Source organism: Phascolarctos cinereus, unplaced genomic scaffold (genome assembly GCF_003287225.1).
Source record: "Phascolarctos cinereus isolate Bilbo 61053 unplaced genomic scaffold, phaCin_HiC Scaffold_5;HRSCAF=322, whole genome shotgun sequence".
Taxonomy (NCBI): Eukaryota; Metazoa; Chordata; class Mammalia; order Diprotodontia; family Phascolarctidae; genus Phascolarctos; species Phascolarctos cinereus.
In genome coordinates, this window is record NW_027555958.1 from 125,059,310 (window position 1) to 125,203,488 (window position 144,179).

Sequence of the window (144,179 nt, forward strand, 5' to 3'; positions counted from 1 at the left end):
GAATTTGCCAAGTTATCAAGTGACACAGGTTTAAAACTTGAGTTTCCTAAAAATTATTAAAAGAATTTTGGTTTGGGATTATGACAGAATTTCCAACAATTTCTGAAAGGGCCCTAACCATACCTCTGCCATTTTGCACTACATATTTATACAAAGTAGTAGTCTCAGCATTGACGATTATAAAATTAAAATATCAATCAACTCTGAAAAACATTGAAGATGCTCAGATATTCCCAAGATTTAATTTTTTATATAAAAATAATAAGCACATCCATCTCATTAGTATGCAAATTTGCTTTCAGCTTTAATAAATGGTAAAATTATATGTATATTACAGAATTGTTTTAAAATAAATTTATTTATGATTTATTATCAGTAAATTTTTTATTAGTATTCCTATTTTATATGCCTACATATGTGGGGTTGTATGAAAATTAATCAGGCAACAAGGGGTCATGAGTGGGAAAAGTTTAAGACTCTTCTATCAACCTAGAATGTCCTTTTCATATTTTTCCTTATAACTGAAACCTATACTTCTTTGAAACCTATCTCAATTGTCATGTCATCTAAGAAGCTATCTCAAAAAAGCTCTGGCTCCCCTTTATTTCTACCAAACAGAACCCCTATGATGCTTAATTTTTTTTTATTGAACATTCTGGCCCTTAACTATGTGCAATTCTCATTTCCCTGACAAAATTAGGAGTCAGAGGTCACAATTGTAATCGTTGTACCAGTCACAAAGACCAAAAAGCACACCCAGGGAAAGCAATGTGGAGTGCATCCTTAATTGTAGAATAGGGGTAAAGGGATACAACCCTGCCTCCAGTGGTTAGACAGAGCCCCTGACACTTCTAGTGGTTAGATAGAGACATCATCGGGCTCTGGATAGTTAGACCACCACCTGGGACTTGTCAGGATCAGGGTGAGGCAGGAAAGGATCTTACCTCATATCATCAGGTGGCTTCCAACTTTAACCAATTATTCATGCTAACTAGTTGCTAAAGTCTGGGGATTTCCCCCTCTATGCTGTGGAAGGGCTGTTCTCTAAATTGGTGATGTGAGGCATAGCCCCAGTTGCCCAGTCTGTTTGCAGCAAGGTTGTAAGTTCTTTCAGTAAAAGAACAATATCCTTATGCTTCTTTTTTATCTCAAGCAGCACCTAGAGCACCACTTGGCAAATAGTACATATTTAATTAGCATTTGTTTAATTGGATTGGATTGGACTAATGAAAGGAAACACCAATTTCACACGATGTTCCAGAAGCAGGGAGATGGGTACAGCTGAACAATATGTTATTCTGGTATGCTGAGAGAGTCTGATTAATTTACAATATAGCTCAAATGAGAGAATACAAACAGGGCTCTTGCTTACCATAATCACAAATGTGTTCAGTCTTCTTGATAACGTACTCTGCAGGTTGATTGTTTAAGATATAACCTACACCCTGCAGAGAGCTACAATGAACTGGAAGGAGCTAGTGTCCTCATTTGGGGCATAAATACTGTAGGCAAATTATCCAATTCTGTCTTTTGCTCTTTGGCGAAGCCAAAATCAAAGACTCAACTTGTTCTCTGCCCAATGCAGAAAAAGTTTTGATCACAAATTATGCTTCATTAAATATGTCTTTAATAGATTCAGTTGTTAATTCTAAACAAAAGGATTTCTATGATATTCTATCAGCAGTTTTTGTAAATCGATATGTATTTTCTACTCACTAGTTACCTTTAGCTAGGACTTTTATTATGATAAAGTAAGATAAATATACATCAAAATCTAAATGTTATTCATCAACACAAAATTCTAGTCTTTCAGTCTTCCTTCCCAGGGTTTATTTTATCTGTGTGGCAACAATGACACACAGTGGTAGTTTGTGCACATTACAGTAGTAAAGATTATACGTTTCATGATATTAAAAATAACCCCAAATCATTTGATGATTTCTTCAGCACTCAATTAATTTCAGATTTGGAAGGGATTTTAGAGGTTGTGTAGTTCAACCCATACTTGAATAGGAACCTACACTACAACATCCCCTATAAGTGGTAATCTGGTCTCTGCAAAAGACCTTTAGGGTGGGTGAATCCACTACTTTCCAAGGCAGCCCATTCTATTTTGGACAGCTCTAAGTAATTTACATTCATTGGTCCCAATTCTGACCTGTGGAACCAAGGAAAACAATCTAATCCCTCTTCCATATGATAGTCCTTCAAATATTTGAAGACAGAGGTTGTGTTCACCTTAAATCTTCTCTTCACTATGCTTGACCTTTCCATTTCTTTCAACTGATTCACATATAGGATACATGGAATTAGAACCGTAGGCCTCTCCTATTTTGTGGTGTTTCTTATGAGGTTGACATCATTACTCAAAAGGAAAAAAAAAGCCTTGTGTATAGGTACTGTAGAAAAGAATACTGTCCCTGTTCAGAACAATAGAAAGCACTTTGTTTAAATTGCAGTACTTGCTCTGAAAATGTTGCAATCACAGTTCAAGTCACTATGACCTACTAACCATTCATCATCATTCACTTAATGTTCTATTTCCCTCTACCACTATTGTAACTTTATGCTTACTCTATTTTATTCTTTGTCTTCTGAACCCAATTGTAAGATTATAAATTCACTCTACTTGGTTGCAAAAAAAACATTAACAGAATTGGTTGTGATACCAGATTGTGTTTTCATGATCTGATTCTCCTCCTGTCTATACATTTAATTTTTTTAATGCCTCAGATAAGCCAGAAAAATGCAGAGTACTGAATTTTCAGACATGGTCAAAGTGGTGATTTTTTTGTTTGTTTGTTTTCATTTGTTTCAAAAGATAGTAGAGTAGGAAAGGAATTATTGGGAAATGATAGTGATGTGAAAAGATTGTCATATTATAAAAACAGTATTTTGGTCAACCTTGTTTCTATTGACTCACTACTAATAAAGAAGGATTAATTTGATAATTCACAAAGAAATAACTTCTATGTCCCAAATGGCCTATTTGCCTTAGTTCCTCATCTGTAAAATGAACTGAAGAAGCAAATGGCAAACCACTCCAGTATCTTTGCCAAGAAAACCCCGAAGGGGTCATGAAGAGTCAGACACAACTGAAATAACCGAACAAGTGAAGGAACTGGGGTTGTGGCACTTAGAGAAGGTTTAGGGAGGATAGAATAGCTCTCTTCAGGTATTTGAAGGGTACAGAAGGATTAGATTTATTCTATTAGCCCCAACCCCCACTCCTTTCCAGGACAAAACCAGTTTTGTTAGCGTGTAACTATGTAATGAGTTCTGATTATTCTTTTTATTGCTTCACTTTGCACATTTGCTATTTTGTTGGTGTGATTTTAGGTCTGGAGATAATCTATGGATTCTTTCAATATACCTAATCCTCTGTCTTCTTGGCTAAGTGACATCCAAACTTCTAGCCATGGGCAGAGGTGGGGAGGAGGTGGGGAGGGGTGTCTTTCAAGATTCTATTTCAGAACCTCTTCTTTCCTTTCTAGATACCCTCTCTCAGTGATCAATCTCATTTGCACCCATGCACTTATCATTACCTTTACAGAGATGATTATATTTATATCTATAAGGGAAGGGAACAAACATTTATTGGGGGTCTGCTATGTGCCAGACATTCTGCTAAATACTTAAAAATTTTATCTTATTTGATCTTAACAACAACCCTGGGAGGTAGATGCTATTATGGTCTCATTTTATTGTTAAGAAAACTGAGGCAGGCGGAGGTTAAGTAACTTGCCTAGGGTCACACAGCTAGGAAGTATCTGAGGCCAGATTTCAACTAGGATCTTCCTGATTTAGGACCCAGTATTCTCTCAACTGTATTATCTAGCTGCCTCTCTAGCCCTTTTCGCCTTGCTTCTAGTTTCTTACCACAAACTGCCTATTGGTTCTGTCCCACTGGCATTTCAAAAACTCAGCACATCCCAAACAGAAATTATTATATTTTCTCCAAACCTTCCTATTTCTGTTGAGACACTTATCACCCTTCTGTTTACACAGGTTAAAAATTCATAGGTCCTACCATTTACTTTTTACATCTTCATGGCTACCATTCAAGTTCAGACATTCATCATCTCTAGTCTGAACTACTACAATAGCCTTCTATTTGGGATCTTGGCTTGCAGTATCACCCATCTTCAATTCATCACAATCTACACATCTACAAAAAGTATCTTCTTAAAACATGTCTAACCATAGCATTCCTCCATTGAAAAATGTTTAGAGACTCCCTATTGCCTCTAGGATCAGGTACTAACTTTAACTTCACTTTTAAAGCCTTTCAGGATCTCTAGTCTACCTTTACAGACTGAATTCACATAGGTGCCTTCACATAGTCTCCATTACAGCTAAACAAATCCACTCCCTATTTCTCAAACTCAGAGCATTGCCCTAAATCTTCCATCTTCCACCTTAGGCTATCCTCATGCCTGGTATGTACTTTCTCCTTTCTTCCCTGCACTATTTCAGGGTTCAATTTGATGTGCCAAACCCCAAGAGAAATCCTTCCCATCTATTTTTTACTGCTTTCTGCCTTAAATCATCATGTACATAAATAAATCATCCTGTATATGCTTATCTGTTTGCATGTATGGAGTCAAGTTGAACCTAAGCTCTTTGAATGCAGGGATAACTTTTCAGTTTTGTCATTTGTATTTCCAGTGCCTTCTACATAAATAGGTGCTTAACAAATAAATGTTTGTTGGCAATTTGGAATTATGCTAACAAAAAAAAGTGGTTGAAATGACCATTCCCTTTGACCCAGAGGTTCCACTGCTCCAGCTAAAAAGTCAGACAGAAAGGATGGTGACCTTTATACCAAAATAGTCTATAGCAAAACCTTTATATGGTAGCAAAGGATTGGGAACAAAGTAGGTGCCCATCAAATGGGAATAAATGGGTTAAACATATTGCAATAAATGAATGTAAAAGAATATTATTATTCTATAAGCAGTGATGAATATGAAGAATTCAGAGAGACAAAGAAAAAATCCCATGTACTGATGCAAAGTAAACAGAACCAGGTAAAAATATGCACAGTGACCACAACCATGTAAATGGAAAAAACAATAAAAGGAAAGTGAATAGTGTGTAAATATAATGACCAAGTTTGGCCATGAATAAGAATGGAGAAATCCTTCCCTTCATTGCAGAAATTTGGGACTATAAGTGTATAATACTGCATTTACTTTCTGATATGGTTGATGTGTTTTGCTGAGCTACTTTATTTTTTGCCTCTTTCCTTTAAAAGGGATAGCTCTTTGAGTGGGAGGGTGAGGGAAATATTTTTTAAAGAAGAAAACTAATTTTTATTACTATTTTTAGGGGAATATGCAATAATTCTAATTTATCTCTCTTAGATTCTTCATTTCTCTATTTAAATATTTTAGATATAGTAAAGGAAATACTCAAGATATGTTCTTTGAATAATTTACATAATTCCATTTTGGTTTCAGGGTCAGTGGGAGGGGGCAACAGCTCTGTACCGATACATATCTGCACTTGTTTTTCAATTTATGGTGTTAGAGAGTCGCCTGGGCCCACTGAGAAGTTAAGGGGTTTGCCTAGAGTCTCTCAAAGTTGTGATTTGAACCCAGGTCTGCTTTACATCACTGTGACTGTGGCAGAAAGCAATGGTAACATCATAACAGGCACAGGTAGCGTTTCCTATTAATAAAGAGAGATACATAGTATACACCACCAGAAAGGGCATGGGACACAATCAGACCCAGGAAAACAAAATGTCTTAGAAACATGTGGAAATCTTTCCTCCAGATCTCTTTCTATCCAAACAGGCAGGGATACATTCTGAAACTATTGTAAGGTAAAAATTGTAGAAACATATTAACCTTCTTTTTAATTGAACTGAAAATATTAAGAAAAAGTATCCCCATAGTTTAAAGTTCTTTCCAGATTTACCTTAAGGAAGGAAACTCGATGAGGACTTTTTCTTGGCAAAAACAATGCCCTTCACTAAAATCCTTTATCTTAATTCTCATCTCTTTCTTTTAGGAAAGCATGTCTTATCTGGTAAATGTATTAAGGATGGTAATCAAATTTATAAAGAGTAACAAGACAGATCTAGTTAAGACCATTGCCCTCCTCCCTCCCCTTCCCGCTTTTCAAAAGAAAGCTATGACTCCAACCCAGCATACCCTCTTCTTTCAGGAAGTGATACTTCTAAATGTGCTCCCTGCATGCAGTAGGCATATAATAAATGCTTCTTGTTTTCTGAAACACCCTACTCTCTCTCTACGCGATGGCCTTCTTATAGAATATCAAAATCCAAAGCTCCCTTCATTACAGAGGTGGGAGAATGGGAATGAGAATGTTACAAACAAAGCCAGGCATGTGGATGTTCAGGCTCATTTCTTTGGGACTGTTCTTTTTCCTCATTCTTTCCCACCTACCTGCTTATCTGGCACTCTTCTCCTGAGGTCCAGTCCTTTACCATAAACTGCCTATTGGATATCTCTCCAATTTGCATTTCGCACTCAACATATCCAAAACAGATATTAATTTTTGCACAGTATAGCTCTTTGGATGACAGGGGGAAAGGTTATATTTTCAAAAGGAACTGTGATTTTGTGTGTGTGTGTGTGTGTGTATACACACAAGCACTCACATATACATATATACACAATTGATATATAACATTTATATTTTAATGACAAATATGCATGAAATATAATTGTTAGATAATATATAACTGTATAATGCTTATTATGTTCAAGGTACTGTGCTAAGCGTTTTACAATTATTATCTCATTTCACACAACAACCTTGGGAGGTAGGTGCTGTTATTATCATCCTCATTTTACAGATGAGGAAACTGAGGCAGACAGTGGTTAAGTGGCTTGCCCAGGGTCACAGAACTAGTAAGCGTTTGGGGCCAATTTTGAATTTAAGTCTTCCTGCCTCTAGGCCCTACGCTGTATGCTGTATCCGCTGTGCCACCTTGCTGCCAAGTGTCAATTAAAAAAAAAAAAGATAAAATTCATTTTCAAAATTAACATTACACAAAGGTGCATGACAAGCCATGAAAGAACAGAAAGTGTTCACTACGCGCCTACTATATGCCAGACACTAAGCTAAGCGCTGGGGACATAAAGAAATGGGCAAACACTTTCCCACTGCCTAAAACAGAATGGAAACTATTCAGTGAGAGACTGAAGGTGGGAGTCGAGGTGGAGGATCCTAAATGAGCCCAGACAGGGGGGACTGCAGAGCAGGCGAACTGGTTAGGAAGGAGGAGACTGGCGGGGGCGGGGCCTCCTCGTTCGTGATTGGCCGGGAGCCTCCGGAAGTGCCCTGTCGTTGGCTCGCGCGTCCGCCCGGCGTTTCCGGGAGGGAGCGAGCCGGGCGTCCCCTGGGCGCCGCGCTGGGTACCTGGCTGTGCGGGGCGTCGCCCAGCGTTCGGCACCCAGCTCGCGGCGCCCACGTTCGAGCCGGGCGTCCCTGGGCGGCCGCGGAGCCCGAGCCGCGATCAGAGGAGGAGGAGGGCTGCGGGCCCTGCCCCGGCCCCGCCGCCCCGGCCGCCGCCATGGTGCAGATGGAGACGCAGCTGCAGAGCATTTTCGAGGAGGTCGTGGTGAGTCCGGAGCCGGTGCTGACCGGCCGCAGTGTCCGAGCTCGCCGTGGGAAGGGCGGGGAGGAGGGAGATTCCTTCCCTTGCTTTGGCGCAGAGCCGGAGAATCTGGGCTTCTGTCCTGACGTTCCAAAAGCATTGATTAAACGCCTGCTGTGTGCCGGGCCATGGGCTGAGCGCTGGGGACACAAAGAAAAGAAAAACCAGGCCCGGCCGTCACGGGACCCACAATCTCACGGGGCAGACAACCCGCAAACGACATAAGCAAGCTATCGTGGTCGAATAGAAGGGAAACTCTGAGGGGGGATGCGCTGGATTCTTGCAGAAGGTAGAATTTGAGCTGAGTCTTGAAGAAAATGAGGAGGCCAAAAGGAGAAGGGAGAGCACGCCAGGCACGGGGACAGCCAGGGCAAAGGCACGGAGTCTGGAGATAGACTGTCCTGTGCTAGAAGCAGCAAGAAATCCAGTGTCTCTGACCTGTAGAATGCACAGAGAGAAGCAGAGTATAAGAAGATTGGAAAGGGAAAGGGGCAGGATTGTGAAGGGCTTTAACATGCCAAGCAAAATATTTTATGTTTGATCCGACACCTCTAGGTGGGAGTAAGATTCATCATGCCAAACTAAATAACTGCAGCTCATTTTAATGTTTTCAAAATCCAACTAGTAACTTCCTCGTAGAACTGTGGAAGACCAAAGAGGCAAATTGCTTGGGAGCCCCAGGAGCTTGTTGAGTAGAGAGATGACAGGGTCAGACCTGTTTCTTTGTGTCTAGAACTGAGCACAGTACTCCAAATATGAAGTTTGAGGACAGTTCGTGGGGTGTTTCGCCTCTTATTGGAAAGCTTAGGTCTTTCTTAATGCAATCCAAAATCCCATGAGCTGTAGACTCATCATATTGAGCTCACTTAGAATTTTTTGCAGGACAAAAGTTGGGGCAGCTCCAACTGATGCTGTGATCAGCTGAGGGGTCAGCCTGATGACGAGAAGACCTGGGGGAAGATCTTTCATCTATCATCTACCTTCATGCCAGTTCATGTGCAGTTGCAGCCTTCTGCCAAGGGCACTCTGAGCCAAGATTTCTGAGCCTCAGTGGGAGCTTTTGCTCACTTCTTTTGCTCAGAACACTTAGAGATGAGGTCTTTCCTTTGTGGGAGAAACCATATGCTGGAGCATGGCTGAGGAAGCAGATCCTTTGCCTGCCCACCAATCTCAGACACTACAGGTTCCCTCATACCTTAGATGGTCTCCTTCCCCTCTGCCACTTCAGAGCTCCTCAAGTGCCACCTTCTACATAAGGCCTTGCCTGTTCTTTCAGCTATTAGTGTTAATCCCCCAAATTACCTTGTGTTTGTGCACATTTTTCATATATTCATAGGATCATAAGGTGAGAAGGGACTTTAGAGGCATCTAACCCTAAGTCTCTTATTTTGTAGATAAGAAACTGAGGCCCACCAAGCTTAAGGGACTTGCCTTAGGTCACCAGGCTATTTCCTCTGATAGAGTGTAAGCAAATTGAGAACAGGGACTGTTTCTTTTATTTCTTTGTATGCATGGTACTTGGCACCTAATGCAATAGGTGCTTAATAAATCTTGTTGATCAGTTGATTATTTATTCACTCTAAGCTAATTTTAGTCCTTTATTTTGAAAAAGGTTCAATTTGACTAAAACTGACAGAAGTTAAGTAGTTTATTGAAGGTCACACAACAAATAAAAGTATGAGAGCCCAGACAAATTGGGAATATGTTTAAATCCTTTAAAATTTGATGGAGGTTTTTGCTTATTCATTTTACAGAAAACAGAAATCATAGAAGAAGCATTTCCAGGGTAAGTAATATGCAAGATAAAAATCCTTTTGTGGAGTATCCTTTTTTTTTTCTTTCCTTCTCTAGTTTTATGTCACCCTGGATATACTTTAATCAACATCATATTTGGTAGATAATGAAGGCCCTGTGTAGGGGCTGCTGTTAATTATGATGGTGACCATTTGTTGCAGTTGGTGTCAGATGATAACAGTATTTTCTTTCTTTAGCATGTTTATGGATACACCAGAAGATGAAAAAACAAAACTTATCAGCTGCTTGGGAGCTTTCAGACAGTTTTGGGGTAGCCTTTCTCAGGTGAGCACTAAAGTTTAAATAATAGCATCTTATATGTAGTATTGTGATTTTAAAATATTTGTACACATGCTAATCATATTTGATCCTTATAAGCCCTATGAGGTCATTAGGACAAGGATTTTCTTTTCAAACTTCATCTGGCAGATGAGAAAACAGTATGTATATAATTACTTGGTTTAGATAAGGAAACCAGGACTAAAACTCCTATACATTTCATTATATTGATGTAATATAAGCAGCCTTCCGTATTGTTTTTAAAGATTCAAGAAATGGGGATTCTGTAGCCTATTCCTGTGTTTAACCATGTTTTGGTGGTGGTGGGTAGGAGTAAGATTCATTATGTCAAACTAAACAACATTTTAATGTCTTCAGAATCCATACAGTAGCTTTCCTATAAAACTTTGGAAGACCAAAAAGTCAGTTTATAATTTTCAACATATGAGCCAAGCATCCTTTTCATTCCCTTGCATTCAGAAACAGCAGGAGTTCAACAGTACCCTAAGTAAGAATTTTTGTGCCTGGAAATACAAAAGATAGTAAAGATGCTTTCAGTTGGGAAATAAGGGAAGACAGGAACACTGATGGAAGTAGAGTCAGGAGTTCGCTCTTTTTGGATTATCTGTAGAATCATATCCATGTTAAAGGTAGGAGGCTTGACTTCTACTCCTAGCTTTGCCGTGGATTAGCTTCGTGACCTTGGGTGAATCACTTGCCCCCTCTCTGAACCTCAGTTTTATCATCTGTAAAATAACAGGGTTGGACTAGATAAGGATTTCTTATCTTGGACTCTGTGAACTTGTTTTTGAAAAAAAAATTTTGATATGGTTTTCTTTGTAAACTTATGTATTTAAATTATTTTTAGGCGTTTAAAAACATTATTGGGAGAAGAGGGTTCTGTGGCCTTGACCAGACTGCCAAAGGGGTTCATGACACAAAGTTAAGACTTTAAGACCTGGAATAGATGATTTCTAATATCCCTTTGTCACTCTAACATTCTCTGATCATCTAAACCTTACTTTCTTAGCCACTGACTTCCCCTGCTATATATGTGTGGGTATAAATTTAACTAATTTTCTCTCAATAAAAGCTTAGAAGTGATCATGGATTGTATTTATGAAAAAGAGAAAATAAAACAAGAATTAGCAAAGTTTATTGTGAGACAGAATATTATATGGGAAATAGTGACAAACCTAAGCTTTATTTCTTATACTTCCAAATGGCTAATAACTTGGGCAAGCCACTTGTTCTCTTTGTGCCTCAAGTTCCTTATCTGTAAAACTGGGGCAAACAAACTTCTTCCTGTCTACTTTCTTGTTAAAAGTATAACCAGCACATAGTGAAGGCTCTTCGTCCCAGACAGGACCAACTACAGAGGGCAACAGATTGATGCCACGGTTGTGAGAGCAGTGCGTATAGTTGTTATCCATACTTCATTTTCCAAGAGGACTGATGAGCACTGGTTATGTCTTGACTTGGGGCGCGAATTGGATTTAATTGAGGTGGAGTTGCACAGAGTTGTCAGCCTCACTCTCTCTTCTTGAGTCATCAAAGTCCAGTAGCAGGACAAAAGTCAAGACAACTGGTGATGGCTCAGGATGCAGTGGATGACCTTGGCATCTTCTCTTGTCTCTAAACACTCCACGATTCCTGCTTCAGCCACCTTCGTGGCTATTGGAATAAATACATGTTCTCATCTACCTGTTCCACTAGGGAAAGTCACATGCTTGGGGTGAACATTCCCCTAACTCACTTAGAGGTTTGAGGCCTGTCAGTTACCCTCAAATTAGTTTAGCCTGTCTGCCGAGATGGTTCACTGTATGCTACAGCTTCTTGGAGCTACAGGTGAGAATTGGGTGAAATAGACCCCAAAAGTGGATGAGCAGCCCTGAAAATGGTTCAGCAAGCACGCGTTACCGAAAGTGCTAATCCTCCCTGAACACCCTGTACACACCAGTACATATGGTACGCCACAAAAGAAGGTAACGCTAGAGCGATAGGAAGAAATATTTTTATTTACTATTATCCCTCCGCTAGGGTCTAGGGAAGTCAGAACTAAACATCTCCCCTTCCTACAATTTAACATGACTCCAAAAAACTAGTTGCTTTCCTCCCAAGCTAAAGCCAGGAGGGGATATCTAATTTTTTTTTTGGCTAGGCAGTCAGGTTAAGTGACTTGCCCAGGGTCACACAGCTAGTAAATGTCAAGTGTCTGAGGCAGGATTTGAGCTCAGGTCCTCCTGATTCCTAGGTCGGTGCCCCCTGGGATATCTGATCTTTAAAGGGTAGTGTGTTACCTCACCAACAAGTGGCAGGCTTGAGATAGAAGATGTAAGGTTGGGGGATGGGACAAGATCTGGCCCAGAAGACCTATTGAGCAGGGACATCCTGGTGCCTGCCTTTGGGATGGAATGTCAAGAATCCTCTTGTTATCAAGACAGTCCACTGAAATGCACAATTCCCACAGTGACATGCTCCCTTCTGCCAATACAGAGTTGAGACAAAACTATTCGACCTGGTCCATTTGTTGGGCATAGCTGGAACTAGAAATTGTGTATGTATGGAAGAGACAAGAATATGTCCCTCTTTGGGTGGGGAAAAACATGAGACTCAGGGAAATTATTTCATTTGAAGGGGAGGTGCTTACTGCCGTGGACCATCTGGTAGCTTCTAATCCAGTAAGTCATCTGTTAAGCACTTGCTCTGTGCCAAGCACTGTATTTAGTGCTAGGAAACAAAGGTCTAACAAAAACCAGCCACAAAAACTGAAGATTGTTGAAGCTACAAAACCTCCTCTTGTCTCTGTCCATTTCTGTAATAAAAATATCTGTTTCTGTATTTGAATTATAACTAGGGAAAGTTTAGCCAGACTGCTATCATGTCTTTTGCCCTACTTTCAAGTAGCAATTATCCTTCAAAATTATTCACCTCTTTCTTTTTTAAAGTTCCTAACATAAACTCCCAAAGAATTCCTCAAAGTAGCACATCTTGCAAAAAAGATCCTGGTATTTTGAAAAGAAAAAGGATAGTAGTGGTATGTGCATAACACTTCTCTTTGCCTTACTGGTCTCCAAGTATTTCTTTTCCTTTGCTAATTTACGACAGAGAAACTAGATGAAGACAGTCCCACAGACCATGAGAATATTTTCTAGCAATGTATTCATTTAATAACATTTAATAAGATATATGCAATTTTATCTCATGCTTTATTTCGATTAATTTATCTTTTTAATCCTTATACCTGAGTATTTCAGTTGCTTATGAACTAGTAGCAAATTATAACTGTAAACATTTGCATTCTTTTCCAGGAGTCCCACGAACAGTGCATCCAGTGGATTGTTCGGTTCATTCATAGCCAGCATAGCCCTAAGAGAATATCTTTTCTCTATGACTGCTTAGCAATGGCAGTGGAAACTGGTCTTCTTCCACCCAGGTCTGTCCAGTATTAAGAAAGAACAATCCAGGATGCCTTTGCCTACATTGACATTTATTATTGATGAGATTGTTAGCATAAGGCATTTGGGTGGGAAATTTTGATAAAACAAATATAGTGCTCCCTGCATGTTGGTAAAAGTAAACATCAGTTATTAGAGGAAAAACAACATGAAGAAAGCTTTCAGCTAGGTTCACAGTTCCTCAGTAATGACAAATCCTGGTTTCTTCATATAAAGTTCAACTTCACTGCTAGAAAACACTGCTAAGTAAAAACTGTAACTGTCTTATCCACATAAAGGACATCACTCTTAAATTTCCCTGTTACTTCAGTGATGCTGATCACTTTATGAGAGACCAACATTTGATTTCCAGGTGCCATCATTTTTGTGTTTGTGGAGCTTTATTTTGGTAAATTCCTAGAATTAAAATCTGTCTGGCTTTGCCCTTCATTGTGGGTATATTTTCTATCTGTAGGAGATTAGTGACAAAAGTCTACCTTGTAGCTTCTTATAACTTTTATCTCCTATTTAAAAACTTAATTTGCTTAGTGCTTAGTAATTAGTAAGTTTTAAATATATGTATATACATTTTACATTTATATGAGTATAAAGCATATTATAGACACTTTTGAACACCCATTCTCATATGATTAAGTTAAAGCACTTTGAAAAAAAAATTGCTAAGTTTTAAAATTTTTGTTAGTCTACCATTAAATTAGGGCCACTCACTGTAGCAGTTGGAATGAGAGCTCTTTGAATTCAAATAGGCTAAAATTGAGAGGAAAACTTCATCAGTTTCCCCCAGCTATTTCAGTTTCTTCATTTAGCAAATATCTCTCCAAAAATGTGATTATGTAGTAATCTAGTATCCACACTCCTGAGGGGAAAGCAAAGGAAGCTCAAGATTTACTCGTCTAAAAACAGGTTCTTTGAGGGAAGACGGTACATGTAGTTAGGCAAAAATATCTTTACACAGTACACATACACAGAAGAGATTGTGAAAATTGCAGATCAGACGTGACGAAATGAACAACAGTGGTCATAATAGGCCTGCGACATCCTTAGCCTTGCTTTGTGTTATACATGTCTTGTTTCTTAAATATATATTTCTGTCTCAAAACTTTTGCTTCTTTTCTGTAGGATGGTTTGTGAATCCCTGATAAATTCTGACAGTCTTGAATGGGAAAGAACACAACTTTGGGCATTGACATTTAAACTGGTTCGGAAAATAATTGGTGGTGTGGATTACAAGGTAGTATATTTTTATTTACTTGGAGTGATTTTTGCTTTTTAAAGTGATAAGCATTTTTAATATAGATACTTCATTTTTCACGGTGGAAGTATTCTCAGTGCCTTTAAAATTATGTACTTATTATAAGGCAGTTTATTTTCTAAATTCCTGAAGGGGGCTGTAAAGGATTGTTATATTTTAAAACTGAGCTCAAAAGTATATTCTGATTGGTGTGCCTGGTAAATTTTTTTCAGCTCATTATAGAGTACACAAGGCTGTAATGCCTTGTGTCTTTAATCTTATGAGCTACAACTCTCACAGTTCTGCGAAGGGATCTGGTTTTATACAGAAGAATCTATTCAACTGAGTTAACATTCTTATTTTTGTTAGTCGTTATATAAAAGTATATCCTAATACATACAGAGGCAAGTGTTTGAATGCTTTTTTTTATGTGAAAACAATTTTTTTAACATGTGTTTTTAAAACTTTGGGCTCTAAATTTTCTTCCTTCCTCCCTCCCCACCCACCCTCATTGAAAAGGCAAGCAGCTCAATACAGGTTATACATGTGTAGTCATGCAAAATACTTCCATAGTAGTCATATTGTGAAAAACTAAGTATATTTCCCTTCATCCTATTCCCCCCCATTTATTCTATTCTCTCTTTTGACCTTGTCCCTCCTTAGAAGTGTTTGCTTCTTATTACCCCCTCCCTCAATCTGCTGAATATATTTTTTGACAACCATCTTTATACTGTCAATCAGCCATCAAGCATTTATTCAGTGCTTTCTCTGTGCCAGACACTGTGATGGGCACTGGATGATACAAAGACAAAAGTGAAACAGTTCCTGCCCTTAAGGAACTTACATTGAGTTGGAGCAGAAAATAAGTCCTTAAAAGTAGGTAAAGAAAATATGCCAGGTGGGTTTTGGAGAAAGGCATTAGAAGCTCAGTAGATAGGAAAGGTTTAATGTGGAAGGTAGTATTTGAACTTAGTCCTAAAGGAAGCAAGATGTTCCAGGAGGTAGAAATAACAGGGGAATGTGTTCCAGGCCAGGGAGATAGCCAGTACAAAGGTCTGGAGACAGTAGCTGTTCTGTGTGAGTATTTGCAAAAAGGCCAATTTGGATAAAATGTAGAACATGGAAAGAAGAATGATGTAAAAAAGAAGAATGATGTAAAATAAAGTTGGAAAGCCTTATGGGGCCAGGCCATGATTAGGAAGGGCTTTAAATTCGAAAGGGATAAGTTCATACTTCATCCTTGAGGCAGTAAGAAGCTTCTGAAGTTTATTGGGTGGCAGAGTGACATGGTCAGACCTGTAGTTTAGGTAAATCACTTTGTCAGCTTTGTGGAAGGTGATTAATGATTGGATGTGGGGGGAAGATACATGAAGAACAAATACCAATTAAGAGGCTGTTCCAGTAGTCTGAGAATGAGGTGATGAGGGCTTGACCTGTGTTGGTCATGTGAGTAGAAAGAAGGGACAGAGAGAAAGGAAGGAATTTTTTAAATGTTTATGATGTGCCATGTTAAGTGACTTGCCTGGAGTCACACAGCTATTAAGTACCAAGTCAGATTTGAACTCAATCCTGACTCCAAGCCTGATGCTTTGTCACCTAGCTGGATGTGAATAAGTGGAAATAACAAAGCTTGACAATTGAATAGATATGTAGGGTGAGGGAAAATGAAAAGTCAGAGTTGATTTCAAGATTTCAAACCTAGATGACTTGAAGGATGGTGTTACCCTTTACAGAAATAGGAAGTTTGAAACTAACGTGTGTTTGAAGGAAAAATGTAATAAATTCTGACTTGGACATAGTTTGAGCTGCCTACAGGGCATCCTTTTTGAAATACCCAATTTTGGTGATGGAAGGCTAGAGCTCAGGAATAAAACTAGGGAACTAGATAAATAGTTCTGGGAGTGATTAGAATAGTGATTACAATTAAAACCATGTAAGCTGATTAGGTCCCCAAGTGAACAGTGTAGTGAAAAAAAGGCGGGGAGGCTCTAGGATAGAACCTTAGGGACCCTGGAAAAGTTTTTAGAAGAAAGGCCTTGCTTTAATGAGTTTGTATAGTTGGAGAAAGAAAACATAGGCTTGAATCATCCTGAGAACAATTATGGAGCAAATGAAAAAGCACAAGATATGATTAAAAATAAGAATCTAATGTTCTTTTGACTTGTTTATTCCAATTTTTCTAAGAGTATTTTCTATCCTCAGGCAATTAGAGGAAAAGGGTAAATAGAGAAGGATAGGGTTTCAGTACAGGTAAATTTTGAGCTGTATTTTGTACCAGATCGTTGGTCATTTACTACGTGCCTGGCAAATCATGGGCAAGGAATGGATATGAATTGAAAGAAAAGGAAACATCTCACATGAGGAGAATAGAGTTAAGCAAAAGCAATAAAGAAGAAACTAGAATCAGTTTAGAATTGGAATAGAGGACAAGAAATAAATTGATTGTTGAATAGTGAAAAGGATTACTGATGGAGGAGTGCAGGATAGTTTGTTATCTATTCTTGAAACTTTTCAGCCATGTTCAAATACGTTGCATCTTTTTGATAAAATTTTTGTAGAAAATGATTTTTTTTCTTTTAGGCGCTTTAAAAATTTTTATTCTCTGCAACATTATCAAATCAGCAACCTAGGCCTTTTTAAGTAGATTGAACTTAAAATATAACCCTGAGTTGCAAAGTTTGGCCTGGATCTAGAAATTCAGAGTAGTTAATGTTAGGTATGTATATTGTAAGGCATGAAGATATCTGTCTTTTCTTTCTTTCCTCTAAGTTATCTAAGTAGTTTGTTCTACTTAACAAATATTGGATTATTTTTGTTAAACTATAGATAACTTCTTGAATTTGAATAGACCATAGTTTAAAGCATTAATGTTTAACTGGGTTTAAAAAAAGTGGACCAAAAGGTAAAGTTTCTGATTCTGAAATTTTCTGTACTTTAAAAAAAAAAAAAGGTTGAGTCAGATTTCTTGGTTTTACTTGGTTTTTCTTTTTTCCTTATGTTTTCTTCTTCCAACCATAAGGGTGTACGCGATCTCTTAAAAGTGATTTTGGAGAAAATCTTAACAATACCGAATACAGTGAGCTCAGCTGTGGTACAGCAACTTCTAGCAGCAAAAGAGGTAACTTACATATGCACCTGAATTTTATTTCTAATTATCATTCCAAAGAACTCTTCCAGTCTATTCAGTCTACTAGTTTTCAGATTTCTGGGCTCCATGGATCATGGGAGTGAAAAAACCTTTTAGATCACTTTTCTGTATTCTTTTCACTTACCACCAAAGACAAAAAGGAGGGAGGGGAAAAACCTCATTAATACTAACAGAATTGCATTACTTTAAATTAATAAATAATTGTTGTTATGAAATCCAATGATTTATTTGATTTTTATTAAATATTATAAGAATATTTGGTAAAGACAGGTATAGCTTGGTATATTATTAATGACATATCAGGCCTAAGGACTTAGACTACCTTCATGGACTCTGTGCTGTGCAGACTAACACTTTAGAGATCAGTAATCTAGTCCTATCTCCCTCTACCTTCATCACTGACCCTGTTTTATTCTTTATTCATTTATTTTTACATTCTGAGACTGAGTGTCCGTCCCTGCCTTGTTCAGGCTGGAAGTACAGCAGCCATTCTGGGCCCTATTCCACTACTGAATCTCGTGGAATTTTTGACCTGCTCCACTTTACTATGGGTGGAAATTTGTTCTGCTTTAGGCTGCTTGCTGGTCCCCCTCCTCCTCGGAGCTCATCATATTGGTATGGGACTTATTTCAGACACCCAGTTGGTTTTAGCCCTTCTGCAACTGAGAACTTCCAAGTTCAAGCAATCCATCAACCTCAGCCTCCCCAGGAACAGGGAATACAGGTCTATGCCTCTATTCCCAGTCACTGGCCTTATTTTAAAGGCTTTCCCTAGCAGGAAATCAACCTGTCAGCAACCTACTCCAGCATTTTAATAATCCTCATTATGTGGAAACTGCTTCTTTATACTTAAACTAAATTCCTCATGCACAAATTAATCTCTAATGTTCCTAGTTATACCTCTTAAAATCACTGACAGTGATTTGACAGTGAAAATTCTGTCAAAGAATATTTGTTTTGGCTTGAATTAAATTTGTATCTTGTCATCACAGGTTATAGCTTATATTTTGGAACGAAATGCCTGTTTACTACCAGCCTATTTTGCAGTTACAGAGATCAGAAAATTATATCCTGAGGGGAAACTTCCACACTGGGTGAGTTTTGTCAATTCATGGTTAGGTTTTAGCAGCTAATTGTGATATTGCCATACTAATTTGGATAGACTGAGTATTTGCCATAAATATACTATTTTGCAATACTTCCCCCCCACCCCAAACTTTTTCTTCTCATGACCATAGAGGATGGAAAATTAATTTGTTCATTGATTTTGAGAGTTTTATTTGCCACAAAGTAAACTGTACATATTTTTAAAAATCAAATAGAGATGTAGCATGTAGTTAGAGAACCAGCTTCCAAACCAGGAAAAATTGAGTTAAAAACTTTCTACTGACATGTACTATCTTTGTGACCCTGAGCCCTAACAATGACATTACAAGGTCTCATCCCTATCCTTATACATGTGGCTATGTACTTGACTAAATTCAGAAAAGCATAAAGTGACAAATTTTTTAAGTAAATACTCTTTGAGATTGAACCTTGTATGCCAAATCTGCCTTGCTTTTATCTTCTTTTTAAGTTATTAGGCAACCTTGTGTCAGACTTTGTGGATACCTTCAGGCCCACAGCAAGAATAAACTCCATTTGTGGTAAGATTAAATTAAAAGGTAAAAAATGTTAATATCTACATTAGTTTCCAAATTTATTGTGTAGCTTTTGAATTGCAGCAGAAGGAACATCTATTTCTCTGTAAGCATTTGGTTTTTGATGGTGACTTTTTAGCATCTTTGAGAGCATAAAAGCATTGATTTAATATAAGGTATATCTTGGATTGTAAGGAGTACTGTTTTGTTTTGGAGTGAGAGGAAGAGAAGGAAGAGGACACCTCTTTAGATTGGGTCTTTCTTATTAGCTTCAGTTTAAAGGCACTTTAGAAGATTTTGTTTTTGGTGACATGGAGAAACAAGTTTGTTAATAAGACTTCCAGAGAATCCCAAAGCATGGAGAAGTTCCTGGGAGGCTGCCAACCCACTCTAAGTCCAACTTGTACCAGTTCTTTGACTCTTCTGATTTGACATGGTCTGTTAGATGTCTTATGTAGTCTCAAAGAACTTAACATGTGGTTTTCCAGTTTGTCTGTACTTATATACACTTCGAGACATTCTTACGCATCACATTTCCTTCAGAAATGGCTTTAGCTCTTCAAGTATAGGCCAGTGGTTTTCCAAATGTCCAGTATGTACAGAAATGACATGCCTTCTTAGACCTTATGACCCAGGGACTTACAAGTATTTACCAGGATGCATGCAAAGGAGGGCTGAAATGTCAGTGATAATACTTCTTCTATTCCAACATGGGTCTCATTTTTTCCTCCATTCATAAAGGTAGAGAGCTAGAGTAGTAGAAAGGCAGTAAGTGTAAATTGACAGGTGAAAGGATGATTCTCCACATTTGAACACAGATTGCTTTTTTTTTCTATTTATTTCCTTCTACTATGTCCTTAGCTTGACTTCCTGCCTCCTTCCCTCCATCCCTGCTCTCTCTTTCCCTCAATCATCATTTGGTAGACAATATCTACTATGGGAAATGGATTGACAATGAAGAGAGGTTTAGTGAAATTATGATGATTAATGGTAATAATAATATCAGTAATAGTTACATTAATGTATTATGTATTGTGTCATTTGATCATTATAGCCTAGTGAGATAAGTAGCACTATTATTTTTCTCATTTTCAGATGAGGAAGATATCTGGTGACAGCTAGGCAGGTCTTCTGTCTCTCAGTCCTGTCCTTTTCTCACGATTCTTCACTGATACCAGTTTCATATCAATAAACTATCTGTTATTTCTGTACATACAGGATTTTCTTAGAAAAGTTAATAGTTGGGCAGACATCGTCAACATCATCATCATAACATTACGGATGTAGAGCTAGGGGGCCTGGGAGGTCATGTAGTCCAACTCCCTCACTTTATACATGAGGAAACTAAAGTCCAAACAAGTGAAGTAACATGCTGGAGGTCACACGATGAAGTGTCAGAATCAGGACTAAAGCCTGGTCCCCAAAACCCAACTACAGTTCCAGATACCCCAGTGAATTGTGATCACTTTTGGCGCAAAGATAGCCTCTGATGCTTGAGCTTGTATGACCTCTTAGGAGGACTTGTCTTAGAAGAGTATTCTGTTCTTTACATGCGAAATCATGAAGACCTAACTGTATGTATGTTAATAGTTTTTAAGAATGTGTAAGGCAGCTGTCATTGTTTTTGGTTTGGGAAATGTGTAATATTTAAAAATTGAAATTTAAAACTAATTTGGTATGACCTTAGAGTAATTGTTCATTTTGGAAGAGAAAAAAAATTTTTTAATTTCCATTTACTTTTTTCTTTTTTTTTTTCTTTTTGTATTTGGTCAGTCCACAAGCATTTATTAAACAGTTACTATGTGTCAGGATGTGCTGAGAGCTGGCAGTACAAACATTAGCAAAAAGATAGTCTGTACACTCATGCTGCTTACGTTCTTTTTAAAAAATTTTTTATTTATTTTTAATTTGTGAAATAAAACAAGCATTTCTGTAACATAGTATAATTTTTAAAATGATTGTACATGGGGCAGCTAGGTGGTGCAGTGGATAGAGCACCGGCCCTGGAGTCAGGAGTACCTGAGTGCAAATCTAGCCTCAAGACATGTAACACTCACTAGCTGTGTGACCCTAGGCAAGTCACTTAACCCCATTGCCTAGCCAAAAAAAATAAATGATTGTACATGAAACTGCAAGTCTGTTATGTCCAACTTGCTTATTCCTTTTAAATATATAATAGTTATCATGTAAATTTTTTTTCCTCTCTACCTCCGCGTGGATGGCTACCATTTAGACACAGATGTGTGTATATATGCAAAATTCTATACATGCTTTTTTTTTAAGGCAATTGGGGTTAAGTGACTTGCCCAGGGTCACACAGCTAGTGAGTGTCAAGTGTTTGGTCTGAGGCTGGATTTGAACTCAGGTCCTCCTGACTTCAAGGCCAGTGCTCTATCTACTGTGCCACCTAGCTGCCCTACATATTTCTTTTCATCAGTTCTTTCTCAATGCAGATAGCATCTTCCTTCATATATCCTTTGTAGTTAATTTGGGTATTTATAATAGAATCACTTATTTACTCAGTTTTTCTTAAAATAATATTGCTGTTACTTTAATGCAATGTTCCTTGGTTTTGCTCATTTCATTCTTCATTATTTCATGCAACTCTGTCCATGTTTTTTTTTTAAGATCATTGAGCTCATTTTTTGTTATTATTAAATTTTATTTTTCACTTATGGAATAAAATAAGAATTTCCATAACAGTACAATAAAAACGATGATTGCACATGAAATTGTAAATCTACTATGCATAACTTGCTATTTCTTTCAAATATACAACAAAATTATCGCATAAATTTCTTTCTTTTCCCTCCCCTTCCTCCCCCCTGCCCTAGAGATGGCTACCAAATAGGTATATGTATGTAAAATTATTTTATACGTACTTCTGTATATCAGTTCTTTCTCTGGATGCAGACAGTGTCTTTCTTCATATGGCCTTTATATAGTTAATTTGGGTATTATTTCATCAGCTCATCGTTTCTTATAGCATATATAATTTAGCATTCTATCACTTTGTTTCTTTGGGTGAATTGGCTTTTTTATTTCCTGTGTGGAAAATAATTTATAACAGAAGCATTGTCATCTAAACTGTCTTCCAGACCTTTTTACACACAGAAGAATAGAACACAATCAGAATTTTTTCTGTTTATTTTTTATTATGAGGCTCTTTGATTCTGAGTGTTCTGACTTTTTGTAGCTTCTATGTGCTTGAATAGTTCAGTTCTTGAAATTCCTTCCTCATCCTTTATTTGACATGCTGTTTTTCTTTCATCAAGTAAGGCAAAATCCCTATTGTATCTGCCTGAAAATCTGAAACAAAGGGTAATAGCAGTCAAGGAATATGACTGTAGAATATTCCCACAACTTCTCTTAAAAGGTTTTATATGATGATTTTCAAGAAAATAAGTTGTAATTTAAGGTTAAAATAACAAGATTCAATTTTGTGGCATTCAGAGGTGAGGCACCATGCGTTTGCCAAGCATTGCATTTACTCACATGCATTTTATGTAATACATGCAGGGCGCTGTAGTCTCCTGCCAGTGGTAAATAACTCTGGTGCCATATGTAATTCCTGGAAATTGGATCCTACAACTCTTCGCTTTCCTTTGAAAGGCCTTTTACCATATGATAAGGTAAGGTACGTTGTTACCATAAGAAATTGAATTTAATCCAACTTTTGGTCCATCCAGTAATCTTTAATCATAAGACATGTTCTGTATAATTGGCATCTTTGTAGTCCCAGGCATTACATATATAGCTAAAGATAGTGATGAATCATAATCAGATTACTACATTGCTCAAAAGATATTCAAATTGTCTATGGTATTGCTGCCTTTATGCTAGAGGCCCTTTTCTGGCAGAGCATTTTCAGGTAATAGGCTAGTTTTCCTTCTGGGGGCCATTTAGGCACTCGAATAATAGGAACTGAGACAACTTCAGATAGTATCTTTAAAACTTTTCACGAGATGATCAAGAGTTTCAGTCATTCTGAATGAGAAAGGAACAGGGTCTTTCTTTTTTGTTTGTTTTTGTTTTTTGATGTCAGAGGCAAAAATCCATAAAAACAAATAAACTAATCATGTGGCTAGCAGTTCTGTAACTATAATACTATTAGAATCAGCATTTTTTCTTATTTTTAAACTGTTCTAGTGCAAAAAGTACAGAGATTGAGATACTTGCCCAAAATACACAGTTAAATTAAAATAGGTATCATCCTTCACAATCTGGTTTACTTTCTACTAAACATTGCTTACTCAAGAGTAATAAAAAATATCCCAAATTGTTAACCTTTTTTCAAATCATTTGAAGTTAAAACTGATTTTGATCTTGAAGCAACAATTTTCTTTATTTCTTAAAGGATCTGTTTGAACCTCAGACTGCTTTATTGAGATACGTATTGGAGCAACCTTATTCCAGAGACATGGTCTGCAATATGCTAGGTTTAAATAAGCAGGTACTGTACTATGCTGTAAACCTAGTAAATTCTGCATAGAGTCTGCACTATTCTTTTCTCTTTTCTTTGCTATAGCTAACTGAGCAAAACAGTTTAGGACTATTCAATGATTTTCTTTTTGATTTAAAATAATACTAGGTTTATTGAACACTATATTGTTCCTATCATTTATTATTGCTTTGGAAATGTTTAAATTGAAAAGTAGATATTTTGAAAGTTGATTTTTTTTGCATTGCTTTTTTTTCTATAAGGCCAGCCTCAAGTATACCTTTTGCCAGATAAGCCTACACATGACTTAATCCTAATAGTTTGTTCTTAATGGTTTTCATTCTGTTGTGGTATTGTGTTTTGTTTTGTTTTTTTTCCTATCATTTGGGTCTCTAGTTTTTGCAGCCTTATTTCCTTTGTCATTTTTCAGTATTGCATCATTGGAAAGTTGAATTTTCTTTCTTCCTTTTTCTTTTTTCAGTTATTTTGTTTGTTTTAAAGTAGCTTGACATGTGGGAGGGCTTGTTCTGACTTTGGGTTTCTTGAGGCTGGCCTCATAGTCACTGTTTTGTCTTTTCTTTTTTTCTTCCTTTATTTTTGTTCTGTCCTGTCTTGTCCTGCCCATCCTCCAATGCTCTAGACCTTGAACATTGCTCAGGTATGTTCACAACCTTACTGTTGTATTGTGACTAACGATACGCTGGCCGCTTTGTAGCCACTGATTCCATTTAGAGAATACGTGTATGGTCGGGGCTTGAAATTGGCAGGACCATGCTGAGACCAGGGCCACTAAAAAAATTTCTTCTTGGGGTGTGAGAGTTGTTTTTTATAGCTTTGGTTTTTGGTGTTTTTTTTTTTCCTTTTTGGTGTTTATTTTTTTTTCTTTTTTTTAAAAGACTACAATCATTACTCATTCAAGTCTGTCATTTTTTTGATGGACTATTTTCCCTTCCCACTCCATCTTGTTTTTCAAACTCCACGGCTGAGCTAAGGTTTTAGCTAGCCTAGTGGATAGATTTGTGGTGGCCTTCATCTTTCCTGACAATTGAAAAAGCCATACCCCAAAACAAAACATATCTTTCTGTTGCTTGTAATAGAGAAATGCTGTCTTTAAAGGCTTTTTTGGAAATATGGGGCTTTACTAAGAAAGGTGATATTCTTAGGTAGCCCCCACCTACTTGACCAATATTCTTCTGTGTCAGTCTTTGCCAGAAGTGTCCTCCTCCAAGAGTGAGCTCCTCTGAAATCAAAGCTGACTTGTCATGGGGGAAACACACGATGGCCTAACTGTATCAGCCAAACTCTTATACTGTCCCAAGTCTATTTCCAGGACTTTTCACCTTTGAAATTTTAAGGAAAATCGTGGTTCAAATTGTTTTTGTTTAAAAATTTTGAGCCCAACATATTAAAGTAGACCAGTTGAAAAACCTGCATTTTTTATTTTAAAAAGACATTATTGTCTAGGATATATAAAATAGCGTTGCTGTTTGCAATACTATAGTGAAGGTTGTGCCAGTGCTTCCATTTATAAAACCCTATTTTTAAGGACATATAGCTTGGCCATAAAACTTGCTCAGTGTTGAAACTTTGCATGCCAAACCTCACCCTAGTAGCAGTATCTTTTTTATTATTTTAATTTTTTTATTATTAGTAAAATTTTACCAAGTTTCCTCTGTTGGACAATCTTTTGTACACGTGCAACTAAAATGCTTTCACACTACAGTATATGATAGTTATCTGATGTATATTCCCGTTGAACACTTTCAACACTAAACCACTTAATAACTCTTATCAACTTTCCCTTGAACAGAGGTAAGTATTTATTGGACTTTAAAAACATCGTCAAATAATGCCTAAATCCCAGTTTTGTTTTGTTTTTTTGTGGTAGGCCTTAGTCACACTTCACCTCCTTTTTCACAGTTTCCTGGATCTTGTACATATGATACATTTGATAGTTAATCTGCATGGAATTTTCCTATAGTAAGTCACTTATACTAGCCTTTTCCTTTGGGGGAACAGCTTTTTTCAAACCGAAGTTGCCTGAAACAGTTCCAAAAATGTTGGTAAAACAAAGTATAGTCATGGGCTGATCATTTCAGTACCAAGTTTCAACCTAAAAAAATTTTATGACTAAGAAATAGTTCCATAAAAAATAAAGTTTATAATGGAAATGCTGACAGAACATTTACCACATCAGTCCTACTGTAGCATATGTATCATCAAAATTTTATATTTCATCAGTAATTGCTTTGTAGAAACGATGAGATTGAAGCAAACATGCTAATTTGATTTTTAATAGTATGTTTTTACCTGTTGGAAAGTAGAGTAGAAAATAAGGATGTACGCATTCCATGAATCAGGTGACTTAAAATATTTATTAGGTCAATTAGTGTCCTCTTTTAGCAATATAGTACTATACACTATACTGTACTTTCTTGTCCTTTCTCTGCTCTTACAAAAATATACCTAATGCTTAAATATCTTTCAAAGAGCTATCCTTTTTACATTTTCCAGTAGGAATTAGACTGTTTTTTTAAATAAAACATTCACACAATATCCTGAAGATCAGCGATGTTGACTTCAGTTAATAGCATCAAGTTGGAGGTCAGGACTTATGTAGGTTAAAGGATAATCTATACTAAATAGACCTACATAAACCAGATGCATTTCTGTTATTAGAAGTTTTAATAAAAGTAGCTCAGAATTATATGATTTGTGGTTTGCAAAGAGCTTCCTTCACAATACCGATGTAGTTAGTGTAAATATCTCTTATTATTGATCAGGAAATTGAGCCTTAGAGAGGCTAAGTGATTTCCCCTTGATTATAGAGCTAGTAAATACAAGAGAACAGTCTCCTCAAACCCAAGTTTTCAGACTCCCAGTCGTTTTCTGTGACACCACAGTACTTGAATTTATTATAGCATTTTCTAACAGTAGACAGTCCTTAACTACTCCCTGCAACAGTCATGAATAGCCACCAGGGAAGTACCATTTTGTTACGCCTAATGACTCATTAGACTGATTCTTTTCCTGATCAGAAAATAAAATATGGGAAACATGGTGGAGAAAGGGCTTTTGCCTTAACTTGGTATGTGGCTAGAATGTTGAATTGATTCCTAGCTTCAAAATTAATCTTGGGATTTTTTAAGGTCACTAATTTCCCGGAGTAAAGGGTTTTTTTTGCTTTTTTTATGTCATAATGAGAACATTGACAGGGTTAATATAATATGAAAATTGTCAGGTACCACATCTTAACGTAGAAGGAAGGCTACTCCTATAAGCTTCATATAATTAGTAATTTCAGTGAGTGATGAAAAATGCAAATGTATAAATATTTATGTTAATTTTTTATGACTTGATTTTCTAAGCTAAAGGTTTAAAACCAGATATCCTGAAATTTAAGCTGTTAAAAGTAGAAGTTAAAATGTTGAACCCTTAAATGGAAATACTAGTGTTAAAATCCACTTCAGTGTAAAGTATGTTAAAGTATTCAAGTATGTACTTTACTAAAATCTAGCTTTCAATGAAGGTGATTTAAGTTCCTTGATGGCATGGCATCTCCATGTTTAAGTCAAAGTGCTTTGCACATAGTAGACACTTAAATGTTTCACTTAAGTAAATATTTTTAAGCTTAAATATTACTAATTCCTCAGAAATTTAGAAATGACAAGCTCCAGAAATGAAATAAAAAGTAAGATGTCTTTTCAGTGAATATTCTAGAACTTGTCTTTAGCCTAGTGATAAATAACGTTAATTCAGAGATTTCCAAATGCTTAAGTAAGTGGTAATTTCTTGTACTTCTCAAGATTCTCTGCAGTGTAGCAAGATGATAAATATTAATATTCCTGTTTCATAGTGAAATTTGATGCCTAAATAGTGTTGTATTAGTTATACAGTGACGAATACATACAAAATTCAGTTCTTGATTTATGGTCTCTTGCTTAACGCATGTACTATATAGTTTGCTCTCTGTATGTGAAGTTTTATAGAATAACAAAACCAATGTACTTAAATTTTTTAGAAACATTTGCAGTCTGGACCAGTCATAGCTGGGAAATTTAAAGTTAATATTAATGAATATTCTTCTGTAAAGTATTAAGTTCTTAGGAAATCACAGGCACTTTGACCTCATCACAGAAAGTCTTTGGGTATTGGCTTGTTTTATTCTAGATTTCACTAGTTGGAAAACCATGTTGGCTTTCCCTTTGAATTTCCTAGTTTTCTCACTTTTAGAATCCTATTATTCACAGTAATAATGAACCTTTTGACTTTCCTCTTTAAATCATTCTACTGACCCTAACTATTTTACCACCACAACCCTTCTGAGAAATAGGTAGGTAAGTATTATCCTGATTTTTTTTTAACAGATCATAGATACTTAAAGAGTTCTAAATTTGACTCAGGATTTCAAAATAGATTTCCTTTAGTTTGTTCTTTGTTGATTGAAACAAGTTGATGGGGTGAACCATCATTGGGGAGGAGGAATAGATCACCAATTGGGTCAGTTTCTGCTCCATAAGAAAATAATTACTAGTGACAAATTCCTACTGGAAATTCTGGCTTTACTTCTTTTCACAAAATTTTCTGACTCTTTTATACTTGGAATGACTTCACTCTAAATTTGTGTTGTCTTGACACCCTTCTTGGATTGTTGGTGGTTAGCAGAACTAGTGAATTTCAAGCCCTGTACACAGTAGTTTTGCATGCTGAATTACAAAATAGTCTGTAGTGTTGTCTGTTGCACTTTGCTCTGCTTCATAATAATTAGTTTTGGAGGAAAAAGTACTGTATTTTCAATTGGTGGTGTTAATATTGCTATTTGTAAACCTGTAACGTGGTTGAACTGTGATCATGGCATTGTGTTTTCGGAGAGAACATTGAACAGCAGTTGATGCTTACTGTTTTGGTTAATTGTTCTGTTTTTGCATGCCTTAAAGTGCAGCTAGATTTGTAGCTTTACAAGTTTGAGCTGGCAAAAAGCATGCAAAAGAGGATATGCTGTTCATTGTATAGTATTCAAATTTGTCCCCATTTTTGTACTTTTCTCCTTAATCAAAGAAATCATCCCTTTTTCATGGCAAAAGGCAAATAATAGCATCTTTAAAATATAGGAAAAAAGCCTCTCTCCTTTAACAATTTTATTTACTAAAACAAGGCTGTCATGTCAACTGCCTGGCTACTAAGACACATAACTTGTTTGTTAAGAAAATGCAAGAACAACTAAAACAAATTTTGTGGATGCGTGGGTGTATTTTTTTAAGTAAGAATGTTTTCAAAACAACAATTTGAAAAAACAAAGCACAAATCTTTTTGCCTCTAGAAAGGGAAATTGCATTTTCATTTTTAGTTTTTAAGCTCAGTTCTTTTCTTTAAAAATAGTTTTTTTGCTTTGTTTTACAATTAAAGCTGCATTATGTTTGGGTTGTAAGAAGAAAGCAATACATTTAGCAATTTTCTGACCAAATTTTTGCTAAGGAGTTTTTTGAGGGGGAAGCAGAGGTGTGGCTAATTCAACATGTAAAAAACACCTTTTATTAAATTAATTAATTAAATTAGGTAATTTGTACAAAAAAACTTAGATTCTTTCTAAGTAAACCAGTGTATTCAAAGGTTTAAATAGAAAACAAAAGGCCTTTTAACTTTAGAGTAAGGCAAATGACTCACATTGTGCTTTACTAACCTATAGTGAACCATCCAAGGAAGGGCCTTTTTCTATGAATTCTGATTCTTCTGAATGACCGAGAGTTTCCAACTAATTTTGAACAAAAAGCATTTATCAAATTAAAATAAGTTTTTTGCTTGAGTTTAAATCAGAAATGCCATGGGAGGCTTGGTGGAAGGGTTGTAGAGCTTTTTTTTTTTTAGTAGAAGTTGTCTTCTGTGGCATAACATGGTGCAGCTTTAATAAACCAGCCTAACTCTAACTTCTTAAGTTCAGACTTCATTTCATGCTTCCCAGCCTCTTGTTTAATATTGTCTGTTACCTAATTACTTCTAAAGCTAACCAAGAGGCTTTTGGAATACTGTATCTAATCTCTGTCCTACAGCACAAACAGCGCTGTCCAGTGCTGGAGGACCAGTTGGTGGATCTGGTGGTTTATGCCATGGAACGTTCAGAGACTGAGGAGAAATTTGATGATGGGGGAACCAGTCAGCTTCTGTGGCAGCACCTCTCAAGCCAGCTCATTTTTTTTGTACTTTTCCAGTTTGCAAGTTTTCCTCATATGGTCTTATCTCTTCATCAAAAGGTATGTATTAGTCCTCTTTTTCAATAGGGACTATTGATTTTAGGACGTAGTTTTCTTGAAAAAAAAAAGGCTGTTGTAATTTCAGAGAGCAATGATGTAGTTTTAGTGTTGACAAATAGAAATCTTGAGACTAAATTTTGGCTCTATCATGATCTCTGGCAGATTGTTTAACTTTTTTCATTACACGATGAGGTGAGTTAAAATTGTGTCTCTCAGGTGATAAATAATAAAGCAAACTTTATCATTGTAACACCTATAATTTTTATTGTGAAATGCATTTGCTCCAGCAAAAATAACTGTTAGAGTAGATTTTTGTAAAATTCCATTACCAGAAAGTTGGCTGAGAAGAAGTCATCAGGCATCTGAGACACAGAAAGGGTAATCTGTATCATTGGAATGAATCAACAAACCACTGAAATCATGGACCTTTGAAGAATTGAAATACTTTGTAAATACTCAAGTTAGATCATGAGCTTTCTCGGTAGATGTTACATTCCTCAGATTCTGCAATCAAAATTCTTTTGTTTTGTACTGGAAGCTCCCATCAATGTTGATGAACCAAGAACTAATAATCTCTGCTTTCAAACTCTTTTGCAGTTAGCAGGGCGAGGTCTCATTAAAGGCAGAGACCATCTAATGTGGGTATTGCTACAGTTCATTTCTGGAAGTATTCAGAAAAATGCATTAGCTGATTTTCTCCCTGTTATGAAGCTCTTTGATCTTCTTTATCCAGAAAAAGAGGTAAGTTTGACCATTCAGTGGAAAACAGAATAATTGAATTTATATGAAAGGTACTGTATAAGGGAGATAGTATTATTCAGTGGAAAACAGAATAATTGAATTTATATGAAAGGTACCGTATAAGGGAGATAGTATTGCAGTAATGGAAAGAACACAGACTAGAGTCAGAATCCCAGGTCTTTTGACTTCCAGTTATCACTAGCTGTGTAACTCAGGGCTTTAGTTTTCTCATCTGTAAAATGAAGGGATGGACTACTCCATTTTCAAGGCCCCTTTACAGATAAGAAAACTAAAACATGAAGTGATTGTAACTTGCCCAAGATTATATAACTGGTTAATGATAGAGGGAATACTAAAATCTAGAATAACACGAATACTGGAATAACACCTAGTCCAGAGGAAATTTGGCCACTTATATCTTTTGACACAGTTAATCTTCAAATTCTCATAGTTCCTTTAAAAAAATTATTGATTTTTTTTGTTGTTTGAGTCATCAAAGTCATTTCCATATATATCAAGCACTTAAGTACTTACTTTGTGTTTAGGTGCTAGGCATGCAAAGACAAAAATGTAATGATCCTGCTCTCAAAGACTCCATTTTGGAGGTGAGGAATCATATGCAAGTATCAGTAAATACAATGTAATTTCGATGGGGTGGGGCCAGCACTAATGGCTGGGGGAATTAGGAAAAGTCTCAAGGAGATATATTAAAGGAAGCTGAGCTGAGATATCTTAAAGAAAAATAGGCAGAGGTGAGGAGAAGAGTGCCTTCCAAGCATGGGAGACAACCTTTGTAAATGCACAGAGATGGGAGATGGAATATCATTTATGAGGCAGCTTGTTGAACTGTAACATCCACAAAGGAGAATAATGTATAATGTGGAATAATGTATAATGTACCTGGAAAAGTAGTTAGGAGCCAGGTAGTAAAAGGTCTTAAATACTAACTAGAGAAGGGTTAAATGAATTGCCCAAGGTCACGTAGTTAAGTATCTGAGGCAGGCTTTGAACTGTCTTCAAGTCCATCATTCCATCCATTCTTGCACTTCCCTGTCCTAGAGGAAATAGGAAACCACTGAAGTTTATTGTATAGGGGAGGGACATGGTAGGACTTCTAAGATTTAGGAATATCAATTTGGCAGCTGTGTAATGGAGAGAGATTTGAGACTAATTAGATGACATTTGCAGTACAGTCCAGAGGTAATTAGGTCTTCGAACTAGGGTAGTACCTTATAAGTGAGGTGATGGCGATCTAAATGAGAGATGTTATGGAGGTAGAAGCAACAGGATTTGGCAACTGATCAGATATGTGGAATGAGGAAGAGTGAGATAGAGAAGTTAGGAAAAGGGATGGATTAGGTGGGGTGGGAGATGATTCTGTTTTGGATATGTCTAGATACCTATGGAACATACAATTAGAAGTGTTCAGTAGATATCTGGTGATGTGGGAGGAGCTCAGGAGAGCTAGAATTGATATGTAGATTTGAAAGTCACCTTTGTAGAAATGATAATCCATAAAAGTTGAAGTCGCTAAGAGAGTATAGGTAAAGAAGAAGAGAACAGAGAACACTCACAGTTAGGGGGACAGATTATAAATAATAAACCAGGAGTACTCTTGTATAACCAAGGGAGTTACTGTCCCGAAAACCCAGAGAAGAGAGAGTGTGCGGGGGGGGGGGGGGGGGGGGGGGGGGGGGGAGTCTACAGTGTAACATGTTGCTCACTTCACCTTCCATCAGTTCAAGCAAGACTTCCCATTTTTCTCTGAATTCCTCATGTTCTTTTCTTTTGGCATGATAGGAAACACTGGAAACAAAGTATATACCCATTGGTTGAAGAATGACTAAACACGTGATAATATTCTATTGTCATTCTATTTAAGAATATTCTGTGTTCAGCAGTTCTTCAATTGATTGGGTTCACACTTTGTTTCTAGTTTTTTCTATTGTTAAAAATGCTGCTGTGACTTTATATATATATATGACTTTTTCTGTCTGACCTCTGAGAGAGGCAAATATGATTGATAATAGAATCTCCAGGTCAGAGGAAATTAAGAAATATAATACCTTTTTCCATAATTAATAACTTTTCCCATAATTCCAAATTGTTTTTAGATATATACTCAGCAGTGCGAACTCTGGGTCAAAGGTTATGAACAGCTCAATACCTTTTCATATGATTATACAAATTGTTTTATAGAATGTTTGAATCAATTTGCAACTCCACAAATAGTATATTTATGAACTCCACATAACTCCTCCACACATCCTCTCCAACATTGACTATAGTTGTGAAGTGAAACTTCAGGGTTGTTTTGATTTGCATGTTTCTTATTAATGATTTGGAGCATTTTTTCATAGAGCTGTCAATAGTTTGTTGTTCATCTTTTGAGAATTATTCATATCTTTTAACCACACATTTATTTGGTGTTATTTTTGGTTATTTTTAATATTCTCTCCCTTTTCAAGTGACAGTTTGTTATTTGTGTGCATATTTTCTCCCTTTTCAGAGAATGGTGATTCCTTCTGGAAAGGAGCTGTTTTGTTGTCTTTATATCCCCAGAATATAGTACATGCTCTATATAATTGTATAATCTACACAAATACGTGCTTAATAAATGCTCCTTCTTTTGTTAAGTGAATTTAGGATTTTTGTCTTATAAGGGAAAACTCAAAAATGGGTTCCATCTCTGACTTACTGTGTCATTTAACCTCTCCAGACCTCTCAGTTTCCTTATATGGAAAGCAAGGGAGTTAGATTAGAATATTTCTGTGTCCTAGCCCTAGATCTATGATTCTCATTTGTAATGATACCTAGAACATATTGCTCCATTATTTTTGTAATACCATACAAATATGTTCTTTCTTAGTGTATTCCTGTGCCAGATATCAACAAACCTCAGTCAACCCATGCCTTTGCAATGACATGTATTTGGATACATCTAAACAGAAAAGCCCAAAATGACAATTCCAAACTACAGATTCCTATACCTCACTCCCTAAAACTTCACCATGAGTAAGTTGATAGCTTCATGTCATTGTTGATTTTTAAGTTAATATAGAAATTATGAAATTTGGGAGTAACTATTGAAACTGATTCTGTTTATGTGATACTATGTGTTATAGCTGAAGTTGAAAGACTGGCTAATGTCTGCAGCACAGAACTAAGAATCTTAATTAGAATGACAATAATGCTTATATCTTCAAAATTAATCATTTATAGCCTCATTAAAGTTATTAGTATTCATAAATAATGAAGATACTTCATAATTTCATGCATTACTACCTTTTTAATAACAAGGTTTAGGTAGCATGTTCTTGTAATGATATCTATAGTTAAAGTATAGTGTGTTATTTAAGATTACAAATAATAAATTGACTTATAATTCATGAATTTGTAAATTATTCCTTTCTGATACTAGTCTTAACATACTAGGCATATATACCCTGATTGATTCATTTAGCCAATATGCTGCTATTACTGATAACATCTTTAAAACATTATGTATATATGGAATGTATTCTTTATGTGTTCAGAAATAGCATTATATTCTGTATTGTTTCAAGATTGAATTCCCATTGTCCCTATTTTTTGAGATTCTTAAGAATTGTGTAATAATATACAAAGATTCTGGTTAGAATCTACCTAGAATCCTGGATATGTGTGTTGCCATTGTGTATTTTGGGACAGGCAAACATAGCACCTTCAGGACCTAAGGTTTTATCTCTTTGTTCAAAGATTAAAATCGAAAGATTAAAAAATGAAAAAAATTAAATTGTATTTGCAGCTGTATTTTGTGGTATATTATATCTATTTTCATATTAAATTTAACTTAATATTCATAGGTTCTTGCAACAAAGTCTTCGAAATAAAAATTTGCAGATGAATGACTATAAGATTGCCTTGCTGTGTAACGCATATTCTACAAATTCAGAATGTTTCACATTGCCTATGGGAGTTCTGGTAGAGACTATTTATGGCAATGGAAACATGAGAATCTCTCTCCCTGGAATTAATTGCATGGCATCAGGATCTATTACCCCTTTACCAATGAACCTATTGGATTCCCTTACAGTGCATGCCAAAATGAGGTATGTTCTTTCATTTCTTTTGGGTCCAGTGTTGTTTTCAGTTGATATCAGTAGGTTAAGTTTTTGTCTTGGTGCTTTGAATACGTGTGTGCTGGCACTTGCTCGCGCTCTCGAGTGCACACATGCACATTCACGTGTATAAGCATTCACCTGTCTTCATTTTATTTTTAGCTTTTTTTCACACTACCCTGCATTCCAAACTGCTACAAGCCATACCCAATCTCATCCTACTCTCCACTGGTCCCCACATGCATTTACATACACTTATCTTCTGTGCCTGGAATAGACTCTTTCCACACCTTTACCTGTTGAAATTCTTCCCTTTCTTCAAATCTCAGCTAAGATACCAACTTCTTCATGTTGCTTGTCTTGATTCTTTCAGCACACACAAAGCAAGCCTACCTTATGCGTCTCTCATTAACCTCCCTTAAGTATTTATTATAGTCTAACTTATATTTATTTGTGTACATGTCTTGAATCCTTTATTCTGCCTCTTATTTGTAATCCCTTTAAAGACAGGAACTTCATTCCTTCTTTGTATCAGTAATCAGCATAATACTTTAGTTAGAGCAGGCATTTAATGAATGTTATAGAATTGGATTCTCAGAGTATACAAGCAGTGTCTTCATGAGATTAACAATAGAAAATAGCCAAATATAGTGTTTCCATGAGTTTGTTGAAGCACAATTCTTGACATGTGGTAAGCACTTAATAAAGGGTTAATTGTTATTAGATTGAAAACTATTTAGTATCAAGAGTATACTTACATGGTTGCAGATATGAGCAATTTAGTTCACTCAAATGCTGCTAAATAATAGCTTAAGGAATTGATTCAGATTTTTTTTTGACAGTGGGATAACAGTGGTCTAACAGTGGAAAGAGCGCCAGAGTTGGAAGCAAAGACGTGGTTTCAATCCTACCTCTGCAACTTATTAGTTGAATGATTATGTACAAATTGTTTAACTTCTCTGGACCTCAGTTTTTTTCATCTGTAAAATGGGGATAATAACATAGATTTATTGTGAAGAAAGTGCTTTATAAACTTTATTTAAATTTTTTATTTATAAATTGAGATATTATTGTCAGTCATACCTAAAATTTAACTTTATTTTTCCCTCTCTTCCCTTTACCACAGCTTAATTCACAGTATTGCTACCAGGGTGATAAAACTGGCACATGCAAAATCCAGTGTGGCATTGGCCCCAGCCCTAGTGGAAACCTACAGTCGTTTACTGGTTTATATGGAAATAGAATCCTTGGGCATTAAAGGATTTATTAGTAAGAGCAAATTTTCTTTCCTTTTAAAAATATTTTATTATTTTCCCAATTACATGTAAAAACAATTTTTAACATTAATTTTTTTTAAATTTTGGGTTCCAAATTCTCTCCCTCCCCTAACTGCTCCTTAAGGTGATAAGCAATTTGATATGGGTGATATATATAGAATCATGCAAAATATTTTTTCATAAATGTATATATGTATACACATACACACATATACATATATATGTGTTATACATACACGTATGTCATGTTGTAAAAGAAAACACAGACCACCACCACCCAAAAAAAAAAAAAGAAGAAAGTGGAAACATACTTTGCTTCAAATCTGCATTCAGACATCGATCAGTTCTTTCTCTAGAGATGGATACCATTTTTCATTATGAATTCTTTAGAATTGTCTTGGATGATTGTATTGCTGAGAATAGCTTAAATCATTCAGAGTTGATCATCACACATCATTGCTGTTAGCGTGTACAATGTTCTCTTGGTTCTGCTCACTTCACTTTGCATCAGTTCTTTCCAGGCTTTTCAGAAATCATCCTTCTCATCTTTTCTTATAGCACAGTAGTATTCCATTACAATCATATACCACAACTTGTTCAGCTATTCTCCAATTTATGACATCCCCTCAATTTCTTTGCTGCCACAGAAAAGAGCTAGTATAAATATTTTTGTACAAATAGGTCCTTTTCCCTTTTTTTTTTTATCTCAATGGGATGCAGACGTAGTAGTGGTTTTGCTGGATCAAAGAGTGTGCACAGTTTTATAGGCCTTTGGGCATAGTTTCAATTTGCCCTCTAGAATGGTTGGATCAGTTCACAATTCCACCAAGAGGTATTAATGTCACAATTATCTCATATCCCCTCCAACATTTATCACTTTCTTTTCCCTTTTCTGTCATATTAGCCAATCTCATAGGTGTAAGGTAATGCCTCGGAATTATTTTTAATTTTCATTTCTCTAGTCAGTAGCAATTTAGAGCATTTTTTCAGTGATTTTAGATAGCTTTGGTTTCGTCGTCTGAAAACTGCTAGTTCATCTCCTTTGACCATTTATCAAATGGAGAATGACTTGTATTCTTTTAAATTTGACTCAGTTTTCTGTGTATTTAAGAAATCAGGCTGGTATCAGGGACATTTACTATAAAAATTGTTTCCCAGCTTTCTGATTTTCATCTTGGTTGCATTAGTTTTGTTTGTGCAAAACTTTTTAAATTTAATATAATGAAAATTATCCATTTTATATCTTGTAATGCTCTCTGTCTCTTGTTTGGTCCTATTTTGCTTCCCTTATCCTTAGATCTGATGGGTAAACTATTCCATACTCCTCTAATTTGCTTATAGTATAACCCTTTATGTCTACATCATGTTCTCATTTTGACCTTATCTTGCTATGTGGTATAAGATATTGATCTATACCTGGTTTTTGCCAAACTGCTTTACATTTTTCCCAGCAGTTTTTGACAAATAGTGAGTTCTTGTCCCGAAAGCTTGGGTCTTTGGGTTTATCAAACGCTAGATTACTAAAATCATTTACTACTGTGTATTATGTACCTATTCTACTGATCCATCTATTTCTTAGCCAGTACCAGATTGTTTTGATGATTACTACTTATAATACAGTTTTAAGATCTGGTATGGCTAGGCCACCTTCCTTTACATTTGTTTTCATTAATTCCCTTAATATTCCTGACTGCTTGTTCTTCCAGGTCAATTTTGTTTTGATTTTTTTCTAGCTCTATAAAGTAATTTTGGCAGTTTTATTGGTTTGTCACTGAATAAGTAAATTCAAGTAGAATTGTCATTTTTATTATATTCGCTTGGCCCACCCATGAGCAGTTAATATTTCTCCAGTTGTCTAGTTCTGTTTTTATATGTGTGAAAAGTATTTTGTAATTGTCTTCATCTGGGTTTGTATTTGCGGGTAGACTCTCAAGTGTTTTATGTTGTCTGCAGTTACTTTGTTTTTATTTTATTTTTATATCTTTATATTTATATTTTTATATTTTTATTTCCCTAGTTACATGTAAAAACAAATTTTGACATTCATTTTTAAAACTTTGAGTTCCAAATTTTCTCCTTTCCCTCTTCCTCCCTTATTGAGAAGGGAAGGAATTTGATATAGGTTATACGTGTGTAGTCATGTAAAACATCCATAGTAGTCAGGTTGTGAAAGAAAACATATTAAAAAAAAACTCAAGAAAAATAAAGTTTAAAAAAAAAAGTATGTTTCAGTCTGTATTCAGACACTATCACTTCTTTGTCTGGAGATGGATAGCGTTTTTCATCATAAGTCATTCAGAATTGTCTTGGATCATTGTATTGCTGAGAATAGATAGGTCATTCACAGCTGACCATCTTAGAATATTGCTGTTACTTTGTACGCAGTACATTTCACTTTGCATAGCCCATGCAAGCCTTTCCAGGTTTTTCTGAGAGCATCCTGCTCATCATTTCTTAATAGTACAATAGTATTCCATCGTAATCACATACCACAACTTGTTCCACCATTCCTCACTTGATAGACATTCCCTCAATTTCTAATTCTTTGCCCCCAGAAAAGAGCTGCTATAAATATTTTTGTATATGTATAGGTCCTTTTCCTTTTTGTTTTTTATCTCTTTTGGGATATAGACCAAGTAGTGGTTTTGCTAGGTTAAAGGGTATATACATGGTTTTATAGCCCTTTGGGCATAGTTCCATACTGCTCTACAGAATGGTTAAATCAGTGTACAACTCCACCAACAGTGCATTAATGTCTCATTTTTCCCACATCCCCTCCAACATTTGTAATTTTCCTTTTCTGTTCTATTAGCCAATCTAATAGTATGAGGTAGTACCTCAGAATTGTTTCAATTTGCATTCCTCCAATCAATAGTGATTTAAAGCACCTCTTCATATAGCTTTAGATAGCTTTGATTACTTCATCTGAAAACTGGTCATATCTTTTGATCACTCATTTATTAGGGAATAGCTCTTAATTTTATAAATCTGAATCAGGCTCTCTGTGTTTGAGAAATGAGGCCTTTATCAGAGAAACTTGCTTCAAAATTTTTTGGTTTTTTTGTTATTACTATTTTGCTATTACTATTGCTAACAGTATTTCTCCCTCCATCCTATTTATAGCCCTTCCCTTCCCCTTCCCCCTCCCCCACTCCAGTTTATTCTATTCTCGCTCTCATCCTGTCCCTCTTCAAAAGTGTTTTGCTTCTGACTGTCCCCTCCCCCAATCTGCTCTTACTTCTATCACCACCCCCCCCCTTTTGTCCCCTTCCACCCCTGCTTTCCTTTAGGGTAAGATAGATTTCCACACCCAATTGAATGTGTATGTTATTCCCTCTTTGAGCCAATTCTGAGAGGAAAGTTCACTCACTCCCCTTCACCTCCTCCTTCTTCACCTCCACTGTAAAAACTTTTTCTTGCCTTTTTTATGTGAGATAATTTGCCCCATTCCACTTCTCCCTTTCTCTTTTTCCCAGTACATTCTTTTCTTACCCCTAAATTGTAATTTTAGATATCATACTTTCATATTCAACTCATACCTGTACCTATACATATACACGCGCGCGCGTGTACACACACACACACACACACACACACACACACACACACACACACACACTCCTAACTGCCCTAATAAAGAAAAAGGTCTTATGAGTTACAAATATCATCCTCCCATGTAGGAATAGTTTAACTTGATTAAGTCCCTTATGATTACCTTTTCCTATTTAACCTTTTTATGTTACTCTTGAGCCTCATATTTGAAAGTCAAATTTTCTATATTCAGCTCTAATCTTTTTATGAAGAATGCTTAAAAGTCCTTTATCTCATTGAAGATCCATTTTTTCCCCTGAAGGATTATGCTCAGTTTTGCTGGGTAGGTGATTCTCGGTTGTAACCCTAGCTCCTTTGCCCTCCAGAATATCATAATCCAAGGCCTCCAGTCCTTTAATGTAGAAGCTGCTAAATCTTGTGTTGCCCTGATTGTGTTTCCACAATATCTGAATTGTTTCTTTCTGGCTGCTTGCAATATTTTCTCCTTGACCTGGGATCTCTGGAATTTGGTTATAATATTCCTGGGAATTTTTATTTTGGGACCTCATTCGGGAGGTGATTGGTGGATTCTTTCAATTTCTCTTTTACCCTCTGGTTCTAGAATATCAGGGCAGTTTTCCTTGATAATTTCTTGAAAGATGATATCTAAGCTCTTTTTTTTTGATCATAGCTTTCAGGTAGTCCAGTTTTTTAAAAATTATCTCTCCTAGATCTATTTTCCAGGTCAGTTTTTTCCAGTAAGATAGTTCACATTGAATTCTATTTTTTCATTCTTTTGGTTTTGTTTTATTGATTCTTGATTTCTTAAATGTTGTTAAAAAAAAGTTCTATAAACTTTAAACCTCAATGAAAATGTGAATGATTTTTATATAACAAAACCTAATAGATTCAAAATTGATTCATTAAACTAGATTTGAGGTCTCAAAGCTGAAATATATCTTTGTAAAATATGTGAAGAGAGCTCACCAAACAAGAGTGTAAATATGAGTTTAAAGGAAGATTATTTCCCCTACTAAACAAAATTTTCCAGCTCATCCCTTTCAGAATATAAATCAAATATCAAGAAGTTTTCTGTTTTAGCTAGTGATAATTGAAGCAATACTTCTCTTCCTCCACAGTCCATTTTAGGTGCCACCTCCTCCATGAAGCCTTCCCTATTCATCGTCCTAACTCAAAGTAACTATTATCTCCTCAAATTTTCCTGGGGCACTTTGCCTGGATCTTCTCCCCCCCCCCACCTTCTCTCTCTCTTTTTTTTTAACTTGCCTAGGGTCACACACCTAGTAAGTATCGTGTGTGAGGTGGCATTTGGACTCAGGTCCTCCTGACTCCAGGGCTGGTGTCTGTCCACTGTGTCACCTAGCTGCCCCTCTGCCTGGATCTCTTGATCCCTCCTTTGACCCTATCACTTGCTACTATGTATTTTTTCAAAGCTCCTATGAGGCAGCAGCTTTGTTGTTTTTTTATCTTTATATCCTAAGACACATTGCCTTAGTTGAATTGCTGTAATAAAAGCTATCATTTATATATGTTTTAATGTTTGCAAAAGTACTTTACATATTCCTTATTTTTAAATGTTTCATTTGATCCTTACAATAAGCCTGTAAGGTAGATGGTCTTGTCTTCATTTTACAAATGAGGAAACTGAGGCTGAGAGCAGTTAATTGACTTGCCCAGAATCATGCAGCTAGTGAGTATCTGAGTTAGGATTTAAACGTAGAAAGTCTTGACTCTTAAGTCCAACTATATACATCACCTGTGCCACCTATGTGAAATATTAATCCTCTCTTACTTACGTCTACTAATCTCAATGGTTTTATAACCTAATTTAGGTTACTGTATATACCTGAAAATTCTGTAGCTTTATTTTTAAAACATTCTGTAATTCAGACTAATCTTTCTCCTAACTGAGATTAGCAAGGTTTGCTGATAACCAAATAAATTATAACCAAAAAAGTTATATAGTAATGTGGGAAAGTAAAGTCACAAATAAAACTTCTTTTGGGGGATATTTGTATAATCTTACTTTCCTTTATTTATCTTTATTATCTCCTTTCACAAGGTCAACTCTTGCCTACTGTTTTCAAGTCTCATGCTTGGGGAATTTTACATACACTCCTGGAGATGTTCAGCTACCGTATGCACCACATCCAGCCTCATTACCGAGTTCAACTGCTGAGCCATCTTCACTCTCTTGCTGCTGTACCCCAAACCAATCAAAACCAGCTCCATCTCTGGTGAGCCTTTGAAGATGCCATTGTCCTTTATTCTAGTGTGCTAGATGGTTCATTAGCGCTCTTGTAAAGTCCTTAGCCTGCATCACTGCATGCATATATATAATTTCTTTCCCTGTTTCTTCACATTCGCATAAATTTCTTCTCTACTCTTTGAGTATTTGCCTTTTGATTAAAAAGTAGCAAATGGGGCAAAAATGTACTAGAGAAGTTGCTTTTCTTTCAGTTAAATATTTTGTCTCTGAAAAGCTTTACAATCCTTGTCTTCCACCTCCACCATTTAGGGCTGAAAAAACAAAAATATTTTTTGTTTCAGGTAAGTTGCCAAATGTGGTTTTTATTGTACCCTTAGTAAAAACATGTAGAAAACTGTATGCAGTTTTTGAAACAATGTATACAAATGAAAAGAACTTTATACTTCCATGTTCTGCAGACTTAGTAGCTTTGACTAAAGTCAGCAATGTCAGGAAACATGGTATAAGCTTCTTCATTTGGGAAATGATAGAAAAGCTGACTGTAGGATACTATCCTTTTGTTCAGTACTTCCAAAGAAAAATTTTAAAGGACATTCAAGTTTAATTTTTTTTGTCTACCTTATAAAACTGTAGAATTGTAGATTTTTTCTGTAATGTCATAACCTGGATAACTCTTCTTTTCACCTTTTCAGTGCTGAGAGCACTGCTCTAAGACTCATAACAGCACTTGGCAGCTCTGAAGTACAACCACAGTTTACTCGTTTCCTTAGTGACCCCAAAACTGTGCTTTCAGCAGAGTCTGAAGAACTGAACCGGGCCTTAATTTTGACCTTAGCCAGAGCAACTCATGTGACAGGTAACAATGAATTTTTCAAAAAAAAAAGAAAGTATATTAAAGATTATTTTGATTATACTACATCACTGAAGCTTACCTTCTGAAAAATTATCATCATTAATGCTTGAAAATCTTAACTACTAACCTGTTACTTTCGCAGGGTATTCTAATTTTGACCAATTTACTTTTTAGTTTTCAGACTGGTTAATAAGTTTTAGAGAAATAATGCATGAAAATTGAACATAGTAGTCTAAAGAATTTTGTTCAGATTAAATTATTCTCATTTGAAAATTGTGCTCATGTACTTTATTTTATTTTATTTGGTGAGGCATTTGGGACTAAGTGACTTGCCTAGAGTCATACAGCTAGTGAGTCTTATGTGTCTGAGGCTCAGATCCTCCTGACTCCAGGGCTGTTGCTCTATCCATTGCGCCACCTAGCAGCCCCACTAAATGTGCTTTAGCTAACAAACTTTTATGCCTTATCCTATAGAGACAGAGCTTTTGCCCTTGACCATTAGGAACTTGGAATGAACAAACATGGTTTGCAGTCCACTGGCATACCTACCAGTTATCAAATCACTTGCTATCAATTAAAAGGGAAATTAAGATGAACCAAAATTTAAACACCTTTGTGAGACTTTTGAAAGAATCACTTGTAGCTGAAATTGGCACTCCTGATTTAAGACTTGAATTAATATTTTCTCTGAGTAGCTGTAGAAATCAAATTAGTATATAAGAACAAAATCATTCTATCTTACTCCTAAATTTTTTGCCTTTGGTTACCTGAAAGATTGCCTCTTTATCCTATAAAGCTACTAAAACTGTCTTCCTAAGGCATGGATTTGAACATGTCTCTCTTCTGCTGAATACCTATAAACTGTAAACAGTAGACTATAAATTCTAGAATAACATACTAACTCTCAGCTCACCATTTAAAACCCTTCATAATGTGGCTGCCACTTGCCTTTCCAAACTTATTTTATGTCTCCTTCATGTCCTCTTCATTTCAGCAAAATTAGTAATTTCTCGAATTCAGCGTATTTTTTGTTCAAAGACTGTTCCTTGTGTCTGAAATATACTCTCACCCCTGCCTCTTAAAATCCTTAGCTTCTTCTGAGATTCAAGTAGGGTGCTGCTTCTTATGCAAAACCTTTCCTGATCCTTGGGGGGTTGAATACTCCTTTTCTTATAGCTATATATCTATATCCTTATTATTCTAGGCCTCCCCTTTTCTATCCCTTACTCCCATCAGTAGACTATAAGCTCATTGATGGGCAGGGAAGGACTATTTTATCTTTTTACTCCTAGCATCTTGCGTAGTTCTGAAGTACTTAATAAACTTTTCTCAAATTTTAGTTGAATCGTATTTTATAGCTATCTGCTTGTTTAGATTTTTTTACAGGCTCTGATTCAATTCAGGGAACTTGGTGCAAGGATATACTTCAGACTATCATGAGCTTTACACCTCACAATTGGGCTTCTCATACTCTTAGCTGCTTTCCAGCTCCTCTGCAGGTAATTCTGTAATGAAGCACCACTGTACGAAAAAGATGTTATTTTGCCATTTTGTAATGCCTTATATGGAGAATTTTTTTGTTATTGTCGAACAAGAAAGTAGCTCAATTTGCAGGCTCCTTGAGGGCAGAGACTATTTTATCATTTTTGTCTTTAGCATTGTGTCTTACGTACAATAGGTGCTTAGTAAATGCTTAAATTGAATTTTTAAATCCAGTTTTTTGCTCCAAAGACTTGTTAAAGATAACTAAGTCATATTGTTAGGTGGCTTGATTTTTTTTTTTTTGGCCTAGACATGTGCTTTTTTTCATATTGGGAACTCCAGATGAGGAAACTCTCTCTACCAGTGCAGAGTGGCACCTTCTGAGTATTGCTGGGGCCTAAGAGGTTATGACATGCCCAGCCAGAGTCACATAACCAGTATATGTAGAAAGCTGTATTTGAATCTTGGTCTTCTTGATATCAAGACCAGCATTTCTCCACTATCCATAACTGTATATGTTTCTGAAATAATAGCTAATAAGTAGTTATAGAATTCTGTAGGTCATTTTGTAAACATTAACATACTATTTGTCAAATAAGCCCTGTGTGATTTTCACTGAAATAGAGAGAAATTTGGTCTTGTTCAACTTCTTAAATCATGATCAACAGATTAAGATGTTCAAATAAGAAAAACAAAAATGGACTCTGTGAGGAAAGACTTAAGGAACCAAATGAGAAATGGTAGTTGAACAGGTCCAGAACTTTGACTTAAATAATTCGAATTAGAGTGTTCATACCCATTGCTAGGGAAAGAAAGCTTAAGGAAAGCTTAATTAACTATCTGGTTCATAAAGAGGTATTGTAAGAGCCACTGTAAGCGGCTCCTTTTGATGTTCCTCTGGAATAAGGCTAGAGACAGTGTGTTCAGATTTCAGAGAATATTCTCAAAGAATTATTGTTTATATCAAAGAATATATATAGTGTTGTTGGGAAAGAAGAGACAGAAGGTATCATTTAAAAAGCCTTAAAATTTAAGTAAACCTAGACTCTAGAATGGGAGAATTAATCTTTTAAATGCCTTTTCAGCCATATATATGTATATGTTTTTATATGTGTGTGTGTGTATATGTGTATACACGTGTGTGTGTGTATGTATGTATAAAATCACGGGGAAAATAGAGGTCAGTTTAAAACAGAAGAAACTGACTTTTAGAGAAAAAAGAATTTTTCCCTCATTTCATTATAGGAGCATTACATTTTTTATTTTTTATTTTTTTAGAAATGGAAGAGACTTTATAGAGGTCATCTTAAAGATGCTAGGGTTAAACAACTTCTCAGTCACATGACTGAGAGAAGACCAGTGAGTTAGAAATGATCTTCATGTAGATCAGGGGTTCTTAACATTTTTTGTGCTATGTACTGGTGAAGCCTATGGATCCCTTCTCAGAATATTATTTTTAAATGTATAAATTAAATGCAAAAGATTACCCAAGAAACCAATGATGTTGAAATGCAGTTATCAAAATATTTTTTTTAAAACTTCACAGCTCTCACAATAATCCTTGATCTAGTGAGCCATTGCTTTTTCTACTACATGAAACAATATTATATATTGTCTCTTTCTTCAGGCATTCTTCAAGCAAAATAATGTACCTCAAGAAAGTCGTTTTAACCTGAAAAAGAATGTGGAGGAGGAATATAGAAAGTGGAAATCTATGAGCAATGAAAATGATATCATTACTCATTTCTCTATTCAAGGCTCTCCTCCCCTTTTCCTTTGCCTCCTTTGGAAGATGCTCTTGGAAACAGATCACATTAATCAAATTGGCTATAGGTGAACCAGTAGGAATATCTACTATAATAACTGTATTCCATTTCATGCACAGTTGGGTAGTAATAAAATTATTTGTTTCTCTCTGCTTTGTAGAGTACTGGAGAGAATTGGGGCCAGAGCCTTGGTAGCTCATGTTAGAACATTTGCAGACTTCCTGGTATATGAGTTCTCCACATCAGCTGGAGGTCAGCAACTCAACAAATGCATTGAGATCCTCAATGATATGGTATGGAAATACAACATTGTTACACTGGACCGATTGATTCTTTGTCTTGTAAGTATAAATTTCTAAGATCTCTTGTTGCCCGGGATTACACCCTTAATTAGTATAGATTCTGATAGTTTGAGCACTGGTCTTAGAATTCAGAAAGCTCAGACTTCAAGTCCTGCCTCCAAATCTAACTGTGTGAGCCCAGGCAATTTACTTTTCTGATCTTCAGTTTCTTCATTCATAAGACAATAGCATCTTTCTCACAGAGTTGTTATGAGGATCAAGTGAGATAATGTCAAATAGATTAGAAAGTTCTATATACATGCTAGCTATTATTATATATCCCGTAATTAAGTACTTGTTTGCATCCAGATGACAACTCTTTAGCTTTACTACTCTAAATAATTAGAAATTTCACATTAATTAATTAACTTAAACAATGGTAATTTTATTTTCTTACCACTCTTTATGGGTTGCTGCTGGTGGGACAAGAAGTGGTGGTGGTGGTGGTTGTGGTGGTGGTAGTAGTAGTAGTAGTAGTAGTAGTAGTAGTAGTAGTAGTAGTAGTAGTAGTAGTAGTAGTAGTAATAGTAGTAGTAGTAGTAGTAGTAGTAGTAGTAGTAGTAGTAGTAGTAGTAGTAGTAATAGTAGTAGTAGTAGTAGTAGTAGTAGTAAGGAATTACTACTTATTACTATTGTATCCACTTTTGCTGTGGTTTCTAGTCACTCACATCTCAGAATTAACCTCAGTCAAATTACCCCACCTCTCATAATTCCCTGAAAGGCAGAGAAGCAGTATTTGGCTAGGGTGGTAGAGCCTGAGTTTACTTCCTGCCTGCTGGATGTTGCCTTGTTGTAGGGACTGTATTCCCTTTTTGCATTTGTTTCACGGGAGCCTCTCTAGCATCCTTCCTCACATGTGGTAGCTGCTTCATACATCTTGGTTGATTTTAAAAAGAAATAGAGAGATTTGGCAGTATTCTTTCATACATTCATTCAACAAACATTTATTGACCACCTACAATAAGGAACTGTGGTAAGCACTAGGCAGGATACAAAGTGAAAAAGTCCCTACCCTCAGGTAATTTACCATCTTAGTAGGGAAGATGAGATGAGATGTGATGTGATGTTATATAATCAGTATCTAAACAATATTATGAAAAGGGCACAAATTATTACAAGAATGCATTGGGAAAGAGTACTTCATACAGGTGTGATCAGAGACATTTTCATGAAGGAAATGATATCTAAGCTAGCTCTTAACAAATATAAAAGGAAGTGAGATTCATTCCAGTCAAGGAACATCATGAGAAAAGGCACAGAGGTGGGAAAGCATAGACTGTTCAGGGAATTGAGTCTTCTTGTTTGACTGAGAGCTTATGGTTTACATAAGGGATGGGGGGGCACATGTACCTTGGTACTACCAGTTTGGGGATCCTTGAATTTCAGGCTGTATTTGAAAGGTAATAGGAAGCCTTTGAAAGCTTTCTTGCATAACAGTGACATAATCAAATTCATAACTTAAGAACACCAGTCTTTTTTAGTGCTATGCAGGTTGAACCAGTGTGAGGTGAATTTAGTCTCAGGAAGTAGACATTTAGTTCACCTGAAGGTGGGAGTTAGAAAGATTAGAAAGTGCAACTGTTTGTTTAACTAAGACTTTGTGATCTTTTGACTTTTTGCTTTAGCATTATTTAAATAGAAAGAGTTTGCTACAATTAGTGTTGCAAATAAGATCAACAGAGTTGAATTTAAAAGAAACTGAATGCCTGTTAGTACATTGCGTGAAAATGAATTCTACTGATTTTGATGGGTCATATTCATCGAGGTAGCAGCCTAGTACTCCAACTTATATTTGGGAATAGTTCTAGTTACTATATACCTATAGAAAGGTATAGATATATACACATATACTATATCCTTTTGTATGTAAATATTTGAAAGTAATAAAAAATAAAGTGAGGGGTTTTTTATTGTACAGCTTCACTTTAAGTAATTGAATATTCTAGGAAAGTTTTCTCCCACCATTAGCCTGCGTATTTAAAATGTCTTTCTCTATAATTTGAGTTTTAAAATGACTTTCATGAACCATGATATTTGGAGATCTTCCTTTTATTAGTGTTTTTTCTGTCTTTGATTCACCAAAGGCCATGCGTAGTCATGAAGGAAATGAAGCTCAGGTCTGTTATTTCATAATTCAATTGCTGTTGCTGAAGCCAAATGATTTTAGAAATCGAGTAAATGATTTTGTGAAAGAGAACTCTCCAGAGCACTGGCTGCAGAATGACTGGCATACCAAGCATATGAATTATCACAAGGTACATTTTAATCAGTGTTATTCATTTTAAATGAAAGCCTCAAATTCATCATTTTGTAAACAGTAATGGAGTTCTTTGCTGTATGGTCTGATCATTTCCCTCCATGTAATAGTTTATGATACCTTGAAGAATTTTTGAGAGTTAATCTGTTTTATAGACTTTTAAGAAATTGAGCTAGCATTTCAAATATATTTATTATATACATATATACATATACATACATATATGTATATATGTATATAATAAATATATACATATATACATATACATACATATATATTTTAGAAATAAGATTACAGAACTCTTTAAAACTAAACTAAAAGTAATTGGGTACCCTTGAATAAAACTAAAAATGTTTTCTTACGCAAATTAGATTCCTAAATACTGTAATATATTTTGAGTTTATTCAGTCCTTTCTTAAAAGAGAAAACCTCAGCATTTATTCAACTCCCACAGAAATATCCAGAGAAGCTATATTTTGAGGGCCTAGCAGAACAGGTCAATCCTCCTGTGCAGATACAACTCCCCTATCTTCCAATCTACTTTGGAAATGTGTGCCTCCGATTCCTGCCAGTATTTGATATAGTTATCCACAGATTTTTGGAATTGCTGCCGGTATCCAAATCACTGGAGACTCTTCTGGATCACTTGGGAGGCTTATACAAGTTTCATGGTGAGCTCTTTTTATTTGTAAATATATTTTATTAGTTCCATAGCAAGAGAAAGTGTTTTATAGTTGATAAAGAGATGGTTGGAGCCAGGAACATTTGGGTTCAAGTCTCACTTCTGACACAGACTGATTGTGTTACTCTGGGCAAATCTCTTAACCTCTCAGAGCAAGCTGCAGCGAAGATGCCAACTTGCATAAGTAGAGGGAGTTTCCTTATCTGGAAGCTTTCTCTATCAGTGGAATCACAAGTCCAGTCTTTCTCCCTTTCTGCGTCCATAAACACTGTAGGCCGGGCATAGCCAAATAGAAAGAGTAACTTTAATTTAGCAAAATGGTTTCTTGTCATGGTGATGGGCAGATATTTCATATACCACAGTTTTAGAAGAGGAGTTGGTTTCCAGTTCTAATGAGAAGTGAAACAAATTATTTGAAAAGATAATGGATGTTAGCATCCTTATGGAATAGATATCACACTCTTGTTCCCCACTTCTTCATTGGGACATAATTGCTTTGCCTTATGATTAGAAACCATCCATTGCTGTGCTTCTTTTTTTTTTTTCTGGAAATTGCTTCATCTACTTCTGAGCTCTTCTTTCAAAGAGCTGCCTTAAGCAGAACAATTAGCTTTTTCTCAGTCATTAATCATTAAATGGAAGTGCTGCTGTGATTACATTTTTCTTTCTTGGCAGACCGTCCAGTAACTTACTTGTATAACACTCTGCATTACTATGAGAGGCACCTGAGAGACCGCACACCCCTCAAACGGAAGCTTGTCCATGCTATCATTGGCTCACTAAAAGATAATCGGCCACAGGGCTGGTGTCTAAGTGATACATATCTCAAATTTGCCATGAATACACGAGAAGAAAACCCTTGGATCCCAGATGACTCTTATTATTGCAGGCTTATTGGCAGACTAGTAGATAATATCCTTTTTCATAGTGTGTGTGTGTATGTGTATGTCTGTGTGTATTTTTCAATAGGAGTAGTAGTGTTTTCAGTTGTAAAAAAGCCTTTCCCCCTTTTTCAAGGAGATATTTTTACTTAACTTTCAAGGCATGGATTTCTGGAGTGATCTGCCTATTTTTCAGGTTTTGAATTCCTTTTGAAAACCTGATATGGTAATATCCTCTGAAAAATAACATTAAATTCATGCCAGAAAACTATGCATTTGAAAGTAGTTTTATAGAAATTTTTAGGTTTCTGTCAAGCATCTATTTTTATTTCCAAATAAGCTCATTCTATATTGTATTTGTTTTATTCTTTAGTACCAGGGAATAGAATAAATAAGCTATTGTGTTATATAGATTTTTGAGTTTTCATCTGGCAGCATTAGGAAAAGTGTAGTCGATAAATAGGTAAGAAAAAATTCTGTGCTTAGATTAATCTCCCACTGTTTGGGAGCCTCATGTGTGTATGTGTATGGGTCTCATTGATCTAAGACTTCTTTGTAAGGAATTAATACCTCTCCCATTATAGTAAGACTCTAGTATTGTGACAGAACTCCTTAAAGTTGATTTGGAGAAGTTAACATGTGGTTTTGTTTTGTATTTTTTTCCATCCACATCTAATTTAATTATAGACCCAGAGAGGTTAAGTGACTTATGTAAAATCATATGTTGTAAGTGACAGAGGCAGGATTCACACCTATGTACCGTAGGTCCAAATGCAGTTCTCTTAGCCTTGTGCCACACTGCTGAACAGACTTATTTTTTGAAACGACTTGGTTGTATATTGTCTATATGTATTAAATACATTTTCTGAGTCTTACTAAACTGAGTTCCAATATTATTTCCTTGATTGATCACACCTATGGCTGGCAAATCTCCTGGTCCATTTCCAAACTGTGATTGGAGATTCAATGAGTTTCCCAATCCAGCTGCCCATGCTCTTCATGTTACCTGTGTGGAGCTAATGGCTTTGGCTGTTCCTGGAGAGGATGTTGGAAACGCCCTTCTAAATGTTGTCCTGAAGAGGTAAGTAAATTGTCGTATAGTTCAATAAGCGCAAGGTGTTTCTAAATAAAATGTTTGTGTTAAGTCTGCATGCCCGATTTACCAGTACTGTTTACCAAAGTCAGTATTTCTGTAGTCTTCCTTTATAATGATGGTCATAAGATGGATGCTAATGGCAGGGGGAAATGTTCAAGTAACTGTCACAATCATTTTTCCATGCAGGTGATTCTACCAAAGAATTTTAATCTAATAAAATTTTATTCTCATTTTAATAGGAATTTTTAATCTAATAAAATAATCTCATTTTGATTGACATAGATTAGTTTTCAGGCTATAATTAGATAGATAGTTAGACCACGCCATTCTCCTATCCTGAAATGTTCCATAGGTGAAAATTTACCTTTGTCTTTTTTTTTTTTTTTTGGCTTGCAGTCAGCCTTTAGTACGAAGAGAGAACATTACTGCATGGATGAATGCAATAGGATTGATCATCACTGCCTTACCAGTGAGTTAACGTTTTTAATTTGTACTTAACAGTGAGATGGATCAAAAAGTTAAAAGGACTTGAATAAGAACCTCTGTACAAAATACCTGACAAGTGGTTATCCAACCTTTAGCAAATTAATAAAGCATGGGATAGTTTATCTGTCAGATTTATGGATAAGGGAAGAATTTAGGGCCAAAAAAGCTACAAAGAGCATTACAAAATATAAAATAGATAATTTTGATTCTGATAAAGGCCTCATTTGTCAAATATATAGAGAACTGAGTGACATTTATAAAAATGCAAGTCATTCCCCAATTGATAAATGGTCAGAGGATATGAACAGACAGTTTTCAGACAAAGAAATCAAAGCTAGCTATAGTTTTATGGAAAAAAAATGCTCTAACTCACTATTGATCAGAGAAATGCCAGTTAAAATCACACCTGTCAGAGTGACAAAAAAGGAAAATGTTGGATGTTAGAGGGGATGTGGCAAAACTGGGACACTAATGCACTGTTGGTGGAGTTGTGAACTGATCTGGACAGCAATTTGGAACTATGCCCAAATGGCTGTAAAACTGTGACATCCAAAAAAAGGGAAAAGGACCTATTTGTACAAATAGTAATATAGTGTGATGACGAACTGTGACTTAGCTGTTCTCAGCAATACAATGATTCCAGACAATCCCAAAGGACTAATATGAAGCATACTATCCTTTTCCAGAAAAAGAACTGATAATGGTTGAGTACAGACTGGTGTGCTCTTTTTCACTTTCTTTCGTTTTTCTTGTATGAAATGACTAATATGGAAATGCTTTACTCAATTGCACATGTATAACCTTTAAAAAAAAAAAGAAAAAGAAAAATGAAATAGTCCTTGTCCTCAAATAGCTCACCTGGGAGGGACATACATGCATATATCACTTAACATTATGTCATTTGATGCTTAAAATTAACCAATAAAAGTTAAAGTACTGTCATTATTTCCATGTTACAGATGAGAGGATTGAGGCTTAGGGAGGTAAATGACTACCCACGGTCATACAACTAGTAAGTATAGGAGACATGGATTAGAAATAGGGACAAATCTTTCCTAATTCCAACAGCAGAATTTTTCCTGCTATGCTCTACTACCTCTAAAAACAGAAAACAAAAACGCTCTTACAACTAATTACTTCTATCCAACCAAATGCTGGGTGCCTCTCTGCTTCTTTTTGTCTTTGCAGAACCAGTATAGCACTCTGGCTAGTCTTCCTTTTTCTTATTCTCACTACATGACTATCCCATCTCCTTTTCCAATTATATATTTCTTGTATGTTATCTTTCATACTGCTTTTTCAGCAAAAGTCATTGTTGGGGATCTGCTATTCAGATCCACATTGCATCTCTCTTATCTTTTGGGTCACCTACAATTTTGATTCTTCAGAAATCATGGTATTTCATAATTCATCATCATGTAATACCATGAATGGAATTTTGATGATAGAAAGATGTGATATTATGTCAGCAACCATTAGGACAGTCCTTCAAAAATCATGTTAAGACTTGTGTGTCCATAGGAATTCCAACTCATGAATTTTTTTTAAAGGACATTTATACTGATTGGAAAGCTAGAGGGATTTTAGAAGGATTATGTCTTTTAAGATATTTGGATTAAAGTGTCAAATGCATGAAATATTAAATTATTTGTTCATGAATGTTTTTGTGTTTTCTGATGGTATTTCTTTTTAAGGAGCCATATTGGATTGTCCTTCATGTTCGAATTGTGAATGTTATTAACAGCCCAAGCTTCATCTCTGAGACTGAATGGGTTGGATATCCATTTCAACTTTTTGACTTTACTGCTTGTCACCAGTCTTATTCTGAGATGAGCTGCAGCTACACGTTGGCTTTGGCACATGCCGTGTGGCATCATTCTAGCATTGGACAACTTTCTCTCATTCCCAAGTAAGTGGACTAGCTACTTTAGTAATTAAGTAAAAGTCTTGTTTAAGGGTATAGCAAAAACCTGATTAACTGGGAACATGGTGTTCTGATGATTGATGAATTGGATTTTCAGATTAGCCAAAAAGTTTTACATGTGAAAATGTATTTATATTTTTAAAATTATATTATTTAAAATATATTTATATTTTTAAATTGACATGGAAAAGTGTCAAAATTTTATCTAACTTTCCTGATATAAATATAGGTATAGATAGATAGATTGGTATAACTGAATATAATTCTTTTAGTGATATTTCAGTGTTTTCCCGTCCCTTGGGTCCTCTTTCAACCTGTTTTTGTTATATGGGGTACTAGATGTGCTGAAATATCAGAAATTGATTTAAGCGCCTAATCTCTCGAGTTGCCCTTATTCCTCCATTAACTAAAAATAATAATTGATATTTTTATGGCACTTCAAAGTGTGTCAAATGCTTTACTTGTAGCCTGCCTTTGAAGTTGGCAAGGCTGGTATTAATGCCATTTTTAGGTGAGAACACTGAGACTTCAAAGAGTTGAAGTGACTCATCAAGTCATATGTAGCTAGCTGAAATTCTAATTCAGATCTCTCTTGAATTTGAAGTCTGGTTTTCTTCCCCAAAATTTACCCCTCTTTGAGACTTCTATTTTTGTTGAGGGGACCACCATTCTCGTCAGCCTGTTTTGCATCCTTAATGTCAATTCTTTTTTTTTTTCTTAATTTATTTTAATTTATCAACAGTCACTTTCATAAACATTTGAGTTTTAAATTTTTCTGCTTCCCCTACCCCCTCCCCAAGATGGCACACAGTCTGTTATAGACTATACATATACATTCCTATTAAACATGTTTTCACATTAGTCATGTTGTAAGGAAGAATTAGTACCAATAGGAGGAACCACAAGAAAGAGGAAACAAAACAGAAGACTAAAATAGCAAATAGTATGCTTTGATCTGCATTCAAACTCCATAGTTCTTTCTTTGGAAGTGGATAGCATTTTCCATCATGAGACTTTAGAAATGTCTTAGCCCTTGGGCTAAGTCTATCAGCGTTAGTGGTTGCACAACATGGCTGTTACTGTGTACAACGTTCTCCTGGTTCTGCTCACTTCACTCAGCATCAGTTCATACAAGTCTTTCCAGGTTTTTTCAAAGTCAGCCTGCTCATCATTTCTTATAGCACAATAGTATTCCATTACATTCATATACCGAAACTTGGTTCAACTATTCCCCAATTAATGGGCAGTCCCTCAATTACCAATTCTTTGCCACCACAAAAAGAGCTGCTATAAATATTTTTGCACATATGGATCCTTTTCCCATTTGTGTGATCTCTTTGGGATATAGCCCTAGAAAGTGCTATTGCTGAGTCAAAGGGTATGCACATTTTTATAGCTCTTTGGGCATAGTTCCAAATTGCTCTCCAAAGTGGTTGGATCATTTCACGACTCTACTAACAATGCGTTAGTGTTCTAATTTTCCCAGAAGAGAAATGCAGGGGGAAGGTGTCCTAGCTGTTCCAGATCTTAAATTGTATTATAAAGCAGCAATCATCAAAACTACTTGGTATTGGCTAAGAAATAGTGGTAGATCAGTGGAATAGGTTAGGTATGCAAGAAACAGTAGTCAATGACTATAGTAATCTACTGTTTGATAACCCCAAAGGTCCCAACTTCTGGGATAAGAACTCACTATTTGACAAAAACTGCTGGGAAAACTGGAAAAGAATATGGCAGAAACTAGTCATAGACTAAAATCTCACACTATATACCAAAATGGGTTCATGATTTAGATATAAAGGCTCATACTATAAGCAAACTGGGAGAACAGGGGATAGTTCACCTGTCAGATTTATGGAGAACAGAAGAATTCATGACCAAACAAGAGATAGAGAACATTATGAAATGCAAAATGGATAATTTTGATTACATTAAATTGAAAAGTTTTTGCACAAACAAAGCCACTGCAACCAAGATTAGAAGGAAAGTAGAAAATTGGGAAAGAATTTTTACAACCAGTCAATCTGATAGGGCCTCATTTCTAAAATATATAGAGAATTAAGTCAAATTTATAAGAAAACAAGTCATTCCTAAATTGATAAATGGTCAAAGGATATGAACAGGCAGTTTGCAGATGAAGAAATTAAAGCCATCTATAGTCATATGATAAAATGCTCTAAATCACTATTGATTAGAGAAATGCTCATCAAAACAACTCTGAGGTACCACATCACACCTATCAGATTGGCCAATATGGCAAAACAGGAAAATGATCAATGATGGAGCAGGTGTGGGAAAAGTGGAACACTAATTCATTGTTGGTGGAGCAGAATCAGAAATTGAACCTGGATCTTTTGACTCAAAATCTGGTGGTCTTTTTTTTTTTTTTGGTATCATGATGCTTCCCCATAATTGTTCAAACCCTGACCTAAGAGGAAAGTAATTTTGGTGAACTGATTGTCCCCATTTTTCAGCTTTCAAAACTTGTTGTAATAATAACTGGCATTTATTCCAGATCTTAAATTGTATTATAAAGCAGGAATCATCAAAATTGCTTGGTACTGGCTAAGAAATAGAGTGGTAGATCAGCAGAGTAGGTGAAGTATGCAAGACACAGTAGTCAGTGACTACAGAAATCTATTATTTGATAAACCCAAAGACCCCAGCTTCTGGGACAAGAACTCACTCTTTGACAAAAACTGCTGGGAAAACTGGAAAAGAGAATGGCAAAAACTAGGCATAGATCAAAACCTCACATCATATACCAAAGTAAAGTCAAGATGGGTTCATGATTTAGATATAAAGGCTTATACTATAAGCAAACTGGGAGAGCAAGGAATAGTTTACCTGTTAGATTAATGGAGAACAGAAGAATTCATGACCAAACAGGAGATAGAGAATATTATGAAAAGCAAAATGGATAACTTTGATTACATTAAATTGGAAAGTTTTTACACAAAGCCAATGCAACCAAGATTAGAAGGAAGGTAGAAAATTGGGGAAGAATTTTTATAACCAGTCTCTCTGATAAGGGCCTCATTTCTAAAATACATAGAGAATTAAGTCAAATTTATAAGAATACAAATCATTCCCCAATTGATAAATGGTCAAAGGATATGAAAAGGCAGTTCTCAGATGAAGAAATTAAAGCCATCTATAGTCATGATTAGAGAGATGAAAATCAAAACAAAACAAGGTACCATATCACACCTATCAGATTGGTCAACATGACAAAACAGGAAAATGATAAATGTTGGAGAAGATGTGGGAAAATTGGAGCACTCTTTGTCATTTCTTGATTCCTCACTCACTATTGCCTCTTATATCCATTCAGTCACCAAATCTTGTCCATCTTTCTACCTCTGCAACATCTGTTCTATCCACCACTGTCTTAGTACTCATCAGTCACCACTTTAGTCATGCTTAACTTCTAGTTGGACTCCCTACCTCAATTTTTTTTACCTCTTCTATTCCTCACAACTGTTACTTTTCCTTAAGTATATATGCCTCACCAGTCACTCCCCTGCTTCAGTAAACCCAAATAGAAACTCCTCTGTTTGGCATTAAAGAGCCTTTACAACCTGATCCCAACCTCTCTCTCCAGCTTTATCAGTCATCATTCCCCTTCCTGCATTCTGGCTTAGTCCAGCTGGCTTTCTTATTAGTACTTTACACATGCCAGTCTATCTCAGTATCTTTATTCTTTTGCCCTCTCCCATGCCTGGAGTAGGTACTCCTTTCTAATGCCTGCTGCACAGAATCCTTTGTTTCCTTAAAGAGTCAGCTCAAGCACCAATTTTTACATGAAGCCTTTACTGTTGTTTTTTACCCCCATGCCCTGCTAGTGCTGCCCGTGACAAAACGACCTTGTGTTGATTTCGCATATATTCTATACACACAAAGTCTCCCCAGGACAGAGCACTTACTGAATATTTGTCCATTTATCTTTGAATTCTAGATTCCTCACTGAAGCACTCCTTCCCATAGTAAAGACTGAATTCCAATTACTGTATGTTTACCACCTTGTAGGACCTTTTTTACAAAGATTTCAGCAAGAGAGAACTCGGTGCATGATAGAGGTAATATGTGGCTTTTTTCTCAACTTCTTTTTGTACATATGATATCTAGGAAACTAGACATCAGAGCTAGAGGGCATCAGGATAGTCACTTAGTACATGAGTAACTGGGGCAGAGCCAAGATGGCAGAGTAAAAGCAGGGACTCGCTTGAGCTCACCCCTAAACCCCTCCAATTACAAATAGTGGCTGCTTCCCGAGCTTCCTTGCCCATAGACTAAGGGGGAATCAAGTGGCTGATCAGAGGAGGATAGCAGGGATCTCTTTTCTAGTGCAGGATTCTTGTGCTTTGCCCGTGCTTGGATCTGGGTCACAGTTCTGGGTGGCGGTCCTGGGGTGCGGAGGAGCGCTGGCGTGGTGGAGCATGTAGTGGCTGGGGAGAGGAAATCCTCCTCATGGTTCCAAGACAGAAAAGAGTGCTTGTGGTCACTCATAGACCAGAGCACAGGCCAGGAAAGGAGTAAACACCTTGTCCTTGATCATGCCACCTTGGAAGAACTGAAAACTTACAAGTCTCTAGAAGTATCTCTGAAAACAGGTGCACAAAACCCCTGAAGCCTGGGACAATACATTCTCTACACTGGAAGCAGACCCCTACCTTAACAAGAGTTTAAAACTCAAGTAATTGGCTAGGATCATGAGCAAACTGCGCAAAAAATCTTTCTTTGGTAACAAAGAAGATCAAAGCATACAACCAGAAGAAGACAACAACGTCAAAGCTCCTACATCCAAAGCTTCCAAGAAAAATATGAATTGGTCTCAGGCCTTGAAAGAGCTCAGAAGGGATTTTGAGAAGCAAGTAAGAGCAATAGAGGAAAAATTGGGAAAAGAAATGAGAGTGATGCAAGAAAGTTATGAAAAATGAGTCAATAGCTTGCTAAATGAGACCCAAAAAAATACTGAAGAAAATAACACCTTAAAAAAATAGCCTAACCCAAATGGCAAAAGAGATCCAAAAAGCCAATGAGAAGAATGCCTTAAAAAGTAGAATTGGCCATATGGAAAAGGAGGTCCAAAAGCCCACTGAAGAAAATAATTCCTTAAAAATTAGAATGAAGCAAATGGACCCTAATGATTCTATGAGAAATCAAGAAATTATAAAACAAAACCAAAAAAGTACATGGAGTAACTATGATTGGCCTAAACCAGCAATGGGGAACTACTAACATGAGCTAGAAGGGGGACGTGAGGTCATTATATCTAATCCACTACATTATTATCGTGTTGGCAAAAATATTCTATGACCTTTCCAGCTTGTTGTATCTCAGGGGGAGATGTTGACGACATTTTAAAATTTGTCTGCAGAAATGCAAAGATAAGATATCTTCTTATCAGGTGTTGTGGAGGGATTTTTACTTAGGTACAAGTTGGACTAGGTAGACTCTTGAGTTCCCATCAAGCTCTTAGATTCTTTGATTCTGTAATTATTTTACCGAAGTTTTTCTGGTTTATTTTTTTTAAATTACACGGTAATGAAATGTGGGAAAACAATTTTACAGTACTTTTTAAAATGGAAAAATAGGGGAAATAACAAATATTATACAAAAAGAAAGAAAGCCAAATCCTGTCATAAACAGTACTGTAGTATTATGGATGCACTTATACCGCATTTCAAATTATATTCTTTTTTCTTTCAAATAATGTATACCTTTCCAGAGCCATTGTCTGAAATTGATTTCATAACACGAAGTCCTGTTAGGTCAGATTTGTTTCTCACTGAATGAAAGAGCTGTCTTTTCAGCATCACTGATGACGTATGACTACAAGCCATGGAATATCAGTCTCCAAAGAATTAAAGTTGCAGCTCAGCCAAAAGGAAATGGAGAAAGTTGCATGTAGGTGTGTGGGTAGGCTACTGCATACTTTCTGTGGGGAATTTTGCCTGAGAGGTGAGGTGTTATATCAAGACTTGAAAAGGAGTTGTTTTGGTTATGTTACTGGAAGAACCCTGAGACTTCATTCAGCCAGAAGGTTGAATCCCTTGTGGATGAACGTGGATGAGAGTCACATACAATGACATTTGAATGGGTAGTGATCCATACCATTTAAAGGAGTTTCCATATTGAGGAGATCACAGATCCTTTGAATTATCACAGTATAGATTCAACTCTCACTAGAATACAGATATTCTAAAACATGTATTTTATCTCTGGACACTTATGCTATAATTTGAGCTGGAATAAATAGATCTGTCAAATAATTCCAGACATTTTATCAGCTTATCTTTGCTTATTAAACAGATTGGAGTGGCATTTTATGATATGCTTCTGAATGTAGATCAGTGCAGCACCCACTTACATTACATGGATCCCATCTGTGATTTCTTATATCATATGAAGTATATGTTTACTGGTGACAGTGTGAAAGACCAGGTAAGTAATATTTTATGTGAATCATTTCTGGACTATTGACCACAAAATAAAAGATTTTTTATAATGCAGTGCAGATTATATTACCTAGCCCAGCTGGCTTTCTTACTAGTACTTTACACAGGACTTCCCAGCTTAGTGCTTTTGCTCTGGCTTTGTCCCTTGCCTGGAGAATGTATTCCCTTCTAATGTCTGCTGTGCAGAATTAGGGAAGTATGCTAATATAAATTTTTTTTCTGCATTGTTTTATTAAAAGAGTAGCTATAAGTCCAAAGCAAATTAGTTTATGTTGAAATGAAATTTTAAGGAAATTATTTAGGTGTAAGGAAATTGGGAGGTAGAATGTGCTTGGGAGGCTTTGGTATGGGTTTTTGTTTTGTTTTGTTTTTTGTGCAGGATATCCACACCTGTTTATTATTTTTACCCCTTATTTCTTTTTAACAGGAAAAAAAAGCAGAAAGTGAATTTTGTGAGCATCTCTGTTATCATAATACTAGTCTTAACTTGTTTTTTTTATTTTTTGGGTTTTTTTTTTAGTCTTAACTTGTTTAGAGAGGAATAGAAAATATGAATCTAGTATCTTTGTGACCCAGAAAATGTGTTTGTTAGATGAGGAAATGGTACACAATAAGATAATATTTTATGTTTAGAAATGCTTTTCTGGTTTCATATTTAGGTTTAATCACCTCTGAGCCAGTTGTAGGTAGAGGAGAATAATTATAGTAATAGCTAGTATTTATATAGCCCTTTAAAGTCCATTTGTTACCTCATTTGCTCCTCACAACAACCCTGGGAGGTAGGTGCTATTATTATCCTCATTTTACAGATGAGGAAATTGAGACTGAGAGATGTTAAAGAAACTGCCTGGGGAAAGGAGCTGCTGTGGGCGTATTTATTTTTCAGATTCTCTTTTGTGCACTGCAACTTTTTTCAGTCATCCATGATTGTCATCTTTGATTCCTTCCTCTTTGTCTCTCATATCGTCTTAGTATTTCATTCTCCAGAAATACATTCTCAAATTCTATCTTTCATCTGTTGTTTTATTCCCTCTGCCATCCTCCTTCAGACTAGCATTACCTTTCACCTACACGATTATAATAGCTTCCTAATACATCTCTCTACCTTCAATCTGTCACCACACCAACCCTGATTATTGCTATACATTGTTGGCAGATTAATCTTCTTAATGCGCAACCTTAATCATGTCATTCCACTAATAAAAAAAAAAGTTCACTGATTTCCTATTGCCTGTCAAAGGGCAAACCCCTTTGTCTTGCCTCCGATCTTAATTCTTCTTTTAGGTACACCCTGGAAGACTGACCTTGGCTGTATCATTCTCCTCATCATAAATGTTCAGTGGGATAAAATATTGTTTCCATAGATTGATGTTTAAGGCCCTTGGCCATCTAACTTCAACTTTCATTTCCGATCGTTTTAGATTACACCCCTTCCTACACCCTACATTTAAACCAGATGACATTCAGCTTAGGTACTATGTCCTATGAAGCTTTCTTTCCCTTCTGCAGCTAAATATCTCTTCTCAAATGTTTCTAGATCACTTTTTTTTGGATCTCTCCTTTGCCATTTCACTCATTCATCTCATGTATCCAGTGTGTTGTCAAGTCTTGTTTCTGTGTTCATACCACATCCCATGTATGCCCCTTATTTCCACCTTCCCTCTGAGACTCTTCATTTTCATTTCATATGTCTTACGTGTATATGTTACTTGCATGATATCTCCTCTATTAGAATATGAGCTCCTTGAATGAAAGGATTGTATTTATGCCCTTCTTTACATCCTTAGCACTTAGCAGTGCCTGGAACTGACTGATTTGTGTATGTCTTGATCTCTTCTTTCTCCTGTTCCCAAAATACTGTAAGATTTTGCATTGTCCTTATATACAATATGTACTTAATAATTGTTGAATTCGTTAATTCAGAGTCTTCCACCAACCTTCCTTTCCTTGACTTTGTACTTCTCACCTTAACTTTAGCCAAAATGAATTATTGTCACCCAGACACTCTTACTTAATTTAACACATCTGAATCCCTATTTCCTGTAACTGGAATACCCTCCCCTAAGTTTTGCACTTGCTAAAATCTTAGCCGTTTGCAAAGGCCAGTTCAAATCTCACTCTCCCCAGTTCAAAAAAGTTTTTCCTGATTCCTGCTTCTGTTAGAGCCCCTTCCACCTAGCCTGTTGAGAGCTATGAAGTCATATTATTTCTTTCTTATGCACCTACATCACTTTAGTTTGTACTGGAATTGTTACGTGTTTTATCTGTTAGATTCTAAATTCTCAAGGGTAGAGTCTTTACCTTATTATTGTATCTCTCTCAAAGCCTGGGTGTGTTGTATATGTAGCCAGTTAAGGTAGTTTTTCTTTAATTGAATGTTGACTCATTCTTTCACTATTTTCTGGCAGTGTCTTTTCTTGCAGGGATGGAAGACAGATAAAAGAATGAAGAGAGTGGTAATTAAGCAGAGTCTAGATCTCTTCCCCTCTCACTGTTATTTATCTGTCTGCCTTTTTAAAGACTAAGCAAATGCCATTAAAACTGAGAAAAGCTGTGAAACTGATTTTATATTCTAAAGCAGGTTAGAAGTAGTTTTTCTTTCAAATTAGGAAAAAGATGGATGGGGAAAGGAAGAAATATGATAGGAACATATTTCTAAACATAATTGGAAGTTGAGCTAAATACAGAAGGAAAATAGAGTTTGAGTTGGATTTAAAGAGAAGCAATAGATAAAATTTTGACACAGTGGCATAGTGCTATGAATAAAAATTTCCCATTTCATTTAAATACTAAGCCAAAACAACACCAAATAAATAATTTGCTAAACAAATTTTGTTTATGATACATTTTTGTTAGGGACCTTGTAGAATATGAAGCCTTGTCCATTTTCTCAGGAAAATGGCATTATTAAAAACTATAAATTATGAATAAAAATTATAAAAAAGACAAACCTGACAGACAGTGAAGTCATTTGTAATTTTGCCTGGTTTTTCATGGTTATATATATATATATATTTATTTATTTTAGTATTTTAGGTGGCAAGAAGAATATTTTCTCTCAGCTTTTATTTGGAGAGAAAATTACTTTCATCCTTCCTCTTCCTGGTCAGGTGATTAAGGATATATACAGATCTAGCCTCTTAAAATATATTACTTAATAGGTTGTAGTTCTTTGTCTAAAATGTATGGGTTTAAATGACATCTAATGTTTTTGTATATATTCCCTTTTCTTAGGTAGAGAAAATTATCTGCAATTTAAGACCAGCTTTAAAACTTAGACTGCGATTCATAACACATATCAGCAAAATGGAACCGGCTGCAGTACCTCCACAAACCATAAACAGTGGGTCCCCAGCACCTCAGCCTACTCAGGTGACAGTCAATGTGGCTTTGCCAGTAACTCAATAAAGCCAATGGCCCCATGGTGAAAATTGGAGCACTGATTACTTTGGAAATGGCGAGAAAAACCCGGTTGCTCTGAAAACTTTTCTGTTGCATAGCACCATACTAGAAGAGAGTAAAACAAATTCAGAATCATATTAATTTTTATTCATGTGGTAGATCTACTGGACATCTAGCATTACCACATCCTTATCTGGACTTACCTCAAGAGAATAGAGGAAGAATTGTGTTATGCTATCCAGAATAACTTATTGGTCGCACTCTGGGAACATAGTGGTGGTAATGATGAGTTGAATTTAATTTATTAGGCTCTTCAAGTCTTCCATCTATTAGTTGCTTATTTTAATTTTTATTTTCAGTGTCATATTCAATCTTCAAAACTGGATTGTCTTAAGGGCACACAACAATAAAACACTTAGCACAGTGCCTGAAACATAGTAGGCACTATATAAATTCTTATTTCCTTCCCCTTAGTCTTCTTCTAAACCAGTTTAATTGGTAATTGTATAAACTCCTTTTCTGGTTAATTGTATTTGGTAAGGAAGGGTTAACAGTTTTTTATTCTTTTTTAAAAAAAAAGATCATTGTAAATTTCCATTTGTATATTCTATTATTTCCAATAAAGAAGATAAATTGGCAATAATTTTATCCATGCACCCAAAGTTATTATTCTATGAGTGACTGGAAGGCACCAAAGAGAATAAAATCTAATCAGTTCATGGACGTTGCAAACAAAATCATGTTTCAAAGAGGCATAATCTGTGCTTTTAAGTTTCAAGGTTGACCTGCGCAACTAGATAATGGTATGACTCTACTGCCTAGTCTTAATTACATTTTTATAATGTTGAAACCTTTATATTTGTATGATGAAAATTTTGTTGGATTTTGTGCTGTATGCAGTTTAACTTTGACAAGCAAACAATGGAACCAGTACTTGTAAGAAATGTAAAATACTGTTTAATTAAAGAAATTTTATTAGTATAATTGCTGATTTGAATTTACTTCTTAGTGCAAAGTGACTAAATTTGAAAGAACCATTGATGAAATGGAATCTAATACCCTAAAAAGATATTCTTGGACCTATAATGTGTTATATAGGGTCTCAATTTTCCCCAAGGTTATTTTGTAAAACAATGATGATTTATATATACTTATACTTTAAGGATTATAAAGGTTTTTGTTTTGTTTTTTTCCCTCATATCCCTTTAAAGCAGGTAGTATACAAGAATTATTCTCATTTCACAGGAAACTGACAGTCCAACTTGCCCAAGGCCATAGAAGTGTTAGATAATATTGGAGCCAGAATTTGAATTCAGGTTTCCTGACAGCAAGTTCAGAACTCTTTCTGCCACCCCATTTTGCCTCTAAAAAAGTAAACAGATTTTCATAGTGAAATCATAAGATTGAACCCCACAGGCTTAGCATCCGGGAGTTTGGCCGTTTAGGAAACCAAAAATGACTATATTCCCCAAATGTTTGAAGTGTTCATGTGAAATCATCAAAGTGTGTGGTATATACTGTAGAATCTGGGCTTTTTTTTTGTTTTTTAATTCCCTAGAAGTGATAGGGAATCTTTCTTGCGGGGGGGGGGGGAAGAGGGGGGCGGGAAGATCTTTGGTATTTTGCAGTTCATGACTACTCAAGGGTGATAGTTTTGGTGAGAGATGATACTTTATTGTTCTCATGATAAGGCTGGTATGATACAGTCCTTCACATGTCATGGGCATTGAGTAGAATAAAGACAAAATGAAAATGATAATGTGGAAAGAATGTTCCTAGAAGTGTTTACACTACTTTAAATGGATGCATATTATCAAATGTTAAATGTTCTCATAAAAGTTCTCCGTCCCCAGTTTTCAAAGATGAAAGTAAATTTTACTTTTCAGTGTTAAAATAAATTTGACCAAGTATTTTTATTAGTAGTCATACATTTTAAAGAAAGAAACTTCATAACAAGGCATTTCCCTACACAGACTTAGTGACATAAATTTATTCAGTCAACTATTTCAGAAGGTTAAGATCTCATATAAAAATAAATCTTCAGCATTACTGGTGGAAGAATGGGAAGGCATAGAGTCTATGAAGCTATTCTTCCTTATAAAAAGAACTAAAAACTCAGATGAATATGGTCCTTGTTGTTACCTGTTCAGTATTAGCTTAAGTTTGGTCTCTAGCAGATATTTTACGTACAGGCACACATGGCAAATTAACAGATTAATGCTGTTTGCCTCCTGTTACCAGTTTTCACTATATACACATTTATGTTGTTAAACCAGCTAAATTAATGAATTAGCCTCAAGTTTACATTTGTCTTCCCCAAGGTTACTGTAACTAAAGGGCAAGCAAAAATACTTTGATTTCACACTAAAGAAGAGATTAGAACTTTAATTATCTACCTGTTAAAATTTGGCAAAAGGCTTTGGGGAAAGTGTAGGCTTAAGCACAATTTTTAGAGTTGCTTATTGTTAGCCAGCATTGAATATCAATTCTCTTCCCTCCTCCATCCCCCCCCCAATTCCTTTTCAGAATAATTCAGACTTATTTACAGTCAATTGGCCCTGTGATTGCCCTCTCGAGCTACTCCAAAGCAGGACAAAGTTAATGCAATAGCAGTATTCACTGTCCGATTTACTTCTTCTGGTGTTTTCCCAAGGGATGGATTGACTTCCATTATGTCTAATCCCGAGAGGAGCCCTGTAACAACAGGTGGTAAAAATACATTTTGTAAGATGTCAAGATTTTAAATTCAATAAAAAGCTGAGGGGACACTAACCAAGGGAGTAAAAACAAGAAGAGGACAGTTTGCCAAGTTTTTGCATGCTACAACAATATAACAATATTCTTAGTAGTATCATACACAAGATGCTGGATGTTTTTTTTAATATACTGACAATTCTGAAGTGGAGAAATGTGTAATACCTTTTCTGTAAGCTAACTTTAATCCCTTTCCCCCCTAGATGCTTTTATTTGTCCTAAGTTTACATTTTCTGTTTTCTCAGATATTGGGCATACCTGTTCTACAGATTTCTTCTGTAATATAGAGACCTTCTCTGTAAGTCAGGCCTCCAGGGACGGGTGTGCCAGTAGCCGGGGTCGTCAACGGGTCCAATCCATCCACATCATAACTCAGATGAATTGGTCTTTTCTTCCTTCAAGTGGAAGGAAAAAACCGTTGAAAGATGTTAACATTTAGTAGATAAGGAACTGTACCTATTAGCCCAATACATTTCAGTAGCTTTATCCGAAGTCAAGTTGTTTTCTAATTTTTTTAAATTTTTAGGCAATTGAGGTTAAGTGACTTGCCCAGGGTCACACAGCTAGTAAGTGTCAAGTGTTTGGTGTGAGGCCACATTTGAACTCGGGTCCTCCTGACTACAGGGCCACTGTGCCACTTGGCTGCCCCAAAAGTTGTTTTCTTAAGAGGATTTCCTCTATTGATTCTTGTATATTTAATAATGGCAGTTCCTGTATATAACAACATCATAAATAGTAGTATTTACATCACAGAAAATTGAAGTCTTACCCTCCTATTAAGTAACTTAGTGTTTCTTCCATCACCTTGGCAATTCCAAGTTTGTCCACTTCAGTCATTGAAAAAAATTTAATACCCAGATCTTTAAGGATGCGACTGCGAAAAAGAAAAGATAATTGATCTAGGTCAGTGGAGAAATTCATGATGGGCACAAGTGGGTTACAACATATTACCAATTAAGATTTGTCCAGAAGCAATGGCATTAAATATATTATCAGACATGTTAAAAAAAAATGGGGCCAGTCATTCAGCAAGAGTGAAGGATAAGCCACTGGCCAGTCTTGTATTCTACTGTTACTTCATACAATGAAGGATAGAGAGCAATGCCCAGCATGCTAAGTGGAGACCTATTTGAAACTTACTGGTCATAGACCTGTCACATGGAGTCAGAAGATTGCACCACTAGAGGGAGCATATACAATAAGATCACAGATTTCATCAAAGTATCCCAGAAGCATTTGTTCTCTTCTTAGGTGAATAGAAGTAAATCTACATTTTTAAGAAAAATTTTAAGTTACTTTGAATGAAAGGATGGCTTAGGATTGTTTCCACCTTTGCCTGGGTTTTTGTTTTTGTTTTTGAGTTCCATACAATTAAAAAGATGAAACATTTATATCCAAAGAATTGTGTATCTACCTAAATTGGGATTATTAAATTATCAACAGAAAAAACTATAATAAATAGTAGGACTAAGAAATAAATACACTTACTGTTCACCAGGATCCACATCTCTCAATCCAATGTATACAATGTCCTTAGCTGATAAGCAGGGTGTCACCCAAGAGAATCCTGGAATATCAGGCATCTAAAAAAATGATGCTTCTATTTATTTTTATTGTTCTTTCATAATCAAACATGTTTGCTGTTATAAGTACAATAGACAAGATTATATTTAGCATGCAAAAATGCTACATATATGCATGTATGTATGTATGTATAAAAGAATAGTATGTCCTAAACTATAGTATGTGAGAAATATTTCTAACTCCTTCATGGACTCTGGCTTCAGGAATTCTGTGGCACTAACTATTCTGAATCCCACACACTTCATCACCTTCATCAAAGTTTACACATCCCATTGGTTCCTTCAGGGACCTGTTTTCCAATGTGACAACTAGTGGATTGATAAACTAACCCATTCTGTCTTATCTTCTAGCCCATATGAATGTCTTAGTGCTAGGGGTCCAAAGTGTTGCCCCACTAGAGTGGATTTTAAATTTGACTTTCTGGGCACAATCCCTTAACCAAAAAAAACAGTGAGTAATAGAATCCAAGCATTATTATGGCAGCTATTTTGAAGCAATTGGGTTTTTGGGTGGTCCTTAAAAGCATTTTTTATAGAAAGTCATCTATTCTGCATAGACCCACCCTGACAATCAGTTGGTTTCATCCATATTAATCTTATTTATTTATTTATTTATTTATTCATTCATTCATTCATTCATTCATTCATTCATTTATTTATTTTTGCTAGGCAATGGGATTAAGTGACTAGCCCAGGCTCATACAGCTAATAAGTGTCAAGTGTCTGAGGCTGGATTTAAACTCAGGTAGGTCCTCCTGACTCCAGGGCCAGTGTTCTATCCACTGTGGCACCTAGCTGCCCCATTAATCAGATGTTTTGCAGATTTGGTCGAATAGATTGGTTGCCAGTCTATAAGACTTCACTTCTGGGCATCTAGTATCACTACATTTCTGTCAGTGTATTATTCCTATTTAAATGAATTAAGACCAGCTTCATGTGAAGTATAAAATTCAATAATAATTGTACCATTAATATTGTCAAAGAAGTTTTAATTAGCATTAGCAACAAAAAACTAAATCCATATGTAATTCCATCTCATGAGTTCCTTGAGAAGGAATAATTCTTCCTAGGAATAACACTTTCCAGAGACTGAACACACAATTGGTCTTAAAGCTACCTTAATATAAATCTACATACATCTAATCCAAGTGGACCATCTGAGACAGATCTCATGGAATGGGCTGAGTACTTAGGAGGATGCATCTGGACTTGCAAAAGTCTGAACCACCTGGATTAAACATTGGGGGCAGGGGGCAGGAAGAGCATTTATTAAGCATCTACTATGTGTAAAGCACTGTACTAAGCATTTCATAAATATTATTTCACTTGATCCTGACACTAGGAGAGAGGTGCTATTATTATCTCCATTTTGCAGATGAGGAAACTGAGGCAGCAGAGGTTAATTAACTTGCCCAGAGTTACACAGCTAATGTGAACTCAGGTCCTCCTCATTCTAGGCCCACCATTATGCCGCCTAACTCTCATTGTAAAAACCATGGCAGTTGAGAGCCCTTCTTAAAACAAGACGGTACAGGGACAGTAGCTCTCCCTTCCATCTGTCCAAGTTTCTAAAAATAATTCAGATGACAGAATTCAAATATATTTGTTTACCTTTCCCTTTAGTTCCTTCATAAGGAAAGACACAGGTTGTCCATGTAAGTTGCCAGTTGTGGTTGTCAGAGGAGTGTTGATATCACTATGTGCATCTACCCAAATGACGCAGAGATCAGGATGAACTTTGGCATGGCCAGAGATACTTCCAATCGCCAAACTTTGGAAACAGAAAAGTTGTGTAAGCACAGAGATTACACCATCTTTACACAGTGTGTGATATGTTTACTTTTTAAAAGATCCCACTAACCTTTCCTTTGAACATCACAATGATGTTCAAAAAAAAAGTTATAATAGTGTGGAGCAATGTCATTTACCCATGATGCTTAGTGCTAAATAGTAATTACTTATGTTGATGTTGACCCTAAACTTAATACATTGTGTGATGGCGGGTTTTGTTTTGTTTTGTTTTTTCAATCCTGTCCAAATATAGTATCAGCTAAAATTCAGCAAAATTGAGTTAGGGAAAATGGGTTTGTAAGAATATCCACCATGCAAATAAACTGTTCTGTGACAATCTTATATTCGGGTTAACTCTTTGCTTTTTTTGTCTAATCCCATCCAACCTTGCTTAATATATATTATAGTCCCTAATGTGAGTTACCTAAGAGTGAATCTATAGATGTTATGAGCCTTGAAAACCTAAATAGCTTTTATTAAACTTGTACTTTCTACTTCCCTGTAAATGCTAAGTAGTTCAACTTTTGCAGTGTAAGATGGACAGCTCTGAGTATCCAGAAGAGCCCATGTAGCTTGGATGACCTCTTGTCCTATTCCACTTGGAAATTCCATGCTTAAATTTTTTATTCTTCGCTTCCAACTCAATGGGTGACCATAGCCATGTTCATGTTGTTGGTGTAATCATCCATCGCTCTGACATTATCAATCTCTCTAACATCTATTCACCTCAGTTGTCCTGGGACATCTACGTGGATGGAAGAATCAGGAAATATCCTGGGCAAAAGTAAGGGATCTGCTTAAATACGGAAGTCTCAAGTCCACTTCCCTCTTGTTACAATTTAATTATCCTTCAGCAACAAAGAGACGAGGTATAACAGTGGAAAGGGCACTGGAATCCAAAGACTGGACTTGAATCCCAACCCTGTTGTTTACTACTTGCATGACCCTTAACATCCCTGGGTCTCAATATTCTCATCTGTAAAATGAGGAAATTAGACAAGAAAACCTCCAAGTTACAGCCCATCTGTCCTGTGATGTATGGACATTCAAAAGGAATTTAGATCGGGTAAAGTGGTCATTTCAAGTCAGATTTGAAGTCAGAGGATCTAGGGTCTGCTTTCAACTCTTTTTATTAACTATGTGAAGTTGGGCAATTCATTCAGTTTCTCTGGACTTTAGTCTCCTCGTCGGTACAATTATCTGGTTGGTCTAGTAAGTCCCTTCCAGTTCTAAATCCTATGATCCTAAACTGACCATCACCTCTCCAAGAAGGTTTAGAAATGCTAGCTTGGGTTTGGCTTTTAGCTTGTTTAATAAACAAGAGATTTGAGATAATCTTTTAAAAAATATGAACATTGCCCAGGGTCACAGAGCTAGTAGGTGTCTGAGGCAAGATTTGAACTCATAAAGATGAGTATTCCTGATTCCAAGGCCAGTGTTCTATCCACTGCACCACCTAGTTGCCCTGGCACATAGTAGGTGCTATATAAATGCTTGGTTGCCATCCCTATTCACTTAGTGATTTCTGCTCAATATTAACTTCCCAGCTTCTCTTGGCATCATGTTTAGAGTTTAAAAAGCACTTGATCTTCGAGCCAAAATATATGGAGTCAAATTCTGGTTCCAGCACTTAAGAGCTCTGAGACAATGAGGAAACCATTTCAACCCCTCATTTTTTCTCATCGAAAAATAGGGGAATGGTACTGAAATGGCCTATTTCACAGAGTTGTGAGGACAACACTGTAAAAACCTTAAAGAGCTATCCGCACTAGATGTTGTTTCTTAGAATAGTAGAGTCATAACTGCTTAAGTCTGTGGGACTTGGTGACAATTAGAAATTGAGACCTGTGATCCCCCCCAAGTAGCAAGCTGGTTCTCCCATCCTTCTTCACTTCTGCTACCACTTCAGCCAGCTGCTCATTAGCTTTGCCCACAGTCCTTGGATTCTTCACAATTTGAAAAGGGGTATCATTGGGCACATCAGCAAAGGACAAGTTCCCATAATCTTTCACATCACACTCTGCAATGTAAACAAACAAACAAACAAACAAACAAAGAAAAATGCAGGTTACCCTCAATAACTCTAGACCTACACTCCTTAAAATGTACTGCATAAGGCCACTGAACTGGGGTTTTTTTCTGAAACAATAATACCTGGTCTACTTTTGTTATCCTATAAGGAAATATTACTTCCCCACCCCCCTATAGGTTGTTATTATTTTTAATCTGTGTCCATGCTCACTCTAAATATGAATGCTTTACAGAGCTAAAGTCTTGGTCTGATTCCTCGTTATGGCATTAGGATAACCTTGGCTTCTTGAAGAATAGGTCACTAGAGTACAAGATCTGACAGGTACTCAGTCCTGGAGAGACTTTTGAGTATGGGCCCAAAGGTCCAGTACAAGATGACTTCTTTCAGTGATCAAAGACAATGGGAATGGAAGAGAACAGGCATTTAGTAGGTGCTGTTGTCCTCATTTGATAGTTGAGGAAACTGAGACAAGCAGAGATTAAGTAACTTGCCCAGGGTCACATAAGTAAATATCTCAGGCTGGATTTGAATTTAGGTCTTCCTGACACCTGATTCAGTGCTTTATCCACTGTGCCCCCTAGCTGCTTAGTACAAAATATCAGAACAAGATGGCTTTCATCCCTAGCTAAATTCTGAGTTGCTCCTTCTTCAGAAAGTTGTTGTCCAGGGATTAGTTTTTGTTTTTGTTTTGTTTTGTTCTGGGGGGGAATGGTCACAACAATTCATAAAATTATTATGTGGAAAGGTTGTTTCAATAAAGTACCCCAACTGATTAAACCATAGAAATTTTAATGTTACAAAGAAGTTCATAGCCTGTGACTAAATTAAGATCACAACTCAAACAAGCCCAAGGCTTTTCTTCGAAGGAGTAATTCGAAGTAAAAACTATGTTAGGCTACTTCACTTGGCTTGTCCACATTCTTGAGGCCCAAGCGTGAAGATAGACTTGGCCATTCTGTGTAGACTTTACATTCTAGAGAGTGGTATCAAGAACTAAAAGCTCTGTTCTTAGCAAGTACTGTGGCCTTGGAGGCATGATTGACACAAGTAGACTGTAGCATATTAACAATGAAGAGTTGCTCAGGAGAAGTGCCATAAAACATAACATCAGAGTTATATGTATAACTAGGAAAAAAAAAGGGGGGGGCTAATCATGCAGTGAGAGTGAGGGGTGGCTGCTTGGAAAGCTTGCATTATATGACCTTGGGCAGGTCATATAGGTTCTTATATAACCTCAAGAGTTCTACAGTGTAATGTGTTAGCTCTTTATAGGATACAGCAAAGTGTCTAGATTTATAAACATGTGTTAGTGCCATTAAAAAAAATTGTTCTTTAGGAGGAAGCTTAACATAAGACTAGTATTGTCCTTAGGCTTGATTCTCTTAAATCTAGGTGAAAAAAAAAATCTACCCCCAACCTTCAGCCTGTATTCTGTCCCAAACAGGTGAGCTTATGGGGCAGATAGGTGGCACAGTAGATAGAGTGCCAGACTTGGAGACGAGAGGACCTGAGGTCAAATCCAGGCTCAGACACTTACTTAGGTGCGTGACCGTGGGCATATCACTTAACCTTGTTGGCCTCAAGTTTCTTTATCTGTAAAATGAGCCAGAGAAGAAAATGGCAAACCACTCTATTATTTTTATCAAGAAAACACCAAATGGTGTAGCAAAGAGTTGGACACAACTGAAACAACCAAACAACAAAAGGTAGGTTTATACAAAGAGGACATCAGATAACGTCCTGACCACTGCTAATCTTTTATCTCAGCCCATGTGGAGCCTGGGCAAGCAGTCATTTTCAGGAATCTATTTCCTGATCATAAGCTTCACCACTGGACAATCCATTCATCCAGCACACACTTATTGAATACTTCTGTCTTCTACCCAGTTCATAATTCTTTTTCAAGTTGTGCACGGTCTCTCAGGCTCTATGCCCTTCAACTGGAAGGGAGAAAATGTTAGATCTACCCTGAGTCACCATGCATTGACATGAACTTGTTTCCCCTTCACAGAGGAAAGTAAATCAGAATGATCTCAGGCTCATGATGGCAGTTACCTTGCTCTTTAAGTTTTTCAGCTAGGCCAGCATTTCTCAGTGCTGCAGGGCCTTCTTCCACCCCTCCTCGTGGCTGAGTATTTAAAAGAAAAAAAAAAGAACTTATTCAGATGCTAATTGTTTTTGTATCTCAGTCTGAAAAGAAATAGATGTCACCTGTTGCATATGAACTTTTTGAAATACTTGAATAGACAGGGCTACATAGATTCTGGTTATTATTGCTTGTGCATAGAGGTTTGCATGTTGTCTCCCTCAATTAGATTGTGAGCCCTTTGAGGCTAGGGATTGTTTTTGCCTTTCTTTGTATCCCAGTATTTAGCACAATGTGTGGAACATAGTAGGAGCTTCCTTTAATAAGTAAGTACATGTTGACATGATTTGACCTGCCCAACATAGGATTACAAAGGATCCTTTTTTTTCTGTACTGCTTAGTGTTAGCCCTATTTTGAAATCTCAAGATTTCTCTCTATACTCACTAATCATGAGAATATGATCATTCTTATCTTTACATAGGAAGGAGAGGGACCTTTTTTTTCCCCAATATTCAAGATTCATGTTTTTGGAGAGTGAATAGTGAAGAAATTTCTCTGAAGATTTTATGTGGATATATAAATGCAACTCAGTAGATAATTAGCTGAAGCCAAAATAGGTGTGACTGGGGAAAAAATGGCATTTTGAACAGTATACTAAGGTATTGGAGGTGATTCAAGAAATTTCATAGAAATTATACTGTTCTGTAGGAATCCCTTCTAGCTGTCAAAGTAAATAAAAGAAAGTCATGAATGTGTTTGATCATAAGCACACTGGGTTACTTTCTCAAATATTCTTTTGTGCTTTGGATGCCAACAAATGGTACCAGAGCAAAGCTATTTTGTCCATAAGGGGGTGCTCTATTCCTGCCCTGAAAGGCAGAACCGAAGTGTGTTTCTTGGACCAATAACGTAATCAGTTTCTTCTTTCCACACTTATATGTGATATAAGTCCAGATTTGAGGCCCTTCTAACTTCTTATTCCTCAAAACTTTGTAGAAGGTACTGCTACTAGATTTCTCTCTAGATCAAGAGTCCTTAACCTTTTTTTTAAATATTTTTTTTGTTAGGCAATGGGGTTAAGTGACTTGCCCAGGGTCACACAGCTAGTAAGTGTTATGTGTCTGAGGCTGGATTTGAACTCAGGTCCTCCTGAATCCAAGGCTGGTGCTCTATCCACTGTGCCACCTACCTGCCCTGGTCCTTAACCTTTTGCCATGGACCCTTTGTTGGTCTGATAAGACCTATGGACTTCTCTAATGTTTTGCCTTTCAGAAAAGTAAACTCCACCTGTAGCTTTCCCCTGACTCAGGGGGAGGAGCTTTTTATCCTCTGATTTAAAATACATACAATAAAACACATAAGCTTACAAAGGATCCAATTGGATTGAAATGCAGTTGTCAAAATATTTAAGCAAGTTCAAGGACTCTATTTAAGTAGCCCTATTTTATATCTTGTTTTTCCGAACCATAATTTTTAGACCTCTGAGGCTATGCTACTGAGCAATCCACTGTTAGTGGCTTTGCTTATACAAAACCATCTGCCTTGACTATAGTGATCAACTGATCATCCAACAAGCAATTATTGAGCATCTCTTATGCACCAGACGCTGTATTAGGCACTGGGGGTATAAAGACAAAGGCTAAAATTGCCCCTGCCCTCAAAGACTTTAGTTGTTAAATGTGTAGAAAATAGAGTCAATTAGCAGGCCAGTCCTCCTCTGTAGTAATCTAGATTTATCTTTAATGAATCATTTCAACAGGAAAACTCTCATCCCCTAAACAAACCAGACTAGTTTAATTGCAGGTGGCAACCTATAGTTATAAATCCAAACTCGCCCTGCCCCCAACACACACATATCTCATCTTCCCAGCTCCCTTCTTTCATTATTTTTTTTTCTGTTTACTGTTTCTGTCCAGCACAATATATCGATCTTGAAGGGAGAGACTGTTTCATGTTTGTCTTGGTAATTCCAGCATTCAGCCCAAGGTCTTGCACATAACAGATACTTAATAAAAGTTTGCTAAATTAAATCTAATAATTGTCTCCCTTTCTACTTCCTACTGCTCTCTTCTTTCTTCCCATCTAGTGTCAATCTTCACTTTTTTCTCTCTTAGCCAATGTTTGTGAGAGGAGTAGAAAAGTAATTAAAGTGGAGAGTTTCTTTCTCTTCTTCCACCATCTCACATGAATAAAGCCTGAAAAAAAGGAAGGGAGAAAGGAGGGGAAGAAAGCCAATGGCAGGAAAAGAAGCTGATTTCCTTTAAATTATTGTGGTCATTGTGTAATTTATTCTTTAGCTTCTGCTTCTTTTCCCTTGCATCAGTTGATATGTCTTCTCAAGCTTCTCTGAATTCTTGATACTTGTCATTTCTTATGGCACGATAATATTCTATTTCACTCAAATACCACAGTGGTTCATATACAGTATACTTCTTTATTACAAGGAAGGGTTCTCTGAGGAGCAGGAGGAGTCATTAGTAAATGACAGCTGTGTTGGAATTTTTTTAAGCATCAAACATTTTTTTTTATTTAATAGCTTTGGCATACCAAAAAACAAAAACCCAACAAAAAAAAAACAGAACAAAACAAAAAAAGCAATTTATCTAACTCTTCCTACTGCCTTCTCACGCATTACCTTCTCCTCAGCTCTCTCAAATCACTTGAAGGACCATCTAGATAAAGCTTTCCTTTCACCACCAACTACATTCAGTGTAACAGTGAAGGGACTTGGGGGAAGCACTTTGATTTCCTCATCGCTTGTCTCGCTCTATTAGTGGAGCAAACTATTTTCCATATATTGAATAGAATCAAGGTGTTGTTGTTATTGTTATTCAATTGTTTCAGTCATGTCTGACTCTTCATGACCCATTTAGGGTTTTCTTGGCAAAGATACCAGAGTGGTTTGTCATTGCCTTCTCTAGATCATTTTACAGATAAGGAAACTGAGGCAAATAGGGTTAAGTGACTTGCTCAGGGTCACACAGCTAGTACGAGCCTGAAGCTAACATTTGAACTCAGGAAGATGAATCTTCCTGAGTACCACCTAGTCGCTCAGACTGGAGAAATACTATAGTAACATTTCCCACACCATGCCCTTCCTTGGCTGTGGGAAAAACAACTGTTAGGTGAAACAATGTTACAGGGGCAATAAGTTCTTTAAGAATAGTGTCACAATTGGGCAGCTGGTCCAATGATTGGTTTGGTTTTTTTTTTTAACAAGCAGGGTTTGTGGATTTTTAACACAAGGTTTGTCTATAACATGTTAATAGGTTTATAAAACTGCATGGGTTAAGGCAATATTTTGTGGGGCGTGCCTTTCAATGAAAGATAAGAAGCTTTTAAAAATCACGTATTTTAATTTTGTCTTAAATGGATCCCAATGCTACATATATTCACTAAGCCCCTACTGTGTTTGGTGATTGGACCCATGGGTGCGGGAGATGCAAAGACAGACTCTAACCTTGAGACGTTTGCACATTACTATGAGGCCAACAACATGTACAAAGGTAAGTAAACTTCCAGTAATTTAGGGACAGAGAGAAATTAACAATGGGACAGGTTTCAAGTGAGTAGATTATGGACTGACATCTCAACCATGCTTTGAAAACAAGCAGCAGGATATAAACTTGTTCAGAGTTTCAAAAGCAGAAATCCCAGAGTGTAAAAGGTAACTCTAAACTGAAGTTTTTTAAACAGCAAAACTACACCCTACATTTTCCTTGGCCAGAGACGAGAAACATTCTTGTAACTGAGTTTATGTTCACTTCAAGAAAGCTGTAGACATCCACTGTCAGTTGATCGAATGTCTACTCCTGCTTGTTTACTAGAGAGAAAGGTACTGCTTTGTTCCTAATAGTGTATCTTTCTCCCTCTCTTCCCCACCCAACCCTGCCAAACCCTACCCCACTATTGGGTAGAGGTCAAACAGACAAGTTAATCAATAGCTGTTTATTTTGTTGGCTAATAGTGCGGAGGTGAATGAGGCCAATCTCAAGAGCTGACAATGGCTCTTTTGCCTCGTCCTACTCTGTCCAGAGCATCACGCTGCCAAATCAGAACTAGGTGCTCAGACTTTCCTCTCCCGTCAAGCTCACTGCTGGATAATGGTAACACTGATTTAATGGAAGGTAAACTTTTAGCATCATTCCCATAGCTGGTGCGTACACAGCGGGGGAATGATCTCATACAGTAACATGCAGCGGGCTTGAGATGCAGGAAGAAACAAACTCATGTTGTAGGAACTGAGCTAGGAACAGCAATTACTCATTTTTATTCTGACAATCAGCATTAAGACAAGCTCCTGCAAAACCAGGTTGGCCCTGATTGTCATCCCAACTTGTTTCACCAATAGTCACATAAATCAGATCTCATTCTCTTTTGTTTTGGTCTTGTTATGCACAAAATAACGTGTAGTGCTGGTTTTATATAATAACATGAGGTTATTTGGTTCAGACGTGGTGTGATAGGAGTGCCGACTTTGAAGTCAAAGGAACTTCTTCAAATCACTCCTTTTTCTATGTAATTACCTATGAGACCTGGGGCAAGTCATTTCACTCTAACAGGGTTTCAGTTATTTCAACCATAAAATGCAGGAAGGGATGTACTAGATGATTTTTAAAGTCTCTCTAGCTCTAAATTCTATAAAACGTTTTATCCTCTCCCTGCTAAACTGTAAATCCCTCCCTCATATTCTATATTGAGGCCTTAGTTCAGAAATACTGTAAGGATTTAATATAGCTAAACATTTATATAACACTTTAAAGTTTCCCAAGCACTGCCTTTGAATGCCATCTCCAAAAAAAAAAACCAAAACAACCTCTGATATAAAAATAACACAGGTGTCATTGTCCTCACATTAAAAATGAGGAAACTGAAACTCAGAGATGTTAAGTGATTTGACAATGCTTACCAGGCTTGTAAGCATAAGAAATAGTATTCAAACCCAAGCTTGCCTGACTCTGAGCCCAAGTAACCAGGAGATTGTCAGAGAGCAGAAAGAACTCTGAGCAACACATCTTTGGATCCTGTCACTGAACATGCAGTAATAAGAACAAATGGACCGTCCTGCATGAATTTCAGGCTTTCAAGATCTACAAAAGAAGATTCACTTATCTCACTTTCTCTTTTCTGAGCTCCTCCTTTTTAAGATTAAGACACTGTCCCTCCCACCCTTGATACCCTGACTGCTTAGCCCTCCTTCTAGAAGTTGCTTAGGATCAGGGCGGTTAGGGCTTGCCCTATTGATTAGAAACTGAAGGTGGGCCAGGAATAGGAAGGACAAATTCCAGGGATGCTATAAGCCACTCCCAGGAATTAGGGTTGGGGGAAAAAAAAACTGTAGAACTTGTAGAACTTGCTTGAGTGCACCCAGACGCATTTCAGCTATGAAGACATTACAAGTCTGTCCATTTGCTTAATTTATTTTGTATAAAAATGGATTATAGGGGCAGCTATGTAGTGCAGTGGATAGAGAACCGGCCCTGAAGTCAGGAGGACCTGAGTTCAAATCTGGCCTCAGACCAAACACTTGACACTACCTATGTGACCCTGGGCAAGTCACTTAACCCCAGTTGCCTAAAAACAAAAACAAAGAAACAAAAAAAAATGGATTATAAATGGGGTAGGGGGAGTACAGTACAACTGGAAAACATTTATGCTTGTGAACAAGTCAAGAGATTCAATATACATTTAACAATGCTGCAAAAATGGCACAACCTGGATAAAAGAATGGGTAACTGATTCTCTCTTTAAGTTGTTATCCTTTTACTTAATAGTCTGTTTACCAAGAAGTCTTTTCAGTGAAGAAAACTATTGTCAACTGCAAAGTTCTATATAAAGATGCATAATCCCCAGGACTAGATCACATGAACTCAAATAAGTTAATATTTCTTCTCAAGGAAAACGACCAGATACTGTCACAACTTCAACTTCTTTCCTTCCTGAAAATTTGTCCTGAAAATGTAGTTAACTGATACCTATTACTCTTCACTTGGTCCCAATCCTTTCCTTAATGTCTTTTCATCTCTCATTGTTAGAACCAGTCTACATAGTTTAGACTTCTAATTTGGTAAGAATCACATTTACTTGCTAAAATACAGCATGTATTTTTTTCTTATTTAATTTTTTTTTCAAATTTCAAAGATAATCAATCCCATTTACACCTCTTTGGTCTTTCCCTCTTGGATCCATTTGTGTTAGAGGTTCCCACCCCCCAACCATTTTGCTGACATCTTCATTGGATCAATCTACTTTTTGCTAGCTTGGGTCCAGCCCCCAGAGCATAGGAGAAAAATCTGCCAGGCCCATCACCTATATATTAGTATTAGTGCTAATCTGCACTAGCAGATCTGAAAATTAGTCAAATTACTGTTAATTAGTTGACTGGGAAGTCCAAGCAGTCTGGTAGATTTATGACAGCATGCCTACCCAGGGGAGCCAAAGTTGGCTTATTTAGTAGAACTAAATCTTTCATACAAACTGTTCCATGAAACAGGCTAACAGAATTATGTTTTGTGTTTTCATTGGAACAGTCTGTTTTTAGTACTTTTCCTAATATGGTACAGTGGAAGGAGAGCTACATGTAGAGTCAGAGTACCTGGGTTTGAGTCCTGACTCTGCTAAGGCCAAGAGCAAATATTTCTACCCCGACCCAACACCCCAGGCTTTAGTTACTTTATCTTTAAAATGAAGAAGCTAGAAAGCTGCTAATGTTCCCTGTAGTTCTAAATATATGATCTCAAGAAACCCTCCTGGTTCTGCAAAACATTCCCTTTTGTAAATCTCCCTACCCTTTGAAAAAAGAATTATAGGGGTATTTGAAAAAAAATAGAAATAATTTTGGCTGTCCATCCCAACACTCCTTTAGCAGGAGCTGTTGCTTTCTGCATTTTGTAATCTTCGCCAATGCTAAGCTTGGCCATGAAAAATGCAAGTTATGACTGAGAATTCAAAACTAAAAAAAAAAAAAGTCCTTGATAACAAGAAAAACCAATCAAGCCAGGGGAAGGGGAATGAAGGACCCCTAAAAGTAATGTCTTTTTAAAAAAAATTGTTGTTAATAACTTTTAGTTTTATGTTACTTTCATTTATGAATATTTCTCTTCCCCTTACCTCTCCCTTGAAAGCCATTTCTTATCTAAATATTTTTTAAAAGAAAGAAGGAAAAAAGGATGGAAGGAAGAGGAGGGAGAAGGAAAGAAAAAAGAAAAGAAGGAAAGAAAGAAAGAAAAGAAAGGGAAAAAACAGAAAGAGGAAAAAGCAGGTTAGCCGAACTAATCAACACATCAAGAGAGTTGAATAGTAAATATTCAATAAATATTCAAAAAAAAATTCCACACCCATGACCTCCCGCCTCTGCAAAGAAGGGAGAATGGGAGGTGCATCTCCTCTTCGTGACCATTAATATCTTTTAAGAGAAAGCATCACATAAAAGTTTCTTTGTTATTTGCTCTTTCTTCATTCATTCTCAGTTTTTCCCATCTTTTTTCCCATTTTAATTAGTGACCTAATATCTGAGTGAAGTGCAGGAACAGCTGACTGTAGCTTTGTCTATATAACACCATCCACGTGAGCTGAGACAGTGTTTTCAAAAATTCACATGGCAGCGTGTTCTTCTTTCCTTGTTGATAGATTACGAAGTGGGAAGCACTGAAGTTCCCTTGGGCATGAGGGCGGGGAGTGGGGCGGGCAAGGGAAGATAGTCCATGTAAGGTGTCTTGTCCAAATACGTGCTTAAATAATACATGCATGCACCACAATGTAAGCCTTAAAGTACAAGATGTAAATATTCTTATTATTAAAACGAAGTGGAAAGGGGACAAGATATTTAACCTCTCTGTGGCTCAGTTTTCTCATCTATAAAATAGGGAAGTTGAACCTGATGGCTTTTGAAGTACCTTCCAGTTCTATGTCTATGATTCAATTATCAAAAAGGATTAGAATGGAGCTCCAAATGGCCAACCTGAAATATTATGTTACCATTGGTGTTTTCTGAAAAGGAATTCTGTTATTTGATAAAAGAGTCCATCTATATGACAAGCGGCCTAACAGTTAACAATTCTCTTTGAAGTCCAATGTCAAAGATGAATCATTTAAATTTGAAAAAATGCACTGTGTATAAAGCAATCACTCTAAAATTATGCAGATTAAGAGTCTAAAGGATGACAATTTATGAGTTTTTCTAGGCATTGATTAAATGACTAAAGCCACCATTTTCTAAAACTTAAAAAAAATCCACTTTAGTATGGAGAATCAATGTGCTAAGATTTCATTCCAATTGAGATGAAATTATTTATTTTCAATTTTTAATTACCTGATGACTAAAAAGCAAGAGAGCTGTCCAAATATAAATAACTTTGGCAAAGATCAAAAACAGCTGAATAAGTTGGGCTGTGACCCAACTCCAACAACGTTCCACAGAATTATGTGACTTTTTGATAATAACTCTGCAGGTTTACATAGCCAAAGACCATCAAAAGCATTAGACATGAATTTTAAAGGTTAAAAAACCTTCAGCAAAATCCATACTGTAGCTATACATTTAAAAGAATGAGAATGAGAAATGGGCTATTTATTCACCTGTCCTTTTGAGAAAGGAGCTCCGATGATCCCAACTGACTTTGCCTTGGAACTCATTTTGTCGTGATCCTCTTGTTATCTTATCTGTATTCCAAAGAGACAGACAGGTAGTTCTCTCTGTGCCAGTTACAGCTCTGAGTGACAGAGAGCACTTTAGGCTCCATTTATAATAGGGTTGAGGCTGTTTACCTTTATGTTGATGAGAAAGGAACTCTCTCCGCCTCCAAACAGAAGGATTTCACTTGTGTCAACAAAATTCCCCAATCCCAGCTAGCTGTCCTTGAGCTCACCATAGAGTGGAATGAACGTAACTGCAGGAATCTAACTAATTCAAATCATCCTAATGCGTTTTTACCCAGCAAAATGGTAAGCTATGCTTTCCCAAATAGATCGCGTGCACATGTTCAGCATCAAAGAATCTGATGAATCAATTTAACTAGTTATTATGTTAATTAAATTTTAATTTAATTAATACTCATTAAGTATTCATTTAAGCAAGATACTCAAAATACAAAGACAAAAGCAAAACTAATTGTTGCCTTCAAAGTGGTTGCATTCTGCCCAGTCTCCTATTACATCTATAAAACATGGTAAATTGTGATGGGGCAAAGGCGAAAGCCAGGCAAAATATCCTAGGAAATTTCAAAGATGAAGAATTTACTCTTAGGTGGTGGGATCTAAGAAGGTATCCCCTAGGAGGTAACCCCTGAGATAAGCCTTGAAGGAGGAGAAGGATTCTGAGTGGTAGAGATTGACTTCATGAATCCACAGTTATTTAAGTGCCTACTATATGCTGGACACTGTATTAGGTACCGGAGATATATGAGTACAAAGAATGAAATAATCCCTACTCACAATGAGTTTACATTCTAATGGGAGAGACAAAAAGCACATTCAAAAATATGTACAAAATAGTTAAATGCAATGTAGTTTGGGAGAAAGCTCTAGCTGTTGGGAAAAGATAAAGAGAGAATGGGGGTGGGCTGCAAGGGGGATGGGGTAGCGGGGCACGTACCCCGTTTAAACCATTGGATTCAGAGATGGAGACTAGAGATAGCACTTCTGAATTTTAGAAACAACAGCCCAGTTTCTACAGAATAGAATGGACAATGCATGAAGGGGAGTGATGTGAAATAAGGCTGGAAAGGTAAATTAGAGGTGGATTATGAAAGACCTTAAATATCAGACTAAGGACTTTTTATTTTATACCATAGGCACCAGGGAGCAACTGGAAGTTTATGGATGAGGGAATGCCTTTGTTAGGCCTGGGATTAAGGAAGATTATTTTGGTAGCTGTGTGAAAAGTGGATTAGAAAAACCCAAGGCTGGGAGACCTTGGGGAGGCAGGGTGGGGGTTGGCTGAAGGAGACAAGATAGACATTGAAATGGAAAGTGAGTCTTCCCTACAAAGTAGACATTCCACAGTTCAGGAAGAGTTCAATTGTATTTGAATGAACCAGGAGACAATGAACTTGCCACTAGAGTACGACTACACTCATCTGCATGAGATAATGAGAAGAATCTAGAAGGGTAACTGATTGAATTGGAACTGATTACCAGACTTAAAGGTAGAATACATTACTGAGCAAACTGACTTTGAAAGCTTAGATTCCTTCCATATCCTACCAGGAGATGACAAGCCTCTGTAGCTGAGGCATCTAGGGAGTGAAAGAGAGGCTTCTGCCAATTTTAGACAGGGTTGTTGTCCTGACTCAAAGATCACAGTGGCGTTTTGCCAGTAAGAGCACTTGGAGATGATAGAACCCAGGAACCGAAGGTGGTGGGAGACTGAAGCTTGCCCATCAAAGAGCAAGCCCAGAGACACTGGCGGATGGCTTGTCCACCAGCTATTACACGCCTTGAGAAAAGTCTTGCAGCAGAGTGGGTCTGCCTGGCCCAGGCTGGCAACAGCCACCCAAAGGCAAAGTGGCCCGTTTGTGTCTGTCTATTATTAGGCCAATGGCCAAGTGACCTGTTTTTGTTGTTGTTCAGTCATTTTTCAGTTGCGTCCAACTCTTCATGACCCCATTTGGGGTTTTCTTGGCAGAGATGCTGGAGTGGTTTGCCATTTCCTTCTCCAGCTCATTGAGGATGAGAAAACTGAGGCAAACAGGGTGAAGTGTCTTGCCCAGGGTCACACAGCTAATACCTGAGGCCTGATTTGAATTTAAGTCTTCCCAACTCCAGGTCCACTGCACTACCTAGCTGCCCACATGACCTGGTTGGCCCAACTCAAAACAGAAGAGTCCAGCATCTAAGTAACTTGCCCACTTGTCCAGTACAGCATCCAGGCCTGTCATGATCCAGAAACCAAGAAACCTGCTTGAGCCAGCCCAGCTGCAGATGGGTCCCTATACTCCAAGGCTCCACTTCCTTTCTTCTCTTTCTTCATAATGTTTTGTAATCTTGGAATCTGACTGACCTGATCATTGAAATGAAACTTCTCTTTCCAAAGTTACCAAGAATCTCTGTGACCCCCAGACTAGTGGCCTCTTCTCTAACTTTATCCTACTTGCATCATTTGACACCTTTCCCTTCCGTATATTCTCTCCTCTCTGGTTTTTTCATGAGACTGCTTCATCCTGTTTTCCTACCTATATAATTACTCTTTCACAGTTTCCTTTGCTAATTTATCATTTATGCCAAGCCCACTAACTGTGGGTGCATCCTCAAGACTCTGGTTGGACTTTCTTCTCTTTTCTCTCTATACTTTCTCTTGGTGATTTTATCAGCTATCATGATAGTATTCAATTACCATCACCATGTAGATTACCTCCACATCTACATGCCCATCCCAAGTCTTTCCCCTAAACCTCAACATGGCATCACCAACTGCCTAATGGACACTTTCAACTACATATATTATGGGCACCTCACACTCAACATGTCCAAAACAGACCTCATTATCTTTCTTCCTGCCCACTATCTTCTGAACTTCCAATTATGTCATGATTATCTTTAGTATCTGATTCTCACTCAACCCAGGCAGATGCAAAATCATTACAAAATGATTTCCACGTTTTATAACAGTCTTGTAAAAGTAAGAAGCACTAGTTTTATTAGCCTGTTTTACTGATAACAAAACTGAGGCTCAAAGAAGACAACTTGCCCATGTTCATAAAACTAATAAGTTTTAGAGGCAGGATTGAAACTCATCTTATTCCATGTCTAGTGTATTTTACCCTAATACCAAACTATCCTCTAGAATTAGCTTAGTTTTTGTGTCATCTGTAGGCATAAGGACTGGACTTGTAATTTTATTAGTATAGAGAAGTTCCAGGTGAGGAATGCATGCCTTCCAATGCATGTTATCATCGTCTCTGCAACTTGAAGTCTTAGGGTAGCCTAGAGCACTGAGAGGCTGTGATTTGTTCAGGATTACACAGCCCAGTATGTGTCAAAGGCAAAACTTGAACCCACGTGTTCTTGGCTTCAAGGACATCTCTCTATATTCACCCCACAATCTTATATATAGGAAGTACATATTAACTGTTTTAAAAATGTAATTAATAGAGGCAGCTAGATGGCACAGTGGATAGAGCACCGGCCTTGGAGTCAGGAGGACCTGAGTTCAAATCCAGCCTCAGACACATAACATTCACTAGCTGTGTGACCCTGGGCAAGTCACTTAACCCCATTGTCTAGCCAAAAATAAATAAATAAATAAACAAAATGTAATTCATTGAATCAGCCTATTTAGTAATCCTGCAACTAGTTTAGAAGAAGCATGTGATAGCCAGTTTAAAACCACTAGATAAATTCTAAGAAAGGATACACCCTGCTTTTTCCATCCCTCAGGAGCCCTGTTCCTCCCTCCAGACGGACAGCTTCCCCTATTGTCCATCATTGGTATTCACTAAAGGATAGTCAGTTGGTAGGACTACACCAGGCAACTGGGTCACACTGTTCAATTCTACAGAGACTTGGTCCCCTCCATCCCTGGTGCAGGTGCAAATTGCCAGCCCCTCTGAGATAATGCTGAGCCAGGACATGACTGGACTCGGAGTCTAAGCAGTAAGTAGCTTACTAGGTTAAAGAACAGCAGGAAATTCAATTCTGTATGCATTTATTGACTGTTCACTATATATGAAACATTGTCTTAAGCATAGTGGAGGAAATATATGTAGTACCTAAGGTATTCTCCTTTTACTCATGGTGCCTTTCTTCTCTTTTCTCTCTATACTTTCTCTTTTGGTGATTCTATCAGCTATCATGTATTCAATTACCATCACTATGTAGATTACTCCCAGATCTACATGCCCATCTTAAGTCTCTCCCCTAAACCTCAATGTGGCATCACCAACTGCCTAATGGACACTTTCAACTACATGTCCTATGGGCACCTCACATTCAACATGTCCAAAACAGACCTCATTATCTTTCTTCCTGCCCACTATCTTCTGAACTTCCTCTGTACTCTTGACATGGTCCCTGTCTAAAAGGAGCTGAAAATCTAGTGAAGAAATAAGACATGTCTATAATTTGATATGATCATCAATAGGTTAATATAACATATGAAGGTGTGCAAAGCACTTTGTATATTATTGCATTTGAAATAAAATATATGGTGGATATGTAGGGAGATACAATAACTATAATACATTATGAAAGGACAAAGAAGGAATTATTTCTGACTTGGAAGATCAGGGATGGCTTTATGAGGGCAGAGAGCAGTTGAGGTGGGCCTAGAAGGCTGGATAAAATATTGTCAAACTAAGATAGAAAGAAGGGAGTAGAAGCATTCCAGGTATGACACAGGAATGAGTAAAGGAAACCAGGGACATGTTAAGAAAGTGGTCAGTAGTTGAGTTTTATCTGGGGATAGATTGTTCAAGAGAAACAAGCTAAGTGAAATAGAGATCCTCCTGAAAGGAAGCAAATTGGACCTCCACAAGTGTTCCTGAGACTTGGTGAGATAAGACCATATTTCATGACTGGAATATGGTTCTGGGAATGCATACCTTATAGAAAAAAAGCAGAATTGATTTAAAGAAAAGAGGGAGGAAATAAGTATTAAAATGTTATATTCATGTAAAGAGATCCAGGAATCAGGTAGGGGAAGAGACAGCATGATGGAGAGCAGTGATACTGACCTCAAAGTATATTATTTGATTACTTGGACAGAGAGAAAGAATAGATGGAAACAAACCAGCAGCTTGGAATAGCAGCTCAATATAATAATGATAGGAGGCTTTAATTCTTCAGGTATCTACTAGAGCTATCATTATGTCAAAAGCAGAATAGCTAACAATAAATATCTTGACTTGTTTTGATGATCATTTTTAAATATTTTTTAACATTCATTTTTTTAAATTTTGAGTTTCAAATTCTCTCCCTTTCTCCCCACCCATTGAGAAGGCAAGTAATTTTATATAGATTACATATATATGAAGTCATGTAAAACATGTTTCCCTATTAGCCATGTTGCAAAAGAAAATACAGACCAAAAAGAAAAAGGAAAAAAAAATTAAAGTAAAAAAAAATTATGCTTTGATTTGCATTTAGACTTTATCAGTTCTTTATCTGGAGGTGGATAGCATTTTTCAGAATTATCTTCAGATATTATCTTGAATCATTATATTGCTCACAATAGCCAAGTCATTCAGTTGATCATAATACAATTTTGTTACTGGTACTGTGTGCAGAGCTTTCCTAGTTCCACTCGTTCACTTTGTATCAATTCATATAAGTCTTCCTAGGTTTTTCTGAAACCATTTCATCATAATTTTACTCTTCAAAAGTTGGAGGAATCAATGAAAGAACATGATAGTCTGGTTCTAATCCTCACCAACAAGGAGGAACTAATTTCTGTAAAGGAAATGATGGTAACCAAACTACAATTTTAGAACACCTATGATGACTTCCTGAGAGAGATGTGATGAACTCAAGATGCAAAATAAGACATACACTTTCAGACATGGACAATGTAGCAATTGGATTTGCTTTGTTATATGTATATAAATATCTTTATTTATATATGCATATATATATGTATATATATATATATATATATGTTATAAGAGTTTTGATTTTTTTTTCATTGGGAAAGAAGAGGTGGGGAGAAGGAGACTAAGAATAGAAACCTCTCCCTCCCAAAAAGAAAAATAAACAAAAGATCACTGAAACATTTTTTAAGTAACAGAAGGCCAGGAGGAGGCACAGACAAGTAGGACAGCTTTGAAAGTTACATATTGAATTTATTTTACACTTAAATAGAAAAGCAAGGTGTATATAATAGAGATTCACAGATTTATGTAAAATCCTCTTTCTGTTCTGCTATGTCTATGGGAATGATCTTTATTTGGGATTTGTTAAGTTTTGAATTTTTTAAATGGAATAAATTCTAAGAAAAGTATTAGTGGGAATTTCGGGAGGACTCAAGTTTTCCCTATTAGAATTTGTGATAGAGATGGCAGGGAATACGCATAGTCTGACAAGTACCCTTAGTTTTTTTTTTTTTAGGCAATTGGGGTTAAGTGACTTGCCCAGGGTCACACAGCTAGTAAGTGTCAAGTGTTTGGTGCAAGGCTGGATTTGAACTTAGGTCCTCCTGACTTCAGGGCCTGTGTTCTATCCACTGCACCACCTAGCTGCCCACCCTTAGATTTTTGAGAGACCAGATTGCAAAGGTCCAGAGAAAGGTTAGGTAGGCTTTCATGGCCTGACTTTCTACGGGAGAAATCAGCTTAGCACAGATGGAAAGTGCTCAAGAATGAAATTCTAAAGACATGAAGAGAAACAATTTCAAAAAAAAACAGACAAGGGAAATTGCCTAAAGATGCAGATGAACAAGCACAATTCACCAATTAATACACACACACACACACACACACACACACACACACACATACGTACATATATATATATATATATTTTTAACTTACAGACGATGAAAAACAGGTCAGGTAACAATTGTGTAAGAATAAAGTCAGAAATGATTTAGACATAAAGGGTGATACCATAAACAAATTAGGAGAGCAAGGAATAGTTTACTGTCAGATCTATGGAGAAGGGAAGAATTTATGACCATATAGAACATTATGAAATGCAATATGGATAATTTTGATTACATTAAATTAAAAAGGTTTTGTACAAAGCCGATGCAACTAAGATTAGAAGGGAAACAGAAAGCTGGAAAACAAGTTTTACAGCCGGTATCTCTGACAAAGGCCTCATTTCTAAAATATATAGAGAACTGAGTCAAATTTATAAGAACATAAGTCATTCCTCAAATGATAAATGGTCAAAGGATATGAACAGGAAGTTTTCAGATGAAAAAATTAAAGCTGTATATAGTCATTTGAAAAAATGCTCTAAAGCACTATTGATTAGAGAAATGCAAATTGAAACAACTCTGAGGTACCACATTACACCTATCAGATTGGCTAATATGACAAAAAAAGAAAATGATAAATGTTGGAGAAGAAGTTGGGAAATTGGAGCACAAGTGCATTGTTGGTGGAGTTGTGAACTGATTCAACCATTCTGGAAAACACTTTGAAACTATGCCCAAAGGGTTATAGAACTGTGCATACCTTTTGATCCAGTAATACCACTACTAGGTCTGATTCCCAAAGAGACAGTAAAAAAAAAGGGGAAAAGACCCACCTGTACAAAAATACTTACAGCAACTCTTTTTGTGGTGGCAAAGAATTGGAAATGGAGGGGATACCCATCAATTGGTGAATGGCTGAACAAGTTGTGTGATATGAATGTCATGGAATAACATTGTTCTATAAGAAATGATGAGCAGGATGATTTCAGAAAAACCTGGAAAGACTTACATGAACTGATTCAGTTGAGTGAAGTGAGCAGAACCAGGAGAACATTGTACACAGTAACAGCAACACTGTGTGATGACCAACTCTGATAGACTGAGCTCTTCTCAGTAATACAATGAGCTAAGATAGAGGTTTCCAAACTTATTTGGCCTACCATCCTCTTTTTAAAAAAAAATTACTCAGCACCTGAAAAATCTACTTTCTTTAACCCTTTAATGTTTTTTTATTTGAATCATTTAAAAATGTAATTTTTTAAATGACACATCTTAAATTTAATAATTTATTGTAAATTTGTGATTTTTTTTCCTGCATTTAAATTTATATGATGCAACATTATGTCACGTAACCATATAGTATTGTATTGTAACCAAGTCATTACATGCACATATTCCTGCTGATACATGCTGGACTCCCCGAAAGCTCACCTGCCAACACTTGCTTGTTAAGACTGTGGTGGAATTGACAACTGATCAGTTATAACTTGCATTTTGCATGTTTATTTGGAAAATAATGTAATCACTATGACTTTAACTCTGTTACACAATAGATGAAAAATGTACAAATGATTTTTCAAAATTCTCTTCTTTCCTTATGTTTCCACCATCCCCTTATTTTTATCCAACATCCCCCAGTTACACCCAAGGCTACTGCTGAACCCCCGGATCATTCCAGCAACACCCCCCTCAGAGGGCAGTATGACCCATTTTGGGAACCCATGAATCAATTCAGAAAGACTCAAGATGGAAAACACTATCCACAGACAGAGAAAGAACTATGGAGTCTGAATGCAGATCAAAACACACTGTTTTCTCTCCTTTTTTTTCTTTCTCACAGTTTTTCCCTTTTTTATGATTCTTCTTTCACAATATGACTAATGTAGAAATATGTTAATATGATTGTACATGGTTAGCCTATATCAGATTGCATTCCATCTTGGGAAAGGGAAGGGGAAGGGAGGGAGAAAAAAATTTGGAACTCAAAATCTTATAAATGTGAATATTGAAAACTAAAAAAATTAAAGAAGAATAAAGTCAAAAGTGCTGTGGCTTAGAAGGAGTTGAGGAAAAACTAAATATGACAAAAAGAAATCCCCAATACAGAATGACAGCTAAGGACAACAAAAGGCTTTTGGTTTTTGTTTGTTTTTAGCTAATCAAGAGAAAAGAGGAAGGTCAAAAATGGGGATAGAACTGATGCTCAGTGTCTCACGATAAGGATGAGCATTGATGGAGAAAACTAGTTATTCTATTCCTATTTTCCTTCTTTTTCTGACCAAGGAGAATTGTTTTTTGTATTGAAAAGGAACAAAAATGGTTAAAAAGGATACTCCAAATGAATGTGGAGGTAGCAAGAGAGTAGCTAGCTTCCTTAATAGATAGTACTTCAAAATTCACAAAGTGAGAGCAGCTACATTGCACAGTGGATAGAGCACTGGCCCTAGAATTAGGAGGACCTGAGTGCAAATCCAGCCTCAGACGTATACTATCTGTGTGACCCTCTGTAAGTTATGTAACCCTGGTTGCCTCCAAAAAAAGAAAAATTGCAAAGAGTTTTAAGAATAGTATCTTATTTGATGCTCACAACAACCCTGAATAGGTGTTAATATTTTCCCAATCATCATCCTCATTAGCTCTCAGGAAACTGAGGCAGACAGAGGTTAAGTCACTTGCTCAGGGTCACATAGCTAGTAAGTGCCTAATGAAGATTTCAAACTCATGTCTTAACTCAAAGTTCAACGCTGTATTCACTAGGCCACCTAAAAACATCCAGTCGTCAGGTCAAGACAAGCTGTATCCTTGGGCACTGAAAGAACTGCCACATGGGATTGCTGAGTGACTGTTAGAAATCTTGGAAAGATCATGAGAATGGGAAAGGTATTGTGGGATCAGAGAGGGGGCAAATATCGACATTTTCAAGAAAGTGAACAGAATGGAGACTGCAAAAGGGAACTTGAGTTTGATTCTTGGCAAAATTCTATAACACATTATTAAAGGGATGGTTGGTGAAAGTCTAGAAAAAAAAGCATAGTGCCATTCAGAACAGATGATGTCACACTTGAGGAGACCACATAGCACAGGGGAAAGTGTGCTGGAGGTGGAGCCTTAGTTTGAATTCTAGCTCCTTATTTATACTACCCAAAGGATATTGGTCAAATTACTTAACATTCTGGTCATCCATCAGTTCCACTTCCACAAAATGAGATACCTTCTCAGTTTTCTAAGGTCATGTCCAAGTCCAAATCTATGTCATAGGAGGATCATTTAAAGGAATTGAGGATATTTATCCTGGAAAAAAGAAGACTGGAAGCTAGGTACACAGGGAGAGAAAGGGATTTGATAGTTGCTTTCAAGCATCTAAGGCTGGATTTAAACTCAGGTCTTCCTGACTCCAGGTGCAGCACTCTGTCTACTGCTTGACTCTAAAAAACAAAATTAGGAGCAATGGGTAAAAGTTGCAACAAGGCAAATTTAGTCTTGAGAAAGAAAGGAAAAAATTACTTAACAATTAAGAGTTTTCCAAAAATGCAGTGGACTGCCATAGGGAGTAAGATTCTCCCTCCAGCTAGAGGACTTCAAGTAGATGCTGGCACATCACTTGGCGATTCTATGGAGTGGATTTCATTTAGGTATAAGGTGGACCAACTCTGAGGTCCTTTTCAACTTGAAGATTCCACAATTGCTCCATAATGTGAGATAGGGCTGGAGAGGTAGATGGTAGCCAAATCATTGATTTGCTTGAATACCAGTCTCAGGAGTTTAGATTTTTAGAACGAACAGTAAAAACAAACCCGCCTTTATTTTTAGGCAACTCCAAATTATTGAAATTGGTCTTAAAATTACTGTGTGACTCTGATAAGATTAACATTTCCTCACAACATGGATTAGGTCAACCCATCCTCATTCCCTTGGAATTAAGGTTAGCATAGATTTGCTTTTCTTAAAAGAAGACAAAATAGTTTTACAGGGGTAGGGAATCTTCAGCCTCAAGGGCACATGTGGCCCTCTAGGTCTTTTTGTTCTGTGAAGTTTGGATTCAGTCAAAGGGCTGCACTTGAGGACTTAAGAGGGCCACATGTGGCCTCAAGGCTGCAGGTTCCTCACTCCTAAGACTTGATTGGTACCTGTTTCCTTCATGCAGCTTCTTTCTCCCTTGTTAACAAAATACTTCCAGGCCCATAAAGGGACCTGAAATGAAGAGTGTCATCACAGATTACAAAGTGTCTGAGAAAAAGTTTGCAGGGGATAGAAGATCCTGCAAGGGAGCAGAGAGGGAGAGAAAGTTCTCAGCTGCTCAAAGATGAGTTGGTAGAGCATAAGATATTTACGGTTTCTAGAGGGGTTTTTGCAGGGGGCAAGGCGGGAGGGAATGCCAAGGAGGGGGAAGATGTCTGTAAATATGTAAGCCAGGGAATAAGGTGTTTGGAGTCTGCAGCAGCTGCTTAAGGCCACTCTTAAGCTGTTCAAGGTTGGTCTAGCCTCTGCAGGCATCTCCAAGTTCATCTACAACTCACTTCACAAAGGATCACTGGCATGTCAAACAGCTCTGAGCCTTAGAAATCTTAATTGGCTGGGTGTTGTATAACTCCATTGTCCTGCTCCTCTGTGAAGAAGGGAGGTTCTAACATTTAGCTTAGTTATTGCTGAGCCCATGTTAACACCCCATAAAACATGCTAGTATTGAATCCCCTGATACTGCTTCCAAGTCATCTGATGATATAAAATATCTCAGCCATGTGGAGTCGATCCCTTCTGACTTGGTGGATTTCTGAAGATCATGGAAGTCACCATATTCTTTATCATATCCTAATGATTGAATGCATTTCCTAATTACTAATGCATTTCCATATGCTGTGTTAGGGCAAAGTAAACCTCCTTTTGTTAACTATTCAATAACTTGTGATTACCTCATTTTGTCCCAACATTGAACGTAAATAATGTCCAAGTAAAATTTTGAAAAGGACTTTTTTTTTTGGAGTGCTCTCAGACTTCCCTTTCCAGAAAAGCTCTCCTAACTGTTATTACCTCTATCCCACCTTGTGTCCCATTTCTGTGAGGTGTTATTTCAGCTAATTGTCAGCAATAGTTGTTGATTTGGCTAAAGTTGTACCCCTACCACCATCTGTAGTGTGAAAGGATACTCTGGAAGACTGAACATCCTTCAGAACCTAAAGGACTGCAACTCAGGTGGTGGAATGTCAGGCATCATAAGAGGCAGTCGGAGACTTTGGTGTGTGTGGAGGGAGAGGGGATGGGAGAGAAGTGAGCTCCTGATTTAATGCTTAAATCTTCTATCTACTTACCAGATCTCTTCTTCAGCTTTGGCTTTGCAATCAATAAATGTTTCTTAAACACCAACTATGTGCCAGGCACTGTGCTAAGCACTGGGTGATGGGGTGCAGCCCAAGCCAAGGTCTTCACCCTTGTACCAAAGGGAATCTGGCTCCCCTTTGTCTATAGGCCTCAGCCCCTCATCTGCCTTTGAAAGCCTTAGCCTACCTTTTAATCTCCTTCATTATCTATTCCCATTGTCTATTCAATCTCTTAGACATTTCAGTCTCTGTGAATTCTCACCCAGACCCTTTTCCCAGACCCTTCCTTGGTCACCCAAAGTATATAAGATCTACCCTGGCCCTCATTCGGGGCTGAGAATCTCAGGCCCACAAGGCTGAGACTTTCTCATGCCCGCTCATCCTTACCAGTGTCACCTGGCCTATGTGTTTTATCACTGATAAACTTTTCCTCTGGCTGAAGAAGATTTGAGTTGAGTTCTTTCAGGCAGGGCTCAGTACCATGATTTTGGGGTTCCAGCAGCACCCCAAAGTTCTAGACCTCTTCACTGGGTACATAAAACGAGGCAAAAGATGGTCTCTGCCTTCAAGGAGCTTACTATCTAATTGGATCATTCTTTAACTAGAAAACTGAACTTGCAGAGTAATAAATATGAACTATGCAATCAACAAATGACCAAAGTATCTATAAGTTCATCATACTCTCTACCCAAGGAGGCGCAGCAAGACAGTCACATAGAAACCCTAGCTTCCTTCAAAACACTGATCATACGCCACCTTCTGTAGTAGGCTTTTCCTGTTTTCCCCTGTTGTTAGAGTTTTCCCTTCTTCAACCCCCCCTTACTTTCTTTTTTTCCCATTACTTTCTGTTTATTCTACTTATTTCACATAATCTTATTTGTGTACATATTATTTCCCCCCCAAAGAATGTAAGCAGCCTGAGGGCATGATACTGAGGGTGCTCTGCCAAAGGAAAGTAAATTTTGATTGCTGAAATCTACCTAGATATCTTGGGGTTACAGGCTAGATTTCTTTCTTAAAGACCACGCCTTAAACTCAATTCACTCTGTATCTCATTCATTGGCCAGCAATAGGTCCCTGCTCAAGCACTACAAAACTATTGTTTGGGCCCAGATGGCTCACTGTAAATGTAAATACTAATTGTTCCTCTTTTGGCCAGAAACCCTGGCCAGTTTTTTGGGCTGTTCTTTTTTGTTTGTTTGTTTCTTGGTTTTGTTTTGTTTTGTTTTGTTTTTGGGTGGGGGCATTAAAGGAGTCAACCTTTGGCTCACTTCTTAAATCACAGAATGGTTTGCCTCAGTCAACTCAGAAAGACCTTAGTTTAAAAAGGCCAAGGTCTCCCACTGCATTCTGGGAGTCCTGATCAATATCTAGCTTCTAGCTACTGGATTCTGATGGTTGGAGGTGGGTGGGGGAGAGAGAAAGTGTAGCTGGTGACTTTGCACAGCCCTCCCTCACTTAAATCCAATTCACTCACAAGTAAAGGCATCAACTTCCTGGTGTCATGGTCCTCCAAGAGCTAAGAACAAACCACACACAATAACTTTGTGGGCAGAGACTGTTTGGTTTTTGTGTTGTTTTGTTGTAGTTTTTTGTTTTTTTGTTTTGCTTTGTATCCCCATTGCCTAGCACAGTGTGTGGCATATAATAGATCCTCAGTGAATTCTTGTTACCTTGAGTGGAATAAAATGGAATTCCAAGTCTCCACATGTTTTAGTCTTCTGAGCTTTACTGTGTTAGTAATTGAATGAATGAAATGAAACTCTGGAAACATGATACTGGCAAAAATAAATGCATAACCTGAGCAGCAACAAAAACCAGCTTATCTGGGTAAACAAACTTTTTAACAATAATAAAAGATCTTACATTTTTAAAAGGTGAGGTTAGGAAGAATTCTAGTGGTCAATGATTACTACTAATATCAGAACACCATAGGATCTCAAAGTTGGGGAAGGAGAGAATGGAACAAACATTTATTAAGCACCTACTGTACACACCATACTAAGCTTGACCTCAAAGTTCATCCAGCCCATCTCCTGCCTGAATAAGAGTGATGAGTCTACTCTGACCCCACTCTCTCAGGCCCAGCTGGGTAACATCACCTCTCGTGCTTCCAGGGTACTCTGGAAGGATGAAGTCTCTTTTTCCTTTGCTATTGGCTCAAGCCCTCACTGGCTATTTTCCCTCCATTTTAGGAGGTCAATAATTAGTACCAGTTCCAATTACATACTTTTTATGGAATGGCCTTTACAGAAGGATTTTTACTTTATAATTATGACAAAAACAAATGTACAGACATTCTCCCCAACACCTCAAGGACATATTCTCACCATATGCCACAAGCAAAGCAGTCACCTTGTTCACCCAGAGGTGAACACAGCAAAGAGGCAGCTGAAGCTGAATGGGGCCCTTTTGAAGACTTGGTTTTCCTTTTGTTGAGTTATAAGGGAGGGCAGGTTGTCAAACCTCCTTTTTTTAGTTCAGCTGATGGTTCTAGCCATGAAACCAAAAAGAAAAAAAAAGACCCCTCTCAACCATACGGTTAACCACCCAAAACCAATTACAAAAATCCATGCTCCAGGCTCTTTAAGGTCCTCCCCTTACACACCGCCATGCGTCACCATGTCACCATCTCAGGTTATCTGGGCAAGGTGATTGCACATGACCTAGATTCTCATTATATAAGGATTCTCTGTAGCACTGTGTCAGAGGTCATAAAGGCTTTGGTTAAAGACTTCTAGTGAAGGGAGAACCACTTTCTCCAGGGGTCACTCAGTACATTTTTGGAAAGCTTTATTATTATAAGAAAATCTCTTCTTATATGGAGCCGAAAATCTGTTTCTCAACAATTTCACCAACCCTTGCTTCTAGTTTTGTCCCCCAGAGCCAAACAGAGCAAGTATAATCCCTTATCAAACTTGGAGAGAAATTAGCTTATGGCATAATGATCCTCTTTTAAAAAAATATTTAGGTCAGTTTCTTGAGATTAAAGTTTAGCAATGATTTAAACCCAATGAATTTCAATTATGGGGAGAGGTACTTCAAGAGAGAGGTAATTTCTAAAAGTAACTGAAGCTCAAACCCTGTGGGAAAAGTTTAAATTCTGGGTTAAGAAATAATTTCAGAAAGTTTCTCTTCCTCTTCCAGTCCTCATCTGTCAACACATATTTTAACCTGTCAGTTGTCTTTCCCTGAAAAGGGAAGGGAGTGTGTGAGACAATCATTTTCTGTGGGGTGATGACACAGTGAGGCCACTGTGAGAAGTGAGGAAGGAGGCTTGCAACCCATCCTCCCCCATAACTCAAAAGGAAGAAAAACAAATCTGAGTCACTTCTAAGACCATCTCATGAATTTGGAGTAGCACAGGAATCCCAGAGAAGTCTTAGAACTGCCATAATCTCCTATAAATTGTTGGGGGGTTTTCATTAAATTTTTTTCAATCAATAAAAGTCCACCTTTTCTTCTTCCTCTCATCTCCCCATACTCCTGCATTGAGAAATCAAGAAATACAAACTCCTGTTACAAAAATATATAGATGAATAAAAATTCTTATTAGCCTTGTCTTTAATAAAAGTATGTCTCAATCTGTACTCTAGTCTATCACCTCTCTATCTAGAATTGATTAGTGTGTTCCATCTTGAATCCTCTGGAATCACTGTTGGTCATTGTATTGATCAAAATTCCAAAGTCTTTCAGAGTTGTTTGCCTTTATAATATTGTTGTTATTATATAAATTGCTCTCCTGGTTCTGCTCTTCACTCTGCATAAGTTCATATGTATGAAAAGATCCCCTTCATCATTTCTAACACAGCAATAGCATTCCATCACACTCATATACCATAACTTATTCAGACAGTTTTTAATTGATGGATACCCACTCAATGTCCAATTCTTTGTCACAACAAAAAGAGCTGCTACAAATATCTTTTATATATGGGGGTTTTTTTCCTATTCTTTTTATTTCTCTAGGGCAGTGGTCTCAAATCCAAATAGAAACAGATTCTTACTGGCCCTCATATTGACTTAGAAAACAACAAAATAACATTATCTTTGTTGAATTGTATTTTTGTTTATTTTGTTAAACAGTTCCCAATTACATTTCTGTTTTATTTTTGCAGCAGACATTCTTGCGGGCTGTGAGTCTGAAACCTCTACTCCAAGGTATATACCTAGTAACTTTATCACTATGTGGGGTCCATATTGGGGAAAAGCCATAACACATAGTTAGAAGTGAAAGCCATTAACTTAAACTCTGTGAATGGTGGAAGCCTGGAACAAATGGTGGTGATTTGTTAAAAATGGTAATTCAGACACTGAGTCATAACATAGATACTGTGATCAGTATAGGACCGGTTCATGACCAGTACCCAACTCTGTGTGCCTAGTAAATGCACTAGTAAATAGCTAAAAGTGCACCATGTAAATGCCTGGATGTCTGGGAACTGGTTTCAATACTAAGTATAAACTAAAATATTAGCTAAAACATTAACTAAGCAGAGAAACCCAAAATATTTGCCAATCCACAGTGAAGTGCCCTATGGCTCCTCCTCTTTTTGTTTTATTTCTTTAATTACTATGGGGACTTTGGGGGGGTCTTTAGAGGAATCCACCATTGGTCTGGACTCTGCCCCCAGATCGCTGATTATTTGAACTCTTGGCAGGGATCCATCGTACTGCCCTAATGTAAGTTAACCCAAATTGATTAAACTACAAGCTATAATCACTCTGGAGCTCCTTGGCCTCTTCCCTTGATACTGAACTGGTCTCCCACTGTTTGGGGGGGGGGAGTATAGAGTTCCCTAAGTGGGGGAATTCTAGACCTTGCAATTAGAGTAGTCACAGGATTCCCTAGGTGGAAGAATTCCAGACCTTACATACTGGGTCAAAGGATGTGCACAGTTTAATAGATTTTGGGACATAGTTCCAAATTGCTTTCCAGAATGGCTGGACCATTTCATTAGATACAGCAACAGTGCATTAAAGTATTGGTTTTTCTACATCCTCTTCAACATTTCTAATTTTTTTTGTCAACTTTGTTGATCCAAGGTTTGTGAGGTGGAAAACTCAGAGTTGATTTATTTTTTATTTCTTTATTAGTGATTTCAAGCATTTTTTCACTTGGCTTTCGAAAACTTAGATTTCTTTCTCTGAAAACTGCCTGTTCATACGCTTGACCATTTATCAATTGGGAAATGACTCATTCTTATACATTTAAATCAGTTCCCAGTATCTTAGAAATAAAACCTTTCTCAGAAAAACTTGCTGCAAAGATTTTTTTCCCACAATTTGCCTGTTTCTCCTCTAATTTTAGCAGCATTGGTTTTATTTGTGCAAAAACTTTTTTAAATTTTATGTAAGCTGATGGTAAATGCTATCCACATCTAGAGAAAGAACTGTGGAGTCTGAATGCAGATGGAAGCATAGTACTTTCACTTTTTTTGGTGGCATTTCTCTTTTGTTCTGTTTCTTCTTTTGCAACATGACTAATGTGGAAATATGTTTACATGATAGCACATGTATAACCTATATCAAATTGCTTGCCATCTCGGGGAGGGGCAGGATTGGAAGTGGGAGGGAGGAAAAATTTGGAACTCAAAATCTTGTAAAAAAAGAATGTTCAAAACTATCTTTACCTGCAATTGGAAAAAAATGCTATTTACAAAAAAACCCAAAACAACAAAAAAGACAATTTATGTAAGCAAAACTGACCATTTTGCCTTCTGTAATTCACCTGTCTCTTGTTTGGTCATGAACTCTTCCACTATCCATAGATCTGACAGGTAACTTCTTTCATAGGGTAATTTCCTTTGATTTATTTATAATATTACTCTTTATGTCTAGGTCATATAACCATTTGGAGTCTACCTTGTCATATTGATTTATACTTGGCTTCTGTTAGACTGTTCTCCAATTTTCCTAACAGTTTTTGCCAAATAGTGAGTAAGTTTTACCCCAGAAGCTGGAATATTTGGATTTATTGAACACTAGGCTACTGTGCTTGCCTGCTTCTCTGTATTATGTACTTAATCTGTTTCACTCATCAATCTCTCTTTTTCTTAATCGGCACCAAATTATTTTAGTAATGCTTTATCATATAATAAGAGACCTGGTACTGCTATGCCTCTTTCCTTCTAATTTTTTTCATTGATTCCTTTGATTTTCTCGACTTTTTTCCTCCAGATGAATTTTGTTAGTATTTTTTCTAACTCTGTAAAGTAATCCCTTGATAGTATGATTGGTATGGCACTGAATAAGTACATTAATTTTTATTATATTGGCTTGGCTGACCCATAAGCAATTAATATTTCTCCAGTTACTTAGATCTATCTTTATGTAAAAAGTGTTTTGTAATTGTATTTGTATAGGTCTTGTGTATATTCCTCCCTCTTGATACATGAATGATCCACCATCTTTTTCAATAATACATTTCCTCAGTATCTTTAATGCCACTTCTTACATATAGGTCATCATTGGAAATTTATTTTTCAGTCTGAAAGCAAAAAATAATTATTTCTGGGTAATAAAATTGACTTTTCCCATTCATATCCCTTATATTTCTTTAATGTTACAGGTAATAACCTGTTATGATAAATATTTCTCTTTGTAACCCCGGGAACATGTACCGCAGAACCTCAAAAAAATAGCTTGTTATGTCAGCAATCTGGTGATGTTTCAAGTCAAATTACAAAATTGTAGATTTAAATCTGGAAGGGAATTTAGAGATCATCTAGTCCAACACTATTATTTATGCGATGAGGAAACTCAGGCCTAGAAAAATGAAGAGGGTTGCCGAAGATCAAGCTGGTTATAAGCAGCAGAGCTGGTTCCTCTGATGCCAAATCAAAAGAGTCCTTCTTTATGTGATAACTCTTTTATTACCATGTCAAAAATCTTAAATGTGGCTCATGTATTTCCTTTTTCTTTGAATATCAGTATTGCAATGGCATGTTACTGTATTTATTTTTGTCCTCTCTCTTTTTTGTTTGTTTTCCACCTCTCTGCCTGGATACTATATTTCCAATCAAAAGGACAGTAATATGAGGTAGTAAGTCCAACTTCTAAGTGAAAAGTCCATTTGCACCATTGATTTGAAAGGAGCAGTTTCCTCAGATGATCTAGAATCTACAATATGTACAAAGTACCACAGGGACTCCAGTGCAATTAAATACAGCAATGGCTTATAAAAACCCTCAGTCACAACATTGTCTACACTCTAGGAATATCTCTCCCAATTAGGACAATCACATTCAGGCAAATTGAGAGTCTCTAGAAAAACAACTATCAGGACATAGCCACACCCATATGCCAGTGATTCAGCATGTATCACATCACCAGATGACTCAAAGAAAGGTATACATTCTTTTGTAAAAATTAAAATTTATACTTCGGGAAATACATTTTTTTAAATTTTGAACTTAGGCTGCTGTGCTAATTTTCTAGGGCAGCTATACTTACTGACCATGATTGACAACGTTTTTGCTAACTCCTCTTTTATAGTGTTTTTATAGTGTTGTGACAAGGAATGAGGAAGATGGAAGAGAGTGAGAGATAATTTTGGAAGATGGGGGTACATTGGGGACTTCAGACCTTTCAGTATTGCCATTCAGGGATCTTTGAATAGCATGAGGGCACTGGATTCTGGAAGTGGGAGAGAGGGGTAGAGAGGGAAGTAGGAAGGCAAAGACAAATTTGGCAGTGTCGCCTAAGGTGCAAATTAAGGTGACATTTCCCTTCCTACTATTCATCATATTCAATTGAAAATTACCTTTCTTAACAAATTTCAGGAGTTTTGTGATTACTTGTGTTCAAAGTTATCTCTGTATCCATAGGTTTGAAAATAGGGGAATTAGTTGGATAGAGGAGTCATATTGGCTTCACTTTTCTCTCAATTCAAGATCTAGATGTAAAATTAGTATTACCAATGAGTATCCAAGAGTATCAGCAAATAAATTTGCATGTATAATAATAAATGATAAAATAGTCATATGTAACAAAATAATGAACCTATTTTGTTTACAATATATACATTTTCTTCTTATTTTCTTTATGTTTAATTATTAAATTTAGTTTCCTCTTCTAAAGATCCAGTCTGCTGGAGTCCCAAGGCTCATCATGTCTTAGATATAATTTTAAGTTCTTGAAGACTATGCCATGGGAATGTAAGTATCTGGCAGGTGCTGCTGAACTATGGTTCCAGTGAGTATGGTTATTAAATACTGTACATCTGTTGTCTGAGGACCAGCCTAATTGGAGAAGTTCTTCACCAGATTGTTAGTAGGGGGATGAATTTTTCAGCTCAGCATTTCTTGAAGACCATCTGCTAAGTTATAGAGGAGTTTCAATTTATGTTGATGGAAGTAGTATCCAAACCAAAAAAGCATTGAAATATTGAGATGTAAGTTTAATTTATAAATCTGATTTTCTCATGATGGAGTATGCTTAGGTTTTCAGGACAGGTGATTTTGAAATGCAAGCCAATATCACTTCATTTTTGGACAAACTGCATTAAAGCTTTTTCTTTCATTTATTATCCTCATTGAGTAGTTTTGTATAATTTGAATTAGTATACTTATTGATATGGCAATTATATTCTCCTGGTTGTTTGAAGGATTCTGTCTTTGACCTAGAAGCTCTACCTTTTTGGGTGATGTAGGGGAGCTTCATTTAATCAAGATTACTCATTAAGCCATCTTATCAGAGGTTTAACACCAATTTACTACCCCCAGTATTTCTTCCTTCCATCTCTATCTGCCTTCCCTTATTAGGAATCAGTGATTCAATTAAAAATATTTATTAAGTACCTGCTACATGTAAGGTACTCTGCTAGGCACTGGGGATGTAAATATAAATTTCAACTCTTACCTCCTTCAAGAGGCCTTTCCTGACTACCCCCCCCATTGTTAGTGTCACCTTTCCCCTTCCTTGTGCTAATTTTTAATATATGTATTTACTAATCTACGAACATACTGTCTTCTTCAAGTAGAATGTGAGCTCTTTGAAGGCAAGGACTGTTTCATTTTTGTCTTCATTTACTCAGTATCTAGTACAGTGCCTAGCACAAAGTTGATAGTATTGTGGATTAGATTAAAATTGCTTAGCACATTATTATCAGCAAATATAAGCAAGGGGGAGAAATGGAAGGCTGCCACAATTGTTGATGCCTTATCCAGCAGTTCTTCTCCTCTTTGCCTTGATGTCATCCGAATATGGAAAACTGAAATTCAACTGTATTCAAGATTTTCTGGGTCCTTGCTAAAGAGTCATCAGCCAGTTTAGGAATTAAAAAAAAATTCACATATAGAAAAAATCCATTAATTAAGCTAACATTGGGAAATTAGTTTGAATTAATGACAAATATTACTTAATTACTTTGAAAATCCTAAAATCCTAACAAAGTGTTGCCAAGACTCCTTACATTAATATGACTAATGTGCACTTAGCATATTGATCATATATGGATGTGTGTTGCTCAAATGTTTCAGAACCGTTTCTTCCCTTCTATAATCTAAACATTCTCTCCTACATTGCTGTTTACATTGATCACTTTGAGTATTAATCCTCTCTTAAAAATAGATTTCAAACTGCATTACACAAATCAAAATAATTAGGTTGGAATGAAATTTTATAGTTTAACTGTATAAAATACATATGTAAACTCTTTATGGCTATTTAAATAAAATTCATGTAAATACACATATATTATGATACTTCAATTGATCTATGATTTTACTGATGTGGGCACTGTCCTCTCTCCATCCATCCAGTTGTGCAGAACTCATTCATATCTTCTTATTCTGCATGACTATCCATAAAATATTGAGAGTCTACATAGGTATCTGTTGTTTTACTTATTTCCCACCATCAATAGCTTATTTAAACAGGTTAGGTTGGAGTTGCCTCAACTGTGCAACAAGTAATCTCATTATTTTTCTTTCTTCTAATTGGTTATTGATTTTGATCTTTGCTATGGCAATTCAATTACTTCACCAAGCATTTATTAACTACCTACTATGTGCCTGGCACTACATATGGATATTTCAGAATTCAGTTTCAGAAATGACTCCCACATCAATAGTCATTTTCTATCTGTTAAAATATAATAGATTTTACTTTTTATGATTTTATTTGATGCTCAACATTACTATCACTTCTTAAGTCTCATCTTTTAGAAAATATTCATGATCTATGGGTTTGAGGTGGATAGCATTTTTTATAATAGCCAGTCTGATAGGTATGGAGTACCTCAGAGTTATTTTAATTTTAATTTTTCTAACCAATAGTAATTCAGAGCATTTTTATATGACTATAGATAGCTCTGATTACGTTGTCTGAAAACTGCCTGTTCATATCTTTGATCATTTCTCAACTGGAGAATGGCTCTTATTTTTGCAAATTTGACTCAGTTCTCTATATATTTCTCTTATCCCCTTCCTCTCCTACTTTCCTGTAGGGTAAGATAGATTTCTATATTCAACTGAGTGTTATTCCCTTTTTGAGCCAGTTCTGATGAGGGTAAGGTTCACATGCTCTCCCCTCGTTCCCATGTTTTAAAAGCTCTTTCATGCCTCTTTTATGTGAAATACTTTACCTCATGCTGTCTCTCCTTTTCCCCTTTTTTCCCAGTGCCTTCCTCTTTTTCACCCCTTAATTTTATTTTTTAGATAATCATCCCATCATATTCAACTCACACCCATGCCCTCTGTCTATGTATATTCTTTCTAACTACCTGAATAATGAGAAAGTTCTCAGGAGTTACAAGTATCGTCTTCCCATGTAGGAATGTAAACAGTTTACCCTTATTGAATCCTGTATAATTTTTCTTGCCTGTCTGCCTCTTCATGATTCTCTCAAGTCTTATATTTGAAAGTCAAATTTTCTATTCAGCTCTGGTCTTTTCATTGGGAATGCTCATTATTGAATGTCTATTTTCCCCCTAAAGGATTATATTCAGTTTTGCTGGGTAGGTGATTCTTGGCTGCATTCCTAGCTCCTTTGCCCTCTAGAATATCATATGCCAAACCTTTTGATCCTTTCATGTAGACACTGATAAGTCTTGTTTTATCCTGACTGTGGCTCCATAATATTTCAATTGTTTCTTTCTGGCTCCCTGCAATATTTTCTCCTTGATCTGGGGGCTTTGGAATTTGGCTATAATATTCCGGGGAGTTTTCATTTGGGGATCTCTTTCAGAAGGTGATTAGTGATTTCTTTCCATTTCCATGTTACCCTCTGGTTCTAGACTATCAGGGCAGTTTTCCTTGATAATTTTGTGAAAGATGATGTCTAGGCTTTTTTTTTTTAATCATAGCTTTCAAGTAGTCCAATAATTCTTAAACTATCTCTCCTGGATCCATTTCTCAGGTCAGTTTTTTAAAAAAAGATATTTCACATTGTCTTCTATTTTTTCATTCTTTTGATTTTGTTTTATTGCTTCTTGACTATGGACTCATTAGCTTTCACTTACCCAATTCTAATTTTTTAAGGAACTATTTTCTTCAGTAAGCTTTTGTACCCCCTTTTCCATTTAGCCATTTTTACTTTTCAGGAGTTCTTTTCTTCAGTGAATTTTGCACATTTTTTTTCCATTTTGCCAATTCTGCTTTTTTAAGGTATTTTTCTCTTCACTTAATTTTTGTGCTTCTTTTACCTTTAAAGGTGTTATTTTCTTCAGTATTTTTTGTGCCTCTTTTACCAAGCTGTTGACTCTTTTTTCATGATTTTCTTGCATCACTCTCATTTCTTTCCCCATTTTTCTCTACCTCTCTTATTTTATTTTAAAAATCCTTTTTGAGGTCTTTTAGGAATTCTTTTTGGTTCTGAGACCAATTCATATTCTCCTTTGAGGCTTTGGATATAGAAATTTTACCTTTGTTGCTTTCTGAATTTGTGATTTGATCTTCCCTCTCGCCATAGTAACTTTCTCTGGTCAGGATCTTTTTTGTTGTTTGCTTACTTTTCCAGCCTATTTCTTGGCTTTTAACTTTATATTAAAGTTGGGCTCTGCTCCTAGGGTAGAGGGGGCACTGTCCCAAGCTTCAGGATTTTTTGTGTGGCTAGTTCTGAGGGTCTGTAAACTTTCATTTCTTCCAACATGTATGATCTAAGGAGAGGTGTTTTTACTTTTCTCTTGGCCTGTGCTCTGACCTGTGAGTGACCACAAGCACTCTTTTCTGCTCTGAAACTGTGACCAGTGCCCCCTCTCCACTGGGGTCACAGGCTCTGATATATTAGTGCTCCCCCTCACCCTGGGACTGCAAGCCAGGACTTCTACCTGGATCCAAGTAGGGGCAATGCTGCACCCAGTGCCAGAAAAGGGACTCTTGTATTGTCCTTCTGACCAGTTGTCTGACCCCCTTATCATCGAAGAGCTCTAGAAGCAGCCACTGTGATGTTGATTCAGTTTCTCCCAAGGCCTGCTGCCGGTTTGCTAAAGCACAGCTTACAGTGGTGTAGTCTGCATTCCTCTCTTGCCCTGGCATGATAGATCTTTCTTCCTGATCCTCTAAGTTGTCTTGGGTTGGAAAATTGTTTCACTTTGTCCTTTTGTGGGGTCTGCTGCTCCAGAATTTGTTTTGAGGTATTATTCAAAGTTGTTTGGAGGGGAATTTGGGAGAGCTCAGGAGAGTCCCTGCCTTGCTCCACCATCTTGGCTCTGCTCTTAAGAAAGGGTTGAACTATGTTTTCTTATATATTTTTTAGCATTTGCTTGTTTTCACATTAGTGTCACTGAAGATTCAAATGTATGCTGATTTAATTTAGAAAATCTAGTCAGAGTCTTCATGAATTTCTCTACCTTCTCATCTTCATCAAGGGGTATTGGCACATAATCTGAGATTATCTTCATGGTGATCTTTTTGTGAATACTCTACAGTTAGAGAAGACCAATTATCCCATGAAATTATTTTTTATTGTTGTTTTTGGAAATAAAATAAAACCAACTTCACCAACTACTACATTTGTCTCTAAGGAGGACCTGTGACTCATCCTTCCATTTAGCTATAACTTTCTTTTGTCTTCTTGTTTTATTAATAGTGAGAACATCAAGATGAACATGATTCATCTCCTTTAGTAGTATGTCTGTTTCATGGTTGCTGGTCAAGAATCTTAAATTTGAAATGCCAATAACTAAGGTAATGAAGATAGGAGGTCTAGAAACTCAATTTCCTGACATTGTCTGTCTCTTTTATGTTAATCTGCCATTGTCATTGCAGAAATAAAAGGGGCTAGCAAAGGACTGAAAAGATCATCACCAATAGTCTGGGAACTTTGTGATTCTTTTGCCAAAACTACTCAGGAAATATATAAACATTTAAAATAAACGTCTATTTATTTGTATTAATTATAATGCATAGCAGCTTTTAAAACCTCATTTAATTTTTTAAAATGCTATTAAAAGACCCAATTCTTACCTCCGTTTTCATCACCAACTCTGCAAAACTCTGGGATATTTTTCTCTGCATATGAAATTGAAGATTTGTTATGTACAACTTGCTATTCTTTTTAAAATGTATAATAAAGTTATGTAAATTTCTTTTTATTCTTCCCTCTCCTCCCCACCTTATTAGACATAAATACACACACACATATGTACAATCATTCTTTACATGCTTCTATTTATCAGTTCTTTCTCTGTATACAGATAGCATCTTCCTTCATATGTCCTTTGTGGTTAATTTGGGTATTTATGACAATCAAGATGACTTATTTGTTCAAAGTTGTTCATAAAACAATATTGCCGTCACCGTATACCAAGTGCTCTTGGTTCTTCTCATTTCATTCGTCTATTTCGTGCAAGTCTATCCATGTTTTGCTATAATCAATGAACTCATTTCTTATAGCAGAGTAGTATTCCACCACGATCATACATTGCAACTTGTTCAGCCATTCCCCAATTGACAGGCATCCCCAGTTCTTTCATACCACAAAGAGAGCTGCTATAAACATTTTAGAACATACAGGTTCTTTTCCTTTTTCCCTAATCATTTTTTGAAATAATCCCAGTAGTAGTATTGCTGGGTCAAGGAGTATGGGTAGTTTAATAACTTTTGGGGCATAATCTCAGATTGCTCTCCAAAATGGCTGGAACAATTCAAAATTTCACCAACAATGAATGTGTCCCAATTTTTCTATATCCCCTGTAACATTTGTTGCTTTCCCCCTTCAATCATTTTAACCAGTCTGTTAGATGTAAAATGATATCTCAGGGTTGTTTTAATTTGCATTTCTCTAATCAATAATGATTTAGAGCATTTTTTCCCTATGATTATAAGTTGTTTTGATTCCTTTATCTAAAAACTACCTGTTCATATCCTTTGACCATTTATCCATTGGGGAATGACTCATATACTTATAGATTTTACAAAGTTCTTTATATGTTTGAGATAAATGGCTTTTATCTGAGAAACTGTTTATAAAAATTATTATAATTATGTAGCTTTAGTTTAGTTTTTAAAAAATTCTTTTCATTTATATTGTTATAGAAGTTGTGAATATTGTTCTCTTGGTTCTGCTTGCTTTTTTAAAGTCTTCTCATGCTTTTCTGAATTCTTCATATTTATTGCTTCCTGTGGGGCAATAATATCTCCAGTGCTTAGCACAGTGCCTGGCACATAATCAGTACTTAATGTTTATTGATTGATTGATATATACTTTTTCCCCCCAAAAGTTATTGTGATCTAGGTGACCAATGTGAGTTAACATAAGTGCATATGTCAAAGTTCCATAAGAAATAAGATTTGGCCTAAAAAGAGTCATGGTCTTCAAATCATTATTTGAGGAAGAAAATACTTGGAAATGTGGCTGGTCATCAAGTACATCTGAGCTCTAGTGATGTGCTTTATCAGTGATGTGTTGTGGGTAACTTTGGGTCAATTGGTGTCTCCAGGCTCCAGTTTCCTCGTTTATAAAACAAGGGGATTTGAACTATGTGATTTCTCAGGCCCTTTTAAGTCCACTATTCTACGACCCTATAAATAAAAACAAAACCAAAACAAAACCAAGCCAGAGAATTGATTGGATTATAGATTGGTAAAGGTTTTGATTTTTTTTAGCCTGTAAAAGTTTTCTTCAAGAGTGAATTGTAAAAGATTTTCAGCTAGGTGGTTGATCAGCAAACCAGATTTCTTTTTTTCTTCTTCTTGTGATTCTGGTCATTTTTCATGATAATTATAGAATGAAATTCTGCAATATTATTCCCAAAATGAAAAATCCCACTAATGGTATTTTTTGAAAAAAGTATTTGCCAAAAATGTCAGGCTCCTATTCAGTGGCTGGTGTTGAATTTGTTAAACCAGAAACACCCCAAATTTGGTAATGCCAAAAGTATGGAGAAAAGACTGAGTAGACTGAATCATCAATAAACATGGAACTTTCTTTCTCAGAGACTTTTTAATTGGCAAGAATCTATTAAGAAGCTTCATTGATCCTGTGCCCACATAAACACATACACACACACACACACACACACACACACACACACACACAGGGACTCATTCATTCATGCATTCATGTATCTCTACACATATAGAGCATTATTAACAGGGGTGATCTCTTGATGTGATGATGGGGCAGACCTTGGGAGCATCATGAAGAGCTAGAATTAATAATGTATATGCGATGGAATGCTCCCCACCACCACAATCCTCTTCATTTCACACCTCAAAGAGCTCCCTTGAAAGGGTCTTTGTATATCTAAACTCTCAATAGTTGCTCTTTATTGGACTGATTCTTTCAACTCCATCCTTCTTGTGTGGTCCTAGATAGAGTAGTCTTCAGCTGATCTTAGCCTTACTGCCTTTGATATTTCTGAATGTACTGGTATTCTAGTGGAGTAGTCTTCTGTAGCCTTTAGTCCTTTACTTGTTTCCATGGAGCATCTTGAGGTTGAAACAGTGGTACAACAGGAAATCATGAAACCTGGGTTTAAGACCCATTTTACCCCTGTCATTGGGCCTCAGTTTCTTCATTTGTGAAATAAAGGGGTTGGACTAGAGGAAGTTTCTTTCCATTTTAACAGTCTGTGGATCTATGGTAACATGATTATTATCAAAATTAACCATCAAATAAATATTAACTACATTTGCACAGTTTTTCCTCCAATATAATTAACTAATATTTAAACTCACTCTTGCAATTGCACAATAATTTTTAAATTATTGCCCATCATAGACCAGTCAAATCAATCAGATAATCAGTCATTTCAGTCAAACAAGCAATTTGTTCTCCCTTCTTCCCTTCTTAAACATTGTGTTGCTTGGCCCCAGAAATGTCAATGTTATTTAGACAGTTTCACATTTTTGTAGGTTCATTCCACTTCTGAATTGGACTGCTTAGCCCCCAATAAAAATATAAACACTTCAAGACCAACTGATTCTATCCTTACAGAAATATTAAAGGTATCCACAAGATAAAATATAAGCAGGATAGTGAGGTCAGAGTGCTTCATGTTACAATATGACATAATGAGAGATTTGAAAAAAGATTCCTTACGGTTTTAAACATTATGATCTTTTAGGCCTTTAACTCAGCAATAATATGTAATTTCAGATAGAAATCAACATGTGATTTTCTACCATGGAGCACATTTTTGACAAATCCTTCCCTGAAAATCTTCTCAGTTATGAAATGCTGATCAAAAAAAGGAGGAAAGTCACTCATTTCTATTATAAGTGAATTCACTCTTTTTCTTCAAATAATAAAGTTTTCAAATCCCTCACACATGTTTAAATTAGCACTTTCAAGTATCTTGCAATAGAAGGATTATAGAGTGAAGTACATATTTTTAAAAATCATTTGTGAATGTTTTTTTAGGTGTGTATAAGTGTATTTGAAAAATAAGTGCATTATCCATTGAGTGTAGGAGATTAGTAGGTGCAGCCCAAAGTCAGAAAAGCCAAGTGAAATTTGTTAATTTGCATAAAAAGTAACAAGAAAATATTTTTAAATTACCTTTATCAGTATCAAAAGGAGGATCTGAAAAGTCACTCTGGATACTAAGTGGGGATAGAATATAATTAAAACTGCACTGAGAAGCTTTATTCTTTGGAGTTTTGAATAATTTTCTATTCTCCAAAATCTCTTTTTAAAATGCAAATATTCCTGGGAAGGAGAGGAGCACAACTTAAATTGTCGCTACTTAATACTTTAATTATTATTTAATGTGGAATGGGGATTAGTCGGCAGTCATTAGCTCAGTAAGGATCTTACAGATATACAGCTCAGGGTGGGGGTAGGAGGCTTGTAATGCTTCAGAAAAGGGAAGAATTTAGCACAGAGCCAAGAAAGAAGTTGCGCACTTCCTAATTTTGTCTGGGGCAGCTTGTCTATTCACTCAGAGTCATCGTCCCTAGCACCTTTGGCATGTGTGCCACTATATGTTGCCAAATTCTGGATTATGTGATCTGAAGCAGTTTAGACAATTAGCTAAGTACAAAAAAAAAAAGTAACAAAGGGCATGGGTGGCAGTGAAGAAAAGAGGGTAGATGGGCCCTAACCCTTTAGAGCACTCACGGGCCCTGGGATTCTCATAAATTTGCCCAGGACACATCCGTGTTCTAAATATTTTTCCTAGACCTGAACTACTTTTCTTGCTCCTTCAAGTGGAGATCCACTTTTATTCTTGGATCATTTGGGACTTGGTCATCATGACTACTTCCTTCTAATCCTTCTAAGTTATGGTAAAAGGAGGAAGAGAAGGCGATGGGGAGTTATAAAACAAAAGGAACACTATGGTACAGTGTCAAGTGAAGGGGATTCTGAATTCAAAGAAACTTGCTTCAGATCCCAGCTCTTCTAGTAATTGTTTGTGTGACCTTGGACAAATAACTCAACCTCTCTGGATCTAAGTTTCCTCATCTGTGAATTGAGGGATTGGTCTAGATCAGGGGACCTTTATATGGAGTCCATGACTTTCAAGGGATCTTGGATGGGAAAAAAAATTACATCTTCATTTTCACTCACTTTTAACTGAAATTTAGCATTTCCTTGAATTATAATTTTTAAAAAATGTGATTCTGAGTCAGGCTCCCTTGGGCCTTTAGAAGCCTGCCAGAGGGGTCCATGATGCAAAAAGGATCAGGCCTACGTGATCTCTATGGTTTCTTCCAGATCTCAGTCCTGTGTGCTATAAAAGCAGGATAGCGTTAGTTATCATTTATAGACCTAAGAATACCTTTTTATCTGTTAATCTAGGCAGTAATGAAATTCCTCTGACTGGGTTTCAAGGCCATTTGTAATCTGGCTGCAATCTGCTTCTGCAACTTAATCTCCCATTAATCCCCAACCATGAACCTCCAACTACAGCCAAGCTATTTCATCATTGTCCCCTAAACACACTTTGCCCTTTATCACTTTTACCTGTATTGGTTCCCCTATCTAGAATATCTTCCTTCCTGATGTCCCTTCTATCCCAAAACTGCTGATCCTTAATGTATGTTTGTGGTTCAATTTTTCAGAACCCCACTTGAATCCCACATATTACATGAAGCTTTCCCTAGGCACTCTGTCCCACAGAGAGCTCTCCTTCACTGCATTTCTTTTATATTTCTTATCCTTACCTCTCATTTGGCATGTAATCATATGTCGATTAAATGGATATGTATGTGTGTCTCTGTGTGTATTTTTTTCTTTAAAAATGTAAATATAGATGTATACTATATATATGTATAAATAGAAATATTTTCTTAAAAATACCAACAACTTCCTGATAGCAGGGACCATGCCTTATTCTTTTCCCCTAAATATCTTCTGTCCTCCACAGAGCCTCTTAGAGTACTGAGCACTCAATGAAACACCAAGCCTACTATGAATTCAACTTCTCTTTTTAGCAAAAAACATAATAAATCAGATGTAGAGGGACATAAGCAAAACCAAAGAAACAATATATACAAGGCCTATAGCAGTATAAATCAGGGGTTCTTAACATTTCTTGTGTGACAGACTTGTTGGCCAGCTTGGTGAAGCTTATGGAACATTTTTCAGAATAACTTCTATAATAATTGAAGAAAATGATGAATTTGAATTAGTGGAAACAAAGAGGTATTTTTTCCCCTAGTTCATAGATCACTTGAAATCTGTCCATGGATTTAAGGGTCAACTAGAAGAAACAGGGGGTGGTGAAGTGGATAGAGCACTAGCCCCGGAATCAGGAGGACCCAAGTTCAAATCTGGCCTTAGATATTAACTAGCAATATGACCCTAAGCAAGTCACTTAACCTCAGTTTGCCTCAGTTCCCTCAACAGTAAAATGGGGATAACCTCACGGAGTTGTCATGCAGATCGAATGTGATAAATGCTTATTTAGCACAGTGCCTGACATAAATGCTTTCCCCTCTCTTCCCCTCTGCATGGATGCTGGGTTAAGAATCCCTCATATAAATGGGAAAAAAAACACACTAAAAGGAAGTTGAACTCCAAATATTTGTTATCAATCTTTATTTCAGAGAACAGATAATGAAAGCTAGATCTCTCCTCTTGGCAAAGAGATGGGAAGCCATGAGGGTAAATAAGTTGCATGCATTTGGTTATGATTACTATATAATTTTTTATGGTTATGGTTATGGTTACTATGGTTACTATATAATTTTTTTATGGTTATGGTTACTATATGGTTACTATATATGGGTATGGTTACTATATAATTATTTTTATAACAAGGATATATTTGGTTTCAGGAAGTGGGGAAAAGGTTGAGATTATCCAGAAAGAACTAACTGTAATATATAAACAAGAGGCACCAATAAAACTTAATTTCAAAAAGCAAAAAAAAAAATTAAGAAATGGTTTTATTTATTGACTCTAATATTATTCCTGCTCTGTTCTCGATATAATTTATTCCAATTGACCTGTCCATGTAACCACACTCTGATCATTATTGCATGATTATCCATTGTGTTGGCATCTATACTGTATGTAGTCTTGCTGGCAGTTATGGAAGGCTCCAAAACATTTCCCAATTTGCTTCATTTCTTTTCCACAAAGCCATTACAAGTAAGAGCATGGATGGCTTCTCCATAATGCTCACTGCCTTTCCTGCCCGACTCTGTGGCAAGTAAACCATAGAAGGCTTTTGCATGAGAGCATGCTTGGAGAGTATTTACATAGGTTGCAGATGCCTCTTTTCTGTGGGGAAGGACTGGAATTTAAGAATACCTCTAAGGACCAAGCAGAGTTTTGCGTTAACAACTTACCTTTGTGCCTGAGGTCAAATTTAAACTCAGGTCTTCCTGACTCTAGGTCCATTGCTCTGTAGACTGTGGCTTCCATTGCCTCTGTTAAGTGACCCCCATGGGTCCATAGATAGATTTCAGGTGATCTGTGAACTTGAATGGGAAAATACTGCAGGAGATGATACTGTATTTACTGGACAAAGGCTTTAAATGCCCTTTCTAATTAACTTTTTCCCCCCAAAGGAAACTAGAGATGTAATGGTTAATGAGAAATGGGGACTAGCTGTTTTCAGTGCTCATTGTCACCACCCCTAAGCCCATCACAAAAAAGTAATAGCTATAAAAACAGGATTCCAGTGAGATATAGTGGATAATTCTAGAGGCAAAAGACCTGGGTTTGAATCCTATTTCTGACAGTTCACTGATTGTGTTACCATAGGCAATTCATATAACTTCTCTGTGCCTCAGTTTCCTAAGTTGACAATTGCAGGGTTCCTATTGGGGAAAAGCCATAAAATACAAGTAATAACTGAGAAGCCATAGAAACCTAAACTCTAAAAGTGGAAGCCTGAACATGGGACCTGTTAATAAATCATAACTTAGAGACTGAATCGTATTTTAGAGACTGAGTAGAAACTTAGATGCTATGACCTATGAAAGCCAAAACAAGAATATAATGACCCATATTTGACCAGTATGTGATCAATACATGAACTTATGTTTGGACATAGCATTGGCTTAAGGCCCAAGCTCCTTATCTGGTTCTCAACAACTCTGCAAGGTAGGTGCTGTTATTATCTCCATTTTACAGTTGAAGAAATGGAAGCAAATAGGGGTTAAGTGACTTGTCCAGGGTCACACAGTAAGTGAGAACAGATTTGAACTCAGGTCTTCCTAACTCTAGGCCCATTGCTTTATCCACTGTACCACTTAGCTATCTGTAGGTAAAAGAAGCCTTTTTGATGGAAGGAGAATATGCTGCTTCTAATAACCTTCAATTCAATACAATATTTATTAACTGTTTACTCTATGCGAAGCACTTTGCTAGTCTCAGTGTTTAAGTACTGTCAATTTTTTTCATGGAGCATATAAGCTAATAGGGGTATATGACACATACACAAATAACTACACTTTTTATACTTCAATAGATGTGTGACTTACTCAATGTGTGCATTCCTCCTATTGGAAGAGATCACAATTCTTCTACACATTCTTATCCTGGATGTTCTTTGTCCGTGTTTTCCCATTGATCCTTCATAGAGAATTTACCAGATATGTTGAAAAGCTTAGATTTCTCTCTCTCTCTCTGAATATACATTTTAATTTCGTAGAAACCAGTGCAGCACTTGTACTGTCTATGTGTTATATTTCACACTCACTACATGAATTAATTAAAAAGCATTTATTAGTCAGTCATTCAACTAGCGTTTATTAATTGCCCAATATGTGCTAGGCACTATGCTATAAGCACTTAACATACAAAGGCAAAAAAGGTGCTCTCGAGGAGCATACAGTCTAATGATTTAAGCAAATCAAAGCTTAATTTTATTAAACACTTATTCAATTAATTAATAATTCATTAAAATTATTAGATTAATTAAATTTATATCAAAATATAAATTTTAAATTGATTTTAAAATTTGACAGTAATTGATTAAGTTTATTTAATTTATTAAGCACTTACTATGTGCAAAGTATTCTGCTGGGAATGCGAATAGAAAAACAAGATAGTCCCTTTTCTCAAGATGTTCACATTTTACTGAGGGAAGCAACGAATATAGGAGGTTTCAGCTGCTAGTCAGATGGAAAGACCCTGTGGTCCTTAGGGTAAAGTGGTAAAGCAGATGGTGATTCATCTTTGTTAGTGTTACTTCCCCTGATAAAATAATATCCATTTATCATGTTGGTATGTTATATCGTATAATATCATATCATATCATATCATATCATATCATATCATATCATATATCATATCATATCATACCAACCCCTTATCAGAGAAATTTGATAGAAAGATTTATCACTTCAACCATTTATCTTCTTATCCTAAATGTACTAATGTTATTATGCAGAAGGCTTTCAGTTTCAAATAATCAAGGTTATCAATTTTTTCTTTTGTGATTGCTTTTATCTCTTGTCTGATTAATGATACATATCTTACTCATAGCTGTGAGAGGTGGATGATCTGTTTCTCTTTCATTTCATCTTTAATATTAAGGTCACATTCATTTACAATGTATTGTGGAATATGGCATAGGGTATTGGTCCAAACCTAACTGCCAGAGTGCTTTCCAGTTTTCTGGCCAATTTTTATCGAAATTTTTATCAAAAATTTTATCAAATAAAAAGTTTTTTTCCTAGGTAAGTTATGTTTTCCACTTTAGCAAACACTGGGTAATTGAGTTCTACTGTTTTTGAATGGTCTAGATGATAATATTCTAAGATGCAGAACTATGCAAGATAATACCAAGATATTTGTTTTAAAAAAGAGACTTTTTTTGTGCGTCAAAGAGTAGCTTGGTATCATTAAAAGCATAGCACATTTTCCAAAACATTATCCATCCTGCTTTTTTCTTCATGTTTAATTCTTGATCCATCAAAGGAAAATGCAACTGGGATACAAGTTCCACTAGAATTCTTGGGAGAGATAAAGCAAGAGGTTTGTGTTTTCTTTTTCTTTTTCTAAGTGGGCAAGAAGTCCCAAGAGTTTATTTTTAGTTCTTAATATTCACTTCCACAAGATTTTGAGTTCCAAATTTTCTCCCCATCTCACTCCACTCCCCACCCCAAGATGGCATGCATTCTGAATACCCCTTCCCCTAATCTGCCCTCCCTTCTATCACCCCCTCTCTTTTATTCCCTTCCCCTTCTATTTTCCTGTAGGACAGGATAGATTTCTATACTCCATTGCCTGTATATCTTATTTCCCAGTTGCATGTGAAAACAATTTTAAACATGTGTTTTTAAAACTTTGGGTTCCAAATTTTCTCCCAACCCACACTCATTGGAAAGGCAAGCAACTAGATACAGGTTATACATGTGTAGTCATGCAAAACACTTCCAAAGTAGTGACGTTGTGAAAAACTAACTATATTTCCCTTCATCCTATCCCATCCCCCATTTATTTTTTTCTCTCTGTTTTCTTTTTAAAGAATTTTAAATGATTTTAACAATCAAACAAAAGTGCTAGGGGAAAAAATGAGACAAGAAATGAGAGCTATGGAAGAAAGAATTAAAAGGAGAATTAAAAGCTTGGAACAAGAGGTACAAAATTTTATCCAAGAAACAAATTCCCTGAACATTAGAATGAACTGAATAGATATTAACTACTCCATGAGACAACAAGAAATATTAAAACAAATTCAAAGACTGAAAAATAGAAGAAAAGTTATCCCAGAGAAAAATCAAATGACTTAGAAAACAAAACAAGGACAGATAATTTCAGCATCATTGGATTCTTGACAAAAAGAGGCCTTGACATAATAATTCAGGGTATCATAAAGAAAGCTGACCAGCTTGCTCAGAACCAGAGGAGAAAGAGGAAGAAAGAAAGAAAGAAAGAAAGAAAGAAAGAAAGAAAGAAAGAAAGAAAGAAAGAAAGAAAGAAAGAAAGAAAGAAAAGAGAAATAATGCACCTAGAACCTTCTGACAGAAATGCCAAAATAAAAATCTCCAGGAGCATTATAGCTAAAATTCAGAACTTATAAGTCAAAGAAAAAAATGCTACAAACATTCAGACGGAAAGAATTCAAGTACGGAGGAGCCAGAGTCAGGGTCACATAAGACTTAGCAGCCACTATTATAAAGTATTAGACAGCTATAAATATGATATTTATGAAGGCAAAATATATAAGCTTACAACCAAGAATAACTTAGAGAGCAAAACTGAATATTCTTTTTGAAATAGAGCAAACTAATTCAATTTCCAAATATTCTTGATTAAAAAATACCAGAGCCATATAGCAACTGAAGTAAAAGCACAGGAGTCAAGAGAAATGTTTTTAAAAAAAGTAAATATGGGGGCAGCTAGGTGGCACAGTGGATAGAGCACCGGCCCTGAAGTCAGGAGTACCTGAGTTCAAATCTGGCCTCAGACCAAACATTTGACAATTACTAGCTGTGTGACCCTGGGCAAGTCACTTAACCCCAATTGCCTAAAAAAAAGGGGGGGGGAGAAAAAAATAAATATGAATGAACAATCATAACGGACTAAACAAGGATAACCTGCTAACATTCTAATATGGGGAAATGATATATGTGTCTTCTTAGGACATTGTTATCATCAGAGGTTATAGAGAGAGTGTCATCAGATAGAGGACCTGGGAGTTGTTTTGCTTTATTTAGATGATCTTAAAAGAAGAATGGAAAGGGAGGGAGAAAGGAAGAAACTAGGGGGAAAAGGAGAGGGAAAGGGGTGAGGTAAATTATCTCACATAATTGGAGCACACAATTAAGCTATACAAAGGAAGAAGCGGTGGGAGATGGAAGTGACACTTGAATTTCACTCTTTTTTTAAAAATTTTTTGGGCAATTGGGGTTAAGTGACTTGCCCAGTGTCATACAGCTAGTAAGTGTCAAGTATTTAGTCTGAGGCTGGATTTGAACTCAGGTCCTCCTGACTTCAGGGCCAGTGCTCTATCCACTGTTCCACCTAGCTGCCCCTTCATTTTCACTGTTAATTGAACTATTCAAAGGAAGGAAAAATGTGCACACATATAGCTGTTTATAAAACCATTCAACATTGAAACAAGAGGAAAAAGAAGAAAAGGGAAAAGGGAGAGTGGGGGAATAAGAGGGAAAGTAAATTAGAGACAGATTAGTCTAGGGATGTTGTAAGACTCAAGTGAAATATAGATATAAAATACTTTTAAACCTTAAAGTACTACATAAATGCCAGTTTTAATCATATCAATGATAAAATTATTATATAATGATACACCATATTATCGTTAATATTGTTATAACATTATTATTATTATTATCCACATAACATATAGTCACCAGATCTCTAGTATGGTGAAGAATTCATTTCCTAAGCATTATACTATACTTCTGCCAATTTCAAGCACTGTTTATAGAGTGATACAGGAGTTTGTTAGTAAATGTTGAATAACTGGGCTTTTAGGGGGAGGTGGGAATGTGTGCACACACATTTTTAACTTTAATCTGCATTTTTAACACTTTCTTATATCTACATAATCATCAACAACAACAAAATCAATACCTGACTTGTAGTGATTGCTAATTTCTGAGGTATAAATGCTCACATTGAAAATTAAACAATCAGCTCTCACTAACTGGTTAGAATTACTCCAGCACATCTTCTGGATTATTACTACGCTGAAAAAACTAGAAGGGCAGATCTTGAAGAGGGGTTTCAAGGACAGCAAGGAAAGGATAAGAACTTTTGAATGTGTTTGGGGTGAAAGAGGAAGAGAGGAACAAAAGTTACACCAAATTTAGAGCATGGATGCTGGGCATAATCCTCTCATTCTTTACAAAGAAGAAATGGGGAAAAAATAGAAGGAAAGATATGAGAGAAATACGGATAAAAACACACAATTAGCAATAATTTTTATGAATTTCAATAGGATCAACTCACCTATAAAATGAAAGAAGATAGCAGAATGGATTAGAAAGTGGAAAACAGCAATATGTTCTTTACAAGACATACTTGAAACTGAAGATTCACACAGAGTTAAAATAAAAGGTTGGAACAAAATTGTTGTGCTTCAACTGAAGTTTAAAGAACTGAATTAAAGGCAGGGATAACAATCACAATCTCAGACAAAACAACAGTAAATATAGATTTAATTATATGAGATAAACAAAGAAACTACATTTTGCTGCAAGGTACCAGACAGTAAATTAATATCAATATCAAAAATATATGCACCAAATGGCATAGCATCTAAAAGGTTAAGGGAAAAGTTAAATGAGTTATAAGAGAAGTAGACAGCAAAATTATAATAGTGGGAGGAAACATCAATTTATCCTTTTCAGACCTAGATAAATCTAATTAAAAAGTGAAGAAAAAAGTCAAGGGCTTGAATAGAATTTTAGAAAATTTAGCTATAATAAACCTTTGGATATTATTGGATGGAAATTGAAAGGAGTTAATGTGTTTCTCAGCTTTGTATGGCACCTTACAAAAACTGATCCCATATTAAGGCACAAAAAAACCCCTCACAAATATCAAAAAACAGAAATACTAAGTACATCTTTAACAGATCACAATATATTTTTTAAAAGTACATCAATAAAGGGCTCCTGAAGAAAAGTAAAAATTAGAGCTTAATCATAAATATTAGGTTAAAGAACAAATCATAGAAACAATAATTTCATTAGATATAAGGACAAAACAAGAAAGCATACTAAAATTTTAAATATACAGCCAAAGCAATCTTTAGAGAAAAATTTGTATTTCTATTTATTTTTATAAGTGAGAAAAAACAGATCAATGAATTGGTTAATGCAAAAGAAAAACCCTAAAAAAAAATAAATTTAAAACCTCAATTAAACACTAAAATAGAAATCCTGAAAATCAAAGATATTAACTTCCTCCTCATTTCCGCCTACCGGTTTCCCTAGATTCCTTTAAATCTCATCTAAAGTCCTATCTTCTGCAGGAAGCCTTTTTCAAACTCTCTTAATTCTACTCCCTTTTATGCTGTATATAGCTTGTTTGTTTGTTATTTTCCCCATTATATCATGAGCTCTTTGAGGATAGGGACTGCCTTTCTCCCCCTGTATGTAGCACAGTTCCTGACATGAAGTAAATGTTTAATCAATGTTTATTGAAAGAAAAATATTCCATTGAATTAATAAATAAAACTAGGGTCTTTAAAAAAAGGAAAAGATACTTCATTAGCCAATTTGATTTTTTTTAAAAAAGACAATAACTATTGGGAAAACTGGTAAGCTGTCTGGTAGAAACTAGGTATAGATTGGTATCTTACGCTATATAAGCTTGAAACAAATACTTGACTTAGACGTAAAGTGTGACATCATAAACAAGGTAGAGAAGCAAGAAATTACCTGTTAGATTTAAGGATAGGGGAAGAGTTCATAACCAAATAAGAGACAGAAAAGATCACAGAAGGCATATGTACATAAAATTAAAAGATTTTTGCACAAATAAAATCAATGCAGCTAAGACTGAAAGAGGAACACAAGTAGAAAAATTTTGCATCATTTTTCTGATAAAGATTTCATTTCTGATAATATAAGGACCAGGTAATTTATATAATAACAATAATATTATAAAGACAAACAATTTTCAAAGACTTAGCCACTCTGATCAATGCAATGACGGCTACAGTTCCAGAGGATTAGGATATGACATGCTATTTACCTCCAGATAGAGAGTTCAGATGAAGACACTTTTTTAAAATATAGACAATTTGTGAGTTCTTATTTTTTATTCACCTATATATGTTTGTAACAGGGGGGTTTTGTTTTTCTAGCTTTTTCAATGTATTGGGGTAGATTTATATACATATATGACATTTCTTATTGCAGTCTTTAAGATTTCATTTTGTTCTATTGAGTCAATTTTTAAAAATCAACAAATACCAAGCATGTAAGGATCTTATATTCTGTGCACTTTTGCATCAATTGTAGTACTAGAGATTATTATAATACAATGTAATACATAATAAGGGACTTTAAATAAATGAATTATTATAAAGATCAAAACAAAGCTATATATGATGTCTTGGGGTCATTACCAATGGAGGTTGGCAGAAAAGGAAGACAAGAAGGAGGTAGCATTTGAGTTGAGCCTTTAAAAACAGTTCAGAATTCCACAGGTAGAGGGAAGTGGGAAAGGCAGTCTTAGCGAAAGGAAGAGCATGAATAAACAAAGCCATGGAGGCAGTAAAAGCATACTACATATATGGCAGAAAATGAGTACTTCAGTTGGTTGGAACATAGCATAGAATCAGAGGAGAAAGAGAAATTGCTATTGCAAGGGACAATAGATAAAATTGGTAAAGTAGGATGGCATTAGATCAGATGAAGGTCCCTTTTAGCTTTAGACCCTATGATTTCTTTTTTCTTTTCTTGTTTTTTTTTTTTTTTTGGCCAGGCAATTGGGGTTAAATGACTTACCCAGGGTCACACAGCTATTAAGTGTCAAATGTCTGGTCTGAGGACAGATTTGAACTCAGGTCCTCCTGACTCCAGAGCCAGTGCTCAATCCACTGCACCACCTACCTGCCCCAACTGTATGATTTCTAAGGCCCCTTGTAGTTACTCAGTGGAGGCAGCTAAGTGGCAAACTGGATAGAACCTTGGGCCTGGAGTCAGGAAGACCTGTGTTCAAATTTGGCCTCAGGCATTTACTAGCCATGTGACCCTGGGCAAGTCACTTAATCTCTGTTTGTCTTAAACCATTGGAGAAGGAAATGGCAACCCATTCCAGTATCTTTTCCAAGAAAACCCCACAGAGGGTCAGCTAGGTGGTGCAGTGGATAGAACACCAACCCTGGAGTCAGGAGGACCTAAGTTCAAATCTGGCCTCAGACACATAACACTCTGTTGTGTGACTCTGGGCAAATCACTTAGCCCCAACTGCCTCACCAAAAATAAAAAAACAACCAACAACAACCAAAAAAAAACCATGGGCAGTATAGTCCATAGGTCAGAAAGAGTTGGACATGACTGAACAACTGAACAACAATTACTCACAGTCCTTGCCCCAAGCATGCAGGAAGTGCAAATGTCAGCACTAGGGATGAACTCAGAGTGTCATGGGTGTGGATATGGTGGCAAGTACAAGCAACATGGATCAACAGGTATTTCAACACATTAATGAGAAACTTTGCCCACTCCCTGCTATGGTCACTTTTTTCTCCTGTTTTCTCTTGTGATAAAACTTTTGTATGAAACTTTTTTGCTTGTTAAAGCCAAAACTTTTCAGGAAAAACTATTTAACATACATTCAACATTTAGACAATCAGTGATGGTTGCATCATGGAAAAATGAAAAAGAAAAAGAAAACCCTGTCTACTAAATTGGTAAATTACTCAAAAATCTCACCTATGATCTTAGAAGGTAGAGCAGGCTTGGGAGGAAAGGAAGGGAGGAGGAGAGAGAAGAAGGTAGGAAGAATGGAAGGGAAGAAGGGAGGAAGAAGGAAAGAAAGAAGGAAGGAAAGTAGGTAGGAAAGAAGGAAAGAAGGTAGGTAGAAAAGTAGGAGAGAAGGAAGAAAAGAAGGAAGGGAGGAAAGAAGGAAGGAAGGAAGGAACAAAGGAAGGAAGGAAGGAAGCACCGTGGTAAGTTCTTTTCAAATATTATCTCATTTGTTCCTCACAACCTCAGGCAGGTACTAAGCTTTGACAAACTTCCCAGTGGCTGAGGTCTTCTCCCTTCTAACAGATAAGGGTTATGACTGTTTTCTATAAGGGTAAATGAAACTGATGTGAAATGACTCTAGGAAAAAAGCATTATACAGGGTGTCTCAAACACCTCAGTGCAATTTTAAGCTATGAAAGTATAAATAGTTTAATTCTGTTTTTTAAAAAAAGCTTTCATAGCTTTAAATTCCACCAAGACTTTATAAACACATAAGATTTATATTTTCTCTCTCTTATGTTGAGTGGCCAGGATATGACCTTTTTTTTTTTGCTGTTGTCTGCTCATTAAGCCTTTTAGAAAACATTATTTCTATGGGAAGAATGCTACTAGTTGATTAGAGCCCTACTTTGATGCCCGATATCATGAAATGGAAGTGATTCGGATGATCTGAGTCTAGTGAGGTGCAAACTCTAACAGGGCCTACCAAGTGAAAAAAGGCATTAAGGACAATACTAGGTCCAGTGAACCTCAGCTCTAGAAGGTTGCCCACCAGAAAATGGACTATTTTGGCCATAGTGAGTGACTCATCAATGAGGGATTAAAATCTATGCCTGTGGAGGGACCATCCGTGCTGATAAATAAAAAAATTACCAGATCTTTTGAAGTGGTGAAGTGAAGATTCAGACTCTGGTTGGATAGGTTTTATTTATCTATCTATTTATTTATTTTAGTTAATTAATTAGTTTATATATAAGAATTGATTGGGAGCTAGCAGGTTTCCCTTCACTGAAAGTTTTCAAACAAAGGCAGACAGTTGTAGAAGGGATTCTTGTTACCATTGGTTGCACTAAGTGGCCACAGAGATGCTTTCCAAGTCTGTGATTCTGTTGTTCAAACATTTATTCCCCATAGGCTGTTTGGATAAAACACCAGGGAAGTAAAGGTCAGGCAAATATTCATTTGCCTTGGATACACAGGCCAATCAGATAATCCAGTTCCCCAGATGAATATTTGTCTTTCTCTCAAATCTCTGGTTTGGCTATGTTCATTACTCAAAGGATTTAGCTAACTGTCACATCACTAATTCATCTGGTGTTGTGTGGACATAGCCACAGAAAATAGTCCAGATGCCTGTGGAGGAACCATGCATGCTGGTAAAATCCTAGATCTGTCCATTTGTAAGCTCCTAATTTATCAGCACAGCAACTCTGTGGGCAGTAATGGATGAGATCTTTATTGACTGATAAGAATGAAAGCTTTTAAGGGACCTAGTAACCAAGTGAAACTTCATGGTCTGTAGCTATTTTCCCAAACCATTAGAATGATCAGTGTAAGGGATGTGTGGAGTTCCATGATCTCTTACTTCCAAAGTCGGAGCTAGGATGAGACAACCACAGATCAGCCTCAGGGTGTCTGTCAGGGAAAGCCAACCTCGAGCAGGCACGCTTTCTTTCTTACAATGGAGCCCCAGCTTGTACATCAACCCTGAGCAATAAGCCCTCAAATACCTATCTCCTTGGCTCTTCTCTCCTGAGCCCCACTTTGATGCTCTACATTTCCCGCTTACCTGTTACCTCCTCTTCCTACTTCTCTCTGGGGGGAAGAGTTCATTGGCTGTACTGTGGCTGGGGGGGGGGGGCTCAGGTCAGAATCTGTAGATATCAATACTGGGATGGACTACTATTCATGATTTACAGAAGTCCAAATATCAAATTGGCCAGTCCATGAAGGTAATGCAACCATTCTACCAAAACCACTTTAATGGCAGATATTAGAGTAAATAGCGGTTTCTATCTAATTTTAATTACAATATATAGACACTCAAGAAGTCAGTGACTTGAAAAAAAAATTCCTACGTGAGCTAGAAACTTTATGTGAGCTCAAAACTCTTCCAAGCAAAGGTTTCCTCTATAATTGTGAAATGGCCTCTGCCTCACAGAAACTGTTAGCAGAGCAGCTGTTCAGTAACAAGGATTGATCTATTTGTCATCGAGGGTTGCAGTTGGAAGTTTAAAGCCTCCGCCCCTCTGAACACAAAATTCTCCCCCTCCTCCCACTTCAAACAAAGCATGCTAATTTAGGTAGCAAAGCCTTTTCTGTTAAAAAAAAATGTTCCAAAAGAAAATGGTATGAACTGAATAGTAACAAGGAATCACGAGAGAGCTGATACATTAGAAAGTTAGGAAGAGTGCATCAACCTTTAGGAAACTTGCAGGGTTGGAACAGAACAGCCTTTTTCCTCCTTCACTCTAGGCTATCAATCCCCACTAAACAATGAGCAAATATTTATTGATGATGGATTTTCTTCCCTCGTAGGATCTGAATATGTAACAGGAGCGGTGAGCAAAGAGCAAGAGGAAATCGATGTCACAAATCAGAAGATGGAAGAAGTCTGTAATATTTCAACCCTTAAACTGCTTAGTAGAGTGTCTTGCATGGATTTGGTAGCTATATTACATGAAGGAATGAATGTTGAAATAATTAATACTTTTTTTTTTGGCTAGGCAATGGGGTTAAGTGACTTGCCCAGAGTCACACAACTAGTGAGTGTTATGTGTCCGAGTTCAGATTTGAACTCAAGTCCTCCTGATTCCTGGGCTGGTGCTTTATCCACTGTGCCACCTAGCTGCTCCCTGATTAACACTTTTACAAGTAAATCTGAATGCGTCTCAGTTGGGCTTATATCTGCCCTACTAGAAAAACAAAATGGAAAAGCTAATATGCCTCTTAGTTGGGGATGGGAGGGAGATAAATCACATCACCTGGAAAAACTAAACTAAAACCACATACTTTTCTTGCCAGTCACTAAAGATGTCAGCCTTTACATATAAGAATACCTACCAGATTGATTTGTGTTTATTGTACTTTGAGTTAAACTGTGAGTATTCAAAGGCAGATGTTTTTAGAAAACAAAGTGGAAAATGTCATTCATAAAGTATTGTCCTCATGGTAATTTGTGGTTGTGGATTTTCAAAAACTAATTTATTATAGGAAATCTTTTGCTTTTTTTTTTTGCTGCTGCTGTTTTGTTTTTCTATCTATAATGCCTTCCTTTCTGCCTCTCCTTGTTCACCACTTCCTTCAAGACTTCTGTTCCCTCCCTCCTCAAATTTTCCTGGAGCACTTGGTGTAGAACTCCATTTTACTAGTGATGAGCTGGCATTGACATGACACTTTAAGGGCTGCAAAGCATTTTATAGCCACTCTTTCATTTTGAGCCTCACAGCAACCCTATCTACAGGTATTGTTATCCTCCCTTAGTCACATTATGAATAAATTAGAGAAACATCATAAAAAACTAACTCACAGGTCTATGAATAGAAGAAAAGTTCATGACCAAGAGATGGAAAGAGAATATCATAGAAAGTAAAAAGGATCATTTTGATTACATAAAATTTAAAAGGTTTTGCATAAATGAATCCAATAAAGCTGTGATCTAAAGAGTAACAATTAACTGGAGCAAACATTTTTGCAGCAAGTTTCTCTGATAAAACTCATTTCCAAACTACTGAAGCTTAAAATTGCATATAATTTTTGGGACATCCTGCATATAAGGAAATTATTCAAATTTATAAAAATAAAGAGCCACTTCTCAATTGATAAATGGCCTAAGGACATGAACAGGCAATTTTCTTTCTTTTTTTTTTGTTGGGTAATGGGGTTAAGTGACTTACCCAGGGTCACACAGCTAGTAAGTGTTATGTGTCTGAGGCCAGATTTGAAGTCAGGTCCTCCTGAATCCAGGGCTGGTGCTCTATCCACTGCACCACCTAACTGCCCCTAGGCAATTTTCAAGGGAAGAAACCCAGGCTGTCTATAGCTATATTGAAAAATAACTACCAATTAGAGATGTGAAAATTAAAGCAAATTTTGAGATTCCATCTCAAATGAGAGTGGCAAAAATCACAAAAAGGGAAATTGATAAATTTGAAGGAACAGTGGGAAAACAGGCACATCAATACTGTGTTGATGGACCTGTGAATGGGTACAATCGTTCTGGAAAGCAATTTGAAATTATACACAACAACACCCTTTGACCCAGCTGTACCATAGCTAGGCCCATACCCAAGAGAGATAAAAACAATTGGAAAGGGTCATATTTGTACAAAAATATTTGTAGCATCTTCTTTGTAGTGGCAAAAACTACAATAGCCGCAGCAGCAACTGGAAACAAAGGGGATGCCAACCAAATGATGAATAACTGAATACATTGTGGTATATAAATGTGATGGAGTATTGTGTTATAAGAAATGAGGAAAATGAGGAAAAGGTGATTTCAACAGACATGGAAAGACATATGACCTGTTATGGAGCAAAGTGAGCAGAACCAGAATAATTTATATGCTGTAACAATGTTATAAAAACAAAAAAAAAGGCGTTTATAAGTTGGCAAAGAATGAACTAGGAGGACATTTTATAAAATAACACCACTGTAAAATAGATCTGTTAATTTTGAAAACAATTTAAAAATAGAGGTATAGGAAGGGTGCTATAGATAAGGAATGTTATATATACTTACAGATGATTACTGATTTTTCAGTCATGTCCAACTCTTCTTGACCATTGAGGAATTCTTAGCAAAGATAATAGAATGGTTTGCCATTTCCTTCTCTAGCTTATTTTACAGATGAAGAAACTGAGCCAAATAGGGTTAAGTGACTTGCCCAGGGTCACATACCTAGTAAGTGTCTGAGGCCAGATTTGAACTCAGGAAGATGTGTCTTCTTAATTCCAGGCCCAGCACTCTATCCACTGCACCACCTAGCTCCCCTAAGATTCCCCTCTACCATATCCCTAACAAGTTGTCATCATTTTATGACCAAAAACATCCAACGAAGAAAAGACTACAGCTTTCTGAGGATGCCCATTCCATTGTAGGGTAACTTGAGTTGTCAGAGAGATACTCCCCCTTGGTAATACATTCAAATGTGCTTCTTTCTCCCGCATGAAAGCACTTCAGACATGACAGTGAGCATGCCACAGGCTCACAGGGTCATAAAAGCACAGATTTAGATTTGAAATGGACCCCAGAGGTCATCAAGTAAACCCTTCTTCATTTTACAGATGAAGAAACTGAGGCCCACAGACATATTGACATGATCTGTATTTGTATCCTCTGAGCTTAGCACAATGCTTGAAGCACATTAAGCACTTAGTCAATACTTTTCATTTGTTTATTCATTCATCAATTTCATTCATTTGTTAAGTATTAAGTGTTGCCACCAGAACCACCTCGATTGAAAATTCACAGGAGGGTGGACATACTACACACAATAGCTTTGGATTTACAGCAACTTTTTCCTCCTCTAGGTGGACAAGTCACTTAAACAAAAGCTCTATCTGTCTCAGTTTTCCCATTTGTAAAAATGGAGGGTCCTAATAACACCTTACCTCCCAGGATTGTTGTGAGGGTCAAATGAGATAATAGTTGTAAAAAGCTTAGCATAGTGTTGGGCACACAGTAGGCCCTTGATAAATGCTTTTTTCCTTCCTTTTTAATGGGTTGCTGAATAAGATATTGCCTGTTGTGCATGCTTATAATCCAGATGAATGTAGACCACAGATGGTCTCCCTACAGAAAGAAGAAACTGGGCCAGCACTCCCTAGTAATGGAGAAGATAAATAACAAACAGAGTTTATGGCTTCCACAGATCCCATTCTTATTTTGCTTATTTCTTCTGCTTTAGAAAACAGAAAAAGAAAAAGGAAGGGGGCATAAATTAAACAAACAAAACCTGTCAAATGCCACTTCACCAGAAACACTCAAGCATAGCTCCAGTGATGTTGCTCGAACAATATTAATTTGTAATTAAACCAGAGAGTAATGAATGAAATTACCTCTCCATAGTTCAATATTGAGCAAAAGGATGCCAAGAACAGTGATAGCGAGTCTTCTCTGTAGTCATTATCCCAAGGAAATACCGTTCTGGGGACCACAGATAAAATTGTTTGACATCTACAAAAAATAGCCATGTTCAACAAAAATAAACCTAGAAGGAGGACAGAAAAACAAAGAATAAGTGCAGCTAACACATTGAGCTAACAGCAGAAGGGAGAAGAGGTAGCTTGCTTTCAAGGTTATTAACTCCAATTCTTAGGAGGCCATTTGCCTTGGCAATTTTATAGGAAAAGTATCCGGAAAGGTTAGAAGTTAGTTGGAATTGAAACCAAACGGCCAGTACAAGGTTGTGTACATTGTAGGGAGGAGGGCAGAGGTTAAGGTATGGAGATTTCATAAGTTGGGAACACCTGGTACCCTTTGCCAATTTGCTAATGACATTGATGATGAGGTATCAAGTGTGGTCAGCTGGGAAGGATGATTGACATATGAAAGACCATATAAAAATTCAACAGGTCCTGGTAGCATCCATCACCATTTTTTAGTCCTCTGTTGCTGGGGAAAATTAAGAACCAGGCAACACAGTTACAAGAGATGTCTCCCTCTTCAGCAATCTGTCATTATAGTGCAATTGGTAACATAAAATTGAGCTTTAGGTCCCCTCAAACCTGGGGACACTGGCACAATTACCCTTTTCACTTTTATGTTAATGTACCTCTGTTTCACTGTTTTTAAAGTTCCAAAATTTTTAAAGTAGTTGAGATATAATGGAAAGGACCAAATATGTGTTAAAATAAACTGGGGATTAAATGTTGATTCTCAAATTTACTTAGTGGTGTTACTAAGAAAAGAGACATATAACCTCTTAGCTTTGGTTTTTCCTTTAAGTGATATCAAAAGGAATCATTGATATGGGAGGGAATATGATGTAATGGGAAAAGCATTGGCTGGGCATTGTGGTACAGGCCTGTAATCCCTGCTATTGGAAAGGCTGAAGCTGGTGGAGTTTGGGAATTTTATGCTGCAGTAGGGCTATATCTGACTGGGTATCCACACTTAGTCCAGCGCCAATTACAGAGCCCTCCAGAGTGGGGGAAGGGGGCAACCAGGCTGCCCAAGGAGGGACAAACAGGTCTAGATCAGATAAAAGGAGTAGGTCAGAGGTTCCTGGTTAGAGGCAGTGTCAGGCCCATGGATGACCCAGGAAGCAAGGGAGTAAGGGGGACATAGAGAGAAAGAGAAAGAAGGAAGAAAGGAAGGATGGAAGGAGGGAAGGAAAGAAGGGGAAAGAAGGAAGGAAAGTGAGAATCAGAATACATGCATTGGAATCTAGTTACTGCCACTTAGCAGCGTGACCTTGGACAAGTTACTTCACTTCTCTCTAACTTTATTTCTTTATCTGTAAAATAAGAAAATTGGATTAGGTCATATTCTTTGTGCCAATGGACTTCTCTGGCACTCTGGTGAAGTCCATCAACCCCTTCTCAGAATAATGTTTTTAAATGAACAAAAAAGGTAATGCAAATGAAAACAAAGGAACCTAATTATATTGAAATACAATTGTCTAAATATTTCTTTAAATAGACCCTAGGTTAAGAACTCTGGACTAGATGATGCCTAGAACCACAAATCTCATCAGATCATCCTCACAAGGATCCTCATAAGGCTGAACTCTCTTGGTGGCTCACAGCATCTAATTTGACATCTAATATTCCCTTATTCTGTGGCTCTAAGGAGAATAGAAGACACAATAGCTGATTTCAAGGAGTTTATGATTTCTTTGAAGAAAAGAAAAGAACAAACATAAAATTGTACTTATAATTATACATAATTGCAATAAAAATAGCACGAGTTATACAAACTACACAGTTAAGTTAGAAGTAATCAGGAAACCAAAACCAAATGGAATGAGGCTTTGTATAGAGACTCACAGGGCAATGTGGTTAGAGATTGGGTAGATCACCCACCACATGATAGGGATAGGAGACACAGGAAAAAGCCTTGGGGTAAATCCACATTAACGGGACGTGACATAGATGATGAACCATGAAAAAAGACTGACTGTTCAGACAGGAAGAGAGAGAGAAGTGTCTAGAAAATATCAGGATGAGCAGGGTACAATGCCAAATTTTGCAGAGAGCTCAAGAAAGATGGTTGAGAAAAGGTTAGCAGATTTGACTATTGGGATATTATTGGTGACTTTGGAAAGAGAAGTTTCATTTGAGTGAAAGAGTTAGAAGCTAGATTTCAAAAGGTTGAGAAATGAATGAGAGGATAAGAGACAGAGGCAACAAATATAGATAGCTTTTTCTATGACTTTGAATATGAAATGAAGGAGAGGTATGGGATTATACCATGAGGGAATGGTGGGATCTAATAAAGGTTATATGAGGATTGGAAAGAATTGAGCATGTTTGCAGACAACAAGATATGGACCAGTGGATAGGAAGAGATTGGAAATTAGAAAAAGAGAGGGGATGGTTGAGGGAACAGTCTGCTGGAGAAAATGGAATTAGATGGGATGGATGGCATTTGTAAGGGGATTGGCCTTGTTGAAGAGAAGAATGTCCTGTTTATTAGAGATTGGAGGAGAAAATAATGGTTCATATAAAGGGATTTTGAAATGTAGAGAAAGGGAGAGGAGGGAGCTCATGGTGAATGGTCCCAAATTTCTCAGTAAATTAAGAAGGTCCTCAATTGAGAGAACTGGGGATGAGATGATATTGGAGACTTGAGAAGAGAAGAAGTTTGGAACAGCTTATGTAGAAAGTGGGATAGAGAATCAATTAGCTTTTCCGGGATCCAAGATGGAGGAGTGAAAAAGTAGCCACTCTCACCCTCCACTATCAACCTCTGAAAACCCAGAAAATATCACCCCAGAAAAAAAACCCTGGAACAGCTAGGGAAGCAGCACTAAAAAAGGCCCCAGGTGGATAAGTACCTTGCAGCGTTCATCTGAAAAGAGCTGAAGAAAGCAACCTAAAGACTGAGCCTTGCTGATTCCAGACCAACACCAGTTAAGCTCTCAGAACCTCCAACTGTGAACCAGGAAGAGATCCTGAGGCCCAGGTGATAGAGCAGGCACACACCAACACCTGGACCTCTGAGTGCCTCAGTGAGGGCAGGGGGAAGCAGTGGAAAGTAGCTCAGAAAACCACCAGGTGCCTTGGCACTCTACCTCAAAGGAATCTCCCGGTGCATTAGCAGAAACAAGGGAGACAACACTGCAGGGGGCCCCAGGCAGATAAACACCCTGCAGCACCTATCTAAAAGGAGCTGAAGAAAGCTAAAGGAAAGGAAAAACAGGCAACCTAGAATTGTCTGAAAGTTCCAGCCTTGCTGATTCCGCCCAACAGAGGTAAGCTGCCAGAACCTACAGCCTCCAATTGCCAACAAGAGGCCCCAGCACACAAAGCCAGTGACCAAGACCTAGGCTCCCAACACAAGAAGCTTGGGTCAGTGCCCTCTGTTCCCCAGCAGGAGAGCTCAATCTCTTTAAAGGCCAGGGAATAAAGAAACACCATGAGTAAAAAGAAATGTACCATAGATTCATATTATAAGAAGAGTGAAGGTCAAGACAGAAATTCTGAAGAAGACAACATTATCAACATCATCTGCAACATCAAAAGGGAATATGAACTGGTCTGAAGCCCAAAAAGCCTTCTTAGAAGAGCTCAAGAAGGATTTTAAAGTCAAATGAGAGAGGTAAAGAGTCCTTAAAAATACAATTGGCCAATTGGAAAAAAATACACTGAAGAAAACAAGTCCCTAAAAAACAAATTGGCCAATTGAAGAAGAAGTACAAAAACTAACAGAAGAAAACAATCTGTTAAAAACTAGAATTGGACAAATGGAAACTAATGTCTCTATGAGAGAGCAAGAATCAGTCAAACAGAAACAAAAAAATGAAAAAATAGATGAAAAAAACCTCATGTAAAACAACCGACCTGGAAAATCATTCAGGAGAGACAATTTAAAAATTATTGGACTACCTGAAAATCATGATGAAAAAGAGCCTGGACAGTATCTTTCAGGAAATCATAAAGGAAAACTGCCCAGAAGTCCTAGAACCAGAAGGTAAAATAATATACCGCTCACCACCTGGAAGAGATCCCAAATTGACAACGCCAAGGAATATAATAGCAAAATTCCAAAATTACCAGATGAAAGAGAAGGTGCTGCAAGCAGCCAGAAAGAAACAATTTAAATATCATGGAACCACAGTCAGGATTACACAGGACCTTGCAGCTTCTACATTAAAAGACCACAGGGCATGGAACATGATATTCTGTAAGGCAAAGGAGCTTGGAATGCAGCCAAGGATCAATTACCCAGCAAAAATGAGCACCATTTTTCAAGTGAGAAGATGGATGTTCAATGAAATAGGGGACTTCCAAACCTTCCTGATAAAAAGACCAGAGCTCAACAAAAAAGACATAAAAAGGTAAATGGGACAGAAAGATACAATATGTTGTTAATAAGGGTGGGCTGTTTACATCCCTACAAGGGAATATGACACTTGCAACCTTTGAGAGCTGTATTGTTATTACACCATGTTAAAGGAGTATACATAAAGAGGGTGGATATTAGTTGACTTTGATGTAATGATAAAAAAAAATCTAATCAAGTGGGTTAAATGGATCCAAATAAGTGGATCAATCTGATCTTAGAAAATGTACTGAGAAAGGAGGAGGCAGACAAGGGTAAATTACATTACAGGAAAAGACACAAAATCCTATTACAGCAGAGGGAAAGAAGGGAGGGGGGAGCATTGTTTGAACCTTACTCTCATCAGATTTGGCTCAAGAAGGGATAACATAATCAGTTAGTATAGAAATCTAACTTGCCCTATAGGCAGTAGGAGGGAAAAGGGGAAAGAAAAGGGAGGGGAAAGAAAAGGGAGGGGGAAAGAAGGGAGGGAAGAAGCAGTAAGAGTAAAGGGAAGAAAAGGGAAAGGGATAATAAAAGGGGAGAGGACTGAAGGAGGCGGTGGTCAAAAGCAAAACACTAGTGAAGGGGGGAAGGAAAAGGAGAAAGAAAAGCATAAATGGGGGGAAGGATGGAGAAAAAGACACAGATAGTAATCATAACTGTGAATGTGAATGGGATGAACTCTCCCATAAAATGGAAATGGATTGCAGAATGGATTAAAAACCATAATCCTACAATATGTTGTTTACAGGAAACACATTTGAAAAATAGTGACACATACAGGGTAAAGGTAAAAGGCTGGAGCAGAATATATTATGCTTCAGCTGAAGTAAAAAAAGCAGGTGTGGTAATCCTGATCTCAGACAAAGCAAAAGCAAAAATAGATCTAATCAAAAGAGATAAGGAAGGAAACTACATCCTGCTAAAAGGCACCATAGACAATGAAGTAATATCATTACTAAACATATATGCACCAAATGGTATAGCATCCAAATTCTTAGAGGAGAAGTTCAGGGAGTTACAGGAAGAAATAGACAGCAAAACTATACTAGTGGGGGACCTGAACCTCCCCCTCTTGGCACTAGATAAGTCTAACCACAAAATAAACAAGAAAGAAGTTAAGGAGGTGAATAGAACATTAGAAAAGTTAGGTATGATAGACCTCTGGAGAAAACTGAATGGGGATAGAAAGGAATATACTTTTTTCTTGTCTGTACATGGCACATACACAAAAATTGACCATGTACTAGGGCATAAAAACCTCACAATCCAATGCAGAAAGGCAGAATATTAAATGCATCCTTTTCAGATCATGATGCAATAAAAATTGTACGTGATAAAGGGCCATGGAAAGATAGGCTAAAAAATAATTGGAAACTAAATAATCTAATCCTAAAAAATGATTGGGTCAAACAACAAATCATAGAAGCAATCAATAATTTCATTCAAGAGAATGACAATAATGAGACAACAGACCAAAACTTATGGGATGCAGCGAAAGCAGTTCTTAGGGGAAGTTTTCTATCTCTAAATGCTTACATAAATAAAACAGAAAAGAGCATCAATTAGCAAAGAATAAAAGGTCTACCTTACTGCAGTGAGGATCCTTACTGCAGTGAGGTTGATGGATAACATTAACTTATAGTGGATCCAGTGAACAGAGTTGTGTGACTTCCTCCAGCTCTCTTCAGCAGCATGTAAATAGAAGCAGAGGAAGCAGGAAGATAGTGAGAAGAATCCTGGTTTAGAATTTGTCGAGGCATGAGCAGCAATTAGACAAGGGAGTCAATGATTTGAGAGTAGAGGGGAGTGAAATGTTGAACTGGTTATCTGTAAGACTGAAAATGGGAAGAGAGGAAAATAAATCAAGGAAGGGCTGATGGCCTGAGAAAGTACTGAAGGGTGGAGGAATTGGAGGTCACAGTGAGCAAGAAGGATAGCTTTAGGAGAGCTGAGGCATGGAGAAAGGTAGAATGACAGGAGGTTTTCATCAGATGAAGAAATGTCCCAGAACATACTCCTTCCTCCTCTATACCTCTTAGGATCTGTAATTTCCCCTGTGGCATCACATGGGGTATTGGGTGCTTGGTTGTAGCTCATCAGTCTTGCCCGTGACTATCACAGTGTCTGGTACATAGTAGGTACTTAATATCTTCTTGTGGATTAATTGACTTATATTTGAACTAGTACTTCACGGTCTAATGAACATGTACAGAATTAGCAACCTTCCACCAGCTGCAACGTCTTCTCTAGCCCTTGAAAAAGATCAAAGACTTAGCAAACACAATTGCCAAAACAAACTCGAGATGCTTTTTTTTACCTCCAAATGACCTCATAACATATCTCCCATCTTTTTGTGTGTGTGTTTTTCCTACTCTAGGACAGAGACCTCTAAACTTTTTTGACCATGCCAGATGGCAAGTATTCCCATATGTTATTTATTTATAAATATGGACTTGTGCCATTGTTCTAATATATTGCATACATTATGAAATATTTATAAAATATTTTTAAATATCATTTAAAAATATTTATAAAATATTTTTAAATGATATGGTAGACATTTAAAAATATTTTTATTGTATTTATTAATAGTACCAAAACACTTTTCCTGTTAAAAGCAATGTGATTGAGTATGAACCTTAATTTTTTTTTAATCCTTCTGTGTGGCTTTTGGATAAGAACTTGTAAATAATAATGTTTATTAATAATTATTGCTTCTTTAATCAAAGTAAATAGCCATACAAGTGAATTTCTTTTTCTAGACACTTGTTTTAATGAAAGAGAAACAATACAGTGATCAAATAGTCGTAATAACAGTCAACGAACATAGCTTTTTAGCAGGAGTCATGTAAGGATTTACTGCACACAATGTGAAAGCAATAAGCAAAGGTGAATTGTCTCTGGCTTTCAGCAGAAGGTTTTCAATATAAATCCTTTTCTTTGCATGGTTCTGTTAATGGATGGTATCATACCTTAATTCATATTCCTATTTGAATATTGTAGTTTTGTTTTTACGTAGGTGAAGAAGTAAGGAGGCTGATTTGGCTGGACCACAGAGTACAAGAAGGGGAGTAATTTATAATAAGGCTGGAAAAGTAAACTGGAGCCAGCCTGTGAAGGGGTTTATATACTAAAGCAATGTACTCTTTATCCTAGAGATAATAGGGAAACTCTAGAAGGAAAGTCATAGTGAACCTGTGCTTTAGGAAAATGACATTAGCAAGTATGTGGATGAGAATGGATTAGAGTGGTAAGAGACTTCTGGCCAGGAGGATCAACTAGGAAACCACTGCAATAGATTACGCTGGATATAGAAAGACAAGATTTGGCAGCTGCTTCCATATGCGGGCTGAGAGAAAGTGAAGAGTCAGGTTGGCAGTGAGATTGTTAATCTAGGTGACTAGAAGGATCGTGGCATCCTCAACAATAACAGATCATTTCAGTACAGGAGTAAGTTTGAGGAGAAATAATGATATCTTCTGTGCAACTCAGTGTCCTGCCCAATACAAAAATGGAAGGGGGATCTTTAACCACAGGTCATTGCTCTGAGAATGAGCCTTCCATGGCCTTACAGTGATGTTGGCCATAAATAATGATGAAAAAGATGTGAACAGATATACAGTTATCCCTTCCATATCATGGGAGGTCGGGGCACGGCACCCCCACGATCTGGAAAATCCACTTAAAATTGTTTGGCCTTCTCTTCACACCAGAGAAGAAATCTGAATTATTATGGTATTAAAAGACAGAATATGTTGATATAATACAATACTGTACATATCTTTTATGCATTTCTAATTTTCTAAACTTCTGTGTTGTCTGTGGCTTCTGGTAAACTCCCACCAAATTCCCATTTAATTTCTTATGCCAATCCATAATATATCAAAACCATGATGGGGAAAGTTGTGATGTGGAAGGGATAACTGTATAATGAAGTGAACAGAATCAGGAGAACAATTTATACAGTAACAACAACATTGTAAAGACTAACGACTTTGAAAGACTTAAATTCTCTGATCAATTCAATGACCACCCGTGACTGCAAAGGACTGATGATGGTTTAAGCTACTCACCTGATATAAAGGTGACAGATTCAAGATACAGAACAAGGCATTCATTTTTGGGACATGGACAATGTGGGAATTTGTTTTGTTTGATTACACATGTGTGTTTTTTTCTTTTTCTTGTAAATTGGAGGTGGTTGGGAGAAACAGAAAATAGATGCTTGTTAATTTAAAAATAAAATGAAAAGACAAAAGACACAAAAAAAGCAAAGTTCTCCCAGGCTATATCTTCCAGACTCGTTTCAAATGTCCTCTCCTATAGAAAACTTTTCTTGATCTCCTTAGTTAGTGCTACCTTCTTCCTCAAATTATCTCATATTTACTTATCTATATGCTATACCCTTTCATCCTCTCTAATACATTTATAGAGAATTATTTTGAATTACAATTATATGAATATGTGTCCTATGACCACATTAGACAGTCCCTCATGGAGCTTACAGTCAAGTGTGGTCTTAGGATACACACTATGTAGGGGTTGAGGGAAGGAATGTAATTACTTCCTGAAGGAAGCAGGGAATATTTCTGTGAGTCTGGTTTGAAAGGATTGATAAAAATCTGAAAAACTTGAAAGAGAGAAAGGAAGGGAGGACATTCCAAGGATAAAGAACATAGGGTACAGTGGCTCAGAGGGAGGAGAGTAGAGGGTATGTTCAAAGGATGATGACTAGCAAATATTCTGTGGCACTTACTATGTGCATGGGGAACAGGATTAAATAAAGCAGAAAAGGGAAAATGGTGCCAGATTGTAGAGGGCTTGAAATACCAGGCAGAAGGGTTTGAATTTTGCTTGGCAGACAACATGGAGCCACTGATGATTGCTGGGGAGTAACATGAAAAAAATCTATGCTTAATGTGTCTGTCACCAGTGTGAAAGATTGATTGGAGCAGAAGCTATTTAATAGCTTGTTACAAGGCGCTGAGTTTTCACTTCAATTTAGTTTAACTCAATTAAAGTCAACAAAGATTTATTAGGTACCTACTATGTGCAGCGCAGTATGGGAGACACTGTGATACAAAGACAGAAACAATAAACAAGTGTTGCCCTCAAAGACATTTTTTTTTAGGCAATTGGGGTTAAGTGACTTGCCCAGGGTCACACAGCTAGTAAGCGTCAAGTGTTTGGTCTGAGGCCAGATTTGAACTCAGGTCTTCCTGACTTCAGGGCCGGTGCTCTATCCACTGTGCCACCTAGCTGCCCTGAGTTTTTACATTCTACTGGGGGATATAACATGTGAATTGAAAAGCAGATACAAGATAACTTGAAAAGGAATAGAGCACTAGCTCTAATGGCATCTTGAAGTTTCCCTTTGGGAATAACATAATCAGTTAGGTATGGAAATCTAACTTGCCCTATGGGCAGTAGGAGGGAAAAGGGGAAAGAAAAAGGAGGGGGGATGGAAGAGAGGGAAGAAGCAGTGGGGGCGAAGGGGAAGAGGGGGGAGGGGAATAATAGAAGGGAGAAGAGACTGAAGGAGGCTGTGGTCAAAAGCAAAGTACTGGTAAGGGAGGGAAGGAAGAGAGGAGAAAGAAAAGCATAAATGGGGGGGAAAGGATGGAGAAAAATACACAGATAGTAATCATAACTGTGAAAATTGAATTGCTATCATTTTTTTCTCTTCTGTTAAGTTTTGTTTCTTCTTTCTGATGGTTCCTCCTATTGGTTTTAATTTTTTACTTACAACTTCACTAATGTGAAAATATGTTTAATAGGAATGTAAATGTATAGCCTATATCAGATTGTGCACCATCTTGGGGAGGGTGGTGGGGAGGAAGGGGGAGAAAAATTTTAAACTCAAAAGCATATGGAAATGACTGTTGATAAATCAAAATAAATTAATAAAAAATTTTTTAAAACATTAAAAAAAAGTTTCCCTTTGTAGGCAGCATCTGAGCTGAGCCTTGAATGTACCTAGAGCTTATAATAAGGCAGAAGTTAGGAGGAGTTGTGCTTCAAGGATGAATGACCACCTGTACAATGACAAAGGAACAGAAGATGGAGTGTCAAATAAGAGAGTGGTAGTGGTGGTGGTGGTAAAAAAAAAAAAAGAGGGGGGAGGAGAGGATAGATGAGATGTGCTGAGGTGCTTGACCTTTCTGCAATATTTGATACTGTTGATCACCCTTTCCTATTGGATACTCTCTTGGAGTTTCTGTGACATCACTCTCTCTTGATTCTCCTCCTCTGTATATGACCACTCCTCAGTCTCCTTTGTTAGAACCATATTATATCCCTTCACTGTGGATCTCTGTTACCTTCCAACCTTCCCATGCCTCTTGATTTTCAGCTTCCTTTTGTGTGTTGTTTTCCCCATTAGATTGCAAGATCCTTGAAAGCAAAGACTATCATTCTTTTTCAAGTCTGGCACATAGCAGGTGATTAATAAATGTTTACTGACCAACTGATGAGAATAGCACCAGAATATTAGACAGGGGTCAAAAGCTTTAGTGAGAGTTAGTGGGTTCACAATGTAAGAGCCAAAGGTCGCCTTAGTAAGAAAGAATTTCTACAGTTTGACCAGATTATACTTTTGCTTCAAGTTGTATTTCATTGAGTTTGTAAAAGATTTGGGTAATACAGAAAATGTAACCCTCTATTGTGTTTTAAAGAGTTTACCAAACAAATCTTGTCAAGAAGTTTAGAGGCTTAGGCATTTGGTTAGCTCTTCTCTGCTCAAACAGAACATTTGCCTAAATGTGGAGAATGCCAACATGAAGAAATTTCTTTCCATCATCAGCAGTTTTCTAAATGGAGATTCAGCACAAAACCAGGTAGCCGGTACTTTCATTTTTCTCCCCTTTGGTCCAGACCTGTTATTTCATCAGAGTAGAGGCTGCCTACTATGAAAACTTCCTTCACTGAAGCAGATCAGAAACCTGTGTGTAACTTACAATCTTAGAGAGTTGCCTGAGACACTAAAAGGTTAAAGCAATCAGTTGACAAGCATTTATTAAATGCTTACTATGTGCTAGGCACATGATATCTGAGAAATACAAAGAAAGGAGAAACACAGTCCTGGCCTCAAGAATCTCATGTTTTAAAGGAAAAAATGACAAATTATGTACAAACAAGATGTAGATGGTGTAAATAGAAGCAATCAGAGAGGAAAGACACTAGCAGTGGGGAGATATGGAAAAGACCTCTTGTAGAAGATGGGATTAGGGCTGTCTCCAAGGAAGCCAAAGAAATGAGACGGTAGAATAGAAAATAGTTAAATGACTTGCTCATGTTCATGCACCTCCTATGTGTTGGAAGCAGGACTTGAACCCAGGTCTTCCTTACTCTAAGCCTACTTTGAATCTATCCCTTGTTTGCCTACTCCTATTTTTACAAAAATAAAAATCACACTCAATGAAAAACCTCAACAGAAATGGCACCCATACTCTTTCTCTTTCAAAAAGATAGTATTAGAGGGGCAACTAGGTGGCACAGCTGATAGAGCTCCAGCCTTGGAGTCAGGAGGACCTGAGTTCAAATCTGTCTCAGACACTTGACACTTACTAGCTGTGTGACCCTGGGCAAGTCACTTAACCCTGATTGCCTTCCCCCCCAAAAAAAAATGAAAGAAAGAGGTAGTATTTGTTAAGCACTTAACGCAATACCTGTTAATAAATAATTATTCACTTATTCCCTTCCCTTAATTCCAAAGATTGGGATAATAGATTTTGAACTGTAAGACACCTTAAAGATTATCTAATCAAACTGCCCTCCTCATTTTAGTGAAAACTGAGAGCTTTATCTTCCATTTTAGTGATGAAACCAGTGCTTACAAACATCTTTGTCTCTTGGTGGGTGTCACTGGCAGATGTCAGTTATATGACAAAAAGAACATTAAAAAGAGGGAGGAAGGACTAAGAAGTGCTGAAAAAAAGAGACAAATAGAATAGAATGAGAAGCAGAAATGAGAGAAATGGCATAATGCCTTCATTATCACCCAGTGGCACCAGTAGCTTTGATTGTATATGCCTGAATTGCACTATATTTCAGAAGTACACAATCGTGATGTCCACAAAATGCCAGCTTTAAAATATGTCACATGGCTAGTTGGAGCAATTGTCATAGAGGGTCAGTGCATTTCATAGATTTAGTTACCTCCTCTAACAATCTCATTTTAAAACTTTGAAAACTGAAGTTCAAAAGATTCCCCTAAATTACACAGGTCATAGTTAATGAGTCTAGGATTTGCACCTAGGTCTTTCAACTACAAATCCATTGCCTCATCTCCTATATCATGGTACCGTGAATAGAGTTCGGGAGGGCATAGATTACACCTGCACAACTTGGCAGTAGGTAGAGGCCAAAATTAAAATAGGCTAACCTTCTTTGGCCCACAGATAGGTTAGACAAGAGACTGAGGATGGTTGGTCGCTCGGGTAACATGACAAAGAGGAGAGTGCGCAATGGCAACCCTACATTTTTCTTCCTGGGCTGCCTGGAATTCTTTGGTAGCTGCAAGCAGCCCACTGGCCACATGTTCTATAGGCCTGGTATAGATGATAGTCACATCAGGAAGAGAATGCATTGGGACAGGCTGCGGGTGTCAAGGGTAATCAAAGACTAGAGGGTAAGGTTCAAGGTCAGGCACAAAGACAAAGAGCTCGAAAAAGCAAGCTTGCCTAGAGGCAGTTCAATACCTTGGACAGTTCCTATGATGAACAGTTGATCTAGATTTGGGAGTTGGGGAGAGGTGATAAGGATTAAAGTGAATCATCTTTCTTGTCTTCAGAAAGCCTAACCTAGTTCCTTCTTTCTCTTAGACCAGAGGATAGTGTCTAATTCAAGGCCAGGCAACTGATAAACACGGGAGGAAGATGTTTTTTCCCCAATTGCCCATCTCTCAATTTTATCATGTACATTCCACAAGGAAATTTGTTTAATTTATCCATGCTCTGTGATTAACTTTGTTTGAACACTTTATCTTAATATAAAAATGTTTACCATTTGCAAGTTATCCAGTTAGTATCTCTATGCAGTTGATTAGAATCTCTGGAGTCAGAGTCTCAAGTATACAAGGAAAGTTCTGACTCCTGGAATTACTTGCTCCAGCTCAAAAAAAGAGGGGTTGAGGGTGGGGAGAACTGTTGCATCTCAGGATTTCAAAGCAGAAGATAACTTGGAGGAAAAATCTCAGGGAAAGAGGTTACTTCATAGAGAAGAACTATTTAAGGGGAGTTTTATTCCATATGGAGAGTGGCTTTAGACCAAAGATTCCCGGAGTGGGCAATACCACCCCAGGGGGCACTGGAACAATGCAGGGGGTCAGCAGTAGCCTTGGGTGCAATTGGAGGACACTGAATAAAAAATAAGAGGTGGTGGAAGCACAAGGAAAGAAGAGAAGAAAATTTTGGAAAAACTGTTAGTATATATTTCATCTGTTGTGTAAAGGAATTAAAATTGTAGTAATTACATTATTTTCCAAATAAACACACAAAATGCAAGTTATAACAGATCAGTGGTCAAGTTTGCCAACAAGTCTTAATAAGCAAGTATTGGCAAGTAAGCATGTTGTGCATTGTCAGGAAGTCCTGCGTGCACTAGTAGGAATATGTGCCTGCAATGACTTGGTTACAATACCATATGGTTACATGATGCAATATTGCATCGTCAGAATTTCAATGCAGGAAAAACCCCACAAATTTACTATAAATTATTAAATTTAAGATTTATCATTTAAAAATATTTTATTTTTTTGAAATGACACAAGTTTAAAAAACATTAAAGGGTTAAAGAAAGTAGATTTCCAGAGGGGTGCTGAGTAAATTTCTTTTAAAGGGGGCAGTAGGCCAAATAAGTTCGGGAACCTCTGCTTCAGACTTTTCAAGGGCCTGTGTACATATTCTTTCTCTCCAGCAGAAGGTAAGCTCCTTGAAGACAGGGATATTTGGTTTTGATTTTGTCTTTTTATCCCTGGAACTTTGTCTGCCACCTTATATGTGCTTAATGATCCTTGTTGAACTAAATCATTGCACTGAAAGAACCTGTTCTGAAATCCAAGATGGAAGCAGTTTGGGCTCCTAGCAGAATAATGAATAGAAAAAGAAATATCAGCATGCACTTATCACTAGGACTCTTTAAAAACT

General features: G+C 36.7%; 2 protein-coding genes across 6 annotated transcripts; one reads left to right on the forward strand and one right to left on the reverse strand.

Moving 5' to 3' along the window:
• Window positions 1-7,342: 7,342 nt before the first annotated feature.
• MED23 (mediator complex subunit 23) lies at window positions 7,343-64,366 on the forward strand. 4 transcript variants are annotated; one of them, XM_020987064.2, is made up of 31 exons: window positions 7,343-7,597; window positions 9,388-9,419; window positions 9,625-9,712; window positions 13,018-13,142; window positions 14,284-14,395; window positions 17,415-17,513; window positions 18,536-18,637; window positions 19,120-19,189; window positions 22,703-22,815; window positions 23,541-23,636; window positions 24,265-24,282; window positions 29,672-29,872; window positions 30,470-30,613; window positions 31,159-31,218; window positions 33,483-33,628; window positions 34,459-34,704; window positions 35,840-35,982; window positions 41,605-41,779; window positions 42,444-42,607; window positions 43,979-44,103; window positions 45,714-45,919; window positions 46,013-46,193; window positions 48,278-48,448; window positions 48,905-49,121; window positions 49,808-50,044; window positions 50,929-51,094; window positions 51,506-51,578; window positions 53,290-53,504; window positions 57,478-57,598; window positions 59,835-59,966; window positions 63,215-64,366. In XM_020987064.2, exons 1-31 carry the CDS (start codon window positions 7,550-7,552, stop codon window positions 63,386-63,388), a joined length of 4,200 nt encoding a protein of 1,399 aa, XP_020842723.1. In that variant the 5' UTR covers window positions 7,343-7,549; the 3' UTR covers window positions 63,389-64,366. The 4 variants fall into 4 exon arrangements, with proteins under 4 accessions (XP_020842723.1, XP_020842724.1, XP_020842725.1 ...); XM_020987065.2 differs by lacking the exon at window positions 24,265-24,282; XM_020987066.1 differs by lacking the exon at window positions 31,159-31,218 and having other exon boundaries at window positions 7,344-7,597.
• Window positions 64,367-65,878: 1,512 nt separating this feature from the next.
• On the reverse strand, window positions 65,879-82,371 carry ARG1 (arginase 1). Of its 2 annotated transcripts, XM_020987068.2 has the most exons (8): window positions 82,207-82,367; window positions 73,598-73,670; window positions 71,356-71,530; window positions 69,331-69,490; window positions 67,625-67,719; window positions 66,906-67,010; window positions 66,395-66,531; window positions 65,879-66,076 (listed from the first exon to the last, which is right to left on the reverse strand). In XM_020987068.2, the coding sequence occupies exons 1-8, from the start codon at window positions 82,261-82,263 to the stop codon at window positions 65,931-65,933; spliced, it is 948 nt and encodes a 315-aa protein (XP_020842727.1). In that variant the 5' UTR covers window positions 82,264-82,367; the 3' UTR covers window positions 65,879-65,930. The 2 variants fall into 2 exon arrangements, with proteins under 2 accessions (XP_020842727.1, XP_020842728.1); XM_020987069.2 differs by lacking the exon at window positions 66,395-66,531 and having other exon boundaries at window positions 82,207-82,371.
• Window positions 82,372-144,179: the final 61,808 nt, after the last annotated feature.

Bases quoted from the DNA above. Each gene is read 5' to 3' on its own strand.
- MED23 (XM_020987064.2), top strand. From the start codon at position 7,550: ATGGTGCAGATGGAGACGCAGCTGCAGAGCATTTTCGAGGAGGTCGTG. The intron at 14,396-17,414 runs GTAGTATATTTT...TCCAACCATAAG, and splicing joins TTGGTGGTGTGGATTACAAG to GGTGTACGCGATCTCTTAAA. The intron at 35,983-41,604 runs GTAAGAGCAAAT...TCCTTTCACAAG, and splicing joins GGGCATTAAAGGATTTATTA to GTCAACTCTTGCCTACTGTT.
- ARG1 (XM_020987068.2), bottom strand. From the start codon at position 82,263: ATGAGTTCCAAGGCAAAGTCAGTTGGGATCATCGGAGCTCCTTTCTCA. The intron at 73,671-82,206 runs GTGAATAAATAG...TTAAATACTCAG, and splicing joins CTCCTTTCTCAAAAGGACAG to CCACGAGGAGGGGTGGAAGA. The intron at 67,720-69,330 runs GTAAACAAATAT...TCATTTTTTTAG, and splicing joins TGAAGGAACTAAAGGGAAAG to ATGCCTGATATTCCAGGATT.